Genomic DNA, 114,459 nt, shown 5'->3' on the forward strand with positions numbered 1-114,459 from the left:
TGACAGCAATATTTTTAGATAAATAACTGAGCATCACCTAGCTATTCTCAGCAATGCAATGATCCAAGACAATCCCAGTGACTCATGAAAAATGTTACCTTCCCTGAGAGAAATTGATGTAGTCTTAATATAGATTGAAACATTCTATATTTCATTTTCTTCTTTTTTTTTTAAACCCTTACTTTCCGTCTTGGAGTCAATACTGTGTATTGGTTCCAAGGCAGAAGAGTGGTAAGGGCTAGGCAATGGGGGTCAAGTGACTTGCCCAGGGTCACACAGCTAGGAAGTGGCTGAGGTTAGATTTGAACCTAGGACCCCCCCCCCATCTCTAGGCTTGGTTCTCAGTCCACTGAGCTACCCAGCTGCCCCCTCTCTTCTTTTTTTCATTTGAGATCTCTCCCCCCCCCAAAAAAAAAAAACTAATATGAGAAAATGTTTTACATGATTACCCATGTAAAATTTTTATCAGATTGCATCTCAGGAAAAGGGATGATGTGGGAGGGAATGAGGGAATGACAGAGGGAAGGTGGGAAAGAGGGAGAGAATTTGGAACTAAAAATTTTTTTAATTGAATATTAAATTATTTTTACATGTAATTGGAAAATAAAATATCATTAAAAATAAAATACATAATAAAAAGGTCACATAGCTAGTAATTGGATTGGATTTGAAGTCAGTTCTTCCTGACTTCAGCCCCAGTATACTTTTCACTGAACTGTCTGACTGTCTCACATATTATTAAACCCAACTGGTAGAAATCACAAAAATGCTTTCCATAGGTCTATGACATATTTTTACTGGTTAATCTCAACTTGACTACCAACAGATTACTTCCTCACTATATGACAATAATCCTACCACTGCTCTCTAAGAATTTCCTATTCCATTCACCATAGACATTACTCCAAACCTTCCCTGTTCAAGCCAACTACACCCCTCTTTCCTTTACCTTCAGAGCTGAGGCCCTCTTCTCATACTTCAACTAAAAAAATTCAGGTCATTCACTGAGAATTTCCTTTTCTCTCCTCATCATCTCTTATCTCCCTAACATTATTCCTTCAATATTTCCCCCTTAACTCTACTCAGTGATGATGAGACAGACCTCTCCTTACCAAGGCAAACTTTTATACATGTACCTTTGATATGATGCCAGGTTATGCTTGACATAAAATTGCCTTTGCCATTGTCCCAATTCTCTTACTATCAGTCTCTTCTTGGCTACTGGCTCCTTATTTATTACCTACAAACATGTCCAAGTTGCTCCCATCTTTAAATAACACTTACTATATATGCACTATACAAATAGCTCATTTGCTATTTTGTACCTCTCCTCTCTAAATATTTTTATGTAGGTCTTTTATATTTCAGTTTCCTTTGTTTCCTAACAATGTCATAATAATTAAATTGGCATTTTATTTTGACACCTGATTCTTTTTTATTTAAATTTACTTATATAGCCAAAGCATTACTCAGGAAAATTTCTATCTCTAAACACTTACATTAATAAAATAGAGAAAATGTAGATCAATAAAATGGGCATGTCTAATTTGGAAATCCTAAAAAAATGAAGGTGAAATTAATAAAATTCAAAATAAGAGAACCATTGACCTAATAACTAAGACTAAGAGTTGGTTTTATAAAAATTAATAAAATTCAAAATAAGAGAACCATTGACCTAATAACTAAGACTAAGAGTTGGTTTTATAAAAATTAATAAAATTCAAAATAAGAGAACCATTGACCTAATAACTAAGACTAAGAGTTGGTTTTATAAAAAAATAAATAAATAAAATAGATAGCATGTTGGTTAATTTGATTCAAAAAAAGGAAAGAAGAAAATCAAATAACCAGAATCCAAAATGAAAAGGGTTGAACTCACCACCAATGAAGAGGAAATTAAAGCAATCATTAGGAACTATTCCAATTATATGCCAATAAATCTAACAATCTAAGTGAAATGGATGAATATTTACAAAAATATAAATTGCCCAGATTAGTAAAAAAAAAAAGAGGAAAGAGAACCCTTAAATAATCACATATCAGAAAAAGAAATTGAACATGCCATCAATGAACTCCCTAAGAAAAAATCCTCAGGGCCAGATGGATTTACAAGTGAATTCTATAGAACATTTAAAGAACAATCAATTCCAATACTATATAAACTACTTGGAAAAATAGACAGAGAAGAAATCCTACCAATTTTTTTTTTCTATGAAGTGAATATGGTATTGTTACCTAAGCCACAAAAAACAAAAGCAAAGAAAGAAAGTTATAGGTCAATTTCATTGATGAATTTGGATGCAAAAATTTTAAATAAAATATCAGGAAGGAGAATACAAAATTATATCACAAGGATCATTCACTGTGACCAGGTGGAATTTGTACCAGGAACATGGGGCTGATTTATTATTAGTATAATTGACCATATCAATAACCAGACTAACAGAAATCACATGATTATCTCAACAGATGCAGGAAAAGCCTTCAACAAAATACAACACCCATTCCTATTAAAAACACTAGAGTGGTAAAGTAGGGACATTAATTCATTGCTGGTGGAGTTGTGAACTGATCCAACCATTCTGGAAGGTAATTTGGAACTATGCCCAAAGGGCAACAAAAGAATATCTACCCTTTGATCCAGCCATAGCACTGCTGGGTCTGTACCCCAAAGAGATAATGGACACAAAGACTTGTACAAAAATATTCATAGCTGCGCTCTTTGTGGTGGCCAAAAACTGGAAAACGAGGGGATGCCCATCAATTGGGGAATGGCTGAACAAATTGTGGTATATGTTGGTGATGGAATACTATTGTGCTAAAAGGAATAATAAAGTGGAGGAGTTCCATGGAGACTGGAACAACCTCCAGGAAGTGATGCAGAGTGAGAGGAGCAGAACCAGGAGAACATTGTACACAGAGACTAATACACTGTGGTATAATCGAACGTAATGGACGTCTCCATTAATGGCGGTGTAATGTCCCTGAACAATTTGCAGGGATCCAGGAGAAAAAAACACTATTCATAAGCAAAGGATAAACTATGGGAGTGGAAACACCGAGGAAAAGCAACTGCCAGAATACAGCGGTTGAGGGGACATGACAGAGGAGAGACTCTAAATGAACACTCTAATGCAAATATTATCAACAAAGCAATGGGTTCAAATCAAGAAAACATGTAATGCCCAGTGGATTTACGCGTCGGCTATGGGGGGATGGGGGGAGGAAAAGAAAATGATCTATGTCTTTAACAAATAATGCTTGGAAATGATCAAATAAAATATATTTTTAAAAAAACACTAGAAAGTATAGGCATAAATGGGCCATTCCTTAAAATGATAAGTAGTATATACCTAAAACCTTCAGCAAGTATCATCTACAATGGGGATAAGTTAGAAGTCTTCCCAATAAGATCAGGGATGAAACAAGTATGACCATTAAATTGAAGGATTTAAAGTAGGCAATGAGGAAATTAAACTATCACTCTTTGCAGATAATATGATGGTATACTTAGAGAATCCTAAAGGTGAGATGAGGTGAGGATTGAGAAATTACTAATGGTTGTGATATGTTAGAAATGTAACAATCCTATGATTATGGATAAAATGTATATGTCTACCTACATAATGTTTTATGTAAGATTATATCGATAAAGTTAAAGATATCCATATACTGTACAAATTATAGTCCTAATAGGTATTCATGTTAATAGTATTATTTAAGTTTAATGTATTTAGTAACATATAAATATAATGTATATGAGATATGCTGAGGTAAATAAATCTATGTACTATTGTAAACCTCAAATTTCCTTAGACTTATAAATGTTGGAAATTTCACCATTGGGATATTTCATACTTGGAAAATTTCTTACTGATAGTCTATTGGAATGGGAACCCCATTGGCATGGGAGGTTCTTTCTCTTCCCTTCTTAAGATTACTTTAGGACAGAAACCCTTTGCTGAACAATGGAAAGGACTTTGACCTATGCTTAAGCATAGAACAGGAATTTCTTTGAGTCTTGATTGATTTTAGAATTGATACAATGGAGATACTTGGAATAAATCTCCACCCTATTCAGTCCTAATAGGATTGAGTAAGGGCTGCAGCCTAGATCAAAATTTAATTATTCCAATCTCTACCATACTCAAGTTAACAGGATTTAGAAAGGGCTGTAGCAAAGGAGTAAAGATTTAATCATTTGAAAATATGACCTTCAACAGACATGTGCAAAAGCCAGAAACCTCTGGGCGGTCCTGGGTTAAGCTAGAGCCTCCATTGACAGGGAAATTGATGAAGAGTGATTGGTAGATGTGAGGACTGAGGGGAGGCAACTTGGAGGGTTTCCTTAAAGATAGGGGGTCTGAAGACTCGAGGGTGTGGTTGAGGTTTTGGTCGGTGTGGTTCCTGGGCTCTGAGAAGGCTTGCTCTGAAGGAAGCTGAAGGTAGGGACCTCTGAGACTGTTTCTCCATTTTGGACACGTGAGTGATAGGGACTGATCTCCTTTCTTTGCCCCAGCTATCTAAGGGCTTGGGCCTTTTGGCCCAGCCTAAACAGAAGGGGTATTTAAGCCCTATTCCCTTCTCTCCCTTTTACTCTCTCTCTATCTCTAATTCCTTTCTTACTCCTATTGTAATTAAACTCCAAAAAAGGCTGACAGCTGACTTGAGTTTTTCATTTAGGAATTACATAGCTGATTCCTTGGCGACCTTAAATTAATATATATCAGTCTTTTAAAGTGATTCCCTTGTTACACTATATACATAGTAACAAATTAGAATATCTATTAAAAGACATTAAAAACTAGTTGAAATAATTAACAACTTTAATAAAGTTACAGATTACAAAATAAATCCATCTAAATCATCAACTATTTATTACTAACAAAGTCCAGGAGCAAGAGTTAGAAAGAGAAATTCTACTTAAAGTCACTCTAAGCAATATAAAATAACTGGGAATCTACTTGCCAAGGCAAACACAGGAATTAAATGAACACAATTACAAAACACTTTTCACACAAATAAAGTCAGATCTAAACAACTAGAAAAATATTAATTGCGGTAAATGCCAAAACTGTAAGGATAATTTTTAGTGTTTTGACTTAAATTCTAAATAAGTGGTCACCATGGGAAATTCCCAAATATGAAAAATACCCAAGTCAGCTGAGGATTTATGGAGATTTTAATTAATGATGAGAGAAGGAATTAAGGGAAGGAGAGAGAGAGAGAGAGAATTAATTTAAACTGCTCTGGCTCATGCTGAGCCAAGCAGTAGAAAAAGGCCTAGGCCAAAATGGCCTAGGCCTGAGCCTAAGAGAGAGCGAGTTAGTCTTTATCACTCACCACAAGACCACCTCCAAGCTGGGTTCTTCCACTCTGAACTGAAATTACTCTCCAAACTGAATTCAATTGTCTCCTGACTTTTAACCCTTCCTTTTAAAGAAATTTTCTTTTATGTCACCTCCCCTAAATTTTCACGTCTACCAATCACAGTAGACGCTTTTTTCCAGGACTGCCCATTCTTAGTTTTCACCTTCTTTGGTTTTCATCTTTTCTGATTAGATTAAATCTTCTGAGTACTTCACACCTCTTTGTTAAGTTTTGTTTTTTGTAAGTTACTTGATCTTTTTAGGTACTAATTTTTACAGGTACTTCTACAGGTACTTAATGCCTTTTTGTGTTAGATGTAAAAATAGACCTAGCTTAAGGTTCTAGCTTTACTATAAGGTATGAGTTAGGGATTTTCATTGTTCAATCAGGAGTTTACAACTTTATCTTCCCCTAAGGAACTGTCTGAGTAGGGTGGAGTAATTTTAAAAGTTCCCAATACATTCTTAATTCTTGTTAGACCAAGTATCTCCATTGTTACAATAAAGGAACAGCTAGACCAAATCTTCTAAAATACAGTCTGAATAGTTTTAAGATTCACATTGCTCATGGGTAGGTTTAGCTAATACTATAAAAATGACAGTTTTATTTATTTATTTTGTGCCTTACCAAACTACCAAATAATTATTTTATAGAACTAGAAAAAATAATTTAAAAATTCATATGGAAGAACAAAAGGTCAAAAATATCAAGGAAATTAATGAAAAAAAATGTGAAGGAAGGAGGCCTAGCAGTACCAGATTTCAAACGATAAAGCAGCAACCATCAAAACAATCTGGTACTGACTAAGGAATAGAATGGTAGATCAATGGAGTAGATTAAATATACAATATACACGGATAAATGACCTTAGCAACCTAGTGTTTGATAAATCCAAAGATCCAAGATTTTGGAATAAAAATTATTTTATAAGGCTTGGAGGGGGACTTCTGGGTAAGCATGGCAGCAGTCTAGACATTGGACACTTCCTCTCTGCAGCACCCACTGACATAGACTACCTCAAAAGACCATTAAAACCATTTTCATAAGAACAAAGGGACCCTACAGTAGGGTGAATCATTGAAAGTGTGTGGGGATTTGGGCATTTCCACACTATAAGAGAGTGAAAAAGCTCCCACCCAAATGTGAACCAATATACCCTCCCCCACCCCACCTATGGAGCCAGAATCAGAGCCAGCATGTGCCAGAGTCAACGAGTGAGTGAGGGGCACCTCTAGAATGAGCAAGGAGCACCTCTAGGTCCCTGAGAGCAGACTAAGACCACCAAAGACCTACCCCAGAGAGCAGATACACCTGAAGCTCAGGTGGGTGGGGAAGCACAGACCTTGGGTACTCAAAGTCAGCGTGCACCAGACTAAGGGAGTGAGCAAGGGGCACCTCTAGAGTGAGCAAAGGGCACTTCTAGGTCCTCAGAAGCAGACTAAGACCACCAAAAACCTACCCCTGAGAAAAGCTACACCAGAAACCCTGGCGGGCAGGGGAGTGCAGACTGTGGGTGCCCCCTGGGAAGGTAGCACAGAGCTGCTAATGACTGCAGTGATTCGACACCTTGCTGCAGGCAAAATCCTTGCCCCTTAACTCCATACACAGAGAACCTGCCCAGCTCACTCGGATTTCTGACTAAAAAGGGAAGGTAAATCCCCAATAGTGATGGCTAATTGCGCACAGGAGCCCCAAACTCCCTCCAAGAAATAAAAAAAAAAAAGGCAGTGACCCTTGAAAATTTTTATGGGGGAAAAACCCAGACTACAGAGGAAACACAGGAAGAAATTCAAACAAAGATTAAACATTCTTAAAAAATGGAAATTGTCCACAAGCTCTGGAAGAATTTAAATTGGAGCTTATCAAAAAGATGAAAGCCTTCTGGCAAGAAAAATGGGAAATGGTTCAGAAAGAAAATCAAAAAATTATAGCCAAAAATCAAAAGGTTAAAGCAGAAAACCAGGCCATAAGGACCAGAATTGAGCAACTGGAAACCAATGATCTTGCAAAACAGCAAGAACTAATGAAGCAAAGTCAAAAGACTTACAAAATAGAAGAAAACATAAAATATCTCACTGACAAGGTGACAGATCAGGAAAACAGAGGAAGGAGAGACAATTTGAGAATCATTGGTCTACCTGAAAAGCCAGAAATAAACAGTAATATTTACATCATACTACAAGAAATCATCCAAGAAAACTTCCCTGATGTTCTTGAACAAGGGGGAAAAATAGACATTGAAAGAGTTCATATAACACCCTCTACACTAAATCCCCAAAAGACAGCTCTCAGAAATGTAATTGCCAAATTCCAGAACTTTCGAGCTAAGGAGAAAATCCTATAAGAAGCCAAAAAGAGACAATTTAGATACAAAGGAGCTCCAATCAGGGTCACACAAGACCTAGCAGCTTCCACACTAAAGGACCACAAGGCCTGGAACACGATATTCAGAAAGGCAAGAGAACTGGGTCTTCAACCAAGAATCACCTATTCATCAAAACTGACTATATACTTCCAGGGGAAACTATGGGCATTCAACAAAATAGAAGATTTCCAAGTATTTGTAAAGAAAAGACCAGAACTACATGGAAAGTTTGACATCCAAACACAAAGATCAAGAGAAACATGAAAAGGCAAACATGAAAGAAAGGGAAAAAGAGAAAAATGTTTGCTTGTTTTTTGAATTCAAACTCTTTTCTTTAAGGGCTACAATTAGATCAAATTATATATATATATATATTAATATATGGGGAAATGTTATTTGTAACTCTCAAAAATTGTATTCATTATTATAGTAATTAGAAGAACCATTCTTAGGAAAAGATTGGGGCATTAAGGGCTATAAGATGATATGCAAAAAATAAAAAGAAAGAAAAAGGGTGTGGGTAATCGAAGATGGTACCAAGAGATACTTGAAGAAATAAAATAAATAGAATAATCTTTTTCACACAAAGATACACATAGGAAGGGGAGGGGAAGAATACTTTTATAAGAAGGAGAGGAAGAGAGTGCTAATAGGTAATACTTAAACCTTAATCTCAGTGAAATCAACTCTGAGAGAGAAGAGCATCTAGATCCATTGGGATCTTGAATTTTATCTTATCCTACAGGGTAAGGGAGAAAGGAAAATTAAGGTGAGTAGGTGGGAGGAAGTACAAAAAGGGAGGGAAGGAGAGGGGGGAGGGAACTTAACAGACACTAAAAAAAAAAACAAGAAGGGAACAAAAAGGGAGGGACCAGAAAGGGAAGCATATCAAGGGAGGGGATCAGGGGGATTGATTAAAAGTAAACCACTGGTTTAAAAGGATATAGCAAAAGAAGAAAGGACAAAATAAGGACAGGATATCAAAAAGCTAGGGAATTCACAAGTGACAATCATAACTTTGAACGTGAATGGGATGAATTCACCCATAAAATGTAGACAAATAGGAGAGTGGATTAGAATCCAAAATCCTACCATATGTTGTCTACAAGAAACACACATGAGGTGGATAGATACTCACAAGGTCATAATTAAATTTTGGAGCAAAACTTATTGGGCTTCAACTGATAGAAAGAAGACAGGAGTTGCAATCATGATATCTGACAAAGCCAAAGTAAAAATAGACCTGATTAAAAGGGATAGGGAAGGTAAATACATCCTGATAAAAAGGAGTATAGACAATGAGGAAATATCACTAATCAACATGTATGCACCAAATGGTATAGCAGTCAAATTTCTCATGGAAAAACTAGTAGAATTGAAGGAGGAAATAGATAGTAAAACTATACTAGTGGGAGATCTGAACCTACCACTATCAAATTTAGATAAATCAAATCAAAAAATAAATAAGAAAAAAGTAAAAAAGGTGAATGAAATCTTAGAAAAAATAGAGTTAATAGATGTATGGAGAAAAATAAATAGGGACAAAAAAGGAATATACCTTCTTTTCAATAGCACATGGTACATTCACAAAAATTGACCATATACTAGGTCATAAAAACATGGCATACAAACACAGAAAAGCAGAAATAATAAATGCAACTTTTTCAGATCATAAGGCAATAAAAATAATGATCAGTAAGGGTACATGGAGAACCAAATTAAAAATTAATTGGAAATTAAAGAATATGATTCTCCAAAATCAGTTAGTTAGAGAACAAATCATAGAAAGAATTAATAATGTCATTGAAGAAAATTACAATGATGAGACATCCTTTCAAACTCTATGGGATGCAGCCAAAGCAGTATTCAGAGGAAAATTAATATCCTTGAGTTCATATATTAACAAATAAGGGAGGGCAGAGGTCAATGATTTGGACATGCAAATCAAAAAACTTGAAAGCAAACAAATTAAAAATCCCCAGAAGAAAATCAAATTAGAGAACCTAAAAATAAAGGGAGAAATTAATAAAATCTAAAGTGATAGAACTATTGAACTAATAAATAAGACTAGAAGCTGGTATTTTGAAAAAACAAACAAAATAGACAAAGTACTGGTCAATCTAATAAAAAAAGGAAAGAAGAAAAGCAAATTAACAGTATCATAGATCAAAAGGGGGAACTCACATCCAATGAAGATGAAATTAAGGCAATCATTAAAAAATATTTTCCCCAATTAGATGGCAATAAATATGCCAATCTAGGTGGTATGGATGAATATCTACAAAAAAAAAATAAATTGCCTAGACTAGCAGAAGAAGAAATAGAATTCCTAAATAATCCCATATCAGAAAAATAAATTGAACAGGCCATCAAAGAACTCCCTAAGAAAAAATCCCCAGGGCCTGATGGATTCATCAGTGAATTCTATCAAACATTCAAAGAACAGCTAATCCCAATACTATAAAAACTATTTGACATAATAAGCAAAGAAGTTCTACCAAATTCCTTTAATGACACTAATATGGTACTGATCCCAAAGTCAAGCAGGTCAAAAATGGAGAAAGAAAACTACAGACCAATCTCCTTAATGAACATAGATGCAAAAAATCTTAAATAGGATACTAGCAAAAAGACTCCAGCAAGTGATCAGGAGTGTTATTCACTATGATGAGGTGGGATTCATACCAGGAATGCAAGGATGGTTTAATATCAGGAAAAGCATCCACATAATTGACCATATCAATAAGCAAACCAACAAAAATCACATGATTATCTCAATAGATGCAGAAAAAGCCTTTGACAAAATACAACACTCATTCCTATTGAAAACACTAGAAAGTATAGGAATAGAAGGGCCTTTCCTAAAAATAATAAACAGTATATATCTAAAGCTATCAGCAAACATCATTTGCAATGGGGATAAACTAGATGCATTCCCAATAAGATCAGGAGTCAAACAAGGATGCCCATTATCACCTTTATTATTTAACATTGTACTAGAGACACTAGAAGTAGCAATTAGAGAAGAAAAAGAAATTGAAGGTATTAAAATTGGCAATGAAGACACCAAGCTATCACTCTTTGTGGATGATATAATGGTCTACTTAAAGAATCCTAGAGAATCAACTAAAAAGCTAGTGGAAATAATCAACAACTTTAGCAAAGTTGCAGAATACAAAATAAACCCACATAAGTCATCAGCATATCTATTTATCTCCAACACATCTCAGCAGCAGGAATTAGAAAGAGAAATTCCATTCAAAAATCACCTTAGATGATATAAAATACTTCACAGGAACTATATGAACACAACTACAAAACACTTTCCACACAACTGAAACTAGATCTGAGCAATTGAAAAAACATTAATTGCTCATGGGTAGGATGAGCTAACATAATAAAAATGACCATCCTACCCAAACTTATCTACTTATTTAGTGCCATACCCATCAAACCTCCAAAAAAAAAACTTTTTTACTGAATTAGAAAAACATAACAAAGTTCATTTGGAAGAACAAAAGATCAAGGATATTGTGACACTATATTACTGGTGGATGGTAACTGGATTGTACTCTGACTTGCAGACTAGAGAGCTGCTAATAGAGGAACACACTGGGGATTGTTTAGTTACAATGATGGAGATAAAGGTACCACAGAGATTGAGAGAAATGCTGAGAGATACTGCTACAACAGGGGACTGCACTGAGGTCTGCCTACTGATCCCTATTGAGGCTAAAGATCAGTGTATTTCCTAATCTCCTCCTCCCTCACTCCCTCCCTTCTCCAACCCTCTTCCTCCCAATTTCTTCTTGGAGCCTTTTGGCTTCTTCCCTCCTGCCTTGAGTGGACTATAAGATTTATGAAGAAAACTCTTTTCACTTCCTTCCTCAAGTAAGGGGATTTATTAGGAGCAGACAGAATGGGAAACTGAGGAAAGAGGGAGGAGGGTGCCCCTAATCTCAAATTATGTATTTAGGAGGGTTATGGAAATAATCAGTCTTGTCACAAACTTTGACAGAGGGACAGTTAGTTAGAGAGGTGGAGGACTACAGCTAAAATCTTCTTTCTTCTTCACAAAATCATCAAGGTCTCTTAGCCTAATTTCAGAAGCCCCCCTCAAAGGTCCTTCAGCCTGGGACAGAAGCTACAAGTATCAGTTCAGCTTCTTCCCTTCCACAGTCAGGCTTGCCTCATTCTTGGTCAGTCAAAAGCCCAGAAAGTCCAAAAGTCTCCTGTGTCAGAGAGCCAAAAACCAAAAATCAAGTTTGCCACCCAGATCCTTCAGCCAGACTCAACTTAGGCTCAACTCCCAGAGAGAGCAGAGAGGATTTTCCCTAACCAGCTCAACTGCCTCTCCTCCTGGGAACATTCCATTTAGAATCTTTGTCTTGACTGACAGGCAGGTTCCCAGCTTGGTCTCTTCCATAACCTGGCTTGCAAGTCCTCTCTCTCTCTCTCCATGCCTCTTCCACAATATCCAGGGAAATTATGAAAAAAAAAATATATATATATATAAAGGAAGGTGGCCTTGCAGTACCAGACCCCAAACTATATTAATAAAGCAATGGTCATCAAAACAATTTGGTACTGGCTAAGAGACAGAAAGGAGGATCAGTGGAATAGACTTGGGGTAAGTGACCTCAGCAAGGCAATATATGACAAGCCCAAAGATCCCACTTTTCAGACAAAATTCCACTATTTGATAAAAAACTGCTGGGAAAATTGGAAGACAGTGGGGGAGAGATTAGGCTTGGATCAACACCTCACACCCTACACCAAGATAAACTCAGAATGGGTGAATGACTTGAACATAAAGAAGGAAACTATAAGTAAATTAGGTGAACACTCAATAGTATACATATCAGACCTTTGGGAAGAGAAAAATTTTTAAACCAAGCAAGAGTTAGAAAGTCACGAAATGTAAAATCAATAATTTTGACTACATCAAATAAAAAAGATTTTGTAAAAACAAAACCAATGCAACCAAAATTAGAAGGGAAGCAACAAACTGGGAAACACTCTTCATAACAAAAACCTCTGACAAAGGTCTCATTACTCAAATTTACAAAGAATTAAATCAATTGTACAAAAAATCAAGCCATTCTCCAATTGATAAATGGGCAAGGGACATGAACAGGCAATTTTCAGATAAGGAAATCAAAACCATTAAAGGGCACATGAAAAAGTGTTCTAAATCTTTTATAATCAGAGATGCAAATCAAAACAACTCTGAGGTATCACCTCACACCTAGCAGATTGGCTAACATGACAGCAATGGGAAGTAATGAATGCTGGAGGGAATGTGGCAAAGTCAGAACATTAATTCATTGCTGATGGAGTTGTGAATTGATCCAATCATTCTGGAGGGCAATTTGGAACTATGCTGAAAGGGTGCTAAAAGACTGTCTGCCCTTTGATCAAGCCATAGCACTGCTCTGTGTTTGTACCCCAAAGAGATAATAAGGAAAAATACATGTACAAGAGTATTCATAGCTGTGCTCTTTGTGATGGCAAAAAATTGGAAAATGAGGTGATGCCCTTCAATTGGGGAATGGCTGAACAAATTGTGGTATATGTTGATGATGGAATACTATTGTGCTCAAAGGAATAATGAACTGGCAGAATTCCATGTGATCTGGAACAACCTCCAGGAAGTGATGCAGTATGAAAGGAGCAAAACCAGGAGAACATTATACACAGAGACTGATACACTGTGGTACAATCAAATGTAATGGACTTCTCCATTAGTGGTAATGCAGTGATCCTGAACAACTTGGAGGGATATAGGAGAAAGAATACTACCCACATTCAGATAATACTCTTATGTGGTAAGAGAAACATAGAAGAAAAACAATTGCTTGATTACATGAGTCAAGGGGATATGATTGGGGATATAGACTCTAGATGAACATCCTAGTGCAAACATCAACAACATGGAAATAGGTTTTGATCAAGGACACTTGTAATACCCAGTGGAATTGTGCGTCAGCTACAGGAAGGGTGGGGGGAGGGAAGGGAGAGAAGGAATATGATTCTTGTAACCAAGGAATAATGTTCTAAATTGACTTAATTAATTAATTAAATAATTTAAAAAATAAAGATCATCTTGACCAAAAAAATAAAAATAAAAAAATAAAAATAAATCTCCTATATCTATTGAGATAGTCACATGATTTCTAATGATTTTGTTTTTGATATAGTCAGTTATACTGATAGTTTTTCTAACATTGATCCAACCCATCAGGACAACTAGGTTGCCCAGTGGATTGAAAGATAGGACTAGAGATGGGAAGTGCTGGTCAAGTCATTTAACACCCTTTGCCTAGCTCTTACCACTCTTCTGCCTTGGAACCAATCAATACACAGGATTAATTCTAAGATGGAAGGTAAGAGTTTAAAAATAAAAATAAAAATATCAAACCAGTTCTGCATTCCTGATATAAATCCCATCTGGTCATACTGTATGATCCTTGTGATATATTGCTGTAACCTCCTTAATAGTGTTTATTTAAATTTTTTGTTTCCTCTCTTCAAGCAACAGGGGGGAAAACTCGTTTTTAAATTGAAGCACTCAAGCCAAGCTTGTTTCTACATAATCAATCAACAAATACATATTTACTAAGCAACCCATTGTGTGCAGATGCTGCCACACTTCCTTTTTGACAGAAATATGGAATTCTGGCTCTTGAGCAAGTCACTTCATTCCTTTCCCCCTCAGTTGCCTCATTTGTAAAATTCTTATATTGGACTAGGTCATCTCTGACATCCCTCCCAAAGCTAAATCCTATCTTTAGGAGATCCCTAATATCAAGGGCTTATATCCAAGTCACAGAATCATAGAATGTCAGAACTGAAGGGCCCATAAAGATCACCCTTGCCAACTTCCTCCCTCTACAGAAGAAATTGAGGCCCCTAAAAGGAAAATCAAGAACACAGAGATTGTCTGGGACAAAGACAATACTATATTTTAGAGACCTGTGCAGGGACAGGCCTTGACAGAATTCCAAGTTAAGGACTTTATTTCCTTCTTCCTTACTATCCATTCCCACCTCCCCTCACATATGTACAAGTTCTCTCTGTTCCAGGTCTCTGTGTCCTACTAACCCTAATGACAGCTGTTACAGACCAGAAAAGTAGGGGTGAGTATCCTTGGTGCCCACTCTATTCAGGGGCAGGTAATAGCAAGTCTACCTTAAAAGATGGAACATGAATGAAAATTGTTATGTACATGATTTTCTGGGATATAGCCACTAGAACTAGTGAAGTTGAAACAGGAAGCATGCTTTCTAATATTTTATAATTGGAATTAATTATTCTTGCTAATTTGATGTTAAACTCAGTATTTAATTACTTCTATTGGAGTATTCAAGTACTGTATAAGTCATCCAAATTTCAACAACCTGGCCCAAAAATCCTATCATCCCAACCTAGTGATAACTTTTTTTTGTACTGACTAGGTATGCCCAACATGAGATTAACTAAATATACCAAGGAATACTCTAAATCAGTTAGATTCCTCATCTATAAATTATAAATAAGAGTTGTATTTCCTATTTTACAAGACTGCAGTAAACGTGCTTGGTGGATCACAAACACCAGAGATATGAGAGTTGTTACTCTCAGTTTTATTCCTCCCACCAGCTCCTCATTGCCGACCCCTGTGTCACTACAATGCCGTTTGCATCAATGGGACTCAGTGCACCTGTAAGGATGGATTTGCTTCTGGGAGCGGGAAGAAATACTTCAGTGACATTTTGGAGATCTGTGAAGGTAAAGGTCTCTTCTGCATCACTTAAAGTGTGATGGAAGGTTCAAGGCATAGAAACCATACTAATGGGGGACCTCAACCTTCCCCTATCAGAACTAGATAAATCAAACAAAAAAAATAAATAAGAAAGAAGTAGGGGAAGTAAATGAAATGTCAGAAAAATTAGAGTTAATAAATATTTGGAGAAAATTGAATAGGGATTAAAAAGAAATATACCTTCTTTTCAGCAGCACATGGTACATATACAAAGACTCACCATGTACTAGGGCATAAAAACATCATAAACACATTTAGAAAAGCAGAAATAATAAATGCATTTTAAAGATCATAATGCAATAAAAATCATAACTAATAAGCGCTCATGGAAAGGCAAATTTAAAATTAACTGGAAACTAATATAATTCTTCAAAACTGGTGTATCAAAAGAACACATCATAGAAACAATTACTTATTTCATTGAAGAGAATGACAATGAGGAGACAACATATGAAAATCTATTGGATACAACCAAAGCAGTACTCAGGGGACAATTTATATTCCTGAGTGCCTATATCAACAAAATAGAGAAGGAGGAGATCAATGAATTGGGCATGCAACTTAAAAAGTAAGAAAGAGAACAAATTTTAAATCCCCAGGTAAAAACTAAATTAGAACTCCTAAAAATCAAAGGAGAAATTAATAAAATTGAATGTTAAAGAACTATTGAACTAATAAACAAGATTAGGAGCTGGTACTTTGAAAAAAGAAATAAAGTACTGATTAATATAATAAAAAAGAAAGAAAAGAATCAAATTAACAGTATCAAAGATGAAAAGAGTGATCTCATTTCTAATGAAGAGGAAATTAAAGCAATTATTAAGAGCTATTTTGCCCAATTATATGGCAACAAACATGGCAATCTAGGTGAAATGGGTAAATATTTAGAAAAATATAAATTGCCTAGATTAACAAAAGAAGAAATAGAATACTTAAATCATCCCATCTCAGAAAAAAAATTTGAGCAAGCCTCCCAGGGCCAGTTGGATTCACAAGTGAATTCTATCAGACATTTAAAGAACAACTAATCCCAATGCTATACAAACTATTTGACAAAAATAAGGAAAGGAGTCTTACCAAATTCCCTTTATGACACAAATATGGTACTGATTCCCAAGCCAGTAAGACCAAAAACAGAGAAAGAAAACTACAGACCAATCTCCTTAATGAACATACATGCAAAAAACTTAAATAGAATACTAGCAAAGAAACTACAGTAAGTTATCCCAAGGATTATTCACTATGACCAGGTGACATTTATAACAGAAATTCAAGGATAGTTTAATATTGGGAAAACCATCCACATAATTGACCATAGCAATAACCAAACCAACAGAAATCACACGATTATCTCAAAATACAACACCCATTCCTATCAAAATGGAACTAGAAGAGTCTTTTCTCAAAATGATAAATAGTATATATTTAAAATAATCAGCAAGTATCATCTGCAATGGGGATAAGTTAGAAACCTTCCCGATAAGATCAGGAATCAAGTCTTGCTTAGTCTACTTAATAGCTTCATGACCTTGGTCAAGTCATTTGATGATGGTAATAATAATAATAGCTATCATTTATATAGCTCATTAAGGTTTACAAAATGCTTTAGCTATATTGTCTCATTTGTTGCTCACAATAACCCTGTAGGATAAGGTACTATTATCCTTACTTTACAGATGGGGATACTAAGGCTGAAAGAGATAAAATGACTTGCCATTTAACACATAGCTAGACAAGACTTTAACTCATTCAGGTCTTCCTAACTCCAAAGCAAGGCCAGGACTTTGTTCACTGAACTGCCTGAAACTCAATTTCTGTGCCTGTCAAACAAGATAACCTCCAAGGTTTCTTCCAAGTCTAAATGTTATTATCTTATGACCTGGATTCAAGCCCCAGGTCTGTCACTAATTATGTAGCCCAAGACAAATTATTGTCCTTCTCTGGACCATGAGTTTCCTCCTCTGTAAAACAGAGTAGTTAGGGTCATGTTCTCAATGGTTCTTGCCATCCCTGACATCCTTCAAATAAAAAACAAACAAACAAACAAACAAAAACCCTTATCTTCTGTCTTAAAATCATTACTATGTATTGGTTCCACGACAGAAAAGTGGTAAGGGCCAGGCAACGGGGCTTAAGTGACTTGCTCAGGGTCACATAGCTAGGAAGTATCTGAGGCCAAATCTGAACCCAGGACCTCCCATCTCTGGGCCTGGTGCTCTATCCACTGTACTACCTAGGTATCTCAACATCCTTTCACTGTTGATTATTCACCTCTCTAACTTGGGGAATCTCCTAATCATCTTCTTATATTTTCCAAATGAAGAGAAGAGAGCAGAGGTGAGGGGTGGGGACTCAATTCTTTGAGATCAAGGGCTATCCCATTTCTATCTTTTATCCTTTTTTAAAATCATTTTCATCCTTCACTTAGCATGATGCTTGGCACACAGTAGGTGCTTGATAAATATTTGGTGATTGATTAATTCTCTCCCTGATTGGGGGGAATCCGATCAGTCAGATTCAAGGAAGATACCAATAGGACAAGTTGGATAGAAAACTAGGGACTGAGTCTAAGCACCCTTCTACCCTCTTGCCTGCACCTTCCACAAAGCCTCAGCAGATTTCTTCTGCACTTGCTTATAAATAGGTCTATTTATAACTGGGCCCTTCCCCCAAAAGTTGGTCCCCTGCCTTCCCCTCTTCTACTCCGCCCCGCTCCCCACATCACCCCAGCTCTAGGAACAAATTAGCAAAGGAGAAGTGAGTTGCCAAGTACAAGGGTTGTTGGGGCCCTCGTCTCTATTTCCTGATCTTGGCTTGGTTTCTTAGAACATCCTGAGGGTAACAGCTATGTTAATCATTCCCACAACCCCACAGAGTGAAGGGGGGCAGGGGATGATTAGGGACCAGCACGCTGATGTAATGGAAAAAGTACTATGGCTGTAATCAGGAGACTCAGGTTCAAATCCTAAATCTTCCCCCAACTATCTGGACAAATGAAGGTTTCTGGGACTCAGTCGCTCTACCAAAGACTCCCCTATGTGACCGTGGGTGAGGGTCACTTGGGGTCCCTCGGTCTCAGGCAGCCCCAAGCCTCCCAGACGATGGGGAGTCCCCTCGAAGATGAAATCACCCGTCCTTGTCTTCTGATATTTCTTAAAAGGGCAAAGTTGAGTGTTTTGTGAGGTCCTTCCCAATGTTACAAGGGAATCACTTTAAAAGACTGATATATATTAATTTAAGGTCGCCAAGGAATCAGCTATGTAATTCCTAAATGAAAAACTCAAGTCAGCCGTCAGCTTTTTTTGGAGTTTAATTACAATAGGAGTAAGAAAGGAATTAGAGATATAGAGAGAGAGAGAAAGGGAGAGAAGGGAATAGGGCTTAAATACCCCTTCTGTTTAGGCTGGGCCAAAAGGCCCAAGCCCTTAGATAGCTGGGGCAAAGAAAAGAGATCAGTCCCTATTACTCACGTGTCCAAAATGGAGAAACAGTCCCAGAGGCCCCCACCTTCAGCTTCCTCCAGAGCCAGCTTCCTCAGAGCCCAGGAACAACACCGACCCAAAAAATCCACCACCTCCCGGAGTCTCCAGACCCTCCTATCTTTAAGGAAACCATCCAAGTTGCCTCCCCTCAGTCCTCACATCTACCAATCACTCTTCATCAATTTCCCTGTCAATGGAGGCTCTCGCTTAACCCAGGACCGCCCAGAGGTTTCTGGCTTTTGCACATGTCTGTTGAAGGTCATATTTTCAAATGATTAAATCTATACTCCTTTGCTACAGCCCTTTCTAAATCCTGTTAACTTGAGTATGGTAGAGATTGGAATAATTAAATTTTGATCTAGGCTGCAGCCCTTACTCAATCCTATTAGGACTGAATAGGGTGGAGATTTATTCCAAGTATCTCCATTGTATCAATTCTAAAATCAATCAAGACTCAAAGAAATTCCTGTTCTATGCTTAAGCATAGGTCAAAGTCCTTTCCATTGTTCAGCAAAGGGTCTCTGTCCTAAAGTAATCTTAAGAAGGGAAGAGAAAGAACCTCCCATGCCAATGGGGTTCCCATTCCAATAGACTATCAGTAAGAAATTTTCCAAGTATGAAATATCCCAATGGTGAAATTTTCAACAATTATAAGTCTAAGGAAATTTGAGGTTTACAATCCCCCCTGATGATCATTGGGAGACTAGTCTCCCCATTGATCATTTAACATAATCATTTTGTAGTTCTAAATTCACTTCTAACTAAAGATATACACAATATTCAATTTTCTAAGAGAAATTAGAATAGTGAGAGAGGAAATAGAAAAGAAAAGAAAGCAAAACCAATGTTTGCTAGGCGCATTGACAGAAAGCCAAATTAGGGGCAGTCCCTTTTGGCATAAATGTTACAATAAATGTTCAATCAAAAGTTCAGTCCAATCAATCACATCCAAAGTTCATTCTTGATCTTCTTGATGAAGTGTAGGTTTTCGGCATCTTTCTGCAACAGTTCATTCTCTGGATATAAAAGTTTCAAGCTTCTTTCTTGAAGATCTTTTCTCAAACAAAATCAAAGTCTTTGAATTTTTTATAACAGTAAAATCTTAAACAAAAGTCTTGGATTTTTATAAAAATACAATCTCAAACAAAAAAAATTCAAAAATTCTTAGATTTTAAATTAAAATACAATCCCCCCTGAAGTAAGTATTTAAAAAAAAATATCAAGTTTAGCTCAGAATGCAATGTTCAGTTATGGGGGTGTATGTGTCAATTATCAAAAGAATAGAAAAATAATCAAAAACATAAGAAAAATTCAAAATAGACCTTGTATAGGTCCAGTTTAAAGTAATTTCTATCCCACAAGTATGTAGGACAGAATGCAGTAATATTTCACTTAGCCATTTGTAGCCAAGACTACAGGAAGTTGCCATAATATAAGAAGGAAAGAATTAGAATTCTATTTTGATGGGGAAATGTCATTCCCTTGTCTGATTTTTTTCCTTCAGAGATATAGGGAGCCATTTCTCATATATTGTTGAGTATTATCATTAAAATTTTCTTCAATTTGAGCATTGTCATTAAATTCCCAATTCCTATTTCTATAATTCTGGTTTCTAAAGTTCTTATTTCTATATTCATTATAGTTATTTCCATAGTCATTATTATAATTTCTAGAATTCTGGTTTCTATAACCATTATCATAATTTCTATAGTTATTATTTCTAAAACCATTATTAAAGTGTGTATTCCTTCCAAACATCTTAAGAAAGGTTCTACATTCCATCATTTTGTGGCCCTTCTTCTCACAGAAGTGGCAAGTAATGGATTGATAATTGGATTTCTGGAGAGGGGCAATTGTCGTTGGTTCATTATCATGCCCACTTTCTAATTTAGTTATCCTATCTATTACACATCTCATTTTTTTCTTCATTTCCTCCATGTCATCATTATTCTCTTTCTCCTTTTCTTCGTTTCCCTTAAAAACATATATAGCTGTTTTTCGCAATTCTTCAAGGTCCATATCTGACCATCTTGGGCATTGTGTTTTAAAATAATTTTTAATTACTTTGCAAGAATTGTTTACAAAGATTCTTCTAACTTGTCTTAAACTATTCTCTTTATTTAAGTCCCAATCTAAGTATCTGTCCCCAAACTCAATTATTCTATCCATAAATCTGGAAGGTGATTCTTCTTCCTTTTGCTTAATTTTTTCCAGTTCCATCCACTTATCTGTACTGTCTGCACATTACTTCATTGCCATGAGGATGGCCTCTCTACAACGGTATAGTTGTAGATAGTCCTCAGGATTATTATAGTCCCATTCGGGATCCTGAGATGGCCAATGTGCTGCATTACGCCCCCGGGTTTTGTTGACATGAGCAATTATTTTATTTTTTTCACGTTCACTTAAAAAAGCCTGTAGTAAGCTCTCAACGTCCTTGTAAGACGGATTATATTGAAAAAATATGTCTCCCATCTTTTTTGTTACTAGAAAAGGATCTTGTTCATATGTGGGGATATTTCGTGTAAATTCATTTATTTCTTGGGGAGTAAACGGTATCCTATGTCTTAAAGTCACCACATCCCCATTTCGTCCTATTTCAGGTACTTCTCTTAGAGGAAACAGGCCTCTAGTTGAATTTTGCACCTGTGGGTCAGTTTGACAAGGACAGGTTTCTCTAGGAGGACAAGATCTCCCTTGCATTGGAATTTGGTTTTCTGTAGGAGAAGGAACATGAGAAGCTGGGATTGCAGGGGAAGGGTTTTGGGGATTAAATTCAGACAAGATTTGCACTACACGAGAGAAGCAGTCTGTTAACTGGGCTATAGGGAAGGTGTTTTCCATCTCTATTTCAGGGAAGGAAATTTCCTCATTGAAAGGTTCAGAAACAGGTCTGTTTCTGGTAGAGTGGTTTTTTGCCAATTGATCCTGTAAGAAACTTTTTAGATCTTCTAATTGGGCTTGCATTTTATCCTCAATTTTTCCTATTTTATCTTCCATATTTCCCATTTTATCCTCAATATTTCCTATTTTATTCTCAATATTTCCTATTTTATCCTCAAGTTTTTCTATTTTATTCTCAATATTTCCTATTTTATCCTCAATTTTTTCTATTGTATCCTCAATTTTTTCTATTTTATCCTCAATTTTTTCTATTTTATCCTCAATATTTTCTATTTTATCCTCAATATTTTCTATTTTATCCTCATTTTTTTCTATTTTATCCTCAACATTTTCTATTTTATCCTCAATATTTTCTATTTTATCCTCATTTTGTTTTATTTTATCCTCATTTTGTTTTATTTTATCCTCATTTTGTTTTATTTTATCCTCATTTTGTTTTATTTTATCCTCAATATTTTTTATTTTTTCATCTCTAAATATAGTATTGAGGAGTACAAAAATGACAGTACCTATTAATATAAAAATTTGGAGGTATCCTTCATTCCTCAATGCCCCTACTTCTTCAGCTGCCATATAATTGTCAAAGAATGTAGTACTCATTTTTATATGTATATTTTGTAATTTCACAAAACACGTGGGGAGCAGGGCAAAGCAACAAACTTTCCACAGGGTTTTTTTTTTCTAATCCAGGAAGTTGTTCCTTAAGGGAAAGGATATTTAGAAACAGTTCTTCCAGCCAGGACTTTAGAGTCCTGTTGCTGAGATTTAAAAACAGCTGTTTTCTGTCTATCAGAGTCACACAGCTGGGAAGTATCTGAGGTCCGATTTGAACCCAGGACCTTCTGCCTCTAGGGCTGGCTCTCAATCCGCTGAGCTACCCAGCTGTCCCTTAAGATTAAAGGGAAGAAAAAGAAAAAACTGCTGATTCCAATTTAACTTAAGGAGAAAAGAGAAAAAGTTTTTTATACTCACGTGTTCTAGCAGCTGTGTCTTTAAGCCAAGTTTTTTTGTTAAAAAAAAAAAAAGAACTAAGTGGTGAAACAGTATAGTAAAAAGGCAAGGAAAAAGTTTTATTGAGAGGATTCTTTAGACTCCCGTGTGGTCAGCCACAATGTTACAAGGGAATCACTTTAAAAGACTGATATATATTAATTTAAGGTCGCCAAGGAATCAGCTATGTAATTCCTAAATGAAAAACTCAAGTCAGCCGTCAGCTTTTTTTGGAGTTTAATTACAATAGGAGCAAGAAAGGAATTAGAGATATAGAGAGAGAGAGAAAGGGAGAGAAGGGAATAGGGCTTAAATACCCCTTCTGTTTAGGCTGGGCCAAAAGGCCCAAGCCCTTAGATAGCTGGGGCAAAGAAAAGAGATCAGTCCCTATTACTCACGTGTCCAAAATGGAGAAACAGTCCCAGAGGCCCCCACCTTCAGCTTCCTCCAGAGCCAGCTTCCTCAGAGCCCAGGAACAACACCGACCCAAAAAATCCACCACCTCCCGGAGTCTCCAGACCCTCCTATCTTTAAGGAAACCATCCAAGTTGCCTCCCTTCAGTCCTCACATCTACCAATCACTCTTCATCAATTTCCCTGTCAATGGAGGCTCTCGCTTAACCCAGGACCGCCCAGAGGTTTCTGGCTTTTGCACATGTCTGTTGAAGGTCATATTTTCAAATGATTAAATCTATACTCCTTTGCTACAGCCCTTTCTAAATCCTGTTAACTTGAGTATGGTAGAGATTGGAATAATTAAATTTTGATCTAGGCTGCAGCCCTTACTCAATCCTATTAGGACTGAATAGGGTGGAGATTTATTCCAAGTATCTCCATTGTATCAATTCTAAATCAATCAAGACTCAAAGAAATTCCTGTTCTATGCTTAAGCATAGGTCAAAGTCCTTTCCATTGTTCAGCAAAAGGTTTCTGTCCTAAAGTAATCTTAAGAAGGGAAGAGAAGGAACCTCCCATGCCAATGGGGTTCCCATTCCAATAGACTATCAGTAAGAAATTTTCCAAGTATGAAATATCCCAATGGTGAAATTTTCAACAATTATAAGTCTAAGGAAATTTGAGGTTTACACCAACTAGGCAGGGTCAGGGTATCTGAGGACAGTCAGGGAAGGTTTTCTAAAAGAAATGACCTGGGATTGGGGCTTAAAAAAAAAAAAAGGACTAGGGAGCAGCTAGATGGTTCAGTAGATGATAGAGCTCCAGGCCTGCGGGCAGGAGGTCCTGGATTCCAATTTGGCCTCAGATGCTCCCCAGCTGTATGACCCTGGGCAAGTCACTTCATTCTGTTTGCTTAGGCTTTACCCGTCTTTCTTAGAGCTATTACTGGGACAGAAAGTCTGAAAAATGAAATAAAAAGAAGGGGAGAATTTTCGGAAATGATGGAACTGAGGGCATGATTCCAGGTCCAGGACACAGTATAAGGCAAAGGAACAGAGATAGAATATTCATGAGATAGATAGTCCAATAGTCCAAAAAAAAGAAAAGAAAAGAAAAGAAAAGAAAAGAAAAGAAAAGAAAAGAAAAGAAAAGAAAAGAAAAGAAAAGAAAAGAAAAGAAAAGAAAAGAAAAGAAAAGAAAAGAAAAGAAAAGAAAAGAAAAGAAAAGAAAAGAAAAAAAAGAAAAGAAAAGAAAATAGTCCAATTTAGCTAGAGCGAGAGTTTAGAGAAGAGAGGACTCCAAGTTGAGGCTGCCCCTCGCATATGTCCATTCTTTCCTGTACACAGACACGTGGGAGCACATAAACTTGCCCCCTGGACAGGCAGGAGGGCGCCACTCCTGCCCCCCTAGCACTGGAGCCCAAGGGTCGGGACAGAAAAAGTCTTAGTGAGGGTGACTGAGTCTGCCAGGCTCCTGGTGGCAGGGAGGCGCCAGGACCGGAGTCTGCACATGTGAGATGTGCTGCTGGGGGTTGGAGGGTGTCCCCACCTCCATAGTCCTCACTCCCCCCCTGCCTCTGCCCTGAGGCCAGAGGCCGGAAATACATTGACTTCTATATTTAGGCTGGCTTCTTCAGCATTGCTAGGAAGCTATAAATACCTCCTGTACAGGCTCATGTTCCTCCCCTCTGCTGGCCTGCCTTGGCCTCCCATTCCTCTCAGCACACCCCCACCACTTCTTCTCCCTCTTGTTCCTGCCTTAAAGGGTTAATGGGCCTGAGGAAGGAAGACCGGAACAAGCCCATTGTGGGCGAAGTTTTTCTGGGTTGACAATGGGCTTCTGGTGGGTGTAGGCCTGGCTAGGGCAAGGGCTTTGCAGTGGACCTTTCCTTATGTCTTGCCTGTAGAATTCTGTTGCATATATATATATATATATAATATATGTAAAATATAGATGCATACGTCGATTTTTCTTCAGCCAAAATCTACCAGAGAATCCAAGAATAATTCATGACCCAGAAATAAACTGGGATTTCGACAGAGCAAGTTCCATCTTGGGGATTTCTCAATAGTAAAATCTCTTTGACTTCTGCCCCTTCCCAGGGAGTCCCCTCGGGACATCAGAATTTGGCTCGTGTCTAGGTCACCATAAAAAAGGAAAAGGACCCTCCATTCTTGGGTAAGCACTCAGGATAACGTGTTGTGTCATGGAATATAGAACAGACTTTATTTAGCCTAACCAATTAAGGGGGGGAGGGGGAATTAGGAAAAGACTCATGTCCAAGCCCATGAACACTGAAGACAGTTGTCTTCCCATTTATTTTGGAGGGGGATGGGGACTTCCCCACTTTTACACTGCACAAGGAAGGTGAGGAGGAAAAAGAAGTATATGGGATTGCTCCCTCTTGACAATTCATCTCATGAGGATCTGACAGGACAGCAACATCTAGGACAGATGGAGGATGGATCCTGGACACTCCGGAGTGGGATGAGTCATTTCCAGTTGGACTTATCCTCTAGCAGGGCTTTGGTCTACAGTCTTCCCAAAGGTTCCTTTGCAAGAGGAGCAGGTCCTCCTCATCCTCCTATTCATACAGCTAGGATGGAGAAGGGCCAGTAGTTCTGGGGGCCTCCTGGTAAAGGCCCAACTTCTTCAGCACAGAACTCTCAGAAGGGTTTGAGGGTCTCTAGGACAGACTCATTAAATGAAATTTTTGAGCTGTTTGCGGTATCTCTCAGAAGACCTCTTGGCAAGGCAGCTTCAGGTTGCCCCCAATCACCAGTATCTCCTCAGCAGTGGGATACTGCTTCTTCTCAGGGTCAAGGACCTGGGGTTCAGGTGGGGCAGAGCCTGTAGGGAACCTGGACCTCTTGGGGTTAACTGTGAAGGTGTGCTTACCAGAGTGGGGAGTTCTTGCCCCAACCTTGGGTTTCACTATTGGATTTCCTAGGGACTGAAAAGGTGGTAGGGCAGGGGGTAGAGGAGATATTGAGAGTGGTAGGGGGTGCTGAGTTTCTGCCACTTCCTCTTTATGAGGCCCTGAGCCCTTAGTCTCAATATCCTCAGATAGGAATGGGGAGGTCACAGAAGAGTAACTTCTAAGGGAATTCACTATCCTGCCTCCATCCCCAGCTTCCTTTTCAGCATCCTCTGTTCTTCCTTCTCCAGCCTCTACCCCAGGCAACCCCAACTTCCGATCTTCAGAATCTGAACTCACCAACTTCTGTTTTTGAGCCTCTGATCTCCCAGGGCTCTGTTCTAGAATGTGTCCAGAGTTCTGTCTCTTTTGCCCTTCTTTCTGTCTAAAATGCTTCTCTGTATCTCCTATGTTTAACTGCATTTCGACTACCTCCGTTACCCCTGAGCTCCTTTCTTGAAACTCCAGAAGACTTAACCAACACCTTTGAGTTTCCAAAAGCCTTGAATTCTCCTTATATTTTGTCTGCAGTAGTTTCCTTTCCTTCTGTTCCTGATTCCCCTGAGCTCCTTTTGCTTTCTTCTCCTGGGTTGAGCTTCCATTCTTGAGTCTCAAATAAGTTTGGACTCTGTTCATTGGCTTCTCTAGAATTCAACTTCTGTTTGTCTCTGACATCCCCAGATGTCTCTGTCATCCCTGGTTTCTGTCCTTCATGCTCCCTATGGTCTTCTGGGATCAGTCTACCTTCTCCCATTTTAGGTCCCCAAGAAGTCTATTCTTAAAGTCCTACCAAACATATTTTATTCTAGAACTTCCCTGAAGCTTTTCTTCCATTTCTGTGACTCAGATAGTCCTGGGCTCTTCTCCTCAGTCTTCCTTGGACTAAACGTCTACAGACCTAAGGCTCTGCTTTTGATCTTCTACTAGCCCTAGCCTCTTATCTCCAACCTCCCCCAAGCTTAGCCTTGGTTCTCTTGACACAACTTCCCACCAAACTTTGTTCCTGAGCCTCTGGTGAGTTAGGTCTCTGCTCTCCAGCTTCCACTCCACCTAAAATGTGTCCTTGACCCTTAGAGGGCTTCTGATCAGTAAGCTGCTCCTCAGCACTCTGCTGCTGCTCTTGGTAGATGAAGTAATCCTGGTGGACAGATACAGTGGCCTTCAGAGGGACAACAGGCCCATTGGGTTTAGGAGGTGCTGCATCTATAGTCTCATTCTCAAGATCCAGGTCCCTCACTGGCACCCATAGCTCAGCACAGCACTTCTTCAACAGCCCCTGTTTCCAGACTGGCATCTGGGCCAGTTCATCTCTCTCAGGCTGCCCTTGATCTTTTTTTTTTTTTAATTTTACTTAGTCAATTTAGAACATTATTCTTTGGTTACAAGAATTATATTCTATCCCTCCCTCCCCTAACCTCACCCTTCCTGTAGCCCACACGCAATTCCACTGGGTATTACATGTGTCCTTGATCTAATACCCTTGATCAGAACCTATTTCCATGTTGTTGGTGTTTGCATTAGGATGTTAATTTAGAGTCTACATCCCCAATCACATCCCTTCCATCCATGTATTCAAGCAGTTGGTTTTCTTCTGTGTTTCTACTCCCACAGTGTTTCCTCTGAATGTGGATAGTGTTCTTTCTCATAGGTCCCTCCGGGTTGTTCAGGATCACTTCATTGCCACTAATGGAGAAGTCCATTACATTCAATTGTACCACAGTGTATCAGTCTCTGTGTACAATGTTCTCCTGGTTCTGCTCATTTCACTCTGTATCACTTCCTGGAGGTTGTTCCAGTTCCCATGAATTCCTCCACTTTATTATTCCTTTGAGCACAATAGTATTCCATCACCAACATATACCACAATTTGTTCAGCCATTCCCCAATTGAAGAGGCTGCCCTTGATCTTGAACAGCAGCCTTCTCCTGTCTTCTCCTGGCTAGTAGTTTCAGTTTCCAACTTGGCACAGTAACCATGGTCCCAATGGGGAGAGAACTAGAGGGGAAGAGATGGAACTATGATGGAGTGCTGTTAAAGAAAGAAAGAAGAAATCGAGAGTTGGAGAATGAGAGTCCAGTTGGGTCAGAGAGGAAAAGAGAAAGTATGATGTAAGGCTGGTGTGGAAATATAAGGAAGAAGAAATGAGCAAATCCCTGGGAAGAGGGAAAGATGAGAGTAGGAAAGAAAAGAGAACTGCTAGAAGAGAAAGGGAGAAAATGAGAAAACTGAGAAACTGAATGTAAAAATGTAGGAGGTGAGAAGACACTGAGAGATAGAGGGAAATGCTAGGAGAAAGGGAAAAAAGCCAAGAGAGATCATTGGAGTAGGGTGGGGGATGACAGATTACATAGAGAAGAGAAAAGATGAGAGAAGAGTCTAGAAAAGAAACAGAGGAAGAAACCAAGTGGGATGTCGAAAGGAGGAGATAAGATATGAAGGAGAGGGGAACTCCTGGGGTGAGGGATGAAAAAGCAGAACCATAAAGTTGGGAGTATGGCCAAATAAAAGGGGAAAAGTAAGTATCAAGGGAGTAGAGAAATTGGTTCTCCTTACCTTTTTGATGAGCTTGTAGCTTCCTCAAAGATCTATGCAGGCTTCCAGATGCATTATACAATACTCAGGTTGGGTTCTTCCTCCAAATTGAAAGAATTTAAGAGGATTGCTAGAGTCTAGGGGCCCTCTTCAATTGTAGTTCCTATCCCACCTTTCTTTGGGACTGCACAGTCCCTATAGTTCACAGTATGGGTCAAGTAGAAGATCCAGATTTGTTCTCCTATATCATAGTTCTGTCTCCATCTGATCAGCAGCTCTATTTCTCATTTGATCCAGAAACTCCTCCACTGGGTCTAGGAGCCTTAGTTTAGGAACTTTTCCACTTGTATGTGGTTCCCTTGAGCTTAGCAGGCCTCCCTCCAAGGAACAAAGTCCTCATGTAAATGGCTTCCCTCTGGTCCACCTCTTAATTTATACTTTTCCTGTTTGTCAGTACTTAGCATCTTGCCTGACCCTTAATACTTAATTAAAAGTTAAAAGAACAATTAGGTGTGACCCAATGAGGATGGAAATGGGAGGAATATACTTACCCAAACGTCAAGGAAACTTTGATGATACCTAGTTAAGAGAATTAATCTATGCCTAAACAAAGGTGAGGAATAAGACAAGGAGGACCCAGTATAATGTCTGGGCACCTCTGACACAGGTCATGGAGTGTTAGAGCTAGAAGGGACCTTAGAGTCCAACTCCTATATTTTACACATGGGTAAATTGAGGCTCAGAGGGGGGAAGTAACATCTTCAGAGTCATACAAGGTCATGGGAGATTTGAGACTCCAAACTTGTGAACCCAAGGCCACCGTACCAAGCTTCCTTCTCTTTTCCTGGCTTGGGACAGCTGTCAGGACTCACAATAGTGGGCGGTGATTCCTGCCTTGGAGCCAGAGATGGTGCTGGCTCTCCCTGCCTGGCCCCTTCCTCTGCCATTGTCTGCAGTTTGGGGGTTGGGGTTCCTGTTCCAGGCTTCATATGATGCTATCTGGTTCAAAATGACCCATGACTTTCTCCAGCTGTGGGCAAGGGCACAGTGGTCCCACTGGACAAATCTGCTCTCTTCCTCTTCCAATCCATCCATTTCTATTACAATGACAATAGAAGGGGATGAGTAATGAACTAATAATAATAATAGTTTTTACATAGTGATTTAAGGTTTAGAAAGTGCTTTATAAATATTATCTCATTTTAGCATCACAGTAACACTGAGAGACATGTTATTATTGTACTCATTTTGTAGATGAAGAATACATACATAGAATAATATATATAAAATGTATATAGAATATATAGAAGAATATATAATAATAGAAGAACATATATGCATATATATATGGGGAGAGAGAGAGAGAGAGAGAGAGAGGTAGATAGATGAGGCACAGGTTAAATGACTTAGCAAGACAATGAGTTGCAAGTGTCGGAGGTCATATTTGAACTCGGGTCTTTCTGACATTAGATCCATTTTTCTATCCACTGCAAAGAACAGAAAGGGTTTTAGAAGTTTATTCCTGCTATTCTGACCCACGCAGGCAGGAGTATGCTGATAAATGTTTAACAAGGGCTCTTCTCCCCCTTTAAATCTCTCCCTCCAAACCTGTCTCTCTTTACTTTTCCAGCCAGGTTTCACACACTCTTTGTTCTAGGAGACTGACGGCTAACAGTTTTCCAGATTCCAGATTCCACGCCCTGCCTGCCTAGATTTGCACGATCCGGTCCCTTGTGCCTGGGAATGCTCCCTTTTCCTGTTCTCTGCCTCTCCAAAGTCTACCTTTGAGGCGCTGGTCAATTGCCACCTCTTCTGCGAAACTTTCCCTGATCTCCCCACTCACTAGTCACTCTCTCCAACCTCAAAGGGAGACTATTTACCTTGGGCTTACTGGTTTGTATTCTGAGTAAATTAAAAACTCCCTGAAGGAAAAGACTTTTGTTTTCATCTCTGAATCACTGGAGGCAAGCACTGCACCTAGAGCCAAGGAGTGGCTAATTTAAAGTTTACTGAGAGGTGACTCTCCAGGCAAGCCCTGGAATCCTCCTCTTCTTGGTATCTGTATTCTCAGCAGAACTGAAATTCCAGAAGTGGGGAAAGTAGAGCTCCGGGACCGAGGACTGGGAACCTGGGGCTGGAGTGGGGTGGAATACTTTAACCTGGCCTCTGGCTCCCTTGCCTTGACTTCAAATGGAGGCAGGAGACTTGGGAAATTCTCAGTCTTACAGGGGAACTCCAGGAAGCTAAGTGATTTGCCTGTGGTCATGGAGGCTGGGATTCCCAGCTCCAACTTCAACAGAAGGACCTTCAGAGAGCTACTTGATCTCCTGGGCTAGTTTCTGATTGTAATGGAAATGATAATCCTCCCCCCCCCCCCCCCCCCCCCGTGTTCTAGGGGCTGGTCCTCCTGAAGGTCCTGTAAAAGGAGGGGTGAAGATTTTGACTCTCCCTGGGATTGAGGAGCCCATGGGTCATTTCGGACCCCCTTAGAAGCTTGTGAAGCCTTTTCCCATTTCATCACAGCCCTGTGAGGTCAGTAAGTAGGGCAGGTTACTTCCTTAGCAATTTCAGGTTAAGTAATGTGCCCCAGCTCACTCAGCTGGTAAATGTCACAGATGGGACTGGAATCCAAGGCTCTTGGGCTAAATGTCTTCCCACTGCCTCATGCTGTTGTCTGTACCAACCCCGTCTTCCTCATCTAGTGGGGACATGAAGCTGAGCTCTGGTATTCCAGGAATCTTAAGCAAGGGGAGAAAAATCCAAACAAATGTTCGAGCCCCCTCATCTCCTTGCTCCCTCCCTCCCTCTTTCCCTCCTAACTCCCTCTGCTACCCTTCCCAGCCATTTTTCATTTTCTCAGGCTGCAAGTAAAGAAGAGTGTGGTGCTCTGGAAGAAGAGCTGAGTCTAGGGGTTAGGAGAAATGGATTTTAATCAGGACACATGGTGAAATGGGAAGGGTAGTACAGTCACAGTTTCTTTTGGTTTCAGTTTTCTCACCTATACAATTAGGAGTTTGGACTGTATGTCTGGACTTGCTTTTTTTCTTTTTCTTTAAATCCTTAACAATTTTAAATCCTGAATAATTCTAAGACATAAAAGCATGGGCTAAGCAATCTGGGTCAAATTGTTTTTTCCAGGGACACTGTTAGGAAGTGTCTGAGGTCACATTTGAACCCAGATCCTCTTGACTACAAGCCTGGTGCTCTATCCATTGAGTCATCTTGCTGCCCCGACTGTATGATTTCTAAACCTCTTTCTAGCTCTCAGTTCCAAGGTCCTTTGAACCTTTCAAGACTGTAAATCTTAATTTCCCTTTGTCAGTATTGAAAATAACACTGTCCTTGTTGGATTGTGGACAAGGAGGAGTTGCCATTCAAAGAAAGCTTAGAGATCTCTTGAGTGAGGCAGCCAGGAGGAGCCCTTGTCCTTGACCTTTGAATTCCCCTCTTCTTGGTGTCTGGATTCTCCAAAGAACTGGAATTCCTAGAGTAGGGGAGCAGATCCTGAGGGATAAGGGTTGGGTAGGGGAAGTATTTCAGCCTGGCCCCGTTACTTCCAATTCTAGCTCCTTCCCATGCAGCTGCCCTTAGCTCCACAGACCTATTTCACCCATAAATCAAACACAGCAGACTGGTTTATGCACACATCAAGGTTTCATAAAATTGCTATAGCCATTAGAGGTTGTAGAACTCAAGTTCAACCCCTTCAATTTACAGTTACAATTGAGACACATTGATTAGGGAATGGTTAAACAAAACGTGGCACATAAATATAATGGAATATTAATGTTCCATAAGAAAATATAACTAAAAAATCCCAGAGAAGTATAGGAATACTTGAACTGATGTGAAGTGATGTAAGCAGAACCCAGAAAATAATTATACACCTTGACTACAGTAATGTTTTGTAAATTTTAATATTTTATTTTCCCCCAATTACATATAAAAACAATTTTTAATATTCTTTTTTTAATGAGTTCTAATCTCTTCTTCCCTCCATCCTCTCCCTTTCCCTGAGAGGGCAAGCAATTTGATATAGATTAGACATATGCATTATCTACACTAATGTTAATGGAAAAAACAATTAACATCTGAAACAAATGGAATTGAACACTGTACACCAAACTCATCTTTAAAAAAGATAGCCTGTGTAGTGGATAGAGTGCCACATAGGGGGTCACAGAGATCAGAATTTGACTCCTGCCTCAAAACACCTACTTTGTGACTCTGGGCAAGTCACTTAACCTTTCTCAGCCTTAGTTTACCCACTTGTAAAATTTAGTTAATAATAGTATCCTCTTTGCAGGATTTAATTTTAAAGAACCAAATGAAATTATATATATATAAAGTTCTACTGAAAAGATAGCCGTTAGTATTATGAGTTAAGTAAGGTACTTCCTTCCTTGCAGAGGCAGGGGGAGGGGAATATGGGTGTAAAAGCATTGTATATACTGTCAAATCCAATCTATGTGTTGATTAATATTACTGACTTGTTTTTCTTCTCCAATATTTTTATCCTTTGTTTCAAGAAACAGTTCACTGAATAGGAGAGAGTAGAGGCATATATTGATGATTAGGTGAAAACAAAAGTTATCAATACAATTAAAAAGAAATGGAGGCAGGGTAACTGGGTAGCTCTGTGGATAGAGAGTCAGGGGAAAAGGGAAGGAGGGAAGAAAGGAAGGAAGGAAGGAAGGAAGGAAGGAAGGAAGGAAGGAAGGAAGGAAGGAAGGAAGGAAGGAAGGAAGGAAGGAAGGAAGGAAGGAAGGAAGGAAGGAAGGAAGGAAGGAAGGAAGGAAGGAAGGAAGGAAGGAAGGAAGGAAGGAAGGAGGGAGGGAGGGAGGGAATGAATGGAAGCACAGACAAGTTAGATAACTTATTAACATCATAGAAGGTACCTCAGAAGCCATCTAGTCCAACTCTGACATTTTATAGAGAAGGAAACTTCACTAAAAAGCCAAGTGACTTGCTTATCACTTAAGACACAAAATTACTAAATTGGCAGTCAGGATTTGTGCCCAGATTCTCTGACTCTAAATCCCAGTGTTCTTTCCTCTTTCCTTTTTAAAAAATTATGAACTTAATAATCTCCAACAAATACAAATATTTCACTTTACAATGAAAACAGGATTGGAAAAGGAGGATTGCCTAATGAGACTGAACTTCTTAGAGTTTAGTTTAGTTGTTTGTTTTTTTTTTAAGTTTCTATTAACTTCAACAAGGTAGTAACAAAATTGCCCAGTTGGCTTATAACTCCTTTTGTTGCTACTCTTTTAAAAAATATTTTATTTTTTGCATCTCTATAACTACTTACTAATTTATTGTCCCTGCCCCCCAAGGAACCTTCCTTTAGAACAAATTAGTCAAGGTGCATTGGCCAAATCTGAAAATGTATGTCTCATTCTGTACCCAGTATTCCATTTCACACCATTTACAGAGCATACATTTCATACACCTCTCTTTCTCTCTCCCTCTCCCTCTGTCCCTCTCTCTCCCTGTCTCTCCCTTTCTCCCTGCCTCTAGTTCTTCTATCTCTATCTCTGTTTCTCACTACTTTCTCTCTTGTCCCTCTGTCCCTCTGTTTCTCCGTTTCTCTCTCTGTGTCCCTTTATCTGTCTCTGTCTCTCTGTCTCTGTCTCTGTCTCTCTCTCTCTCTCACACACACACACACATGCACACACACACAAAGTATTCAATAGGAATACTCCTTCCTGGTTCAGAGAAACTCCTTCTTTGACTCCCTTCTAAGGCCCTTCCTCTCTGTTTTAAATGTTAATATAGGGGCTGGACCTACGATTTCATAGGAATAGGGAATTCCCATGTGAGGACACTTCCTGTACCAATATTTTCTCTTGCAAAAAAAAGTCTCTTAAAGTATGAGAATTAGTCAATAGGTTTCTGGACTTGACTCCATGTCATCCTGGCTTCGGGGCCAGCTCTCTAACTACTATTCCATCCTGCCTCTGATTTAGAGAGTGTCAGGGGAAAGCATGGTTTGCTCTAAAGCAGATATCCACATATGGACAGTCACCAGTGAATGATTCGTGAGAAAATATCTGCCGAGAGAGGTACAAACTCCCTGGAAGCTGGTGTGTGTGTGTGTGTGTGTGTGTGTGTGTGTGTGTGTGTGTGTGTGTGTGTGTGTGTGACTGTCAGAGAAGAATATGTCTTCTCTAAGTCAAATGTCCTTACTTGTGTGTTTGCACGGGCGTTCTTCCATGGGTGGGGGACGGTGCTGTCTGTTTGTGAGTCCGTGTCCTGTGTTTATCTCTGTGTCTGCCACAGTGTCCTGTTTATGTGTCCTGGTGAGTGCTGCCCAAAGTCTGCGTGTGTGTCGGTGCTCTCCTGTGTCTTAGCGCCGTGAGTATCCCTGGGTTGGGAACGTGTACGCTCTCTCATTGGTCTCTCTGCTTGGGACTCTGCCCCATTCATTTTGTCCTTGTCCGTGCTACCGTGGTGGGTCCCCCTGGAAGTCGCTTGGTGTTTTTGAGTCGTGTGGAGACTTTCCTGGATGTGTGTGTGCGCGTGCGCGCGCAGTCAAGGGGTCTGGAAGTTGAGCATGGATCCCTAGCTGCGCCCGTCACCTGTAAGTGCTCGTAGGCAGCGTCCTGGTCTGGGAGTGTGTGCGCCCTTGGACTGCCCCGAGTGCTGGATGTCTTAGGCTTATCTCTATGTCTACGTGTGATTGCGGCGTGTATGTGCCGTCCGTGTATATCTGTGGGTGTGTCCCGGGGGGGGGGGGGTGCTGTCCAGCATGCATCTCTGTAGGCTCTCAATGTGTCCGGGGTGAGGGTGGGTGTGGGCACGCACAGTCTGCAGCGCCTGCGTGTGTGCGTGTGCTAGGCAGTGCCACAGGCTGCTTCTGTGTCTAGCGGTTGGGACTGTAGACTGGACCCCGGCTGGGTTGGGTTGGGTGACTAGCTGGGTTTCGAGAGTCTCATTCCCTCCTGAGGCGGGTGGGCGGGCCCCATTGGCTGAATTCCGGGGAGGGCCTTGCCTAGCAGCCGCCCCCCAATAAAGGCTCAGTCAGCGAGAGCCCTGCCCCTCAGAGCACTCACGGGGATTCTTCCAGTTGTTGCTGCCGCTGCCGCTGCCGCTGCCGCCACCACCAGCACCGCCACCACCACCACCGCTGCTGCCTCCGCCCTTGCCCCAACAGCCACTGATCCTGGTTCAGCCTCTGGGAGCAAGCAAGAGGCCACTGTCACCCCACCCGTCCCCCAGCTGTGGCCCAGTCATGCCAACTCTAACCAGATGCCTCTTTCTGGGTGAGAAGTCTGCCCCGGCTGCCCTTGGGCACCCTAGGAGGGGAGGTGGGGGGACCAACAGTCTGCACATGGGGAGGTTACTCCCAGCAGGAGAAGCTCCTGGGTGGGGTTCCCTCATGCTCTCACTGTGGCCTGCTGCCTTCTGATCCCCCACTGCCCCTTCCTCCCCTATCTGCCAGTCCAGCCTCTATCCCTATATGCCACCTTCTGTCCCCCTCTTTATCCCTTTGTGTATTGGTCCTCCCCTCCTTTCATCTGCCACCCTCTGTTCTCCTGCCTCCATCCTGCGCCCTCCCACTCTCCATCCTTTAACCTCCATCCCTCTGGCCACTAGCCTTTACCCCCTTATCCTATAACTAGCCCCTGACCTCTTGCCTTTGACCTCTGGCTTGCCCACCCCTGTAACACTGAAAGCAAGCAGGACCTACGGAGTGAGAAGAAGAAACCATGAGAAATAGGTGCTAGTAGGACCCCACCTGAGGGTGGATCCAACCAGGGAGGCTCTTTGGGGCAGGCTGATGAGGTGAGAATGCAGATAGCAGCGGTGACAGCTTCCCTGTCCATGAGGATCACCTCTGGCTTCTTCTTACCCTCTTACACACAACTAACTCAAAGCTGTTTCTTAACATCTGCTCATCTCTTGGTGCTATTCATGGGGGTTGGGGGTGGGGGGGGGGGTGGGGAGGACAGCCATGGAAATCTCTAGAGCAGGATTTATTCTATCTCACTCTTCCCTAAGATGCCCCTAGTAGGTGGGGAAATCAGAGCTGAACAGGTTCACAGAAGTTCCTGGGTGACCTCTGGTTTGGTCACCTCCCTAATCCAAACAAACAGACCTGTGGTTGGAGGTGTGGGGCATGATGAAAGCAAGTGGGCTGGATTTGTTCTTAGAGGTCCTGGATTCAAATTTGAACTTGCTACCTACTAGCTATAGGGCTTTAGAAAAGTTCTTTTCCCTCTCTGGCCTGTTTCTTCCTCAGTAAGATGAGGATGACTATGACAAGATGATCTGTCTGTGGTCCCTTCTACCTCAAAACCCCATCCTTGATCAGACTCCATCCCTGAAGGCAAATGGGATAAAGAGGGAAAAGCCCCTGAGAAGGTGAGAGGAAACAGGTCTCAAATTCTGTCTGACTAGTAGTCTCTGGGACCCAGCTAATCCCAACCTCTCTGAACTTGTTTTCCTCATGTGTGAATTATTATTATTTTTCTGTCTTATTTAGTCATGTCAGACTTTGTGATCCCAACTGGGGTTCTCTTGGCAAAGATACTGGAGTGGTTTGCCATTTCATTCTTCAGCTCATTTTTTACAGATAAGGAAATGGAGGCAAACCGGGTTAAGTGACTTGCCCAGTCACACAGGTTCATACAGCTAGTAAATGTCCAAAGCTAGACTTGAACTCAGGAAAATGAATCATCCTGACTCTAGGTCCAAGGCACTGTACACTTCACCACCTAGCTGCCCACCATGTGTAAAATGGGAACAAAAATGCCAATCTTGTCTACTTGGTGACCTTGTGTTAAGGAAAATGCTTTGTCAACCCTTCAAACTCCATAGAAACTAGAGAGTTTAGATGGTTATTTTTGCAGCTAGCCTGTCCAGGTCATTGGCTCTCACCACATTGTGGCTTCTTCTCCACTTCCTCTTTTCTGTATCTCTTGAGCCCCACCCCATTATAACTGCGATGTGGGGCAACTGATTCCTTGGCAACAGAGAAAACAAAATAGGTTTAGGAACACCAGTTTGGGTTCAGATAGAGGCGGGTCCAACAACAAAGACCCTCCCACCTCCTCCCTCCCCCTCACCTCTATCTCTCCTACCTGGGGCACTTGGGGTCTGTCCTCAGTTTTGTATGGTAGAAGAGAACCAATTCTGTGATTCCATTCATAGGTTTCAGGTTAAAATCTCCCTCTGGATCTCAGTTTTTCCATTTTATTTGGAGGACTACTTGATCTCTAATGACCCTTCCATCTTATCTATTCTATGAGATAAATAGATGCCTCATCAGATAAAGGGCTAGAACCAAACTCAGGATAAGAACTGTGTTCAAATCCAGCCCCTGGTGCTCAGGAGCTATGAGACCCTAGGTAATTCACTTAACCTTTGTCTGCCTCAACTTCCCTACCTATAAAATGGGGATCATAATACCATCTACCTCCCAGGGCTGTTATTGTTGTGAGGAGCAAATGAAATAGTATTTGTAAAGTAATTTGAAAACCTCAAAGTCCTACATAAATGCTGACTATTGTCATTATGGTGGTTTTTCTGTGTTTAGGGCTGGTCAATGTGGTTGGCATATGGGACTAGAAGCTCAGGCCTCTTTCTTCCTTAGATTCATGGAGTTCAAGAGTCAGAAGGGACCCCCAAATTTTGCAAATGGGAAAAGTGCTTCTTATTTATTATTCATTTTATCCCCTCCAGAGCCAATGAAATAGGTACAACTTGTAGTATTGTCCTCATTTTGCAGTAAAGGGAACAGAAGCCCAGAGAGGGTAAATGATTGGTGCTGATGAGATGTCAACTGGAGATCTTTTTTCTTCTTTCTTTCTTTCTTTCTTTCTTTCTTTCTTTCTTTCTTTCTTTCTTTCTTCCTTCCTTCCTTTCTTTCTTCCTTTCTTCCTTTCTTTCCTTCTTCCTTCCTTCCTTTCTTTCTTTCTTCCTTCCTTTCTTTCTTCCTTTCTTTCTTTCTTCCTTTCTTTCTTTCTTTCTTTCTTTCTTTCTTTCTTTCTTTCTTTCTTTCTTTCTTTCTTTCCTTTCTTCCTTCCTTCCTTTCTCTCTTCCTCTTTTTTTTACTTCTTTCTTTCCTCTCTCTTCCTTCCTTCTTTCATTCTTTCCCTCCTTCCCCTTCCCTCCTCTCCCTCCTTTCTTTTCTCTGTCTCCCTCCCTCTCTTTCTCTCTCTGTCTCTCTCCCTTTCCCTCTTTCCTTCCATTCTCTCCCTCCCTTCCTTCCTTTCTTTCCATCTTTCTCTCCATCTTGTCCAGGTTAGAAATGTAGTGGCCACTCACAACCCGATCTCACTGCTGATAGGTACAAATGCTTTAATTTGTTCCCCTTTACTAACCTGGGCAGGTTCACTCCTCCTTGGACAGCTTGGGGACCTTCCATATTTGTGCTAGACATAACATGGATACCTAATCAACTTTAGCCCTACTATAAATAAGAACTTCTGAATTCAAGTAACCTACCAGCCTCAACCTCCCTTAGTAATAGGGATTACAGAGATGCTAAAGAGATGACTTCTTCAAGGGCCTTCCAACTCAAAACTTCCCTTATACTGGAATCAGAATCTGGTCAAACAGGTAAATAAGGGATGAGTTGAGGCTAGAACTCAGGTTTCCCAACACCTAGTCTAATATTGACTCCATCACATTGTCTGCCTTCTTCTTAGAAGGTCTGAATTTGTAAGGTGCTTTGAAATTCTCACAGGAAATGACACAGAGACAGAGACAGAGACAGAGAGACACAGAGAGAGAGACAGAGAGACAGAGACAGAGAGACACAGAGAGAGAGGGAGAGAGGGAGAGAGGGAGAGGGGGAGAGGGGGAGAGAGAGAAAGTACATAAGTTTGAAGTAACATAGTGCCATTTTCCTCAAGTATCTTCCAGATAATGCCTGGGTCCCATAGGTGCTCTGGCCCTAGAAGGGGAGGTGGAGATTAGGGCAGAGCCAAATTAGGAGCTTCAGTGAGCCGAGGGGGTAATCCCAGCCCCAGACAGTCAGGAGTGGAGGAGGGAAGCTGTAGATTTTCCCGCCTGCTGGTGGCAGGGATGGTACACCAGATGGGATGGGTGGGGAGACTGGGAGCCAGGGATCGGCTCCTGTCCCAGCTTCTGTTTGTGGAGTTTCCAATTCCTTTTCCAGATGGAGGCTAGACGGTCATTCAGATCTGAAGTGGGGGTTGGGGGGCATGGAATCTAGGGCATGCCAGTTTCTACCCTTCTTTTCAACTCCATCCCCAAAATGGCCTCTGCCAACACCACTACTTCTCACACCCTGCCCGGTCCGACTAGGTCTTGCCTCTGCCTCCTCCTTTACCTTCCCCACCAAACAGAGAAAGGGAGAGGCCCGGGTTGGGGCTTCCACCAGATGTGCCGGAACTGCAAAGGCTGGGAGGGTGGGGGTGGGAGTAGACAACAAAAGAAGGCCTGGGTGATTTCAACTATTTGGCTATGCCTAGGAGCCAGACTAGAGAGAGGGAGCCCCAAGACTGACCAGGACAATATTAGAGGGAATATATATGTATGTTGGGGTGTTGGAGTGGAATCTAAAGACCCCGGTGCCCAGCTTTATCCCAAGCCCCAGCTCCTCACCCCCTTACATAGATGATTAGAAGACAGGGCCAGCCTTGCCAAGAAAGCCTAGGGGTCATAGAATAGCCTTAGAGCTGGAAAGACCCAGAGTGCTCACAGAGGCCAGTGGCCTCACCTTTGGGAAGAGAAAACGGAGGCCCAAAGAAGGGGACTAATTTACCCAAAGTCACCCTGCTAAGTAGCAGGGCTAACATTTGAACTCGTTCTCTGATGTTAAAGCTTGTGCTTCCCCCACCCCCAGTGTAACCCTGTCCTAGGTCTCTCTCTGCCCACCATCCGCCTTCTAGATGTCCAGCTCTGCTGGCTCTGAAGCTCTAGCTCCAGAATTCCCCTTCGAGCCTGAAACTCATCAGGGGCTCAAATCAAAAGCATCCAAGGGTGACTCAGCCGTTCCATTCTATCCAGGAAATGACTCAGTGCCTGCCCTCCACTCTGCCATTTCTCCATGACCCTCTTCCCTCTATCCAATCCCTCAGGCTCTCTCTGTCTCTCTCTGTCTCTGTCTCTGTCTCTCTCTGTCTCTGTCTCTCTGTCTCTCTCTCTGTCTCTATCTCTCTGTCTCTCTCTGTCTCTGTCTGTCTCTCTCCCTCTCTCTGTCTGTCTCTCTCCCTCTCTCTGTCTCTGTCTGTCTCTCTCCCTCTCTCTGTCTGTCTGTCTGTCTCTCTCTGTGTCTCTGTCTCTCTCTCCCTCCCTCCCTCCCTCCCTCCCTCCCTCCCCCTGACTGACAGTTGATGGCCCTCTCCATACTATACATTAATTTTGATCTCTAGATCAGCCTCCCTTGTCTGTGTCAGAGAGCACCTGATTCAACCTGGACTGGATAAGAATCCCGTCTATGGAATCCATAACTAAAAGTCATCTCACTCCTTGCTTATAAACTGTCCCCAATGATGGGGAACCTACATTCCCTGGAGAAAGTCCATTCAACTTTTGGACCAGTTATTCTCCCTAGAATAGAGGATGTCATCTGGCTATCTACCCTTATCCCTGCACCCCTGTCTCCCTCTTCAGCCTCCACCCAAAGGGTCTGGGTATTCATAGAACTCAGGAACAAAATAACAGGAGACTCAAGAGCTGTAAAAGTAGAAAAGCTCTCATTCAGCAGCACTTGGTTCAAATCTCCCATTTCACAGATGAGGAACCTGAAGTCCATCTAAGTAGATGACTTGCTCAAGATTACACAGGTGGTGTTACTCTTGTTTAGTTGTTCAGTCACGTCTGACGCTACGTGACCCCATGGACTTCAGTATGCTTGTGAGGAACTTCTTGGGCACCCCTGAATGGAAGAAAAGGTCTTCTAGCAGCTAGGAGTAACACATCATCCCTTTGCTGCATAGGCTCTCTAAGCCTGAACCCACTTTCCCCTGGATTTTTTATATTCTGGGGGGCAAAGGGGGAGTATGTCACACACTTTTGAGAAATGTTTTGTCCAAACTATTGTGCTTTAACACCTTGGTAATATCCTACCCTAAAAGCTACTTCAGGCTGGTTGACTAAATCATTCTCAACTGCTAATCTTGGAGTGCTTTTGCCATTTTCTCCTCCAGTGAACCCCCATTTTATAGACAAGAAACTGAGGCAAATAGAGATTAAGTGACTTGCCTAAGGTCACACAACTAATAAGTGTCTGAGGCCAGATTTTTATTCGGATCTTCTCCACTCCAGGCCCAGTGCTCTTATCCGATGCACCACTTAGCTACCCCAACACAGGTAGAGATGTAGGAAATGGCAAAGCCAACATTCAAACCAAGGTCCGTCAACTCTAGGGATGCTACGACATTCCTGGGGCAAACAGACTCCTCCCTCACCTCCCAGGCAGGAAGGTTAGAAATAGGGCTTCAGTGAATCCATCAAGTCAAAATCAACTCCTTAACTAAAATAACAAAGATATGGATCTAATGACCCTTAGAATAGTAGCCAGGCAGAGGAATGGGCACCACTTGGGCCTGGGTTCCCAGAATACAGTACTTTCCTTGGGGAGAGATGAATGGCATAGTGAGAAAGAACGCTGGGTTTGGAGTTCCACTCTATAGCTTACCATCAATGTAAACTTGAACAAATTACCTTACCCTTGTGACCTCAGTTTCCTGATTTATAAAATGAGGGCATTGGACAAGATCCTTTCCAGTTCAGGATCCATAAAACTGTAGAGCAGTCGTGTTGTAGGGAACTCTGAGCTTCCCCAGGTTATAGAAATTAGAGAAGGAAAAGGTCTTAGAGGTCATCCAATTCAACCCCCTAATATTACAGATAGGGAAACTGAGGCACTAGGCAGGAGAAGAGATTTCTCCAAGGTTCCACAGGAAAATGGAGGGGATGGGAGACAGGAAGAAGTTAGAAGGGGAGAAGTGGAAGGGGAGGTAGAGATAAAAGAAAGGAGAACGGGCAGAAAATAAGACTCCAGCTATCTTTCTTTCTCCCCATACACTACACCCCATTCTTTCTCCAACATTTTTCCTTAGCCTCGGTTCAGGGTTTCTCCTCTGCCTGCAATTTTGGTCTATGTTGTATTTTAGCTCCAACAACCATTCTGATGGTAGATTTTGCCAGCGGTCCCTTGGGCAAGAAGAACATGAAGGCAATTTTTAGAAGAACTTCCAAGGGGCCAGGGAGACTCCTTGCTGGGATTCTTTATTTGTTTTTACTTTAGGAACTTTCCTGGGAATGTTCAAATATCTTTTTATTAAATAGATTGTCTGGATGACCCTCTGGGCTTCAAGGGATCCTTCTGACCAGAAGTGGACCCATGATTTGGAGGCTACTTATTGCCCAGAAGGGACAACTGAGACCTAGAGAAGGGAAACCCTAGCTCCCACATCTAATAAATTTTGGAGATTCAACTCAAACCCAGCCTCCTGACTCCCATTCTAGTGCTCTTTTTCCTTCCTCCTATCCTGTCCAGAATACTTTTTTTTCCTTCTAATTTCTCCTGATTTCAGACCCAGGTCTCCTGGCTACCCATCTGGGGATCTTTCCAACCACTGCTACTTTTTTCACATTAGATGATAAGCTCTTTGAGGGCAGGGTCTGTCTTTTGTCTCTTTTTGTAGCCTCAGTGCTTAGCACAATGCCTGGGACATAGCAGGGGCTTAATAAATGTTGATTGATTGATTGGAATCTTAAACCTCTAGCCAGGCAGTATGCTATAATGGAAGAAGCCCCAGGTTGGGAGTCAGAGGACTTGAGTTTGAATCCTTGTTCCATCACCTGTTATCTATGTGACCTTGAGCAAATCACTTTTGTTCTCTCTGGGCCTCAGTTGCCCCAACTATTAAAAGTAAAGCTTCAACTGGATGACCTTTAAGGTCCCTTCCAACCCTAAATCCTTGCAAGTTCCCACAGGACAGGGGCAACTAGGTCATGGACTCATAGAACTCCAGAGTTAGGAGGAACCTTAGGAGGGATCTAGGTCAACATCCTCTTTTTACAGATGAGGAAATTGAGTTTTTGAAAAAGGAAGCAATCAGGGCAGCCAGATGGCTCAGTGGATAGAGCACCAGGCCTAGAGATGGGGAGTCCTTGGTTCAAACCTGGCTTTAGACACTGCCTAGCTGTGTGACTCAGGCAAGTCACTTAACCCTAATTGCCTAACTCTTACTGAACTGATACTGAAGGATTTTTAAAATTGGAATTATTAATATTTCATTAAATCTAGGTAATCAATAAAACAATAAATAAAGCCCTGATTTTGAGTGATTGCCTCAGTTTCTGAAATAGAAACACTATCAAAGGATTTTTTTGTAAAAAGAAGAGAGAGAAAACAATCTGATCAAAGTCTGAGCTGGCCTGAAAGGGCATGACAAGCCTGGGACTTTATTCCTTTCTTTCCTTGGAGTCAAAGGACCTGGATTTGAATTTCTGCACTAATTATCTGTGTTTTACCTGAACCAAGCACATTATGTGACTTCCCAGGGTTTTGGTTTCTTTATCTGTAAAATAAAGGGGCAGATGATCACTAAGGTTCCACTTTTTTTTTTAAACCCTTACCTTCCATCTTGGAGTCAATACTGTGCATTGGCTCCAAGGCAGAAGAGTGGAAAGGGCTAGGCAATGGAGGTCAAGTGACTTGCCCAGGGTCACACAGCTGGGAACTGTCTGAGGTCAGATTTGAACCTAGGACCTCCCGTCTCTAGGCCTGGCTTGCAATCCACTGAGCCACCCAGCTGCCTCCAAGGTTCCACTTTTGACATGTTACCCTCTTTCTATTTCAGGGCTCTGTGTTTTGGTCCTTTTGGAAACTGCTACGGCCCAGAATTCCAAAAGTGAGTATTCTTGGAAACCACCCCATTCACAATTAGAGACAAAGGGAAGCCTTACTGGGGGAAAGAGAGAGGCCTGATCTGGGGAACAGGAATAGAGAGATGTCGCCTCTACAATTCAGCAAACCCCTCTCCAGTGCCTTGGGCTAAATGTCCCCTCCAACACCTGCCATCCTGACTTGAGATTGAATCCCAGCTCTGTGGTCCTGAGGAAGCCAGGACCTCAGTTTCCTGATCTGTAAGATGGAGATGATAAAGCAAAGGATAAACTATGGGAGTGGAAACACCGAGGAAAAGCAACTGCCTGAATACAGCGGTTGAGGGGACATGACAGAGGAGAGACTCTAAATGAACACTCTAATGCAAATATTATCAACATAGCAATGGGTTCAAATCAAGAAAACATCTAATGCCCAGTGGATTTACGCGTCGGCTATGGGGGGTGGGGGGAGGAAAAGAAAATGATCTATGTCTTTAATGAATAATGCTTGGAAAGGATCAAATAAAATATTAAAAAAAAAGATGGAGATGATAATACTTGTGCCATGTACCTCACAGAGTTGTAAAGGGAGCCCTTAGTAAGCTTTAAAGTCTGATGGAAATGTATCTTTTTTTTTAACCTTTATCTTCCACCTTAGACTCAATATTGCATAAAGGTCCTCAGGTGGAAGAGCAGGAAGGGCTAGGCAATGGGGGTTAAGTGACTTTCCCAGGATCACACAACTAAGAAGTGTCTGAGGCCAGATTTGAATCCAGAACTTCCCATCTCTAGGCTTGACTCTCAAACAAGTAAGCCACCTAACTGTCCCTAATGTGTTATCTTTAAAAAAAAAATTACTAGCCTCACCATTTCCTAGTGTCTCCAATTAAGTGATGAGAAGAAATAGGTCTTATTGTTCTCCTCCCCCCAATTTTCCAGGTTCACAGGTTAGCCATAGGTCAGCTATGGAATCCCCAATCCAAATAGCCCTAATCAGGTGTGGACCCCAAACTAACAATAAATACAACAAGGGTTTGAATCCCACTGGAGCATCATCTTTCCATTTACTCATCTGTCAAATGGGGGTAGCGATCATGCTGAATAACTTACAAGGATTCTGTGACAAATGTGCATTCTAGAAATCAGAGTTGTTACTCTCAGTTTTATTCCTCCCACCAGCTCCTCGTTGCCGACCCCCGTGTCCCTACAATGCCGTTTGCATCAATGGGACTCAGTGCACCTGTAAGGATGGATTTGTTTCTGTGAGTGGGAAGAAATACTTCAGTGACGTTTTGGAGATCTGTGAAGGTAAAGGTCTCTTCTGCATCACTTAAAGTGTGATGGAAGGTTCAAGGCATAGAAGGAAGGGAGCAGCCTTGTTGCCAACCCTTGTCTCCTCCCCAGTCATGCTGTTTGTTACTTAGGACTGTTGTAAAAAAAAATCATTATTTAAATTGCAAAGTTTAAATTCCTTTTGAGAAGAAGTTTAGGTAAAGAAGATGCTACCTCTCTGAATCCAGAACTGAACTGTTGGAGAAGCCACCATGAAGAAGCCTCCAGACCACAAGCTGCACAAAATTGAATTTTGGGTGTGGTTGATTGAACATTTATTTGTATGTATACTTTTATGCCAAAGGGGACTGCCCCCTAACGACTTTTTGTCAATGTGTTCAGCAATTATTGGTTTTATTCTTTTTTCTCTTATCCTCACACTATTGTAATCTTTTAAGTTTATTATGTTTTTATGATCCTTTTGGGGAAAAATTAATTTTTCCAAAAATGATCACACAAAGGAATGTAAAAAATAGACTCGAATACAGGACTACAATCCCCACGAGCCTTTGCTCCACTTCCCCAGAATGCCTTGTAATCTCACCTGGGCCGAGATGGAGAAGGTATTTAAGCTGATTCAAAGGCTTTTGAGGCTCTCTCTCTCTCTTGGCTCTTTTTGGACTTCCGTTTTGGAGCAGGCGGTCTCTTGAGTGATGTGAGGTTATTTTGTCTAGGCCTCTGGCCTAGGCACATGTTTCTTACTTGTATATTCTTTAATCTTTAACCTTTAATAAACCTCTAAAAAATATAATACTCCTTGCAGAGAGAAACTAATTTCTACCTGCCTCAGTCTCCCCATATTCCTAAATTTTAATTGTTACACTGTCTATGGCTCCAAGGTATTCTCAGGTGTTGGGAAAGATGGTTCTGATCTGGTTAAGAAGCCTTCAGTCAGAGTGGGAGGGGAGAAAGGTACTACTCTGTTGGGCTAGACCTAGAATCTCTCTGTCTCTGTCACTGTCTCTCCCTCTATCTCTCGCACACACACATTTGTGTTGAATTTGAAGTTGTCAAGACAGTATAATTCAGTTCAAGTCAATTAGCATTCATTATGGACCTCCTGTTTCTAGAGCTTTGGCCTTGGTATTGGGCAGATCCAAAGTTGGGTAAGACAGCCTCAGCATCTTTGATCATGCCCTTGCTGTCAAAAGAGAAGAACTAGTGCTTGCAGATGGTACAAGATGAATGCATTAAGTCCTCAGTGTTGTCTAAGGGGAAAGACCATTACAGCCAGGGGTGGTCAAGGAAGATTTCATGAAAGGGATGATATTTGAACAGACCTTTTAAAAAAGGAGAGGAATTTGATAAGGAAAAGTTATTGGGATGGTAGATAGAAAATAGTTCAGTTTTATTAAAGCACAGAGTATATGATTCAGGGTGAAGAAGGAAAGAAAAGGCTCAGTGTCAATCACTGTACACTCCCCCATTCATGCCGTTACCCAGAACCACACCAGGGTACTCTCAGGAAAGAAAACTCTCATCTGGTTAAAATATCTGCAGTCATACTTGGAGGGGAAAAAGGTGCTACTCTTCAGAGTTGTACTTCAAGTCTCTGCCTGACACACAGACACACATACACACACACACACACACACACACACTCAAAAATACTTGTGTTGCAGATATTAATGAGTGTGCACCACCCATTTCTATTAGCTGTGTGACATGGAAATCACTTTAAAAGACTGATATATATTAATTTAAGGTCGCCAAGGAATTCAGCTATGTAATTCCTAAATGAAAACTCAAATCAGCAGTCAATCTTTTATGGAGTTTAATTACAATAGGAGGAAGAAAGGAATTAGAGATAGAGAGAGAGAAAAACGGAGAGAAGGGAATAGGGCTTAAATACCCCTTCTGTTTAGGCTGGGCCAAAAGGCCCAAGCCCTTAGATAGCTGGGGCAAAGAAAAGAGATCAGTCCCTATTACTCACATGACCAAAATGGAGAAACAGTCTCAGAGCCCCCACCTTCAGCTTCCTTCCGAGCAAGCTTCTCAGAGCACACCACAACCACTCCAACAAACTCCTACAAACCACCCCTCAGTCCTTCAGACCCCTCTCTCTTTAAGGACACCATCCAAGTCGCCTCCCCTCAGTTCTCACATCTACCAATCACTGTCCATCAATTTCCCTGTGCCAATGGAGGCTCTAGCTTAACCCAGGACCACCCAGAGGTCTCTGGCTTTGCACATGTCTGTTGAAGGTCATATTTCAAATAATTAAATCTTTGATCCTTTGCTACAGCCCTTCCTAAATCCTGTTAGGACTGAGTAGGGTGGAGATTGATTCCAAGTATCTCCATTGTATCAATTCTAAAATCAATCATGACTCAAAGAAATTCCTGTTCTATGCTTAAGCATAGGTCAAAGTCCTTTCCATTGTTCAGCAAAAGGTTTCTGTCCTAAAGTAATCTTAAGAAGGGAGGAGGGGAAAACTCTCATGCCAATGGGGTTCACATTCCAATAGCCAAGACCCACTATCAATAGGAAATTTTTCAAGTATGAAATTTCCCAATGGTGAAATTTCTAACATTTATAAGTCTAAGAAATTTTGAGGTTTACAGCTGTGGTTTAAATGCTGATTGTGTGAATACTGAAGGAAGTTACCACTGCACATGCATCGTCAGATATAAGCTATCTTCTGGGAAGAGTACATTCCAAAGAGCCTATTTAAATGAATGCCAAGGTAAGAATCTCACTGTCCTCTTGTGTCCAGCGCTGGAAGCCACTAGGATTCATTTCTGGTGACCTCCTAAGCACAAAGGGGACCTCCATCAGCCAGAGCATTCTGCCCCATAACTTGACCTCTCCATCACTTCTCCATTCCATCCTAAGCCAAGATCTGACAAGACAGTGTAAAGATTAAAATTTGGTAAACTGAGGCAAGATAGAAATTAGTTTCTCTCTGCAAGGAGTATTATATTTTTAGAGGTTTATTGAAGGTTAAGGATTAAAGAAAACACAGAATAAGGAAGCACATGTCTAGGCTGGAGAGGTCTAGACAACTTCACCTACATCATGAAAGAGATGCGTCTGCTCCGAAACAGAAGTAGAAAAGGGGCAGAGCCTTTTTACAATCAGGTTAAATACCCCATCTCACTCTAGGCCCAGGTGAGGTTGCAAGGAATTCTGTGGAAGTGGATCAAGGACTTCTGGGGATTGAAGTCCTGGATTCAAGTCTCCATTTTTTACAACAGTATTATTCAGTTCAAACCAATTACCATTCATTATGTATCTCCTGTTTTTGGAGCATTGGGCTTGATATTGGATTGCCATATTTTTTGCCATATAATTGGGCATAGTAGTTTTTAATGATTGCCTTGATTTCCTCTTCATTAGAGATGAAGTCTCCCTTTTCATCTTGGATACTGTCAATTTGGTGTTTTTCTTTCCTTTTTTTAATTAGACTGACTAGTACTTTGTCAATTTTATTTGTTTTTTCAAAGTACCAGCTTCTAGTCTTATTTATTAAATCAATAGTGTTTTTACTTTCAATTTTATTAATTTCTACTTTGATTTTTAGGATCTCTAATTTAGTCTTCATCTGAGGGTTTTTAATTTGTTCACTTTCTAGTTTTTTTTTAATTTGCATGCCCAATTCATTGACCTCTGCACTTCCTAATTTGTTTATATATGAACTCAAGGATATAAATTTCCCCCTGAGTACTGCTTTGGCTGCATCCCATAGGTTTTGAAAGGATGTCTCACCATTGTCATTTTCTTCAATGAAGTTATTAATTGTTTCTACAATTTGTTCTTTAACTAGCTGGTTTTGGAGAATCATATTGTTTAATTTCCAATTAATTTTTGATTTATCTCTCCATTTACCCTTACTAATTATTATTTTTATTGCATTGTGGTCTGAGAAGGTTGCATTTATTATTTCTGCCCTTTTGCACTTGTTTGCAATGATTTTGTGCCCTAATACATGGTCAATTTTTGTGAATGTAACATGTGCTGCTGAAAAGAAGGTGTATTCCTTTTTGTCCCTATTTATTTTTCTCCATGTCTACTAACTCTAATTTTTCTAAGATTCCATTTGCTTCTCTCACCTCTTTCTTATTTATTTTTTTATTTGATTTATCTACTTCAGATAGGGGAAGGTTCAGATCTCCCAATAGTATAGTTTTTCTATCTATTTCATCCTTGAGCTCCTCTAGTTTCTCCTTTAAAAATTTGGATGCTCTGCCATTTGGTGCATACATATTGAGTACAGATATTTCCTCGTTGTCTATACTGCCTTTTATCAGGATGTAATTACCTTCACTATCTCTTTTAACTAGATTTATTTTTACTTTGGCTTTGTCTGATATCATGATTGCTACTCCTGCCTTCTTTTTATCATTTGATGCCCAATAGATTTGGCTCCATTCTCTTACTTTCACCCTATGCGTATCTACCTTCCTCATGTGTGTTTCTTGCAGACAGCATATGGTAGGGTTTTGGATTCTAATCCACTCTACTATTTGCTTGCATTTTATGGGTGAGTTCATTCCATTCACCTTCAGAGTTATATTATTAGATGTGTATTTCCCAGCATTTTGATTTCTATTCCTGGTCCTGCCTTTTCTTCTTTCACTATTTTCTTCTATACCAATGTTTGTTTATAGTCAGTCCCCCTAATTCCCCCCCCTTATTTTACTTCCCTTTCTACCCCCCTCCCTTCTTATTCCCTACCTTATTTTCTCCTGTAGTCTTTTTAAAATTCCCCCCCACCCTCTCCCTCCTCTGTACTGCTTCCCTCCCCACACCAGTCCGTTTTTTACCCTTCTACTCCCCTATAGGGCGCAAATCTATTCTCTTCCCCAATGGATTGGATTGTTCTTCTCTCTTTGCGTCAGTTTCAAAGTACGTAAGAGTTGAGTATTTCCTATCTCCAACCTCTTTACCCTTCCAGTGTATCGTTCTCCCCACTCCCGCCATGAGCTTCTTTGTGACATATAAATTTACCCCCATTTGTCTCTTTTCCCATTTCTTTTAGTCATAACCTTTTTTTAGCTCTAGTCATGTATATATATACATACACATGTATATGTATTTATGCATGCATATATCTATATACCTATTTATGTCTTGTCCTTTTATCCTATACAGTTTGTCACTGTTCCCTCTGAGTGCAATTCTTCTAGCTGCTCAGGTGATAGCAACCTTTTTTAAGAGTTACCAATGACCTCTTTTCTTATAGGGATACATAGCATTTTAACTTGTTGAATCTCTTAAAAAATTTTTGTTGTTGTTTTGTTTGTTTTCCTCCCCTCTTTTTTAATTACCTTTTGATGATTCTCTTGAGTTCTGTGGTTGGACATCAAATTTTCTGTTCAGGTCTGGTCTTTTATTTATGAATGCTTGGAACTCTTCTGTTGTGTTGAATGACCATACTTTCCCCTGTAAGAATATAGTCAGTTTTGATGGGTATTTTATTCTTGGTTATAGACCTAGTTCCCTTGCTTTCCAGAATATCGTATTCCATGCCTTTCAGTCCTTCAGTGTGGATGCAGCCAGATCCTGTGTTAATCTCACCATATTTCCATGGTATCTGAATGGCTTCTTCTTGGCAGCTTGTAATATCTTTTCTTTCATCTGATTGTTTTTTAATCTGGCTATAACATTTCTTGGTGTTGTCAGTTGGGGATTAAATACAGGGGGTGATCTGTGGATCCTTTCAATCTCCACTTTCCCCTCTTGTCCTAGGATCTCAAAACAGTTTTCCTGGATAATTTCCTCTAGTATCATGTCCAGGCTTTTTCTTTTGTCGTGGTCTTCTCGTAGTCCAATTATTCTTAAATTGTCTCTTCTTGAATGATTTTCTAAATTGTCTGTTTTGTGAATGAGATGCTTCACATTTTCCTCAATTTTTTAATTCTTTTTTGTTTTGTTTTATAGTGTCCTCCTGCCTTTTGAGGTCACTTGATTCTAGTTGTTTTATTCTGGTTCTTAAAGATTGGATTTCATCTCTGGCTTTTTGGTCATCCTTTTCCTTCTGGTCTGATTTTCTTTGAAGATTGTCTTTCATCCTCTTTACCTCATCTTTCATCTCCTTTGCCTCATCTTTCATCTCCTTTGCCTCATTTTCCAGCTGGTTGATTTTGGCTTTCAAGACACTATTTTCTCATTTTAGTTCAAGTGCCTCTGTTTCCAGATGACTTACCTTAATTTTTAAGTTCTTGTCCCAATTGTCTTCAGCCTCTCTTTGTTGTGTTTTGAGTTCTTCCACAACCTGTATCCAATTCGCTGTGATTTCTGGTTTATCATTTGCTGATCTATCCCCCTCTGTTCCATTTGCTGAGTAGTAGCTGTCTATTGTAGTTTCTTTCTTCTTTTTCTGTTGTTTGCTCAAATTCACCCCTTCTTTACTCCCCGTATTTATCTGTGCTCTTGTTCCTCTCATTTTTTTGTCTTTGGGGGACTTCTATCAGTCTCCCCTCTTGGAGCTTTAACAGAAGATCTCTTGGTGTAGTCTCTGGGGGAGGGTTGTTGGTGGTTTGATCTTCCCTGTCCTCTGAAGGCTTTTGATTGGCTTAAAGTCCAGCAGTCAATGAGGATGGGTGGGGAGACTGGGCTTCCCTGCATTCTGGAGACTTTTGATGGGATTAAGTTCAGCTTGGTTGGGCTAGGTTTGCTCTGAGTTTTAAACTTTCTGGATGGCTGGAACAAATATGGAGGATCTCCAAAGCTCTGGCCAGGCTGCCAGGTCTATGCTCCTTCTAGGCTGCCATCTTGACTCCGCCTTTAGGTTTCCGTTCTTTCCAAAGACCCTGCTCTCTAAGTGGGGAGGGGTTCTGGCATCCCTGGGTTCTGAGGGCTCCTGATGGAATTGAGTTCAGCTGGTGTGGGCCAAATGATCCCTGAACCAAAAAACCTCCTCCTCCACAATCTGTGTTGAATGCCCGGAGACTGGCCCAGGTTGCTTTCAAGGAATGCCCTTTGGAGCAACCCCTTCATCGGCCCTGAGGTTTCTGTTCTTTCAGAAGCTCTGAGGGCTCCTGGTGGGATTAAGTTCAGCTGGTGTGGGCCTAATGATCCCCGAATCAAAAAAACAAAAACAAAAACAACCAAAAAAACCTCCTCCTCTACAGTCTGTATTGAATGCCCAGAGACTGGCCCAGGTTACTTTCAAGGTAAGCTCTTCAGAGCAACCCCTTTTCCGGCCCTGAGGTTTCTGTCCTTTCAGTAGCTCTGAGGGCTCCTGATGGGATTGGGTTCAGCTGATGCCCTAAAGCTGGAACCTCCCTTGAGACTCAGATAGAAGGACCCAGCCAGAGGGCTACAGGTTTCTCCCTTCTCTCTATGTTTCCCTGCCATCTGTGTTGGGCACCCCAGAGACTGGCTCAGGTTGCTTTCAAGGTGAGTCCTTCAGAATAGCCAGCCCTGAGGCCCTTTTGCCGCTGCTGCCATGGTATCAGCACTCTGGGTTGGGGGGGATGGGTCCTGGGACCTTCCTTCTGCCTACCCCTTAGATCCAAGTGATCTAGGGTTCTGGCTTTTGGGAGGCTGTACCTTTTGATCCAGGTCCAGTAGGAGGGTTCCCCGGGTCTGTCCTGTTGTTCAGCCTGAATTTCGGTGTCCTAGGAGCACTCAGTTTGTGATCGTTAAGGAAGGGTTTCTGAGGTATGAACTTTGGCTGCTTCTAAGCCGCCATCTTGACCGGAAGTCAGCATTGGGCTTGGTATTGGATAGATCCAAAGTTAGGTAACACAGCTTCAGTATCTTTGATCATGCCCTTGCTGTCAAGAAAGGAAAACTGGTGCTTGTGGAGGTACAAGATGAATGCATTAAGAAGGTTAAACCCATGTCCTTGATGTTGTCTAATATGGGGAAAATTTCACAGAAGGGGTTGGAATGTTGGAGAGAAGATTGATTGATAGATGGAGAGGGGAGGGGAGAGACTTGGGAGAGTGACAGTTCCTCTCATGAGGAATCTTTCCTGGACTTCAGGAGTAGAAGAAGCTCTCTCCACCTCTCGGGATAGAAACTCTCTATTCCTGGGATTTTTCCCAATTGTTTTCTCTACCTGGATTCCTGTGGATCCTGCCATTGAACAAAAAGGATTTAAGGGGAGCTGCCTGAACTGTAACACCAGTCATTAGAGGCATTAGTCTTAAAAGTCAGGCTAAACCAGCTCTGAAGGTCAGAATCTCTTTTCCTCTTGTTGTCTACTGCTAAATACTTTGAACTTAAGAAACCTAGTATAGATCTAGTATAGAATATGAATGAAAGAAATCCTCCACAAGCCTGTGAAGTCTGGGCTCAGCTCAATAGCTGAGAGAAACTTGAAAACCAATCTGTGCTAAGGTATAGGGCAATCCCTATTCCATCTATCCTGATACCTTACCTTTTGGACTTGTTATTAAATCATCTTTAGTTAAATAAACACATTCAGATAATCTTTGTAAGGGTGAGGGGGACCTGAAGAGAGAAAGGGTTTCTTAGGGGAGAAGGTTCTATGCAACCTCAAGTTACATGAAATCTTGAGGTGCCCATCAGTGCCTCTCCCCCCTTTCATCCTGATTTAGTATCTGTAAGTAGAGTTTTTTCTTATACTAAGGAGAAAGACCATTATAGCCAGGGGTGGTCAAGGAAGGTTTCATGAAAGGAATGACATTTGAACTGACCTTTAAAAGAAGGGGAGGAATTCTATAAGGAAAAGTTATTGGGATAGGAGACATTCTAGGTCAGGGGAACTGCTTGAGCAAATGAACAGGACTAAGACAGTGCAGAATCCACTTCAAAGACACAGAAAAAAAGTCCTGTTTTATTTAAGCACAGAATATATGGTTCAAGGTAAAGAAGGAAGGGAGGGGTCTCAGTGTCAATTACTGTGCACTCTCCCATTCATGCCGTTACCCAGAACCACACCAGGGTGCTCTCAGGAAAGAAAACTCTAATCTGGTTAAGATGCCTGCAGTCATACTTGGAGGGGGAGAAAGGTGCTACTCTTCAGAGTTGTACTTCAAGTCTCTGCCTGATACACACATACAAACACACTTGTATTGCAGATATTAACGAGTGTGCAGAACCTTTTTTTGTCTATTGTGGTGTAAATGCTGATTGCAAGAATACTGAAGGAAGTTACTACTGCCTGTGCAACTCTGGATATGAGTTGCCTTCTGGGAAGAGAACATTCCCAAAAGCCAGTTTAAACAAATGCCAAGGTAAGAATCTCACTGTCTTCTTGTATCCAGTGTTGGAAGTCACTAGGATTCATTTCTGGTGGCCTCCTAAGCACAAAGGGGACCTCCATCACCCAGAGCATTCTGTCCCATGACTTGGCCTCTCCATTGCTACTCCATCCTATCCTAAGCCAAGATCTGTCAAGACAGTCTAATTCAGTTCAAGTCAATTAGCATTCATTATTGACCTCCTGTTTGTGGAGCATTGGGCTTGGTACTGGGAAGATCCAAAGTTAGGTAAGACAGCCTCAGCATCTTTGATCATGCCCTTGCTGTCAAGAGAGGAGAACTGGTGCTTGCAGAGGTACAAGATAAATGAATTAAGGAGGTTAACCCTATGTTCTCGGTGTTGTCTAAGGAGAAAGACCATTACAGCCAGGGGTGATCAAGGAAGATTTCATAAAAGGGATAACATTTGAACTGACCTTTAAAAGAAGGGGAGGAATTTTATAAGGAAAAGTTATTAGGATGGGAAACATTGTAGGTCAGGGGAACTGCTTGAGCAAATGAACGGGGGTAAGAGTGCAGAATCCACTTTGAAAAGACAGAAAATAGTCCAGTTTTATTTATTAAAACCAGAGTATATGGTTAAAGGTGAAGAAGGAAGGGAGGGGATTTGTTGCCAATCACTGTGCACTCCCCTATTCATGCTGTTACCCAGAACCATCTAAGGCACCAGGGTGCTCTCAGGAAAGAAAACTCTCATTTGGTTAAGATTCCTGCAGTCATATTTGGAGGGAGAGAAAGGTGCTACTCTTCAGAGTTGTACTTCAAGTCTCTGCCTGACACATACACACAAACATTTGTATTTCAGATATTAATGAGTGTGCACCACCCATTTCTGTTAAGTGTGGCGCAAATGCTGAATGTGTGAATACTCAGGGAAGTTTCCATTGCAGCTGCAGACCTGAATTTGCGCTTATTACAGGGAAGAAAAATTTCCCAAATATCCGTGAGAACACCTGTCAGGGTAAGAATCTCATTGTCCTCCTGTGTCCAGCTTTAGGGATCACTGGGAATCATTTCTGGTGGCCTCCTAAGCACAAAGGGAACCTGCATCACCCAGAGCATTCTGCCCCAGGACTTGGCCTCTCCATCACATCTCCATTCTATCCTAAGCCAAGATCTGTCAAGACAATGTAATTCAGTTCAAGTCAATTAGCATTCATTATGGACCTCCTGTTTGTGGAGTATTGGGCTTGGTATTGGCCAGATCCAAAGTTAGACAGCCTCAGCATCTTTGATCATGCCCTTGCTGTCAAGAGAGGAGAACTGGTGCTTGCAGAGGTACTAGCAAATGCATCAATGATGTTAAGCATATGTGTTAGGGGTGGTCTAAAGAGAAAGTCCATTACAGCCAGGGGTGGTCAGGAAGGACTTGTGGCAGGGATGACATTTAAATTGACTTTTAAAATAAGGAAGAATTAATTGAGAATTATTGGGGTGGGAAGTTCAGGGAACTGGTTGAGCAATTGCACAAGTGTGAGATAGTGAAGAATTCACTTCAAAGAAACAAAAAATAGTGCAATTCTATTCAACCATGGAGTATGTGGAGGAATGCCATAAGATTAGTGTAGAACCAGTATAGGGTCACTCTCCAGATCAACAATCAAAGTAGCAGAACCAGTCCCCAGAGCTGGACTACTTCAATTCCCCATGAGGTTCTACATTTCCCAGAGTGCTTGTGGGCTGGTATCTCAACACTAAACCTCACAAGGTTCCAATTAAATGGCATCAGTTAATATCAACTACTCATTAAGACGTAAATGCCTTTTAGAAACAGATGTTTACTAAAGTGGTATTTTAAGAACAGTTGCTAGAAGAGATCTCTGCGCCCAGACCCATTACAATTTCTCAAACAAGTGAGTACACAGTCCAAGGGAAAGTCTGCTCAGGCTCAAGCTGACATAAGGGAAAAGGCTGTTTCCCTGCTCCTGGTTGCTACAAGGCTTCTCCACATCATGAGGCCCTTAAGAATGCATCTTTGGAAAACTGTGACTTTTTGCTGGGCTCCTTATCGATTCTAGACATTGTCTTTCCTCAGGATGACAACTTTGTCCCCTTTTCTCAAAGCAAACACTTCCAAAACACCCAGAGCACCTATTCCCCCCATTGAGAGGGGAGGGAAAAGTTAGACATGAGCACCAATGGGAACAGTTTTGCCTTGGACATGCACAAGTTAGAGACTGAGAGAAGTTTGCCTGTGACCAATGGAGGAAAGAGTTTTTTCTGGATTCTGGCTGCTGGCAGCATCAGTCTGGATTTACTTGGACATCTAACAGCAAAAGATCCTGGCTTTTTTTTTATTTGAACTCCTATTGTAAGATTGGGATATTTGGGAAGTTAAGGTTTTAGTTTAGTAACATAGGTAATATAGTTAAGTTAGTTTTAAAATAAGAATAAGTTTATCCCTAAACCCTTATTCCTTTCCCTTCCCAAACAATAAAGCAGATTTATTTATATGCTTTCTTCTTGTTTCTCCCTTACCTTCCAACTTGGAATCAATACTATTGGTCCATAGAATCTTCCCAGATCCTCAGGCTCAGGCTCCCATGTGACCCTTGGTCACATGCCACTGTCAATCATTCCTAAGGTTTGCAGTTCTCAGTTTTTTGCAACAGTTTTGCAAATTGCAAAACTTTTCATCCTTTATCACAGTGAGAGGAGGCTTTCCAGGAGTCAATAGTTACTGAAGAAAAAATTGAAGCTGGTATGGGAGACAGAAATATCATCTCACTCCCTGAATGACCCTGAGCTTTTTGGTTTTGTGATCCCAGATGTGAATGAGCGCATCTCTTGGCTATACGACCATACTCCAGGCAAAGACAAAACCCTGAGATCCAGAAGCTTTTTATCAATGAAGTCAAAAAAGCATGATCTTAAGTCAGTCCAGGATAGCCCTTGAGGTGTGGCAGAAGACTTGCACTTAATGCATTTCTTCCTAATGGCCCCAAACTCTCTCTCTTACAGGAGTCTCCTCTCCTAGCTCTATCCCAACATCTGGAGATAATCCCAAGGTGAGTTGGGGTTGAATCTGAGTGAAATGGAGTCAAGCAAAGTTAAGATGGGAAACAGATTAAGATAATTTAGGTCAGAAAGAGGAAAAATGGGAAAGATAAATGGGATATGAGGTCAAGAAATAGCAAATGGTTGAGTAATACTGAGAAAGGTCATTGATTCAGAACTAGGAGTATCAGAAGTCATCTAGTTTAACCTGCTTATTTGACAGAAGAGGAAACTGAAGCCTGGGGAGGTTAAGTGACATGTCTGTCCCACATGGATTTGAATCAAGGTCCTCTGATTCAAGGCATGCTGCTCTTTCTACCATACCATGCTTGAGCCATAATCAGAGAGAAGAGAGATGCTGGTCAAGTAAAGACGAGATTATTGTTGAGAATAGAGACATAGAATAAAGGAAAAGATAAATGGGAGGTCAGCTAGGTAGCTCATTGGAAAGAGCACCAGGCCTAAGGACCCGAGATCCTGTGTTCCTATCTGACCTCAGACTAGCTGTGAGACCCTGAGTAAGTCACTTAACCTCAGTTGCTTAGCCCTTATTGCTCTTCCATCTTGGAAGTGATACTTGGGAATAATTCTAAGACAAAAGGTAAGGGTTTTGATAAAAGATAAATGGGATGACAAAGAAGAGAGGCAGAATCCTGGAAAGACGAGTCTCACAGAGAGTATGAATTGGGGAAAGATGACATGGAGTCAGAAACAGGAGAATTGAGATCCCACAGTGGATCAGCTCATGAGAGTCAAGTAAAATGTCACAGATATCTACATCTAATAATGGTTGACAATTCTTGAGTATTTTAAGGTTCCTAGGGCACTATGTATACATTATCTCATTTCAGCCATACAATAATCCTATAAAGTATGTACCCATTTTATAGAGAAGGGGAAAGGCAAGATTACTTGACATCCCACAATCACAAAGTCATTAAGTATCATGGGTAGAACGGAACTCAATTTTCCAAATTCCAAGACCAGCAATCCTATTCTAGCCTCCCTCCTTCCCCCTAGCCTAGTCCAGGTCCCAGAGCAGTGCCTTGGACAGGTATTCCAATCTTATGGGATTATTCATTTTTTCTTATCAGGTGAAGAATTCTTTTCACCACCTTGAATCATTAATCCACACTCATGCCTTTTGGACTGCTGAGAACAAGACAACAATTGGAACTGAAGTCACAAAATTATTACTGGACCTAGAACAGGCTGCCCTGAAATATGCTGTCCCTTCTCCTAATGAGCAGATCATTATGGCAGATAACCAGTCTTTTCTAGGTGAGCTCATATGGCAGAGGCCAGTATAACAAAAGGTGACTGTGCCCTTCAGGACCCCAAACAACCAACAGAATCAGTCTACTCAGTGAAGCAGAAAATAATTTCATAGAAAAGTCAATAAATAAAGTCAATGTTGTTATAGAAAATGTACAGCATTCAGTGATCCACATGACCAGAATAGTTAGTCTTGTTAAATGGCTTGCACATAGTATGTGCTTAGTAATTTTTGTTGATTGATTGGTTGGGCGGGCTTTTAACATAGACCATGGGTGAATGGGTTTTGAGCAAAGGTAGCTAACTAACAGGGCTGCATTTCCTTCCAGTGGCAATCTAGTTCAGCTCAGAAAATATGGCAAAATGACCTTGATTCCCTTGCCCAGCTTCTCCATGATGAATGCCTTATCTTGTGGCATACCTGCTTCCTCTGACTCCATTTAACTTGACCAGTGCTGGGAGTTGGAGGGAAAGGTCTGGAATCAGAAATTAGGTATACTGATTTCATGGCCAAACTGTAGAGGACTAGGCTTGACTGTGTAGGTGACAGATGACTCCTTTTCATGGAAGAAGGGGAATAGGTCCACCATTCCTTAACTTAATCTTCTCCAGGGGCTAGAATTCCTAGTCACCATTGTGCTGAGACCAGCCTATCTGAATGTTGAGAAGCTAGGCTTACCAGCAGGTGGGGACTTTATCTGATCTGGTAATAAATATGTTGAGCATCCAGTCTTTGTAGAAGACTTCTGATGTTAGAAAAACCACTACCCCATTATACTTCTGGTAGGAAGGCTTTCCTGACATCAAGCCAATGCAAAACATCCAACCATTCATTGTTCTTGCTTCCAAATAATATGACTAATATATTCCTCCTACCTGAGAGTCCTTCAAATACTTTGTCAGTGTCCATCAAAAAAGGGAGTTTATTCTACTGAAAAATGGAAAATGTATACTAGATTGGCCTTTGAGTTACATACTGTCTTTTAATGGTGGATGGCCACCTGTGATATTACAACCTAAGGCGCAATGGAGATACATATCTGATGTCAATCCCTCAGATTCCTGCAATCTACATTAAAATGACAAAGAAACCATGCCTTTCAGGCATTCCTGCCATTGGTTCCTAACCCAATCATTCCCCTAAGTACCAGCAATACCAAAAGAAGACAGTTGTCATTTCACACAAAGTCCTGGGGTGACCAAGGGTTCAAAAAGAGCTCATTCAAGGAATAGGCTCAAGATAATTAATATAGTCATATCTTCTCAGTTAAGCAAACAAGACCAGGAGGGGGGCAATTCACTTGTTTCATTGTTGTTCCAGCTATTAAAACACAAGTTATCAGCAACTGCTCCCAGGAAAATGACAACTTTAAACTGTATGCTCAGAATAACTCAGTGGAAATTTCCTGCATGAATATCATCAACTCAAAAAACCAAGGTACACTCATACTATTTGACTCTGCACTAACCCAGAATAGGCTGGGGTGACACACAATCCTTTTATATCATAGTATCATCAAATGTCTGACTTAGAATGAGCCTCGGAGGCCATCTCAAACATTCTGTATTCATCTAAACCAAAATCCCTTCTGCCATAGACCTCAATGGTGTAAGGGCCAGAATGTAAGGGGTAAAATTATAAATGGTTGGACTAAATTTATCAGAGTGTGGTCGCCAGAAATCTGATTAAATTCCAAATGATTTTTAGCAATTTATTTATAAAATATAGAAAGAGTAAAAGTAAGAAAATCAGAGAGATCAGAGAGAAGATAGAGTAAGATATCTAAACAACACCCTAAGTATTTTGCTCTGGCCCCTGGCTCAACCCAGACAGGACTAATTAGTCCTCAGCCAGAGTGGTCTCAGCCTTGAGCTGAGGAACAGTGTTGAATAAAGCAGGGGCTTCACCCAGGAAGCCTCTCTCAAGAGGAGAGGCCTCTCCTGAGGCTAGTCCCTCTGGAAAATCCAAGAAAGGAGTCATCCTTTTGTCACTCACCCACAGGGTAGTTCTAAGAGCAGTCTGAGGTCTCAGGCTGGAGCTCCTTCAAGATCAAGTTCAAGACAAAAGACCTCTTCACAGGAAGTTCTTGGCATTTTTAAAGACCATTCCTTTTCATCACACCCTATGACTTCCTTCCATATTACGTGTACCAATCACAGCTAAAGCTTTGTTTAGCACGATGGCTTAGCAGGGCAGTCAGTCAAGTCTGATTCATCACCCACTATTGCCACATGGGTCACAGACCTCCCCCACTCAAGTGTAAGTGGGGTGTATACAATTCTGGTGATTATATCTAAGAATGGACAGGGGAGAGTTAATCCCATCTTCACAATGGTAAATGGTCACCAGATGTCTACTTAGAGGGACAGAATGAGAAAACTTACATCTCTGGGTATCCCTTCCACTTTGAGAGCACTAATTATGAGCAAGGTCTTCCTTTCTTGAGGGACAAATTGCCTCTGGACAATGTTGTCCATATCTTGCTCCTTATCATTGTGCACCCACTGAATTTCTGAAATGAAGCTGTCCCTTTCCATTACAAGTGACATCAAATGATCTTCTTTTTAATGTATTTTACTAAATTGCTAAAAGCCAAATTATTGTTTTATTGCTGTCCTGATCTATGGTTTCATCAGTATAGGGAACCCCTATTGTGTAGATTCTATCCAAGTATGTGGATCTGCAAAGCATCGAGAACTGGGATGCTAAAAGGTTGGATGACTTGCATCTGATCAGTGGGAAAGGAGGGACTTCTGACGAAGCTTTGGTAATTGTTAATTTATTTAGTCATTTTCAGTTGCATCTGACTCTTCATAAGCCCTTTTGGGGTCAAAAATACTGGAGTGGTTTGCATTTCCTTCTCTAGCTCATTTGATAGATGAGGAAATTAAGGCAAATAAGATTAAATTACTTGCCCACAGAGCTACTAAGTGTCTGAGGTCAGATTTGAACTCTCTATCCCTCTTGCCACTTAGCTATCCTTTGGTACCTGTTAAAGCAAGATTCAATTCAAGTCAACTAGCATAAGCCTACCGTATGCAAAACAGTAAAAGACAATGTGGTAGAATAGATAGAGAGCTGGTCTTGGAGTCAGGAAGATGTGGATTCAAGTCAAAATGATTTCCTAAAGTACAATCTCACTATGTTAACTCCTCTCCCACTTTTATCAATAAACTCTAGGGTCTCCTTATTACCTATGGGATAAAGTGTAACAGTCTCTCTTTGGCATTCAAAGCCCTTTATACATTACACCCTCCCACAAACTTTTCCAGTTTCCTTTTTTTTTTGTAAAGATATTTTATTTTACCAATTACATATAATAAAATTTTTCCACATAAGTTTCCTGGATTTCTATGATCCAAATTGTCTCCCTCCCTCACTTCCTTTCTAGTCTTTTAGCACCCTATACCTCATCAGTGACAACTGGCTTCCTTGCTGTTTCTTACACAAGGAACCCTATCTTTCTACTTTAAGCATTTTCACTGGTTGTCTCCCATGCCTGGAATGCTCTCCCTCTTTGTCTCTACTTCCTAACTTCCCTAGCTTTCTTCAAGCCTTTTCCAGTTCCCCTCAATTCTATTGCCTTCCCTCTGTTGATTATCTCCAATTTTATCCTATATATAGCTTGTGTGTGTGTGTGTGTGTGTGTGTGTGTGTGTATAAATGTAACAAAATTATTTTCATATCGTCTCCCTGACTAGACTGTGAACTTGTAAGGGGTAAAAATTATGGTTGGACTGAATATTTAAGAGTATGATCGCCAGGAACTTAATTACTAAATTCCAATGAATTACTCAAGTCAGAATGACTTTTATGGTAGTTTTATTTTCAAACAGAGAGAAAGAAAGTAAGGAAAATGGGGGCGGGGTGTAGCTAATCTGGCCTGATCTGAACCAGGCAAGGCTTCAGAGACCCCAGCAAAGTAGGGCCAGAAGATTAATTAAACAAGGCTTCCAGCCATGAGGCCTTCTCCAAGACAAGGGGCCTCTCCAAAGGCTAGTGCCTCCAGAAAACCAAGGAAAGGGAGTCAATCCTTTTCACTCACCCACCCATGTGTCAGTCCAAAGGGAAGCAGTCTGAGGTTTCAAACCTGAGCTCTTCCAAGGCCAAGTTCAAAGGTGAAGCCCCTCATAGGAAGTGACTACAAATTTAAAGACAGTTCTTTGTGTCACTTCCTGTGCCTGTAGTCCACCTTTACGTGTACCAATGGTGGCTTAAACTTGGCTTTGGACAGTCCACGGGGCAGTCAATTGTTTCTGATTTGTCACTCACTAGCACACATGGGTCAAAGATCTTCACACACACACACACACACACACACACACACACACACACACACACACTTAATCCTTAAGTGGGGGTGTATACATTCCTGGTAGCTAAAAATCTAAAGAATAAGTAGGGTAGCGTTAATCTCATCTTCACAAACTCTTTGAGAACAGAAACTGCATTTTCCCTCTTTGTAATTCTAACAATTAGCACAATGCCTGACACATAGTAAGCATTTAATAAATTTTTATTGACTGGGTACCTGACCATTACAGTCCTTTCTCTGCCACATACTGGCTCTGAGACTCTGCAATTCACTTAATGTTCCTCACTGGAAACTCCCAGCACTTATAAAATCACAATGTGCAACACACTGTGTTTCATACTTGACATACAAAAACAAATATGAAACAGTGTCAGCCTTCAAGGAGCTAACATTCTACTGGCTTCCACTATTCTTACCCACAAACCGACAATTTATGTTTGATTCCCATACACAAAGCTGGACTACCCACTCCTGACATTTCTACTACAAACCTCATGATTAGACCAAGTCCAATCTAAGAAAAAGTGACACTGCCATAGGCTAGCTCATGAAACAAGAGAGGCATCTATTACTTATGGCCTTCTTAATGTGACTTCTCAGACTCTCAGAATTTCTCAGAACCTTGAACAATTAGTGGATGTGACAGCTAAAGAGAGAACAAAACAGACTATGAAGGATCAGTCAGACAATAAAGAGGAAAACCAGGAGAAAGTAATATCCTGATAACTCAGAGGAGAGAGGATCCAGGAAAAGAGAAGGTGTTCCAGTGTGCCAAATCCAGCAGAGATCAAGGATGAGGATTGATAAGAGGCTATTAGGTATGACAATCAAGAGATCACTGGCCATTTCGGTGAGAGAAGAACTTCAGTTAAGTGCGAGATTAGAAGCCAGATCACTGAGGTTTCAAACCAAGTGAGGAATTGGAGGTACTCCAAGTGCCTTAAAGACAAGGCTGAAGAGCAAAACTCTAACTTGAACCCTCTCATTCCCATCCTTTCAACTCTATCTCCAGTATCTCACTCAGTAACCTCCCACCCTTCAATTAAGCCTTCTGAATGGTTTGTTCCATAATTAGCTGAAATGTTTTCATCTTAATCCTCTTCTTTCTCCATTCTCACTGGGCATTCACTGAGACCTGTTTCACTCCATATGACTTTACTTTCCTGACTACCCTTTCTGGTAATGGTTGCTTTCACTCATATGCTCTGGCTCAATGGCCATGATGGGAGAATCCTAATAATCTTCACTCCCCATTACCATATCTGGACTCAGCCTTTACTATCATTACTCAATAACTTCAGTTTTGAGTTTCAGGCAATCCAAATCCTACCAAATAATCCATAACCTAGAAACTCTTTTCTACTGACTCCCAAGACATTCTCTCTTCTTTTTCATTGAGTTTGGTACATAGCTGATGGTTTCCTTTTCTACTCTTTGTTCTTCATTTACTCTAAATAAATGATGGTGAACCTTTTAGAGATGGAGTGCCAGGCCTTGCCCCAATCCCACCCACCCCCAGAATGAATGTCACACCCAGATCCCCCAGAGACTGAATGTTGCTCCCTGCCCCACCCCCTCAACTCTTGACCCTGCTCTTAGACAGGGGAGGGAGGAAGCATTCCCATTGGTCTGCTGGGCAGGGGGGGCAGGTGATGAGAAGCATGTATAGAGATGGGAAGAAAATGACTCTGCTCCCCTCCACTTATGTGCCCCACTATGAGCTATGCTCCCCTCAAACCTAGCTCCTCTCCAATCTCACCACAGGAATCACCTTCTCTACAGACTCAATAGGCTGCCATCTGCACCTCACCTTCATGCAGCATGTGATCCCCCTCTCCATCCTGTACCTTATCCCAGACAGAGGAAGGAGGAAATGTTCCCATTGGGTTGCTGGGGAGAGGGGCAGGTGAAGTGAGGAATGTCCTGAGGCACATGGTGGAGGAAGGGGAATATATCCACCCTGAGTCCTTCTAACTTTCTAGTAATGAACTCTGAAAGGTGACTGCAAACATGCCCACAAAGAGGGTAATTCATGCCCCTTTTGGCATTTGCACCATATATTCACCATCATGGCTCTAGAGTATTACAACATACATTTTGATGCTCTATCAAATAACATAACTTCCCAATTCTGCAATCTATTCAATTCCCATAACTACCTCTAGAGTTATATCTCAGGTATTCACAGAGATAGTTGTACCCTTGATCTTGCCACCACCTTCAAAAATGTTGATTCTGCGTTCAAAATCTCTCAATTCTTATCATAATTTTTAAACTTTCTATCTCTCCCTATACCTTTTTCCTCCTAAACATTCCCTGTGTCCTCATGATGACCTCCAATCCCTCCATTCCTTAATACTCTCCCAGGCTATCACCCCTATTCTAGCTATACATCCTCCTTTTTGAATCTTAACTCCATCATTGATTCAGTTTGACTCCATTCTATTCTTTACTCTTGAATCCATTGCTTCCCTGTGCTATCACTAATCATGCTTTGGACAAACCTCAGCTCTCAGTTATTTCCACCACCTTTCTCCTTTGCTCTTATTCAAATGCTACTGATCAGAATGGGGAAAAAGTCATAAATCCTTGTGTATTGGATTCAATATAAAATTATGCCAACCAGTTTCCCCTAGGCCTTCATTACATCATGGCACTCCTCTTTTATTAGCTCTTTAGCCACTTATCATAGCAGATGTACAAAACTTGTTCTTTCCTCAAATTTCCCATGCCACTTTCTCCTACAACCTTCTCTACTGACGGCCTTGCCTCATTAATTTACTGAAAAAAATCAAGACCATATTTCTAGATTCCCATATCCTCACCATTCCCAGTAGCTATTATGCCATATCTGTTTCCCCCTTCTAAACTAAACTTCTTGAGAAAAAAAAATGTCAAGGATGAGGATTGAATCGAGCATTTTGCCTTAAAGCACTTCACTGGTTTTTTTTTCATTTTTTTTCTTTAGATTCAAGAACAGTTGCTTTTCTCTCATATATTAATCTTGGGACCATTATAAATGCATCCTTTTTTGATGCAAAAGATGGGGAGAAAAATGATGGAATCTACATGAACTCCCGAGTAGTCAGCATTGCTATAGGACCTCCAAAATCTGAATCCTCTTCTCTTTCTGTTCTTCTGAAGTTCCAGCATATTAAGGTAGGTGTGAACCACAGGCCTAGGCAACATATTCCTGAAAGTGGACATGGAAGCTAAAAGATATTTTCCATACCAGCTATTTAATGAGATAATATCCATAAAGAGCTTAGCACAGTGCTCAACAAGTAGTAGGTGCTTTATAAATGGTTTCCTTTTTCCATTCCATGGTCACAACAATGTATACTGTAGTAGGAACACTGGCTAGACCCTCAGGAAGTTAAGATTTTCAGATGCCAGAAGTTTTTTCTTTTTAAAAAAATAATGTTTAATTATTTTTGTCTTTTTGTATTAAATGTTGGTTCCACATTTCCACCCTCTCTCCTATTCTCACCTCTAACCACAGAAAGCAAGTAATATGTCAATTATACATGGGGAAATCATTCAAAATATGTTTTCATATTGCAGATTGCAGATTGCAAAACATATTGCAAAACAAAGTAAAAAATAATAGAGTAAGAAATTATACTTTAATTTATACTCAGAGTTCATCAGTTCTCTCTGGAAGCAGATGGCACTTTTTTCATCCTGATTCCTTTGGCATTATCTTGAATCTTTGTATTGATCTGAGCAGATGACTATCATTGCAACTTCAATGTTGCAAATCAATATTACACAGTGATCTCCCAGTTTTTCTAAATTTACTTTACACTTCATTTTTATCTTACCATATTTTTTTTTCCTGAAACCACCTCCTGTATTGTACACTGTACCAAGGGCTCTTAAAAAATATTCCATTTGATCCTCATTACAACTCTGCCAGTAAGATGCTATCATGATCCTTATTTTTATAGTTCAGGAAACTGGGACTCAAAGACATTCAGTAATTTTCCCAAGGCCACACAGCTAGTCAGTGTCTGAGTCCAGATTTGAACTCAAGCTCTCCTGACTCAAGGCCCAGAACTCTATCCACTGAACAACCTAGCTGCCTATTTCAAAGCAATGATTGGTATAATAGCACAAGTGTAGAATCACAAAACCATTCAGTTTCTCCTTCTCTTTAGTAAACCAGGAAATTAACCTCTGCTCAGCCTCCGTTTGCCCAAAAATTTGAGTTTATACACCATCCTATGATCAGAACTAGAATTAGGGAAGGGTCACAAACACTTTCTCCTTGGGTCCCAAATTTATAGGGCACTGACAGCATTTCAGAATCATCAGAGCTTAAAACTTGATTAGTTAAGAAAATTAGTAAAAATAAAATGCTACCAGATAGCACATATTCTGTTAAGTTCTTCCCCTAGTCCAGCCTGCCCACCATCTGAAGATAATTTTCAGGCCACTTGTCTAGGCTCAAAAATTTCTAGTTAAGCAAATGCTGGTCTCCATCTTTCTTAGACAGAACAATTAATGTTTCTGATCATAATCTCCTATCATTACATTGTTCACTTTGTTTTAGTACTAAACCCAATCTTGATATCTTAATCTTCAAAATGATCTCCAATCTCTCTCAACCCATTAATACCATGATGGCAAACCTATGACACGTATGTCAGCACTGACACGTGTACCCATTTTCAATGACATGAGGTCCCATGTGGGCTCAGCACACCTTGGGGCCGGGAGCCCTGCAATCACAGCCATAGCCATGGCCATGCCCAGACCTGAGGGAAGGGGGGAGAAGGGCTGCTCCACACACTGGCCATAGGGGGCGTGGGCCAGGCAGAGCAGGATTGGAGAGGAGGAATACACCCATAGAAGGAGTGCAGGCAGGCAGGCAAGGGGCGGCCACCTCTCTTTCAGCTGGCCAGCCAGCTAGGGAGGGGAGGGACAGGCCAGGCCAGCAGAAGACTGGGCGAGACTCTGATCCACATGCAGCAGAGGAGTACCAGACACTTTTAGCACCCTGAAAAAAATATAACAATGGCTTTACTCACAATTTTTCCCTCTACATACTTTTGTGAGATCTTATTCTCAGCATTAAATAATATCAAAACCAACAAAATAAACAGATTGACAGACAAAGTTAGTACTGCTTGCTTGGGCTTGAAGTGTACAAAATACCAACCTTCAATTGAAGATTTAGCCAATGAAATTCAGCAACAAAAAAATCACTAAAAGGCAGGTTATTTAAAGAATTCCTCCTCCCCTTCACTTATCTTAGTTCATGATCCTCTCTCCTCTCTGATTTTCATTACACTGTACTGCCTCTCTAAGTTCTGTTCCTAACTCTCTGACTAATCCTTCACCGTCTCTGTTGCTGACTTTTGATCTGTATCACTCCCTAACTATGCATATACTCCAAATTTCTACCTATCCTTGGTCCTTTTCTTTATTGTCCTTCTCCCTCCCCTCCCCCTCTCTCTGTCTCTCTGTCTCTTTCTCTCTCTCTGTCTCTGTCTCTCTTCTCTGTCTCTCTGTCTCTGTCTGTCTCTGTCTCTGTCTCTGTCTCTGTTTCTCTCTCTCTCTCTCTCTCTCTCTCTCTCTCTCTCTCTCTCTTTCCTCTCCCCTCAGCTTCTATCCTAATTTAAACCCTAATTAGCTCTCACATGGATCAATAGTATAATCTCATTATTGATCTCCATGCCTCAAACTTCTCCCCATATCAATCCATTCAGACAGAGCTCTAAAGGTAATTTTCCTAACAACATTACTCCCCTCCTCCTGTCTACAACAAAACAGAAATTCCTCTGTTTGGCTTTTAAGCCTTTACAACCTGGACCCAACCCACGTTCACAGGCTTATTATACATCATTCCCCTTCCCACTTACCCAGCCCAGGCAAACTGAACTTCTTATTCTTCCTCCACAACCCTCCATCTCTGTATCTTTTTTTTTTAAACCCTTACCTTCCGTCTTGGAGTCAATACTGTGTATTGGCTCCAAGGCAGAAGAGTGGTAAGGGCTAGGCAATGGGGGTCAAGTGACTTGCCCAGGGTCACACAACTGGGAAGTGCCTGAGGCCAAATTTGAACCTAGGACTTCCCATCTCTAGGGCTGGCTTCTGTATCTTAATTGATCATCATTCCATGACTAGAAGAGATTCCCTCCTCATTTCCATCCAACGACCTCATTAGTTGCTTTCAAGGACCAGCTCAGGTGCCTTCTCCATATAACCTTCCTCATAATCCCAGATGCTAGTGCCTTCAAACCAAATCACCGGAATCTATTCTTTATGTGTATATGCTTCTATATTATGTATCAATCCTCCCCAGCTAGACTGTAAACCCCTCAAGACAGGGACTATTTCACCAGAATCTAACATAGGACTGGAACATAGTAGGTTCTTAATAAGTACTTGCTGATTGAATGAGTGACTGGCTGGGACAAGTAAATGATTATAATGTGTGGAGTGGAATCTTGGGGTCTGTACCCCAAAGTCACTCTAATGAGCAGACAGGAGACTGGATAGAAAAAAATGCAGCCTTAATTAGGAAGGGGAGAGGATGGGGGCACTACTCTGAGTGACCAACGCAAGGCAATGCCCAAAGATAATCACATGAAGTCAGAATTTATAGGAAATTAGCACAATGTGCATCTTTTTTGCCACCCACTACCTATGTGTAACACAATATCTGTGTATGTTCTATTTTCTTCATCTTGTCCTACCCTCCTTAAGTTTTCCAACATTCTGAAACTCATGGGATTCCTCAAGTTTGCAATTTCTAAGTTGAGCCAGAATTTAGACATGGCTAAGGCCTTTCATACTGAAGGGAGTCAAGATGGTAGCTGTAAGTTTTAGGACTTTTCTCGTGGGAATAAGAAACAGGGCAAAAAGGGGGGAGGGGCTGGTCACATTAGAAAAGAGTGAATTAAAGGTATATATTTATGTATAAATATACATATATAAAAAGCTGCTTAGGAAGGGGGGTTTCTCTACTCTTCATAAGGAGAAATTGGTATCTCTCTTCTGAAGGGCACCTAATTTTCACTCATTTTCTATAGGAAGTCGCCAATCTACGATTACTAATACTAACTAATATATGCTGGAGGATAATGCGTGATTTTAATCCACACAATAGTGACATTGAAACCAACTCTAATAGACATTTTTAATAGAGTATCATAGCATATCAGAGAGAGTGAATCACTGAAGATTTATACAGTTATTGATCCATTTAAGGGATGCAGGGAGTATAGAATAGTGAATAGAATACTGGACTTAGAGTTAAGGAGGGCTTGAACACAGCCGTGTGACCAAGCCTGAGCTCACCTCTTTGTGCCTAGGCAACTCTTTAGGATTTATCTAATAAGTCATAGAAAGACTTCCTCTGTGAAAGGAATTTCCCACCCAGAAGAAATCCTAATATCCCAAGATGAAATCCTGGTACTACATGCCAGAGTTAAGTTATTTGTATAAAGCCCAGAAGGAAATTAGAAAGTGTAACAAGGGAATCACTTTAAAAGACTGATATATATTAATTTAAGGTCGCCAAGGAATCAGCTATGTAATTCCTAAATGAAAACTCAAGTCAGCCGTCAGCCTTTTTTGGAGTTTAATTACAATAGGAGTAAGAAAGGAATTAGAGATAGAGAGAGAGAAAAAGGGAGAGAAGGGAATAGGGCTTAAATACCCCTTCTGTTTAGGCTGGGCCAAAAGGCCCAAGCCCTTAGATAGCTGGAGCAAAGAAAAGAGACCAGTCCCTATTACTCACGTGTCCAAAATGGAGAAACAGTCTCAGAGGCCCCCACCTTCAGCTTCCTTCAGAGCAAGCCTTCTCCGAGCCCAGGAACCACACCGACCAAAACCTCAACTCCCCCTCCCGCTTCAGACCCTCCTATCTTTAAGGAAACCATCCAAGTTGCCTCCCCTCAGTCCTCACATTTACCAATCACTCTTCATCAATTTCCCTGTCAATGGAGGCTCTCGCTTAACCCAGGACCGCCCAGAGGTTTCTGGCTTTTGCACATGTCTGTTGAAGGTCATATTTTTCAAATGATTAAATCTTTACTCCTTTGCTACAGCCCTTTCTAAATCCTGTTAACTTGAGTATGGTAGAGATTTAGAAATAATTAAATTTTGATCTAGGCTGCAGCCCTTACTCAATCCTATTAGGACTGAATAGGGTGGAGTATCTCCATTGTATCAATTCTAAAATCAATCAAGACTCAAAGAAATTCCTGTTCTATGCTTAAGCATAGGTCAAAGTCCTTTCCATTGTTCAGCAAAAGGTTTCTGTCCTAAAGAAATCTTAAGAAGGGAAGAGAAGGAACCTCCCATGCCAATGGGATTCCCATTCCAATAGACTATCAGTAAGAAATTTTCCAAGTATGAAATATCCCAATGGTGAAATTTCCAACATTTATAAGTCTAAGGAAATTTGAGGTTTACAAAAGAAGAGTGATAAAGTATGTTTTCTGAAGGTATTCCACTTGAAGTCTCACAGTTAATGTAAGGATTTAGGAATAATGAATTCTCTGTAGTCAGGAGGAAAGTCTAGTATAGACCAGACTATAAATTCTGTAGGAACACCAAGCAAATTTTCCCAAAAGCCAATGCCTTCAACCATATCTATATATCCTTTATACACGCAGATCTCAACTGATCCACAAAGACTTACAAGACAATAATAATAGTTCACATTTATGCAATTGCTTTAAGTCTTGAAAAGTATTTATAATTACTATCTCATTTTCTTCATCTTCCTAACATTTTTGTTCTTGAGTCATTTTCAGTCTTTCCAACCCTTTGTGACTCCATTTGGAGTTATCTTGGCAAAGATACTGGAATGACTTGACATTTCCTTCTCCAGCCCATTTTACAGATGAGGAACTGAGGTAAACAAGGTTAAGTGACTTGCCCAGAGTCACATAACTAATAAGTGTCCAAGACCAAATTTAAACTCATGAAAATGTCTTTCTGATTCTAACCCAGGGCTTCATCCATTTAATCACCTAACTTAGTATTGTCAAAATAATTCATCGTCTGTAAGCCATGTGGCTAAGGTTGAGTCTCTCCCAATGTAGCCAATTTGGTTCACCTACAAAAGACTCACAATCTCCCAGGGAGCCCATAGCCAGGAACTTCCAGCGCTTATGCTTCTCCTTTGACACATTCATTACCCACAGACACCTCCACACCATGATGAGATGTGAGAGAAAGACTAGTGGAAAAAACAAGCAATAAGTAACCAAAAACTGGAAATCAACCAAAACTGATTATATACTGCTAAGGGCAAACTACCTTCTTTACCCCATCCCAGTTCCATATTTGTCAAATAATAAAAAAAACAAAAAAAAAGTTCAAAACAATGTTTCTTATTGTCTATGTTAAAAAGATTACATTGTTAACCACATGGAACAGGGACTATGCACAAAATTGTGTCAAGGAATTAATCAAGAGATTTTTAAAGCAAATAGAGACCACATAAATAGCCATAAGGCAATATACCCAGAGCATCTGGGAATCTTCCCTGATTTTGGTAGTCCTTCCACCAATAGAGATAGCAAACTTTCCATTTCTGACCATCTTATATTACTCTTATCTAAGTCCTCCAATAAATTCAATGTAGACACTCCATCCAATAATTTGCTACGCTTCCTCACATTTTTTTTCACATTATGTGGATATCAGTGAAGTACACAGGTTATCTATGAGATGTCCTTCCTTCTTATTTTGTTCCTGGCCCATTGTTTCTTACATTAACCACATTGAACTGATACTCCTTCATTAGACACATGGAACCCGTACTCAAAGTTTTTAAAACTTTGTTGGACCTAACAGAGCTCATGATCCTCTTCTTGCATTTTTATCACCCATGGTCACCTCTACACCTGATTAGATTAAAAAAATAATAACTCTAATAGAAGAAATAATTAATGAGTTACCCAAATATTAGAAATTTTTTTAAACTGGTGATATTCCACAATGGGCAAGCTATCTCACTCATCCCACCCCTATTCCCTGTCAAGAGTAAAAGAATCCAAATCAGTGCTAGTGATGAAAATGAGAATTAGAAGGATGAAAAGGTTACTTTGCTGACCAAGTAGGTCAAGTGCTATGCATGAAGTTGATTCAAGGCTAATACATTCAAATTAGTTTCGTTTACTATGAAACAGCGTATCTTGGAAATGTTTGTCAAATCAGAACCAGGGAAATAAAATTATCTCCCACTGTTACTAGGAAAAGAATGCAGAAGAAACACCTCTCTGTGTCTACTGGGAAGCAAGGGAGAGAGAGGAGGGCGGTGTCTGGTCCACAAATGGCTGCAATCTCACTGAGACCACTGAAACATACACCAGCTGCACCTGCTCCCATTTGTCTTCTTTTGCTGTCCTGATGGCTCCCATTCCACAGGTGTGTATGTCTTGCCCATTCAACCCAAAACTTTCCAATAAATCTGCTAGGGGCAGAATTGCAGACTCCTAATGGGAAAAGTCTATGGAAAGTGAGGCCGTGTGTTCTGTCCCTTTATTGTCAAGTAACCCTGAAATGAAACTGTTTCTAACAAGTGAAAAATGTCTCTGTTTTTTAAGTGAAGGTGATGTCATGTTTTTCCTAGACAATCGATGCCAACCTTAATCATTCCAACTGTCTATATGACCAAAGTGAATCTCTCCGGCAACATAATATTTTCTGCTGTCTTTCTAGATTAAGGACAAATGATCATCTTCCTCTGTGCATTTTTTTAAATTCTAATCTCTCTTCTAAATGTCTGAAGATACAAAAACAAACATGAAACACTCCCTCCTTTTAAGGAACTTATATTCATTTTACTAGGATAATGTAAATGTCCTTCTACTTCGTGTAAAACAGTTATTCAATTAATTCCCTGTCTTCTCTTCTCCAGACCACATTGTCAAAATTTCAATCACTTTTCCATATAGAACTTATTTACCAAACATTACATCTTTTCAGAGGCTTCTCCCCAGTTCTCAATTTCCATCTAAACAAGAGGATACTCACCTAGTATATGAAGGGTGTAGATTCCAGGGGTCAATGAATTTGGATAAGGGCGGGAAATTGCATCATTATTTTCTGCCTTCTAACTGAGAGTATTTCCTCCCATTATTAATTTAGTCAACAAACCATTATTCTGAGAAGAGATACTTAGATTTCACCAGACTGCCAAAGGAGTATGTGATGCATGAAAAAAAAAGGTTAAGAATTTCTAAATTAATACACTAATTTAATTGATAAATCAGCATAATTGATTATATTAGTAACAAATGTTTCAAAAGTAACATGATTATATGAATATATGATTATATCAAAAAATGCAGGAAAAGCCTTTGACAAAATATAACACTCATTACTATTGAAAACATTGAAAAAACATAGGTAGAAAGAGAATTTTTCTTAAAATGATACAGAATATCAACCTAAAACCATCAGCAAGTATTATTTCTAACAAGGATAGGCTAAAAGCTTTCCCAGTAAGATGAGGAATGAAACAACTATGCCCTTTATCACCAATATTATTTAATATAGTATTAGAAATGCTAGTAATAAAAGTAAAAGAAGAAAAAGAAGTTGAAGGAATCAGAACAGGCAAAAAGATAACAAAACTATCTCTTTTTGCAGATGATAAGATGGTATTTGTGGACAATCCTAAAGATTCAATTAAAAAGTTAATTGAAACTATCAATAATTTTAGCAAATTAGCAGGATATAAAATAAACCTACATAAATCATCAGCATTTTTATATGTCATTAACAAAGTCCTACAAGAAGATAGAGAAAGAGATACTCTTTAAAATTAACCACTGACAGAATAAAATATATGGCAGTATACCTGCCACAAAAAAATCCTAAGAACTACATGGACATAATTATAAAAGACTTTTAACACAAATAAAGTCAGATTTTAATAAATGGAAAAATATTTTTATGGGTAAGCAAAACCAATATAATTAAAATGGCTATCCTATTTGAACTATTCTACTTATTCAATGCCATCCCAACTATACTACCAAAAAATTATTTTATTGGGCTAGAAAATAATAATAATAAAATTCAATTGGAAAAACAAAAAATCAATAATATCAAATTAATAAAAAATATGAAGCAGGGAGGCCTAGAAATTTCAGATTTTATATTGTATTATAAAGCAATAATTATCAAAACTATTTTGTACTGTCTAAGAAATAAAAAGGCAGATCAGTGGAACAGAATAGTCATACAACAAACAGTAGTAAAAGATTGTAGTAAACTCTTTTTTGACAAAAGCATAGATCCTGGCTATTGGAATAAGAAATCACTATTTGGTAAAAATTACTAGGATAATTAGGAAGTAGTTTGGCAGAAACTATCTATAGACCAATATCTTCCACCATTCACTAAGATAAAGATCAAAATGGATACATTTTTTAAAATGGATACATGACCTAGACAAAAAAGGAAATGTAAGCAAATTAGAAAAACAGGGAATATGTTACATATCAAATTTATGAATACAAGAGGAACTTTCTGCAAACAAGAGATGGAGAGCATTGTGTAATATAAAATACACTTTTGATTACATTAAATTAAAATTTTCTAAACAGATAGAACTAATGCAACCAAGATTAGAAGGAAAGGAGAAAAATTAGGAAATTTGGGGGGACAATTTTTTGGATAGAGGCCTCATATCCTAAATATATAGAGAACACTGTCAAATACATAAGAAGAAGAATTATCCCCCAATTGATAAATAGGCAAAAGATATGTACAGTTTTTAGATGAAGAAATCAAAGCCAGAAATAGGAATATGAAAAAATGCTTTAAATCACTACTGATTAGAGAAGTGAAAATCAAAACAATTTTGAGATACCATCTCATACTCATCAGATTGGCTAACATGCTAAAAAGGCAAAATAACAAATGTTGGAGAGGATGTGGAAAAATAAGGACACTAATTCATTGTGTGTGGGTAGAACTGCAAACTCATCCATCCACTTTAGAGAGCAAGTTGAAATTATGTCCACAGTGTTATAAAACTATATATACTCTTAGACCCAGTGTTATCATTGCTAGGTCTGTTTCCCAGAGATCCGGGAAAAAGAAAGAGAACATATATGCTCTAAAACATTTATAACAGCTCTCTTTGTGGTGGCAAAGAACTGGAAATTGAGGAAATGTTCATCAATTGGGGGATGGCTAGACAAATTGTGGTATATGATTGAGATGATTCAATGCTACTATACTGTGAGAAATGATAAGCATATTAATTTTTAAAGACTTGTAAAGATTTATATGAAATAATGAAGAGTGAAACTACTAGAACCAAGAACATTATATATAGCTACAGAATTGATATCTAAAGAATAATTTGTGAATGTCTACCTCCAGAGAATAAAATGAAAAATAGAAACATGAAAGAGGCAATCTATATAAATATGCATATCTTTTTTGTTGGGTGACATCTTCTATGGTGCAGGGAGGGGAGGTAGGCACTGAGATCCCTGGGAATAAATTCTATTAAATAAATTTTAAAAATCTTTAAGCTCATAAAAGAATTTCTAAAGTAGTTAAGGAGAGATCCACTGGCCAGTTCACCTTATTGGCTCATACCTATGTACTTCAAGGATTTGACCTCAACTATAGGCGTCAAAGAATCATAGAATCTTAGGGCTAGAAGGAACCACAGCGATAATATAGTCCAACATTCTCATTTTACAATTGCAGAAACTGACACCTGAGTTTAGTCCAATGACTTGACCAAAGCAACACATGTAGTATTAGAGGCAGGATTTGAGCCCAGATCTTCTGACTCTAAATAGTGTTCTTTCCATCATACTGCACCAATCATAAAACCTCTATACCATTATAGCTAGCCTTTGCTAGTTTCTATAACTGAAAATGTTCCTTACCTAATCACCATACTGGGGTTGCTCTATCTTCCTTTGGTAAGACTGAACCTTAGACAGCAGAAAGATAGTCTTTTGCTGAGTCACCCCCAAAGTCTTTCCAACTTAATACAGGCTTCCAGATGTTTCATGTTGCTGTAGTTGTATCTAGCCAGAATTGTACTTAAGACAAATTCAACTAAACTGGAAGAAGAGTTCAGTGTTTTAGAGTGGGGTAGTAGGGCTAATCAGCAAGCAATTGTGAAACATTTACTCTATGTAGTAGCTACTACTCTAAATGAGAGAATACAAAGAAAGGGGAGAAAACCAATACCTACTCTCAAAGATCTCATAATGCAGAGTACCCAAAGGTTAATGCCCATCCCTGATAAAGTCTCAGTTGGACACTTGTGACCTGAACCACTGAAGCACCATGAAGGAAAATGAGCAGAATGACCTTGTGGCAGAAATACCGCCCCCCAGCCTAGAAAGAAGTCACACATATTGTGTGATATTGGCACCCTAGGTCAAAGTCCCATTTGCCCTGTTCTACATCTAATTTTAGTTCTACATCTACCTGCACTCAGTGCCCACAAATGACAAGCTGATACTACTAGGAGACTTCAATGCCCGCGTTGGCCAGGACCATGAAAGATGGAAAGGAGTGCTCAGCAAACATGGCGTGGGCAAAATGAACAACAACGGCCTACTGCTACTCAGTAAATGCTCAGAGTTGAACTCACATCACGAACACTGTGTTCAGAATGGTGAACAAATATAAAACAACGTGGATGCACCCACGATCAAAACAGTGGCATCTCATTGACTACATCATTATACACCGGCGAGACATCCAGGATGTACAGATCACCAGAGCCATGAGAGGAGCTGAATGCTGGACAGACCACCGATTGGTTAGAGCGACTCTTCAAATGCGTATTGTGCCTCGTCATCCAAAACGCACCCAGAGAGTTCGCGCATTTTATAATGTGAGTCGTCTTAGAGATCCATTTTATCTGCAAACATTCCAGTCTTGCCTAGACGACAAGCTGTCTGTCAAGGGACCACTCACTGGAAGCCCAACCAAGAAATGGAACCAGTTCAAAGACGTGGTGATGGAAACATCAAAAGCAGTCCTAGGCCCCAAACAACGCAACCACCAGGACTGGTTTGATGAGAACAACACTGCTATTGAAAACCTGTTGAACAAAAAGAACAAAGCCTTTATGGAATGGCAAAATAACCCAAACTCTGCTCCTAAAAAGGACAGATTCGAGTTTCTCCAAGCCACGGCACAGTGTGAAATCAGGAAAATGCAAGACCAATGGTGGGAAAAAAAGGCAGAAGAAATCCAGCGCTTTGCTGATACGAAAAACTACAAACAATTTTGCAATGCCCTTAAAACTGTCTATGGGCCACTAAATCTGCCACCACTCCCTTGCTATCCTCTGACAGTGACACTCTTATAAAAGATAAAAAAGGCATCAGCAACAGGTGGAAAGAACACTTCAGTCAGCTTCTCAACCGACCTTCTTCAATCGACCAAAGCGCCCTTGACCAGATCCCCCAAAACCGCACCATTGAACAACTTGATGTCCCTCCTTCAATAGAGGAAGTCCAAAAAGCCATTAAACAAATGAGTACAGGCAAGGCACCCAATAAAGATGGGATCCCAACTGAGGTGTACAAAGCCTTAAATGGAAAGGCACTTCAGGCATTGCACATAGTGCTGACCAGCATATGGGAAGAGGAAGACATACCCCCAGAACTCAGAGATGCCTCCATCATAGCCCTATACAAGAACAAAAGTGCACGAGCAGCCTGTGACAACTACAGAGGCATCTCACTACTCTCCACTGCTGGAAAGATCCTCACCCATGTTATACTCAAAAGACTCCTGTCATCAGTTTCAGAGCAGGACCTGCCTGAATCACAATGTGGCTTCCAACCAAATCACAGCACCATCGACATGGTCTTCACAGTGAGGCAAATGCAGGAAAAATGCCTTGAGCAGAACCTGAGTCTCTACATTGTCTTCATAGACCTGACGAAGGTGTTCGACACAGTGAACAGGGACGCATTGTGGGTGATCCTTAGCAAGCTCAGTTGCCCAGCAGAATTTGTCAAACTGATCCAGCTCTTTCATGTCGACATGACAGGGGAAGTCCTATCTGGTGGAGAGACTTCCGATCGCTTCAACATCTCCAATGGCATGAAACAAGGCTGTGTCCTCGCTCCGGTACTATTCAACCTATACTTCACCCAAATATTACGACATACTGTGATGGATCTAGACCTGGGCGTCTACATCAAATACTGACTAGATGGCTCACTATTCGACCTTCGCCGCCTGACTGCAAAAACAAAGACAACAGAGAGACTCATCCTGGAAGCTCTCTTCGCAGATGACTGTGCTCTCATGGCCCACCAAGAAAATCACCTTCAAACCATTGTGGACAGGTTCTCCACCGCAACAAAACTGTTTGGCCTGACTATCAGCCTCAGCAAAACAGAGGTGCTGTTCCAACCTGCACCAGGGAGGCCAACGAACCAGCCGTGCATTACAATCGACGGCACACAGCTCTCTAATATCAACACTTTCAAGTACCTGGGCAGCACCATCGCCAACGACGGGTCCCCAGACCACGAGATTAATGCCAGGATCCAAAAGGCCAGCCAGGCACTTGGGCGGCTGCGCTGCAAAGTCCTCCAACACAGCGGTGTAAGCACTGCAACGAAGCTCAAAGTGTATAACGCAGTGGTCCTCAGCTCGCTCCTGTATGGTTGTGAGATATGGACACTGTACCGGAAGCACATGAAACAGCTGGAGCAATTCCAACAACGCTCCCTCTGGTCAATCATGAGGATCCGATGGCAGGACCGAATCACCAACCAGGAAGTTCTCGATAGAGCCAACTCCACCAGCATCGAAGTCATGGTCCTCAAAACCCAGCTATGATGGTCTGGACACGTCATCCACATGGACCCACAGCGAATACCAAGACATATTCTATGGTGAACGGTCAGCTGGACTCAGGAAACAAGGCCAACCAAAGAAAAGATTCAAGGATCAGCTAAAGTCAAACTTGAAGTGGGCTGGCATGACACCAAAGCAACTAGAACTCGCTGCCTCTGACAGAAGCAGCTGGCGAACCCACATTAACCATGCCGCCGCCACCTTTGAAGATGAGCGACGTCGACGTCTTGCCGCTGCGCGTGAACGCCGACACCAGGCCACAACCGCACCTCCCGTAACAGCTGGCGTCCCATGCCCCATGTGCCACAAACTCAGCGCCTCAGTCTTTGGACTCCAAAGCCATATGAGGGTACACCATAGATGAAACTGCACAAAGACAATAGTCATTCTCGGTCTCCGAGAGACTACCACTACATCTAGTTTTGCTAGCATGGACTTCAAGGATCCAGAATCATCACAGAATCTCAGAAGCTCAGAGTTGAATGATACCATCTAGTTGTAGTTCTACCTATACTTGAGAAAGAATCCCATCTACTACATTGCCAATAAATGTTCATTAGGTTCTTGCTTCAAAATCACTAGTCCACTATAAATACAGATTATTCAATCAACAAATCAATAGAATTAAGTTTCATTTAATAATTCCCAGGCACTGGGAGCAGCTGGGTAGCTCACTGGATTGAGAGCCAGGCCTAGAGATAGGAAGTCCTAGGTTCAAATCTGGCCTAAGAACCTTCCCAGCTATATGACCCTGTGCAAGTCACTTAACCCCCTTTACCTAGCCCTTACTGCTCTTCTGCCATAGAACCAATACCCATTTTGATTGATTCTAAGAATCACTCAGATTGATCAATACCCAGATTGATTCTAAGATGGAAGGTAAGGGCTTTAAAATAATAATAATAATAATTCCCAGGCACTGTGTGTAGCCACTGTAGATACAAATCAGAAATAAAATAAATACCCTTTGCCCTCAGAGACATCATATTTTAAAAGGTAAGAAAACATAGATATATGAAAGATACACACACGATATGGACATTTGGAGGACGGAGAGACACTGGCAGGTGTCTCAGAAAGACCTTATACACAAGGTTTCACATGAGTTGAGGCTTAAAGAAAATTAGAAATTTCAAGAAGAAGAAGGGAAGAGAGAGTGGAATTGAGGGATGAAGTTGAAGAGGAGGGGCAGATAAGCAAGGACAGGAAAGCCAATTTGGCTGGACTGTGGAGTGATAGTGTAAAAAGAAAGGAGGTAGTCACATAATGAAGACCTTTGAATGAAAAATATAAGCATTTTTAATTATTTCTTGTGGTATGCAAATGTCATTGTCAAATACACATTTTAGGGAAATCACTTAAGCAGTCATTGGGAGGATAGATTGGAATGAGGAGAAACTTGAGTTGCACAATCCAGTTAAAAGGCAATTGTAATCATCCAGACAAGAGGTGATGAAAGTCTGAATGAAGGAACTGCCTGGGAAGTGGAGAAAAGGGGATGGATGTTAGAGATGTCATTAAGTTAAAAGAGATTTGGCAATTGATTAGATATATGAACTTAAGGAAAAGAAGAAATCAAGAATGACACCAAGGTTGCAAAGCTAGAAGGTGTTTCTCTCAAAAATAATAGTAAACTCAGAAGAAAAGTGTGAGTTCTATCTTAAACATATTGAATTTCAGATGCATATAAGATGCAGGATTGGAGCTCAAGGGAAATAAGGGCAGGATATACACATCTGGGAGTCATTTACATAGATATGACAATCAAACCTCTGAGATATGTTGATGAGGTCACCACATGATAGTGTAAAGATAGAACAGAATAGGACCCAAAACAGAGCCTTGGGGGACGTCATGATTAAAGACATAATATAGATGATGATATGGCAGAGTAAACTGAGAAGCAGTGGATAAACAAGTAAGAAGAGAAATAAGAGTATGCAGCATCACAAAAACCAAGAAAGGAAATGCTGTAGGAGAGGATGATAAATAATGTTAAATGCTGCTGAAAGGCATAAAAAGTTCGGCTTTGTGAAAAAGCCAATAGATTTCGAGATCATTTTGGATCATTTTGGAGAAGACAATATCCTTTGATTCATGAAGTCAAAAGTCAGACTGCAGAGGGTTTTAAAGAGAGTGAGAGAAGTCAAGAACGAACACAGTTTTTTCAAGGAGTTTGGCTAAAAAAAGGAAAAGAAGTCAGGATATTGGTCAGTGGAAATGAGATCTACTGAGGATGTTTTTTAAAGACGCAGAAAATTGGACTGTTGTTTCCAACCAGGCAGTGAACTGGGAAAGGAAACAGTTATAGATGACAATCGGGATGATAAGACCAGTGTTGGATGAGACTGGATTAATAAGACCTAGTGAGACTTGGTTGGTGGGATCAAAGAAGAGAGATAGAAGAGGTGTTCAGATAGTAGCTAGATGACTACTTCTCAGGCATGTTGTCTTAGAAATTCTTGTTTAAAATATGAAAAAAAACAAAATTTAAAGAGTTTAGTGACTCACCCATAGTCTAAACCACCATTAAAACTCAAGCATTCCAATTACAATCTGATGGACTATACCCTTTCTTTTACAATAAAATCAAGTAAAGTCAACAAGGTTTTAGTAAGTTAAGTACTTGCTATGTGATGGGCACAATGCCTCTCTAAACCTAGAACCAAAGACCCAGAAATTATGATCATCATTTTTCCTTTGTGAGAAAACAGGAAGAAGACTGTGTGCTAACCATGATCACTTATGTGGGACTGAGCCTATCTCTGCTGTGTCTCTTTCTGGCTGCCCTCACCTTCCTTCTCTGCAGCACCATTCAGAATACCAGCACCTCCCTCCACCTGCAGCTCTCCCTGTGCCTCTTCTTGGCTGATCTCCTCTTCCTCACAGGAATTAAACAAACCAAGAATAAGGTATTAATGGCATCCCAAAGTACTAGCCCCTGTCTGCCCCATCACAGCCACACAAACCGGAAAATGGCAACACCTAGTAGATGTTGGTCTTCCTGCTACATGTCACAAGGCAATGTGCTTTTATCTCTCTTTTTTATAATGGCCCTGAGCCATGAAGGAGGATATTGTCCATCAAAGTTAGTATTTGCTTCTGACCAACCAGCATCTTTAGTTTCATGTCAAGCATTTTATCTAATCCCAACATAAGGAAAATTATCCAGGGTCTTCATAACAGGTTCAAAAACTCTTCTGAACTGATTGTATCCCTACCCTGCCAGGTCCTGTGTTCCATCATTGCAGGTTTATTACATTATTTCTACCTGGCCTCTTTCACCTGGATGCTGCTGGAAGGTCTGCATCTCTTTCTCACTGCCCGGAACCTGATGGTTGTCAATTACACCAGGATGACCCAGTCCCTGAGGAAGGTCATGTATCCTCTGGGCTATGGAATTCCAGCAGTGATTGTGGCTATTTCTGCAGGATGGAGAGCACATCTTTATGGAACTTCTTCCAGGCAAGTAGAGTTTATTCATCCCTGGGTGGGACATCCATTGAAGATATCAAAATATTAGATTGGAAGAAAGAGAGGGATAAATTGTCTTTGCATTCCCATTGCCTAGCACAGTTTCTCAAACATGTCGACTATGAACTAACATTTATTGAATCAAAACAAATCAAACTGAATTTAATTGAGATTTCAAGGAAGAACCTGCCTGGCTAAGCTTGAGGATAATTGATGTGATTGTCTTTGGTCCTGTGAATTTCAAAACTACTCAACCCTATTCAGACCATTCTTTAGAAGATGGGATTTAGCTATTTCCTGATCTATAACAATAGAGATATTTGGAATAACAGAATCAGGTCTTAGAAACTACAATCTCCACCCTATTCAGGGTAACAAGATCAGGAAGGGCTGCAACAAAACTCAATATTTAATTATTTGAGAATATGGCCTTCAACAGACATGTGCAAAAATGACAGACCTCTGGGAGGTCCTAGGTCAAGCTATAGCCACCATTGGCACATGTGAGAGACAGGAAGTGAGGTAGAGGACAGCTCAGGAGTGCTGGGGACTTCCTGTGTGGAGAGAAGGGGGTGGTTGGAGCCTGGTGCTTGGAGTGGAGGAGCTCACAGACTGTTTCTCCATTTTGGTCATGTGAGTGATAGGGACTGATCTCTTTTCTTTGCCTCAGCTATCCAGGGCCTTGGGTCTTTGGCTCAGCCTAAGCAGAGTGGGTATTTAAGCCCTATTTCCTTCTCTCCCTTTTCCCTCTCTCTCTCTCCCTCTAATACATTTCTTCCTCCTGGTTTGTAATTAAAACACCATAAAAGGTTGACAGCTGACTTGAGTTTTCATTTAGGAATTACATAGCTGAATTCCTTGGCGACCTTAAATTAATATATATCAGTCTTTTAAAGTGATTTCCGTATCACAGTCAACAGGTCTTTGAGTTTTAACAGGGAAATTTGAGGAAGTCTTCACAGATAATTGGGTCATACAACCGCCTTTTTCCCACTGAAAAATGAGCTGCTTGGGTTGTAAACTCCCTACCAACCTCCCATTCAGAAAAAGGGAGGTGGGAATGTTTTTAATGTTATAATATACATGTATAATCCGTATCAAATTGCAACTCTAAGGACAGGGAGGGAAAACAGGAAAAGAGACAATATGGTCTTATAATTTCAGAAAATGTATGTTAATTATTATTAGATGTAATTGGGAAGATAAACTTTCTTTGAATAAAATGATGCAAAAAATATATATTTAGATAGGAAAAGTAGAAAGTTAAGATGGAAGCTTTAGGATTTCCATGCAGGGTCTTATGAGTTCCAGTAAAAAAAAGGTTCTTTGCAGCATAAAGTGCCTTGCCTAGTTTATCAACAGAAGTAAAAATTAACATGTAAATGACAGAGAAATTCTGATTCAGGGGAGTAGTCTCTGTGTCCATAAATCTGACCTCAACAATTGAAGTGGTTGAAGTCTGCTCAGAGTCCTCATGATGTAGGTTATTTCAACTGTGGGTGACTGTGGGTGAGAGATCAAGAAGGAACACAAGTGCTCAAGGGATCATAAATCAGGTGATCTATTACTCATGGCAAGCAAGCCTGCTCCTCAGTCCTACAAGTCTACAGGGAACACAAATAGTCATTGAGTTATATGACAGATTAGGTACCCTGGGGTACCTTAGATTAGATCCAGGGATCTCTGACTTTCCATCTAATTATCATTGCTGGGCAAATTTACAGGGGCTGAGTGGAAGGGGAATCTTAGGGGGAATCAATCAGTAGGTGGTAAGGACCACAACACACACAAACACACACACATCAACCTCAAGAGCATTGTGGTTAGGAAAGTTGACTAATCTTGCATACATGAATTAGATGAATTTCACTAAACCTATCATGATCAGAAAGGCTTTGTATCCCTTGGCTAAATGTAGCAGAACAAACCAATATTAGTTCCATAAGAATCCCCATCACTGAGGCGTGTGGTCAAATATGGAGCTACTTTTGTTAAGCTAGGGCATACCAATAGACCAATCTCATAGTTATCAGAAATTTGGGATCTTTATATGCATAAACATATAATATTAGGCATATAAATATATAAATAAGTAATGCATATCCCATGCATAATTAAATACAGATATCCCTTTCACATAACAGGAGTTAGGAGCATAGCACCCCCATGATCTAGAAAATTCACATAAAAGTTTTGGCCCTCATTCTCTACCAAAGAAGATATCTGAATTATTTCTTTTTCTTTTATGGGGTATTTACCATGATTTTTTGGTTTATTTGGTTTATGAATTTGGTCATAGGCTCTATGTAGGTCAATGATAAGTAAAAATACTACATGAAAAAGTAATTACAATATGAAACAAATGTGAAAAATTTTAAAAAGAAACAAACTGAGGAAAACAATATAGAACATATTGTATAAGTAATATTATATATAACAGTACATATATTTTATGCATTTTTTTATGCATTTAAGTTACTAAGCTTTTAAAGATAGCTCTGCATTTCTAGCCATTGTGTGTCATCTGGTGGCTTTCGGGTCCTTTTCACAAACTTTAAAAAATAAATTGTGTGTATTTATGGTATTGAAAGATAAAGTATGTTGATATTATACAATGCTACACATATATTTTATGCATTTCTGACTAAACTTTTTATTTGCCATCTGCTAGCCTCCATGACTTCTCTAAAATTCCCCAAAAATTCACTTTTAATCTCTTATGCCAACTCACAATATATTGAAAATGAAATGGGGAAAATCATGATGTGGAAGGGATATCTGTATATATATACACTTACATATAATATCTCAGGCACCCCTCTCTTACACATAAAATTCTAAAAAAATGGCAGCCAGAGGTTTAAGATATTCCTTGGGTCTTTTTTTGTTCCAATAGGTAGCTCACAAACTCTATTAATCTTTACTTTTTCTCTTGTCAGCCAAAGGACACAATTAGTTCAAAGAAAAATTGGTTAATGAAATCACATTGGAAGAAGATTTGAAATAGAGCTTTGCCCTATAAATATAGGTCATGTCATATATACATACATACACACACACACACACACACACACATATATATATATACATATATATATATATATACATATCATCATCAGTTGGAGGAGTGAATTGACATAGGAATCAACCAATATATATTCATAAGCACTTACTTCATGCCAACACTTACCGTGGTAAGCACTAAGGTTAAAAAAAAAAGAGGCAAAAGATAGTCCCTGCCCTGGAAGAACTTAGAAGCATTATAGTGAAGCCAGCATGCAAACAAATATATACAAACAAGCTATTTACAGGATAAATGGGAAATAATTAACAGAAGAAGGACACTGGAATTAAGAGGGATTGGGAAAGGCTTCCCTTAATAAATGAGATTCTCTACTGGTAGAGAACATATGTTGAGGAGTGGTTGGAACTCACATCACCAATGCTACAGAATCCTTGATCTCTTCTAATGATGTTATAAAGCATCTTTCTGTTGGCCTGCTCCTCTCTAGGTCTGGTGACTCTGCTGGGCACTAGTAGGACTGCTTCTTAATGGTTTCGTGTTGCCTCCCTAGGTTCACTGAGCACAGTGTATCTGCTCTATTATATCATGCTGGTCTCAAGCTACATTTTCTTCATGACCATATTGCTCTGTTTATTTCAGTTTCTGCCAGATAATTGTTTCTTGCTGTTATCTTCTTGATGCATCTCTTCAGGACCAGGCTACCCATCTGTACTTCAGTGTGTTAGGGTATAGTGGCCAGAATTTTTCCCTTATGAGAACAGGTGGACAGTTCTTTAATTATAACCATCACATCCAATTAATAAAAGCCAGGAAGAGTGTTCTTAGTCTAAGATAAAGTCTTTCCCTTTTTACTTTTATGTCTTCATAAGCCTTCTTTTACTGACAATTAATTTAAAGTTCTGACTTATTTATTCTTGAGATCTTTGGCTATAAAAGAATCTGATCAGAACAACAACAAAAAAAGTAAACTAGGGAGACATAGTCAGTATTGTCTCCAACCTGGTCCAAATCTCTCTCTTTATTATGAATAGAAGCAGCTGGTATAGAGGACTAAGAGTTGATCTCAAAGCCAAGAAAGCCTGAATCTGAGGCCTGCCAGTCATATACTGATTCTATCCCCTAGACAAGTCACTGAATTTCACAGTGCCCTGAGCAACTCTCCAAGTACATCACTTCCTGAGAGGTTCAATCTGTTCTGTAAGAGAGAGTGTCCTCACTTGAGAGTTCCCTGCTCTAGGGAAACCATAGGTCCCAGTCAATTCCTCATTACGTACATCTGTGATAACCATCCAGTTTTGATGCAGTATTTTAACCAGAAAATCAGTCTTTCTGTATATGTATGCTTGTAGTTTATCCCATGTAAAAATCTCTGGAATCCTAGGGCAGCATAGCCTAGTAGATGGAATACTGTATTTTGAATCAAGAAGACCTAGATTCAAATTCTGTCACTTCCTAGCCCTGTAACCCTGAGCAAATTATTTCTTCACTCTGATCTTAGGCAATTCCCTAAAAGAACAGTAACAAGAGTAATTCATAATAATAGCATCTACTTATTTAGCATTTTAAGATCTATAAATCACTATCTTTACAATAAGAAAAGTTAGCATTTCTAGAGCACCTTAAAGTTTGAAAGGTGCTTTACATATATTATTTCCATTTTATTTCAAAAATAACATTTTGAAGGGTCTGTTAATGTCATCATCATCCCCTTTTTTTTCCATGACTAAATGGAAGTGGAGAGGTTAAGTCACTTACCAGGATAATATAGCTAGTCTGTCCAGGGCAGGATTTCAATTTCAGTTTTGCTGACTCCAGATCTATCACTATATCCTCTAGCTAATCAATACATTCAGTTATACTTATAAACTCAGCATCAATTAGAAGCAGATTATGATCTGTGTGGTTAAGAATTCCCATGCTAGCAGCTCCCACAATGACAAAATCAGAGAAACAAATATGGGTTTGCACTTATGTAACACTTTCAAGTTTGTAAAACACTTTCCACAAATCAACTCATTGACCTTCAACAAGCCTGTAAGATGTCTACAACTGATATTATTATCCCCATTTGACAAATGGAGAAACTGAATCTCAGGGTAGTATTCTGGGAATATAGGCATGTATATATGCATGAGTGTCTGTGGTACACAGACAGTTAAATGGTTTTTGTCTAAGTCAGTCGGGATAATTAACAAACTAGCCCAGGATAACTTTAGGATCACCCACATCTCTCTGCCCAAGATGAAAAAGTCTCCATCTCATCCTAGATTAAAAAAGATTTTATACCTATCAGTGCTCATATGCTTAGCTACCAGGTGTAAATGCCAAACTGTAAACAATAAAACTGTATATATGTAGATGTATACAATATTCAATTTTCTAAGAAGAAATTGAAATAGTTAGGGAGGAATAGAAAATAAAGAAAGCAAAACCGATGTTTTGCTAGGCGCATTGACAGAAAGCCAAATTAGGGGCAGTCCCCTTGGCATAAAAGTGTACATTTACAAATAAAGGTCTATCAAACTTCAGTTCAATCAACCACATCCAAAATTCATTCTGGATCTTCTTGATGTGGTGTGGGTTTTCTGGCATCTTTCTGCCACAATTCATTCTCTGGATTTAGGAGTTAGCAAGCTTCTTCCTTGAAGATCTTTCTCAAACAAAAAATTTCAAAATCTTGGATTTTATATTAAAATCCCCCCCCCTGAAGTGGGTGTTAAAAAACATCCAGTTCAGCACATGATGCAATGTTGAGTTATGGGGGTGTATGAGTCAATTATCAAAAGAAGAGAAAAACAACAAAAAACATAAGGGAAAAAAATGGAAAGAAAAAAGAATAAAAAATTCAAAAATAGGCCCTTATTTGGGGTTAATACATTTCTAACAGGCCCTTGTATAGGTCTAATTTAAAGTAATTTCTATTCCACAAGTCTGTAGGACAGAATGCAGTAATAGTTCACTTAGCCATTTGCAGCCAAGACTACAGGAAGTTGCCATACTATAAGAAAAAAAGGAACTAGAATTCTATTTTGATAGGGAAGCGTCATTCCCTGGTCTGATTTTTTGTCATACTCAGGGATATAGAGAGCCAGGATGATAGTCAAACTTTGGTACTTGTATGAGTACTTCACAAAAAGTGTAGACACAAGGAAGTCCTACTACTTAACATATGTCAAGCGTCACAACCTGTCACGTGGGGAGCAGGACAAGGCCAAAACTTTCTACAGGTTTCCCTCACTTCTAATCTAGGCAGTTGTTCCCTAAAGGAAAGGAGATTTAGAAACAACTCTCCTAGCCAGGATCTTACGGCCCTATTGCTAAGATTTAAAACAGCTGTGTTCTATTTAATTAAAGGAGAAATTAAAATGTTTTTTTACTCACCCACTCTTGCAGCTGTGTTTTGAAGCCAAGTTAGCATGTTTAAAAAGACTGGCTGATTTTAGCAAGTAATAAAGAGAGAAAGGAAAGAAAGTTCACAGAAATTTGAGGGTTTTCATCACAAACCGAAGTGGTCAGCCAAAACTGTAAATACCTAACTGTAAACAATAAAACTGTAAAGGGTAATTTTTTGTGTTTTTATTTAAAATCTAAAATAAGTGATCACCAGGGGAAATTCCCAAATATGAAAAATACTCAAGTCAGCTGGGTTTTATGGAGATTTTAATTAATAAAGAAAGAAGGAATTAAGGGAAGGAGAGAGAGAAAGAGAGAGAGAGAGAGAGAGAGAGAGAGAGAGAGAGAGAGAGAGAGAGAGAGAGAGAGAGAATTAATTCAAACTGCTCTGACTCAGGCTGAGCCAAGCAGTAGCCATTTTGGCCTAGGCCTGAGCCTAAGGGAGAGTGAGTCAGTCTTTATCACTTACTACAAGATCGTCTCCAAGCTCAGTTCTTCCACTCTGAACTGAAATTACTCTCCAAACTGAATTCAATTGTAACTGAATTCAATTCAATTTTCCCTGAACTGTTCCTTTGCCTCCTTTTAAAGAGATTTTTCTCTTATGTGACAAGGAAATCACTTTAAAAGACTGATATATGTTAATTTAAGGTCGCCAAAGAAATTTTAAGGTTTACACTTATGTCACCTCCCCTAAATTTTCACATCTACCAATCATAGTAGATGCTTTTTCCCAGGACTTCCCATTCCTAGTTTTCACCTTCTTTGGTTTTCACCTTCTCTGGTTAGATTAAATCTTCTGAGTACATCACACCTCTTTGTTAAGCTTGCCTTTTGTAAGTTACTTGACCTTTTTAGGTACTAATTTAACCTTTACAGGTACTTAACACCTTTTTGTATTAGATCTAAAAATAGACCTAGCTTAAGGATCTAGCTTTACTATAAGGTATGAGTTAAGGACTTTCGTTGTTCAATCAGGAGTTTACAACTTTGTCTTCCCCTAAGGCACTGTCTGAGTAGGGTGGAGTAATTCTAAAAGTTCCCAATACATTCTTGATTCTTAAGTATTTCCATTGTTACAATAGGGAATAGCTAGACCAAATCTTCTAGGGTACAGTCTGAGTAGTTTTAAGATTCACACAGGGCTTACTAATTGTTCTTCTTTCTTTGTCTTAGCTGCTGGCTCCGTCTGGAGAAGAGATTCCTCTGGGCTTTCCTTGGACCAGTCTGTACCATATGCTGTGTAAGTGAACACATTACAATGTAATTCTAGTCACCAGATAGAGAAATGACCAAGAGAGTAGAGGAGTTAAACAAGGTGTCAGGAGCAAAAACCAATGATTTTGAGTGGTCAGTTGGGTGGTCGTGGTGATATAGACATGTGTGTATGTGCACAGTTATGCACAATGCAGTGACTAATTCTAAATCCAAAATAGGAGCATCCAAGTTTGGGAGCAGATGACCAAGATGGATCTCAGATTCCAGGTGTAATACCTGTGTTAATGAATTTTGCATTGTTTCCACAGGTAAACTTACTTCTTATTCTTATGGTCCTTTGGATTTTACAAAACAAACTTTCCTCCCTCAACAATGAGGTGTCCACGATTCAGAACACAAGGTGAGATAAAGCATAATATTATCCCTGGGCACTCTGAGAATTAAAACCATGTTCTCCGACTAAGTCCACTGTCATGTTCAAGAGCACCTCACAAGATCATCGAATCATAGATTTAGACTAGGAAAGGACTTTAAAGGTCATGTAGTCCAAACCCCCTTTCTTAGAAATGAGGAAATTGTTCCCAAAGAGTATAAGTTATTGACCCAAGTTCACATAAGAAGGTAAATAATAGAAAGAGGATTCAAATGGAGTCAATGACTCAAGATCAGGACTATACTGACTATGTAAAACTGTCAAAATAAAGATAATAGTGCTCATCCCACATGGAGCAATGGAGTTAGACCTTCATGAAAGGAAGAATTTAATCCCATCACTGAAGGTAGGTTTAAGAAGCAGTGACTATATTAACCTACATGGCAAGAGACTTAGAAAGATTCATTCTCAAACTTTTCCTTTTCCTTGGCCCAAGTTTTTCTAAGTTTTGTTCAGGGTTTTGAAAAACCCTCATTTGTATATAATATTTCATATATCTATCAAAATTCAGTTCATATTTAATCTCATCCAAGATTAAATTCCAAGAAAATTTCCAAATATAATTAGCATCTTATTTACCAATTAATATCTTTAGTTCCATCTAAGTTCTACATCACACACACACAAAAAGGAAAATACATTCACCTTTTAATTTAAGATTATTTACTACAAAAATTCAAAAGATAAAAGAACTTAGTTTTGAGACTCCCAAATGCCACTTACAACTTGGATTTTTTTTTTTTAAGTCATGACACATAACATTGTGCAGTTTTGCTTTCTGGGTCAAGCAAGTTGAAACATACCCTGTGGACTAGTCAGGGAAGTGGGAGACGGATAGACCAGGATGAAAAGAAGCTCTGAAGGCTGCCAGGGAGAGGAAAGGGAGAATGGAACAAGAATTGGTCAAGCATCTACTATATGCCAAGCAGTGTAATAAGTGCTTGACAAATATAATTTCATTTGCTTATCACATCAACTCTGTGAGATAGGTGTTATTCTCATCATCATTTTACAGTTGAGGAAACTGTTAGGCATAGCAAGGTTAAGTGCTTGGCTCAAGATCACACAGCTACAAAGTATTTGAGGTCAGATTTGAACTCAATTCTTCTTGACTTCAAGCACAGCTCTCTATCCAATATACCGTGTGACAATTGATAGTTTCCTATTTTTACACATTATTCTTGCTAAGAGCCATGCTCAATTGTTTCTAAACTGTCAGCTAACTATATAGGTTTCTAGTACCCTGAAATAGAACTCCAGTCTCCATGCCTTCATTATCACTCCAGAGACTTGACCTTACTTCATCCAGAATCCCCAGGCCTGAGCAACAGGTACAAAAGGGTTTTCCGTTGAAAAAGAAGTTTATATAATCACCTTAAGAGCCACTCAAAATATATTAAGTGAGATGACAGACAAATGCCTAGAAGTTTATTGAGAAATTAAGCTTTTGGGGTATATTTGACTAAGATTTACAAAACAGCATTCTGCAATACTCTGAGTCAGCCTCCACCCAGGGCTGAACATGCTTTCAGGCAAACATTGCTCAGATCCACATTTTTTATTTAACTTTTTAAAACTTCTTTTTCAGATTTCATATTGATACGCCTTATCATCATCTTTTTCTGCCATTTTGAAATGTATATTCTCTCCATCCCTTTTACCCTCCTCCCTCCACAAGATAGCAGATAATATGATAAAGGCTTTATATGTTTAATCATACAGTATATGTGTTCATATTTGTCATGGTATGAAAGAAAATATATTGTTTACACTAGAAAAAATTCATGAAGAAAGTAAAATGAAGAATGGTACATTTCAGTCTGCATTCAGATTCCATTAGTTCCTTTTATGGCAGTGAACGGAGAGCCTTTTTTCCTTAGAGTTGCCCTAGATCCTTGCATTGCTGATATTAATTAAGTAATTTACATTTTATTATCATATATTAATGTCCTTCTGATTCTACTCACATTACTTTGCATCACTTCATGTATGTCTTTCCAAGTTGTTTTATAATCTTGTTTGCCATTTCTTATGGCACAATATATTCTTTATTTTAAAAAAACAATATTTTATTTGGTCATTTCAAAACATTATTCATTGGAGACAAAGATCATTTTCTTTTCCTCCACCACCCCCCCATAGCCGACGCATGATTCCACTGGGTATCACATGTGTTCTTAATTCGAACCCATTTCCATGTTGTTGATATTTGCATTAGAGTTTCGTTTAGAGTCTCTCCTCAGACATGTCCCCTCAATCCCTGTAGTCAAGCAGTTGCTTTTCCTCCGTGTTTTTACTCCCACAGTTTGTCCTCTGCTTGTGGATAGTGTTTTTTCTCCTAAATCCCTGCAGATTGTTCGGGGACATTGCATTGACCCTAATGGAGAAGTCCATTACGTTTGATTGAACAATAGTGTCTCAGTCTCTGTGTACAATGTTCTCCTGGTTCTGCTCCTCTCACTCTAAATCACTTCCTGGAGGTTGTTCCAGTCTCCATGGAACTCCTCCACTTTATTATTCCTTTTAGCACAATAGTATTCCATCACCAACATATACCACAATTTGCTCAGCCATTTTCCAATTGAAGGGCATCCCCTCATTTTCCAATTTGGCACAATATATTCTAATCATATACCACAACTTGTTCAGTCATTCTCCATTTTATGGACATCCCTTCAGTTTCCAGTTAGTTCTTTGCCACCACAATAAGAACTACTATAAATATTTTTGTTCAAGTCCTTTTTCCCTATTTTTTATCTCTTTGAGAAACAAACCTAGTATTAGTATTATTCAGTCAAAGGACATGCACAGTTATATGGCCTTTTGGGTATGGTTCCAAATTATTCTCCAAACCAGTTATATCAGTTAACAGCTCTACCTGACAGTATATTAATGTCCCAATTTTTCCCCATCTCCTCCAAACATATCTCACTTTCCTTTTTTGTCAGTCTAATATTTAGTAGCCAGTCTGATAGGTGTGATGGAGTACCTAAAATTTCTTTTGATTTTCATTTCTCTAAGTAACAGTGATTTGGAACATTTTTTTTATATTACTAAAGGTAGTTTTAATTTCTTCACCTGAGAACTGACTGTTCATATCCTTTGATCATTTGTCAGTTGGACAATGCTTTGTATTCTTGAAATTTGACTCATTTCTCTATATATTTGAGAAATGATGCCTTTGTCAGAGACATTTGTTATGAACATTTTTCCCATTTCATTGTTTTCCTTCTAATCTTGGTTGCATTGGTTTTGTTTGTGCAAAAACTTTTTTAAATGATATAAGTAACCTATTTTATATCAGATAATGTTCTCTATGTCTTGTCTAGACATAAATGTTTCCCTCATCCACAGATCTGATAGGTGAACACCTTCCATGCTCTTCTAATTTTTTATGGTATCACCCTTTATTTCTAAATTATATATCCATTTTGACTTTATCATGGTATATGGCATGAGATATTTGTCTAATCCTGTCTAATCTAATTTCTACTCTACTGTTTTCTAGTTTTCCCAGTACTTTTAGTCAAATACTAAATTCTTCTTCCAAAACCTTGGATCTTTGAGTTTGTCAATATAAAAAAATAAATAAATCAGGGCCAGAACACTGAGTTGAAAATTCAACTTTATTTTTGTGGACAAAAATAAGTCAGAGGTCTCACCACATCTAACCTGTTATGAAAGACCGCATTTAGATGTTCACAGTTTGTTTTTATAGACTTTTGACAGTTAATTAACATAAATGATTAACAAAACCAAATGTTCAGACTATGTTACGAAAGGTTAAGAAATATTTGCTAAGAGAATTAATAAGTTCCAATAAAAGATTTAAGACAGGTAGCCCCAACATGCTCTTCTTCTTCTGGTGATTTAGCACCATTTAAGACTTCTTACTTGGTCACCAGAAGAATTTACAAAAATCATGGCTTCTTTTAAATGTCCCAACCTTTAGAATGTATGATTTATGGTATGTCACAAGCAGTGTCATCATTTCAATGGGGAAGTAGCAATAATAGAAAATATAGGAATGAATCTGATTATGATACATTTTTCAGTCATCTCTAATTAAGACTATAAATAATAGATTGACATAATCAACCTTAACTCACCATATTGACTCTGGAAGGATACTTAGAGATAAGCCAGAGGCGCATATCTTAGCATAACACTCTGAGAAACCATAGTGAATATAAATCCTTCCCTAAAGCAAATACTATCTTGTCCTTGTAATAAATTCCTAGTTTCTATGCCAGACTCAATGATTCTTTCTGTTATCTTTATCAGGAATCAAGATTCAGTCCAGCTGTGCACTTGATATTCCAAGATTGATAAAAGAAACTCTTAAGCTCTCTCCTTATCTACCACTGTGCTTAAACACAATTAACTGCTAATTGGGACTATTTCTTTTTTTTTTAAACCCTTACCTTCTATCTTGGAGTCAATACTGTGTATTGGCTCCAAGGCAGAAGAGTGGTAAGGGCTAGGCAATGGGGGTCAAGTGACTTGCCCAGGGTCACACAGCTGGGAAGTGACTGAGGTCAGATTTGAACCTAGGACATCCCGTCTCTGGGACTGGCTCTCAATCCACTGAGCTACCCAGCTGCCCTGGACTAACTATTTCTAAAATCATAGTTGCACTACCTATAGGATTATATGTTATGGCTTTGTTTGCAATAAATGATATAAAAGCAATAAATTCCATTTAATTCCTTCATCAAACACTGGATTACTACAGCCACATACTATTGTGTGTTAAGTGCCTGATCTCTTCCATTGGTTCCCTACTCTATTTCTTAGCCATTACCACCAGATTGTTTTGATGTTTGCTACTTTATAATACAGTTTCACATATGGTATAGCTAAGCTACCTTACTTCATATTTTTTTCATTAGTTCTCTTGATATTCTTGATCTTTTGTTCTTCCAAACTAATTTTATTTTTTTTCTAATTCTATAAATAATTTTTCCATGGTTTGATTGGTAAGACTCTGAAGAGGTCAATTTATTTAGGGAGAATTGCCATTTTTATTATATGGGTTTGGCCTATCCATGAACAATTAATGTTTTTCCAATTGTTTATATCTGATTTTATTTGTGTAAAAAGTGTTTTATAGTTGGAATAATTTAGTTCTTGGGTTTGTCTGCCTGGTACTTTATATTGCCTATAATTACTTTAAATGGGGTTTCTCTTTCTATCTTTTGCTGTTGGACTTTATTGGTGGTATGAAGAAATGCTATTGATTTATGTGAATTTATTTTATATCCTGTAACTTTGCCAAAGTAGTTCATTGGGTTTTTTTTTGTTTTGTTTTTTTAAACCCTTACCTTCTGTCTTAGAATCAATAGAATGTATTGGTTCCAAGGTAGAAGACTGGTAAGAGCTAGGCAATGAGGGTTAAGTGACTTACCCAGGATCACACAGCTAAGGAAGTGTCTGAGGTCAAATTTGAACCCAGGACCTCCCATCTCTAAGCCTGGCTCTCAATCCACTGAGCTACACAGCTGCCCCAAGTTCATTGTTTTGAGTAGTTTTTTAGTTGATTTTCTAGGATTCTCTAAGTACATCATCGTGTCACCTGTAAAAAGTCATAGCTTTATCTCTTCATCAACTATTCTAATTCCTTTAATTTCTTCTTCTCTCATTGTTATAGCATTTCCAGTATACTATTGAGTAGTAGTGATCATAATGGATATCTTTGCTTCCCTCTTTATTGGGAAGGCTTCCAGCTTATACTCATTATAGATAGTTTTCTAATGGTTTCAGATAGAGACTATTTCTCATTTGGAGGAATGTTCAATTTATTCCAATGTTCCCTAGTGCCTTCAATAGGAATAACTGCTACATTTTTTCAAAATCCTTTTCTCTATCTATTGAGATAATCATATAGTTTCTTCCAGTCTTGTTATTAATATGATCAGTTAGGCCAAGATTTTTTCTTTTGGACCATCCCTGTACTCCTGTTATAAACCTCCCTAGACATAGTGTATGATCCTTGTGAAATATATTGCAATAATCTCCTTACTAGTGTTTTATTTAAAATTTTTGCATCAATATTCATTACAGAGATTGTTCTATAATTTCCTTTCTCTGTTTTTGTTGTGTCTTGTTTAAGTATCATCATAATATTCATGTCATAAAAGTAACTGGGTAGAGTACCTTCCTGAACTATTTTTGCAAATAGTTTATGTAGTATTGGAATTGTTTGTTTTTTAAATGTTTGGTAGAATTCACTTATGAATCCATCTTGAGGATTTTTTCTTAGGGAATTCATTTTTGGCTTATTCACGTTCTTTTCCTGAGATGGAGTTGTTAAAATATTCTATTTCCTTTTCTATTAATCTAGATAATTTTTTAAAATATTCATCTATTTCACTTAGTCAAGTTAATTGATATATAATTGGACAAAATAACTCCCAATAATTGTTTTAATTTCTTCTTCATTGGTTGGGAATTCACCTTTTTCATTTTTTATATTGCTAATTTAGTTTTCTTCTTTCTTTTTCTTAAACAAATTAACCAATGGTTTATCTTTTTTGTTTGGATTTTTGCATAAAAACATCTCTTTGTCTTATTTATTAGTTCAATGGCTTTCTAGCTTTCATTCTTATTAATCTCTCCTTTGATTTTCAGTATTTCTAATTTGGTGTTTAATTGGATATTTTTAATTCATTCTTTTCCTAGTTGTTTTTTAATTGCATGCCCAATTTGTTGATCTGCTTTTTCTATATGTTATTGTTACAAGCATATAGAGATAGAAAATTTCCCCTAAATATTGATTTGGCTGCATTCCAAAAATATTGATATGTTATCTCCTTGTTCTCATTTTCATTAATGGAATTATTGATTGTCTCTGTGATTTGTTCTTTGATCTACTCATTCTTTAGGATGAAATTATTTAATTTCCAATTTATTTTTAGGGGGTATTTTTGCAGCCCTTTGAGCATAATTTTTATAGCATTGTGATCTGAAAAGGATGCATTTAGCATTTCTGCTTTTTTGGTCGTGTGGCTTTTATGTCCTATTATATTATTAATTTTGTGCAGATGTGCAGTGTAATTTTTATAGCATTATGGTCTGAAAATGATGCATTTAATATTTCTGCTTTTGGTTATGAGACTTTTATATACCCTATTATATGATTAATTATTGTCATGTAGTACTAAGAAAAATGCTTTATTCCTTTCCATTCTAATTCAGTTTTTTTCAGAGGTCTATCAAATCTAACTTTTCTAAAATTCTATTTACCTCTTTAATTTCTTTCCTGTTTATTTTTTGGTTTTATTGATCTAGTTCTGAGAGAGGAAGATTAATGTTTCCTACTAATATAGTTTGTTTTTTTTTTTAAACTCTAACCTTCCATTTTGGAATCAATACTATGTATTGGTTCCAAGACAGAAGAGTGGAAAGGGCTAGGTAATGGGGGTTAAGTGACTTGCCCAGGTCACACAGCTGGGAAGAGTCTAAGACCAGATTTCAACCTAGAACCTCCTGTCTCTATGCCTGGCTCTCAGTCCAGTGAGCTCCTTAGTCTCCCCCCCCCCCCCATATAGTTTTATTGTCAATTTGCTCTTGTAATTCATGTAACTTCTCTAGGAATTGGATGCTATGCCATTTGATGCATATATGTTTCATATTGATGTTACTTTGTTGTCTATGGTACCTTTTATCAAGATGAATTTCCTTCCTTATCTCTATTAATTAGATCAATTTTCACTTTAGCATTTTTTCTGAGATCATAATTGCTACTCCTGCTTTTTAGCTTCAGCTGAAGCATAATGGATTCTGTTCTAGCCTCTTGGCCTTACGCTACATGTTTTAATGTATTTAATTATTTAATTAATTAATTAATCCTGCTTTAAATGTATTTCTTGTAAATAGCATATTTTTTCTCTCTAGCTGTTAATCCACACTGCTATTCTCTTCTATTTTATGATTAATTTTATGATTGATATTAATATATTATATATTATATAACACATGTTATATAATATTTATAATATATTATTAATTTTATTGCAATGTTGATTACTGTTTGTTTCCCTCTGTCTTATTTTCCCCCATTTATCCTTTTCCTTTCCTTTCCATCTTTCCCTATTCACAATTTTGTTTTGCTTCTGACTACTGCCTCCCCAAGTTCACTCTCCCTTTTCTCTGTCCCACCATTTTCTTATTTCCCCTACCCCTACTACTTCCCTATAGAGTTTCTATAGCTAATTCAGGGTGGATATTATTCCCATTTTGTCCCAATCTCAAAGACAGTAAGGCTCAAGCATTGCCTGCCACCATTCCATCCTTCCCGTAAGGACCTCCTCATGTGAGATAATTTACCCACAACTTTCTCTCCTTTTCTCTTTTCCCAATGTATTCCTCCTTTTTGTCCCTTGATTTTGTTTTGATTTGGTTTTTGGCTATCATTCCATCATATTCAACCTACTCCCTGCTCTCTGTCTATGTATTCTCCTGTTCATTGACCTAATAGTGACAAAGTTCTCAAGTATGTTCAGTACCTTAAGTACTTCAAGTATTTGTAGACATCTTGAATATCTTACTTATTGCCTTATCTGGTAATGTAATCAGTTTAATCCCGTTCTTTCCTTGATTTCCTTAAGATTCTTAAGCACCTTAGGTATCTCATATCATAAATATTCTAAATATCATAGTTTCCATGCAGGTCTGTAATTAGTTTAATTCCATTGAGTCCCTTGAATTTTCTCTTTTCTGTTTATCTTTTTATGCTTCTCTTGAGTGTTGAGTTTGATCAACAAATTTTTGTTTCAATTCATTGTTTCATCAGGAATGCCTGGAAGTTCTCTCTTTCATTAAATCTACATTTCTTCCCCCAGGATATTATACACAGTTTTGCTGAATAGGTGATTCTCTTTTGCAGACCTAGATCCTTTGCTTTGCAGAAAATTAATCCCCACCTTCCAGTCTTTTAATGTAGAAACTTCAACGTAGAAACAATCCTTTAATGTAATGTAGAAGAATTGTGTAATCTGGACTTTGGCTGTATATTTGAATTGGTTTTTTCTAGCTATTTGCAGTATTTTCTCCATGGTCTGGGAGTACTGGAATTTGGCTATAATAATCCTGGGATTTTAAAATTTGAGATTTCTTTCAGAGAGTGATTGATGGAGTCTTTCCCTTTCTATTTTCCCCTCTTCTTCAAGAACATCAGTGCAGGATTGGCCAATATGACAGTAAAGGAAAATAATAAAGGTTGGAAGGGATGTGGCAAAACTGGGACATTAATGTATTGCTGGTGGAGTTGTGAATTGATCAACTATTCTAGAAGGCAATTTTGTGGTGGCAAAATTGGAAAATGAAGGGATATCCCTCTATTGGAAAATGACTGAACAAATTGTGGTATATGATGGTGATGGAATGCTATTGTGCTAGAAAGAATGATGAACTGCTTGATTTCTATAAGAACTGGAAAGACCTACATGAACTGATGCAAAGTGAAATGAGCAGAACCAGGGGAACATAATAGACAGTAACTGAAATATTGTGGGACAATCAAATGTAATAGACTGCTACTAATAGCGATGCAGTGATACAGGATAATCCCAAGGGACTTATGAGAAAGAATGCTATCCATATCTAGAGAAAGAACTGTGAGAGTAGAAATGCAGAAGAAAAACATGATTTATCACTTGTTTATATGGGTATAGGATTTGAGGTTTAGTTTTTAAAAGACCACTCTATTACAAAAATGAATAATATGGAAATAGGTTTCAAATATATGTATAACCCAGTGGAACTGCTTGTCAGCTCCTGGATGGGGGAAGGTAAAGGGGAGAGAGAGAACATGAATCATGTAACCATGGGAAAAATTATAACAATAAATAAATAAAAATTTAAAAATAAGAATATCAGTACAGTTCTCCCTGATAATTTCTTCCAAGTTAGTGTCCAGGTTCTTTTTATTGACCATGGCTTTCAGACAGTTCCATGATTTGTTGGGCTGTTTCTCTTGCATCTATTTCCCAGGTCAATTTTTTTTCTTAGTGAGATATTTCAGTTTTCTGTTTATTTTTCATTATTTGAATTTATTTTATTGTTTCCTGATGTCTCATGGAGTCATTGTCTTCAGTTGTACAATTCAGAGTTTTAGAGAACAATTTCTTTGCTTGAGGTTTTCTTTTTTTTTTAGGGAGTCATTTTTTTTGTTTTAGGTTTTATAATTATTTTTTATATCTCTTATTTCCTCTCATTACCTCTCTTATTTGTTTTGTGTCCTCTTTTAGAATTCTTCCAGGAGTTCATTTTGGGCCTTTCATCCTCTCACTTTTTCCTTTGATGCTTCACACATTTCCATTTTAGCATTATTGTTTCTGTAAACTAACATTTTTATCTTTCCAGTTGCTGATATAATTGTCCAGGGTCAGGATTTTTCTTTGTCTTTTGCTCATTTGAGGTTGTTGTTGTTTTTTCATGACCTTGCCTGTATGTTGAAGCTCAGTTCCAATCCTGTGGTGGAAAGAGTAGTGTCCCTGGGTTGCCCTAGGTGCCATATGCACTGGATTGACCTGCAATCTACTCTTCAGTTGCTGCTCCACCAGATGTCATGAGCACCAGGTTGCTCCTTCCTCTGAGGGGTTCCTGGGATGTGCTTGCACCAGACTGCTCCTCAAGTTCCTCAGCATGTGCTGATTTGGTCTTCCATATATGCTGGGCTACTTCATCTGCTACTGATTCCATTGCTCTCCAATCCTAGCCAAGGAATGTAGGTCTTTCTGCTTTTCCTTTGGTTGAAAGCCTATTTCACCCTGTCTGTTGTTGGTTCTGCTACTCCAAAACTTGTTTTGAGGTAGTTCTTTGTTTGTGGGTGGTTGTTTAGGGGCAAGTTTGGGCAAGCTCAGTGTTCCTTAACTCCTTAACCTTGACTGTCTGAAGTAGGAAAAGCCACTATGTTCTAGTCCACTATAGTGAGAAAGACACTGACAGGGAAGACTAAAACTCAGTTATCCATCTGAGGACTTGGTCCTTGGAATTTATGCCTTTGGAACTCAATCTGTGGAACTTATAAGAGGCAGATTTTCCCTGAGAACATCACAGACTCTTGCCCTGCACTACTTTTTAGGTTGCTGGCATTTAAAGCCATGGCTCAGTTGTGCATCCTGGGCTGCACCTGGTTTCTCGGCGTTCTGCAGATTGGCCCAGCTGCACGGATCATGGCCTATCTCTTCACCATCATCAACAGCCTCCATGGAGTCTTTATCTTTCTGGTGTACTGTCTCCTCAACCATCAGGTGAATTCTCTTTCTACTTCTCTTTTTCTTCCTCCTCTTAGCACTCATTGAACTGACCTAGAGTCTCCTTTGGCTATCCAGGTTCAAGAACAGTACAAAAAATGGTTCATGACCATCAGGCAAACAAAATCTGGATCTGAGTCTGTCACTCTCTCAAGCAGGTTTGCCACTGGTTCCACCCAGACCAACACAGTAAGAAAATCCCCTACTATTTGATGTTGTTTTTGTTATTAATTCATTTCAGTTGTGTCTGATTCTTCATAGCCCTATTTGGGCTTTTCTTACCATTTTTTTCTCCAGATAATTTTATAGATGAGGAGACTAAGGTAAACAGGGTTAAGTGACTTGCCCAGAGTCACCCAGCTTGCAAGTGTCTGAGACCAGATTTGAACTCAGGAAAATGAGTTTTCCTGACTCCAGGCCCATCACTATGCACTATGACACCACCTAGTGGCCCTTTTACTATCGGCTCATGATTATGCTTTTGCCCTAGACCCATTACATTCTCTCTGTATTCTCTTAGGGAAGTGCAAGGTAAGGGTCACTGGAGAATAAGCTGGGTTTTCCCTTGTTTGGGCGAATGAATATTCCATTAATAGAACCTTACTAAAGGGCTTTATGTTCTGTGAGGGCAGCATTTTCTCTCTTCCTTGCCTCTGCCATCCTGAGAAGAGCTAAAAAGACAACTTTGGGACTGATACCACATCCCTGAAATCCTGGGTTACATCTCTGTGCTTAATAATAATAATAATTACCATTTATATCACACTTTAAAGTTGGTGCCTTGCTAGGTAAATGCTACTATTATCTATAGTGTACAGATAAGAAACAAACTATAGACAGAGTTTAAGTGCCAGGAGCCTTCAAAGACCACCCTGTTTGACACAGTCACATGTGGATACTGGGGACTGCAAAGCAACCCCCAGGAAACATGGAAACACGCACTGAAACCTCCCTAAGTGACTTTCCTTATTAACATCCCCTTATTATTGGAATGGTTATGATTATTATTCTTACTTAGCCCCAGGAAAAATAGATGAGAGCAACATGCTTGCAGGGTTAATACAGATGTCCCACTCTGTCCCCCCAGGATATTACCAGGAAATCTCACTTACAAAATTAAACCTAAGGATTCTTATATACCCTCTTAGATAGGACCCTCTTTTCTAGGCATAAAAACTTCTGGCAAATCTGTGCTCTGAATTCCCCAACCTATATCTGGGTCATGTTGATTCTACCCTCTGACCCTGCATTTAACAACAATGTTTCATTGACTATCTCCCTAGGCTTTCTGTCTGTTGTTAGTTTCTATGGAAACATGGATGTTGAGAATAAAACTGTGTGCCAAGTATATGTGTGATCATGAGGATATAAAATAAAAGCCAGGCCTCAGCCAAGCTATCAGTTTATCCTGTGAAACCTGTGCTGCGAGTTGAATGTGAAAGCTGTGTCCCATCCATCATTCTGCCGACACCATCCCACCTCCAAGACCCCATCCCCTATGGGAGGCTGGCCCACCCCACAGCATTTAAGTACCTTGTCCAGGGTCACAAAGTTTGGAAGTGTCCAGCCTGGATTTGAATTCAGATCTCCCCAACTATATCCAGTGATCTATAAACTACATTATAGAACTATATCTCTTATTTTAAATAGTGCCCTCCTATGACATCAGGGCTAGACAAGAGGATTCCTGGGATTTTTACTGCTGTGTGTCATTTTACCCATGCTTACAGTCTGTCTGTCTGAAACCAGAGAATTAGCTATTCTCTCAGACTATAGATTTTTTCCCCTAAATTCATGTGTATGTTTTTGTCTATCTCTTCCAGGAGAACTAGGAAGAAAATATCAATAACAAAAATGTCCCTGTCCCTAATGAAAAACCTGCTAATTGATACAGAATCCTTGGACTGCTATAAACCTGACCTCATAAAGAATGGGGATGAAGAAGATTAAAGGATATTCTGGTCAATTTAGTTGTCAATTGAAGGGGTGGCGGAAAGAGGGAAGGAGAGGAACCTAGAGAATGTTTAATTGTCTCTTCTTCTGGAGGAAAGGAAGAGACAATGCTCTTCTGTGCCCTTCCTCAAATTGAAGGCTAGGGGAAGAACTCACAAATGGGAGAAAGGGTAAAGGGAAAGGCAGCCAAGGCATGGCAGCAATGTTAAGAGGATTATACTCATACCCTGCCAAACCCCAACACTGTGCTCCTCTGGATGGTCTCTCATCTCTGAGTTTTTATGACTCTATTCTTTCTTTCTTTTTTTTTTTTAACCCTTACCTTCTGTCTTGGAATCAATACTGTGAATTGGTTCCAAGGCAGAAGAGTGGTAAGGACTAGATAATGGGAGTCAAGTGACTTGCCCAGGGTCACACAGCTGGGAAGTGTCTGAGGCCAGACTTGAACCTAGGACCTCCCATCTCTAGGCCTGGTTCTCAATCCACTAAACTACCCAATTGCCCCTGACACTGTTCTTTCTTGATTCTCCTACTTATCTGACTATCTTCTCAGTCTCATAGGTTATATCTTCATGTCATGGGAACTAAATGGTTATATAACCAGGAGTATACTAGTTTAACAACCAGGTTTTGAGGCAGGGTTGAAAATGTTTGCTGGCACATTTTGAAGTTAAATCTGCATTGTTAAGATTATCTCTATAATTTTCTGAAGTCTAGACAATCAACAAAATAATAAATCAAGTTCTAATTAGTAGTATCTGACAATTTCTGAGAGGTAAATACTCACACCATAACCTGTAGAGGATATTTTTCTTTTGTTTTTGTATGCCCATCCCTTGCATAATACCTAGCTTATAGTATATCCATCTTAAATGCTTCCTGATTGACCTCAATTCCTGAAAAAATAAAAATTATATGTACTGGAGGAAGTCACTCAGAATACCTAGGAAAAATCCTCTAGTATCACATATAATGCCAGCTCTTGGTTTGGAATGGATCTTATTTTACTATATTGAGGAAAAGCCCATTCATTCCTATGCTTTTTAAATTATTTAATATAAATTTGCATTATATGTTCTCAGAAGATTTTCCATATAAATATATCTATGTGTGTGTGCATATATATCTGACACTGTCAAGATTATTCCCAGTATCTCTCCTCAGTCCCCTCTACCAGAGAGTCAGCCCATATAACAAATACTACTTTTAAAAGAGAAAACAATCAATAAAACTGACTGACACATAGAAAATGACTGAAACATAGACAGTCAGTGAGACATAGACCTCCTAGATCTTCAAAGGAGTGAGAGAGAAACTCAAAGATTTGAATCATCTCAACATATGAGTCATCTCAAATCACATCTTTGAAAACATGCTTGTTCTTTGAAATATTACAATATTCCCTTTTGATTGTTTTGTGGTTGTCTTTCTGTATGTATTGTGCCTGTTTTATCTGTTGTTTCCTTGGCTCTGCTTACTTCATTCTGCATTAATTCATATAGATCTTTCCATGTTTTTCTGTATTTATCACATATATCATTTCTTTTAGCACAGTAACATACCGTCAGATTTATGTAGTACACTTTGCTTAATCATTCCTCAATCAACGAGCTTCTCTTTTTCTTCCAATTCTTTGATATTCAAAAAAAAATTTTGCTATAAATATTTTGTGGAATATGGGGACCTTCTCAATGAATCAAAAGCTTTTTCTGTATCCATTAAAATCATGTGTTGTTACTATTTTTACTTTTGATATGGTCTACTATGTTTGTGACTTTTACAATATTGAACCACTTTCACATTTCTGGAAAAATTCAACCTGATCATGTTAATTTTTCATTATGTTATTTTATTTAATATTTTTGCCTTTATACTCATTAGAGATAAGTTTATTATTTTCTTTCTCTTATTCCTCTAGGATTTAGATATTAGAACCATATTTTTATAGAAGAATTTATTTCTCTTTTTTGGCAAATAATTTTATTATGTTGAATTTAATCTTTCTTTGAATGCTATCATAGACCACATGTAAATCTATCTAGTCCATGATTTCTTTTTCCCCTTAGGGGTTCATTCATGACTTGTTCAGTTGTTTTATATAAGAATGAGTTATTTCAATTTAATTTTTTTATATTTTGGTAAATATTTATCCATTTCACTTAAATTATCAGTTTTACTTGCATGTAATTGAGAAAATGGTTTAATTACTTCCTTCAGTGATTGTAATTTAGTTTTTCTCTTGTTTTTATCAAATTAACTAATAGTCTATTTTATTGGTTTGTTGGGTTGTTCTTTTTCTTTAAATTATTACTTTCCATCTTGGAATCAATACTGTGCACTGGTTTCAAGGCAGAAGAGTAGTAGGGAATAGGCAAGGGGGGTTAAATGACTTGCCCAGGATCACACAGCTGGGAAGTGTCTGAGACCAGATTTGAACACAGGATTTCTCTGTCTCTAGGCTTGGTTCACTATCCACTAAGCCACCTAGCTTCCCCTTAAGGTTTTTCTTTTTCAAAAAACATATCTCTACAACAAAGGAAAGTAATGAATGCTGGAGGGGATGTGGCAAAGTTGGGACATTAATGCATTGTTGGAGTTGTGAATTGATCCAACCATTCTGGAGGGCAATTTGGAACTATGCTCAAAGGGCACCAAAAGACTGTCTGCCCTTTGATCCAGCCATAGCACTTCTGGGTTTGTACCCTAAAGAGATAATAAGGGGAAAAAACTTGTATAAGAATATTCATAGCTGCACTCTGTGAACCTTAAAAATTCTCAGACCCTACTTCATAAGGTTGGATTGTGAACCTTAAAAAATTCTCAGACCCTACTTATAAGGTTGGGTTAAGACCATTCCCCATTTTAAACAATGAAGGAACTTAGATCAGGAATGTGAGACCTCTACTTAGATCAGGAATGGGAAGACCTCTACTCCACTCCTACTTAAGCATGCTTTAGGGGAAGACAAAGTTGTAAACTCCTTGCTGAACAATGAAAGATACTTAAACGCATACTTATAGTAAGACAAAAGTTCTTAAGCTGTGCCTATTTTTAGATCTAATACAAAGGGGTGCTAAGTACCTATAAATGTCAGGCAACTTGTGAATTTACCAGGAGCAAAGAGGTGAGAAACTTACTCAGAGGTTTTCTGGTGTGAACTTAATCAAAAATTTAAGCCTTCTTAGGTGTGAATTAAGAATGGTCTGTCCTTTGAAAAACCTCTACTGTGATTGGTAGATGTAAGAACTTAGGGGAGATGACATAGGAGAAAATTCACTTTAAAAAGGGAGCTCAGATAGATTGAGAGGGAGATTTCAGATTCAGGCACTGAGCTGGTGGAGTCAGCTGAGAAGGAGCTGGCCTGGTGTCTCTGAACACTAGAATCTTTGCTTGGACAAATCTTATGGTGAGTGAATAAAGGACTGACTGATCTTTCTCTTAGGGCTTGGGCCTGGGTTGGCCAGGGCTGCCCTGGACCGGCCTATCCTTTTCTCATTGTTTCCTTTTTTCTCTCTTTCTCTCTTTCTTTAATTCCTCATTTGTATTAATTAAATCTCTATAAAACCCAGCTGACGTGGGTATATATTTAATAATTGGGAATTTTTCCCTGGCGACCACCTTATATTTGATTTAAAACAAGACACTGTCTTGAAACTATATTTTCTGGGGTCACAATTTTAACAACCACTCTTATATCTGCCACAATTTATATCTTCCACTATTTTAATTATTACAGCTCTTTGTGATGGCAAAAAAAATGGGAAATGAGGTGATGCCCTGGATTGGGGAATGGCTGAACAAATTATGGCATATGTTGGTGATGGAATAATGAACTGGAGGAATTCCATGTGAACTGATATGACCTCCAGGAATTGATGAAGAGTGAAAGGAGCAGAACCAGGAGAACATTGTACACAGAGACTGACACACTGTGGTACAATCAATTGTAATGGACTTCTCCATTAGTGGCAATGCAATGTCCCTGAACAACTTGGAGGGATCTTTGAGAAAGAACACTATCCATATTCAGAGGAAAAATTGTGGGAGTAGAAACACAGAAGAAAAACAACTGCTTGATCACATGGGTCATGGGGATATGATTGGGGATGTAGACTCTAAATGATCATCCTAGTGCGAATATCAACAACAAGGAAATAGGTTCTGATCAAGGACATACATAAAACCCAGTGGAATTGCACATCAACTATGGGAAGTGGGGGGGAGAGATGAGGGCAGGAAAGAATATGATTCTTGTAACCAAGGAATAATGTTATAAATTGACTAAATAAAAATTTTAAAAAACACATCTCTTAGTTTTCTTTATGGATTTTCAATATTATCTCTTTTTTGATTTTCAGAATTGCTATTTTTGCTTAATTGAATTTTTAAAATTTTTGTTGCCTTTCTAGTTTTCTCTATTGCTCTCTCTTTTATCAATGAAGTATTTAGAGACATGTTTTTCTCTAATGACTACCTTGGCTGCTTCCCCAAAGTTTTGGTATTGTCTCATTGTTGACATTTTATTTGATTAAATTATCTATCATTTTCTATGATGTTCTTAGACACCTATTTTTGGAGATTATATTATTTAGCTTCCATTTTTGTTTGAATCTTTCAAAGGTTCTTTACTGGTTAGAATTTTCTTATTGCATTGAGGGCAATAAAGGGTTTTTGACTCATTTTTGAGAGAGACTGAGACTAAGACAATACAAATGGCATTCCATGGAAAGTTGACTATCCTTCTTTATATGGAACTGAGATTGAAGAAATTAACTGTCATCCTTAGATTCCAGAGATGAGTGAGAGATGATTTGAGAGAATTATATTTAACTCTTATTCTACAGAGAAGATACTCTGATGAGAAAAATCCAAAGGAGAATTCTTGAGTCTACAACTGCCATCCTAAGAGTATTGAATAATGAGTTTGTCCTTAGAAAAATCAGCAGTTGATTCAATAGATAACAAGTAACTCTGGCTGTGATCTTTCCCATAGCTGATACATTGTTGTAATATTTCACTATACCTCTCAAGTTTGTTTCACACTTAATAAATTATAAAATCAGTAATGTTGGTGTTTGTCTGCCTATGAGGCCAGTTTCAATACTGAGAGAAGAAAAATTATGAGAAAAGAAGTTCAACTAATTTTTATAACCTGGGGTAAGGATTCAAAACTAATTAATTCATGAGAGATTGAAATTTTGTTAATTTGTGAGAAAATATAAAAATATACATCTTAATTACCTTCCACCCCAGTTTGTATTCATTAGTAATTCTTTTTTTTTTATTGTATCCATTAACAATTCAAATAGTAGGGGACAGCTAGGGGGTTCAGTGGATTGAGAGCCAGGTCTAGAGATGAGAAGTCCTGGGTTCAAATTTGAAATGCTGGGTGACCCTGGGAAAATCACTTGACCCCCATTGCCTAGCTCTTACCATTCTTCTGCCGTTGATTCCAAGATGGAAGGTAAGGGTTTAAAAAAATTTTTTTTAATTCAAATACTAGGTTAGGAGTAGGGATTGGGGGATTTTTTGCCCCTGAGAAGACCTGAAAGATGTGGTTTTCACTTTGCAACACACATTTATACTCTCACCCATGAGACTGCAAAGAACCTAGCTATAAATAAAGGTATAGTCCCTAAGCCCTTCTAGTAGGGCAGAACACTGCTTGATTAGCAATTTATTCCTATCTCTAATCTTATATTTATAGACCATGATTAGAATATTTCTTTGTGGGGGCAACTGGGTAGTTCAGTGGATTGAGAACCAGGCTAGAGATAGGAAGTCCTGAGTTCAAATTTGGCCTCAGACCCTTTCTAGCTGGAAGACCCTGGTCAAGTCACTTAATCTCCATTGCCTAGCCCTTACCACTCTTCTACCTTGGAACCAATACACAGTATTGATTCCAAGACAGAAGGTGAGGGTTTAAAAAAAAAAAAGAATATTTCTTTATATACTCACACATATACATGTGATATCTCTATATATTTATTAAATACATTATAGCATATATCTGTTATATATTATATTACATGTTTATGTTATATATTGTATAGAGTGATATAATATGTGTAATATGTATATCCAAAGTTTCTGCCATCCAAGGCAGGTCTTGGAATGTATCCTCAATGGATATGGGATCCCACTGCATATGTGTGTATAGACACACAGTCTATACATACACATATATATTTATATGTGTGAATATAGACATAAATGTATACATATGTATAACACAAGGTAATTATTGGAAAGAAGACTAGCGTCAGGGAGATCAGAAAAAGTCTCATGTCAAATTCAGAGACCAAGCTCAGTTGTAAAGAAAACAGTGGACTCTAAAGTGATAGGAGGCCCGGAGCCTCAAATATAATGGGGTTGGCGGTGAGGAAGAGCCAAGGAGAGCCCAGTCTTCCTGGGACACTAAGAAGTAGGAGGAGAAAGTGTATGCCAGGCCTAGAAGATAGGCCAGTCAGTGCAAAGTCGTGGAAATAGGAATTGGAGTATGGTATGTGAAAAGGATCAAGAAGTTCGGTTTGCTTCTTTTACTTTAGGGGGAAAAAAGACTCCTTCTCGGGGTTCTGGAGGCTTCAAGCCAAGTTTTCATCAAAATTCTGCATATTTGACTTTATTTCATCAGCAAATGTTCATTTCAATTAATAGTTCCCCTGTCTCTGCTTTTCAGCAGAGAACCAGCACCGACAAAGAGCCCAGGAGATGGGAAGACCCCATGCACACCATGGAGCACATTGTGTGGGATAGATTCATGAGGAGTTCTAATTGAAATTTAGGATTATGTTGTTTTACAAATGTTGCCATTGTTGTTCAGCCATTTTTCAGTCGTGTCTGATTCTTTGTGACCCTATTTGGAGTTTTCTCTGCAAAAATACTGGAGTGGTTTGCCTCTTCCTTCTCCAATTCATTTGACCGATGTAGGAGTTAAATGAATGTGCAATACTTCAAGTATTATATTTATAAAGTCTATTATCTGACAAAACAGAACCACGTGACTAAATTTTCTACCTGCTCAAATAAAGCCCACTCTACCAAAACCACCACAGGAAGGACAAAGGGGGCTAGACATGGAACTCCACCCAATTTATATCCTGTCTCTGTCAGCACTGTAAGGACAGGAAGTGAGTAGGGTGCCGGGATCAGAGTTTTTAGGGTAACCAATTCAAATTATACACTGATGAAGAAATTAAGGCAAAAAAGGTTTAAGTGACTTGTTGAGGGTCACACAGCTAGTAAGTGTCTTGGGCCAGGGAAGATGAGTCTTTCTGATTTGAGGCCCAGCATTCTATCCACTTTACTACCTAACTGCCCTGTTTCAAGAACACCATAGGCATATAGGTAACAAATCCAGAATTGCTGACATTCAAGGCCCCTCGTTAACATTCTGAATTTAGCATAATGAATTGCAGGTGTCAAATTCTGTCAGAGACGGAAAACAATCCCAGATAGACATTGTTCAGACCCACTTTGACATTTCTTGTGTAAGTAAACACTGACAGTGGAGACTAAATCGGTTAAGATTTACTGTGACACAGTAAGAATTCATTCCCAAGCTTGGAGCTTGCTATAACTTTCAAGTAAGTTAAGATCCATTGCTTGGACTTAAAGGAGCATCTAAGAAGAATCAGATAAGCCAGTCAATGCTTTTTGTTTTTAAAAAATGGCTTTTTAACTTATTGCTTTTAATGGAGATCAGCATGGCTTAACTCAAGATACTCAAGGGAACACTCAGAGAAACCCAAGGGGCAGCACAGGAGCAATACCAGGGGATCAGGCATTCCTATGGGGACAGCAGCTAAAACAACCACTATCTGGAAGGCCCATCAACATTCTTCACTGGGCCAAGACAGGAGTCTCCAAATTTGGATCCAGAAGGGCAGGGAACAGATACAACCAGGGATAGAATCTGAACCCCTCAGGTACGTCGGTCTTCAGGTAGAAGCAAGGATTCCACTAAGGTCTTGAGATAGGGATGCCATAGGAACTGATGATATATCATTATGCCAAGTTTTACATGGTGCCATCTTCACTTTGTGCATTAGGGCAGCTTAGGTACTGGTAGCCCCAGGAGTTTTCCATAGAACAGTGGTGTCCCATTCCAGAGAGCCCAGATTCATTTGCCCTCTCTTCAGTCACAGGCAGTGAGATACCAACCACTAGACAAATGGAGATGTTTAGCTTGGAAACTTAAAGGAGTAAAAGATTCCAACTATGGTAGGGATAGAAGAGAGGCAGTGGATGGCTCAATGGTGGTGTGCCCATGACAAAGATAATTTGTTGGATGGACTTAACTAGTAGAATAGGACTAAAAACTCAGAGGTATTTTCAGATGTGTGGTAGAGGCTGGAGAAAGAGAGAACTTGTAAACCAAGATGCAAAAAAATGGAGACCTATCTGTCAATCAAAAGAAGGAGTTTCCAAAACAGAGTGTTCCCAAGGAGTTGGCAGGTGAGCTAACCAGGGGGAGGGGACTGGACTTGGAGTCTCTCAGGAGAGAAAACCTGGCTGAAAGACCCTGGTGGGGCTGACTTGGTTTAGGGGTTCTCTGGCTTTGGACAGTTGAAGTTGACAAGAAGAAGAAACTTGGCTTTTGAGTTGGTGGTCTATTTGAGAGTTGAGCTGACCAGGAGAAACTGAGAGACTTTGAACTTTGTTTCTGTCTGGGGTTGAAGCTGAGAAAGGAAACAAGCCAGGCTAAAGGAAAGATTTTGAACTTTGTTTCTTTCTGGGATTAAGCTCAGAGATCTTGCTGATTTTTGTGAAGAAGAAGAAGAAAGATTTTAAAAAGCTGTTGTCCTCCATCTCCCTAAATGTCTTAGAGTCACAGTTTGTGACTGCACTACTTTCTCAATTTTCCCTCATTTAGATTAGGGACATCCTCATCCCTCTCACCTCAGTTTCCCATCCTGTTATCCCAATAAACCCCCTGACTTGAAAAGGAAAGAAAAGAATATCTTTATATTTCTCTCAGGGAGAAGGGAAGAAGCCAAAGGCTTCAAGAAGAATTGGAAGGTGGGGGAGGCAAGAGAGAAGAGGGTTGGAGAAGTGGGGAGGAGGTTTAGAAAGATATATTGATCCATCAGCCATCAGTAGGGATCAGTAGGCAAACCCCAGAGTAAACCCCAGAGCAGTTCCCCTGTGTGGCAGCATCCCTCAGCATTTCTCATTCCTACCTCCAT

General features: G+C 39.4%; 1 protein-coding gene across 1 annotated transcript; it reads left to right on the forward strand.

The window, feature by feature from the left end:
- Nucleotides 1-35,577: 35,577 nt before the first annotated feature.
- EMR3 (adhesion G protein-coupled receptor E3) lies at nucleotides 35,578-109,750 on the forward strand. The gene is made up of 17 exons (XM_056822596.1): nucleotides 35,578-36,028; nucleotides 44,552-44,602; nucleotides 45,759-45,887; nucleotides 54,908-55,063; nucleotides 55,896-56,051; nucleotides 58,052-58,098; nucleotides 59,182-59,368; nucleotides 60,684-60,800; nucleotides 66,647-66,837; nucleotides 73,897-74,070; nucleotides 83,232-83,429; nucleotides 83,747-83,982; nucleotides 91,586-91,652; nucleotides 91,936-92,027; nucleotides 103,147-103,315; nucleotides 103,397-103,507; nucleotides 109,008-109,750. The coding sequence occupies exons 1-17, from the start codon at nucleotides 35,998-36,000 to the stop codon at nucleotides 109,098-109,100; spliced, it is 2,205 nt and encodes a 734-aa protein (XP_056678574.1). The 5' UTR covers nucleotides 35,578-35,997; the 3' UTR covers nucleotides 109,101-109,750.
- Nucleotides 109,751-114,459: the final 4,709 nt, after the last annotated feature.

The sequence above is a fragment of the Monodelphis domestica genome, chromosome 3 (genome assembly GCF_027887165.1).
Source record: "Monodelphis domestica isolate mMonDom1 chromosome 3, mMonDom1.pri, whole genome shotgun sequence".
NCBI classification, from domain to species: Eukaryota; Metazoa; Chordata; class Mammalia; order Didelphimorphia; family Didelphidae; genus Monodelphis; species Monodelphis domestica.

Excerpts from the sequence above, each read along its gene's own strand:
- EMR3 (XM_056822596.1), top strand. The coding sequence starts at position 35,998 with ATGCCAACTCTAACCAGATGCCTCTTTCTGG. Across the intron at positions 60,801-66,646 it reads CATCAACTCAAAAAACCAAG|ATTCAAGAACAGTTGCTTTT; the intron begins GTACACTCATAC and ends TTTTTTCTTTAG. Across the intron at positions 103,316-103,396 it reads ACTGTCTCCTCAACCATCAG|GTTCAAGAACAGTACAAAAA; the intron begins GTGAATTCTCTT and ends TTGGCTATCCAG.